This window comes from Pseudocercospora fijiensis (assembly GCF_000340215.1).
Source record: "Pseudocercospora fijiensis CIRAD86 unplaced genomic scaffold MYCFIscaffold_1, whole genome shotgun sequence".
Classification (NCBI taxonomy): domain Eukaryota; kingdom Fungi; phylum Ascomycota; class Dothideomycetes; order Mycosphaerellales; family Mycosphaerellaceae; genus Pseudocercospora; species Pseudocercospora fijiensis.
In genome coordinates this window covers 8,895,905-9,003,632 of record NW_006921532.1, presented here as the reverse complement: position 1 = coordinate 9,003,632, position 107,728 = coordinate 8,895,905, and the positions used below count along the sequence as shown (strand labels likewise).

The following is a 107,728-nucleotide window of genomic DNA, read 5'->3' as shown; positions in this document are numbered from 1 at the left end:
CCTTAGTCGCTATCTTAATTCTTCTTCGAGTTGCCGGACTTAGTACGTATCTGTCGCTATATAATAGCGCTACGTATTATAGAGAATCTCTTATTAAAATTTCTCTCTCGTAGGCTTACTATCTGCCTCGTAGTATAGAGGATTAAAGTGCTAATACTAAAGAATCTCTTTATAGTTAGTATATTAGGGCTCCTTAGGACCTTTGTATTTTAGGTCTAAATAGAGACGTATTATAAACGTTCTATCGCCCTTTCGCTAACTATCTACTCGGTCGCGATATACGAAGAAACCAATTTAAATATAGCTCGTCTCTATAATAGCCGAGTAAATATAGGGCGCTAGGTTTCTACTTCGTACCTTATATCTAGGTATAACGCGGGAATAAAACTAGGAGTATAGCCGGTATATATAGCTAGTAAAAGGATGCGAAAATAGGCCTCCTCCTAGGTTAATCTAACGACTAAATACAAAGTCTAACTAATCCGCTATAAACCGACGCCGAATTTCAGCTAGAAGCTATATATCTTTATATTAAAGAGTACCCCGCTTCGTATAAATAGCAAGGAGGTTATAAAGCTTAAATTCGGTTATAAGAAATGCCTCCGTAGCTTCCTAAAGAGCATTAATCGCCTTAGCCGTAAATCGTATACTAGACTAAAAATCTAATATAATTTCTCGGACGAGTCGCTAGAAGAGAGTCTTAGGGATTAAAAACTCGGTCCCTCTTTTGTCTTAGAATAGCCGGATCTAGCGAAGGGTAATAGTACCTAGTTTAAAGTACTACTTCTTTATTGTCGAGTCCTACCTTATACCCTTTTTTTAATAGAAGAATAACTTTTCTTTACGATAGTCTTCGTATACCTACTCCTTTTAGCCTTCTCTTATCTATCTAAGGCCTTCTTGTTTTTTTAGTACTGTTTTCCGAGGAACCCCCTTCCCTTATATATACTACGGAGAGTCTTACTCTTCCGATATCTCGTTCTCGCTACGGTCTCCCTATACTTAGCTTGCTTTACCCTTGCCCTTTAGGCTCTAAAGGTATCTTTATATGCGCTTAGACGACGAAGGTATATCGCTAGAACCTAGAAAATTAATAAGCCTATAATCGTAAAGAGATATTCTATAACACTTCCTAGTAAGGATACGGACTATCCTAATTACGAATCTAACGATAACCGACTAGGACGGTTTAATAGAAGACTATTTAGTCTAGAGTATCAGAAGTATAAATATCTCTTTACATTTATAGGCTTATTAATTTTTCTAGGTCTTAGCGATATACCTTCGTCGCCCGAACGTATATAAAGATACCTTTAGAACTTAGAATAGAGTACGAGTAAAGTAAGCTAAGTATAGGAAGACCGTAGCGAGAACGAAATATCGGAAGAGGAATACTATATATAGTATATATAAGGGAAGGGGGTTACTCGGAAAACAGTACTACGAAATAAGAATACTTTAGGTAGATATAAGAAGGATAGAGTAGCTAAAAAGGTAGACAGACGAAGACTATTACGAAGAAAAGCTATTCTTCTATAAAAAAGGGTAAAAGGTAGGTTTAGACGATAAAAAAGCGGCGCCTTAGACCGGATACTATTACCCTTCGCGAGATCCGGCTATTCTAAGATAAAAGGTAGACCGAGCTTTTAATCTCTATAACTCCCTTCTAGCGACTCGTCTAAGTAATTATATTAGATTTTAAGTCTAGTATATAATTTACGGCTATAGCGATTAGTAATCTCTCGAAAGCTACGAAGGTATCCGGGGTTTCGTTAGTTATACTTTATCCCGTAGTCGCGGGGATTTCAACTATATATAGAATCGCACTTTCTTAGTAGGCTATACGTAAACCTCGATATAATCGTATATTCTAGTCCTATTCGGATATCTAGGTAGGTATAGTAAGGAACCGCGAGTCTAAATATTATATATATAGCCTTATCCGAGTATATTATAGCTATAGACTTTACTACCGCCGTTTTCTTATATAATCCTTAGCAAGCTAGTCTACCTTATTCTAAGGCGCGTATTCTTCGTATTCTTTCTTTCTAGTATACAAAGAGTATAGAAAACTCGGTATAGGGCGTAAAAAGGGCGAAAATATAAAGAGGGTACGTACTAAGCGGTTAACTAAGGTAGAGAGGGCGGAGAGGGTAGTAGATTACATAATAGATATATAGGCCGATATATAAAGTAATCGATTATATAGTAGACTAGAGTTTTGCTAAGAGGCCGGATTAAGGTCCTTAGTCGCAATTTACTAGCTACTAATATAGCGGAAATCTACTGTTTCTCATCTCTTATCGCACTTATATCTAGTTTCCCATTATATTTACTCTATAATAGTGCTATCGTCGACTTTTACGTATAGCCTACTAAGAAAGTGCGACTTTACGTATAGTTCAAATCCCCGAACGTAGGCGAGGGGTAAAGTAGACCAACGCAACCCTAGATATTTCTTATAACCGAGTTTAAGCTTTCTAACCTCCTTACTATCTATACGAAGCGGGTTGCTCTTTAATATAAAAATATATAGCTTCTAGCTAAGATTCGGCGTCGGTTTATAGCGGATTAATTAGGATTTGTATTTAGCCGCTACATTAACCCAGGACGAGGCACACTTTCGCATCCTTTTACTAGCTATATATACCGGCTATACTCCTAGTTTTATTCCCGCGTTATACCTAGATATAAGGTACGAAGTAGAAACCTAGCGCCTTATGTTTACTCGATTATTACGGAGACGAGCTATATTTAGACTAGTTTCTTGCCATATCCCGGCTTGCCTTAATAGTATTCGTAGTTTAACTATACTAAGAAGTAGAAGTATATATAACTAAAGAAGGGGAGAGATCGTTATACGATCTAGGTATTATCGCTTACCGCTACTCGTATAGCTAGGATAACTAGGGAGGAGATCGATAGCACAAGTTAGTAGAGTCTAGCGACGACTCTACCTACGAGTCTAACGAAGAAGAACGTATAGCCCGTATAAGAGATTCTAAGATATATAGAAGCCTCGTCCTAAGATACTACCTCTACCTCCCTACTATACTTACCCGGTCGTATATAATATAGTCTTATAAGCGAAGTACGAGATAATATAGGCTCATAGTCGTTTAGAGTAACGTACTATATAAATAACTAGGCGTACTACTATTATTTACTAACGACCTATATCCTAGGATGCTCTTCTCGTATATTTTATATACTTTTTTAATATCTTACTTATAAGCGCTCCGCGACAACCGAGCAGACATAAGGTACAGGGGTTCCACTCGGTACCTTAGCCTTCGAGATAGGGGGGAGTTAAATCTAGAGGCATAGTCGGCACTCGGAGCCGGTATATAGAGACGGTAGTAGGCCTATTCCTACTAAATAGCTAACTTATTTAGTATAGCCTACCGTAGTATAGATATTTATTATATTTCCTAGTAATAGAGTTAGGTTACTTATAAGATTACTGTAGCTAGTACCTCTAGCCGGGTCTTTATACTAGATAGTTAGACTATATATAGTAGTATTATTACTATTAAAGTAGTAACTGCGGAAGATATCTAGGTAGAATTTCCTACTAAATTTTACTACCTCTTTTGGAACTATACTAATACTATTTTAGCTATTGTCCTTATAGCTATCTACGTGAATCGCGTTACGACTATAGGTAAGGATTTTAAAGCCCTAGATTAGATTCTTAAGGGTTAGAATATCTAAATTCGAGATAGTAGTAGGTAGGATAGATATTCTAGTAGGATAGATATTCTTAGTATCCTCTATAAGCGTTTCTATATACAAAATATGCCGCTATTATACGGCGCTATATAGCGCGCGATAAATACTCTCTAAGTATATATATAGTATATTATGCTTTATTAGACGTCCGAAATAAAAGTCTTCGAAAATTCTATTAGTACTAGTCTTAAAAAGGGCTTGCTTTAAGTTACGTATATATTCCTATACTTGTTAGAAACCGACTAATTCTATAGTTCTAACCTGCTACTCGTATAGTTGCTTAGCAAACTAACTTAAACTAACCTAGAATTTTGGCTTAGTAAACTAAACTAAACTAACCCGACCTACTATAGGGTATAGCAATGCTAGTACGCTAACCTGCGATAGTATATGATACTATCTTGGGCCGACTATAGTAAACGTTTATGGTACTGCTTAGGGTTGCCTAGTTGGCGGTAGCTGAATATTTTAGTTATAGTAAAACGTGCTTCTCTAGATACTATCGATATGCTACTCGTCTGCGCCGCGGACTATAGTAATAGCACGAGCCTTACTAGCGTCCTAGTCTAATATACTACAATTCGGAAATATAATATAGTCGGCGACCTTAGTATTAGCTAGAATTAGATCGTATAGCAGGTATACAAACTAGTCTTCTAGATATATACGATCGAGTAGCAAATCCTTGTTGTTAAACTAACCTATAAAATCGAAATAGGCACTAGTAGTAGTGCGATTGCTACCGACTTTAAAGTAGTAGATATAAGTACTATTACCCTTCCCGGCCTACTAGTATAGAAAGCCGATTATCTCTAGGTTATAGCCTATACTGTCCTATTTAGTATAGGCGAGCGGGTAGGTAATACCTAGCTAAAGCACCTATATCTATACGATTAGCTATATATCTAGCTTGCTACGTTAAAAGTATAGCATAGTATTAGAGCAATTCGATACTAGTTAGAAACATACCTCGCCGACCTTAGTATACTAAACTAAAAAAGCGGGTTACTAGTAGATCCGTAGACTATACCCGATAGAATAGCACTATTAGCCGGAAAGCGGGTAAGTAGCGTATTATCTCCCGAGTAATACGAGACCCGATACTAGGCTACGCTAGAGATTAAGATATAGTTTAATATTAGTTAGTCGGTATATAGGCCTATACGGTAGTATATATATATATATATATATATATATATATATATATAAAAATCAAAATAGGGTAGTATTAAACTAGAGTACTACTACTTCTGTACGTTTGTGTGATTCAATATGTATAACGTATTCGATAGAACAGTATATAGGCCTTAGGGCATTATAAGATACGTACTAGCGCTAGTATATAGCTGACTTAAAAAGAATACCTAAACCTACTTTTTAAAGACTATACCTTTATTCCATTAACAGTAGGGGATAATAACGCCCTACTGCTATAGCTAAAGACTAGAGAATAGGTATAGTACTAGTAGTAGCATCTGTCCTATATAAAAAACCAGCCTACTAGTAACGCTATAGTATAATATCGATCGGTATCTCTATGTCTTTTAGACTAAAACTAGCAGTTATAAAATTCTAGGTATCTATACTAAAAAGGACCTACCCGCTATATACTAGTTTTAATTATTTTGATCTAGGTAACTTTACTAATATAGCCCCTATTATTTCAAACTTTCTATACTAATTCGTCTAAACTGTAGCTTCTACTACCTATAAATCCTAGTATATATATAATTATTGTTAGTTTCTAGCTGTTAGTACTTATTAGTACTAGTATAGCTTATATTATTCTTAGGATATAACCGCTAGCCTTTCGTTATCCCCCTTGTTTTTTAGTTAAGCTACCTTTGTTAGACTCTAGAAGCCTCGAAAGCAGTTACGATATTGTAAAGGGCGACCTATAGCTATAGCACGGCGTATATAGGAAGTTACGAGTGCGGAGAAGATTTAGCTATAGTTAGATTTCAAGTCTAACTATAGCCGGGGCTTTCAACTAGTAGCTAGTTCTATACTTATATACGTGCCTATATAGGCAATGATTATCCTATGTTTATCCTATACCCGTGCCTATACCTATATCTATACCCTTATCCTGTAAGGATAACGACGTTGTAGTTCTTAGTGTAGTTATAGGTATCGGCACTAAGGTTGCAGTCTGTTATAGGCGTTAGTATAGGTATTGCTATAGCTAAAGCTCTAGACTTACTCTTCTTAGCCTTCTTAGCCTAGCAACCTAGGCAAGGCACTATAGCCTTAGGGAACTCGGTACGGAACTCGCGGTTAGCCTTAGTTAGATCAATCTATATAGGCGTTAGTATAGGCAAAGGTATGTACGTAACTATTTATACCTTACCGTGCTTGCCGCGCCGGACGACGAAGGGCCTATTTAAGTTAGTATATAACTAGCGGCATAGGCATAGATCGGCATATATACCTCGCTATTACTCTTAGACTTAGACTTAGACTCAGTCTCTAAGTCTTCGATTGTCTCGGCAGATTTAGCCGGTGCTTTACCCTTAGCTTTGCCCTTGCTCGGTGTACCTAGGGCGTCGGGGCTATATACGGATTAGTATAGGCAAAGGTAAGGGTAAAGATATAGCTATACTTGACCTCGTATAGATCCTAGGCATTATCGAAGAAATCTAAGGGATACATTAGTAAAAAGCTTTACCTATAGAGCTGCCTAAACCTACTAATGCACTTTTTTATCTTAGTCTTAGGCGTGTACCGACTACTACGGTCCTTCTCCTTAGGCTGCTCGACTTTTCCCTTATACTATATATACGTTAGTATAGGCAAAGCTCTAGGCAGGGAGCTACGTATACTATAGATAATGTATATAGCGAGAGCCGAAGTGTCGCGGCAGATAGTCTATAAGGTATTAGCTTTAGGCATACGTATAGGCAAAGACAGAGTTATATACTATAGAAGCTCTTCTCTTCGTATAACTCCTTTAGTGTCTCTTCGTCTTCGTCTTTTCTATTATAGTATTAGCAATAACTAGTAATATAGGTATAATACTGTATATACCTATCGCGATTCTTCTAGGCAGCTAGGAAGCGACCGAAGTTCTTAGATCCTACCGGTATACGACAAGTTACCTTACCTATATAGGTGCGTACGGCCTCCTAGTTAGTCTTTAGGCAGATCTATAGGCATTAGTTTAGCCTATTGCATAGGTAGAAGAGAGATTACATACTACGATTTCTATCTTAGGCATATTAAATAACTCGCCCTATAAGAGGCGCTTCTTATATTTGCGGTAGGAGCTCTATATAGGTATAAGTATAGGCAGATGTATGCCCTAGTCTCTATACTTATAGATTGCTCTAGTAGGGTGTTGTTCTAGGCAACGGTCTTAATGTCTTACGGTATATTAGGAGATATATACAGAGCTATAGGCTTAGGTATAGTAGTATAGGGGAACTCGGTTAGCTGCGACATCGAAGTCGCCTTATTAGCTCGTCGCGTATATATATAGGCATATATAAAGGAATAGGGGTAGGGGCTAGGGGTAGATACGTACTAGTAGTATATTATAGAAAGAAAGGAAGAGAGTATACGCGCAAAGATACGCGTATAGATATCGCGTAACGCTTAGCGTAATAGAAGATCCTAGCGTAATGAAACTTTCGCGTGCGGGACGCACCCGCTTTAGCGTCTACGGATCCCTACATCGATAGTCAACTCCGCGTTTAGCGTGGTCAAGCGCACTTGTCTCACCTCCACGTTGCCTTTACCCTGTCCGCGTAGGGCTGAGCTAGAGTCGCGGAACGGCACGCGCCTTGCTAGTCGCCGCACCCGGCCGGGAAAGAAGAGGCGAGTGGAGTGAAGTGCCTCGGCTTTCATCTTTCATGTGCCTCGAAGGCTGGCGCCGGCGCAGTGCATGTGTTCATGCTGCTCTCACACGACCGTCCTGTAATATGTAGACACCTTCCTTCTCTCCTTTCTGTATAGCATATTTTCCCTGCTCCCGAAATGGCAGAGGCAGTGTGCGGGCCATCGAACGCCCTGCAGCAGTTCAAGCAGCAGACCGATGTCGATCGAACGCTCCAACAAGACCGTCTCGCCTCTCGTCAGCATCCAGCACAAGCCTTTCGCTCCCCTAATCCCTATGCTGGCGCTTTGGATCCTGAGTTTGAAGCATTCCAGGCTGCACACAACTTCCTTCCGCAAGACAATGGGCTCCAATTTCAGAGGCCCGCCGGCTTGGGCAGCCCAGCTCAGGCTCAAGCACCATCATGGGCAGCCGATTTCCAGCGAATGCATATATCTCAGCCTCCACCGAACCCACAGCAGCACTCCCAGCCAGCACCGACCTCTGCGGACTGGGCACAAGACTTTCGAGCCCACGTAGCACAAGCAGCACCACGAGCACAGAACTCTTCGCCTTCGCCGCAAGCATTTCAGCAAAGAGCCAGATATGGACTGAATGGCTTTCAAAGCCAATTCTCCCACCCATTTCAGCCCAGTTATGCTCCCGCTGTGCAGTCCAAAGGCAAAGAGCCTGTGACTGAGCAATTCGATGAAGCTGCTTTTGCTGCAGCATTTGATCAGGCGCGGGATGACATGATGGCTGAGGCTGCAGAGGCGGAGGTGGAGGCGAGGAACGTGGCACAGGAGCAGGAGCCAACAGCACAGGAACTGATTGATGAGGTCAATGCTGAGAAGTTCGAGGCTCTGGTGGAGCAAGCAGCCACGGAAATGCTAAGAGAGCCTGGCCATGATCTGGACATGGAAGAGTACACGCCGCTGCACATGGCTCACAGTGGCGGCGACGTAGAGTACGAACCAATGCAGACCGCACAGCAAGAAGAGCAGCAAGAACAAAAAAAAGCGCACGACGACGATGCGCTTGCTGCAACAGCAGAAGAGCTTCTCGAGAAGGTGAAGCATAATCAATCGGAAAAATTCAAGAACAGCCAGTTCTTAGGTCTCATGCGGAAGCTGAGAGATCGTGAAGTGCGAGTGGAAGGCGACAAGATGGTCGAGACTGTTAGTCCTACCCATTCTCCTCAGCCTCCAAGCACGCCGCATTCCCATCACAGCGACCACGCCCTGACTTGCAAAGTCCCCGCGTGTGGCCTTGCTGATCACGAGTTCGATCATTGGGAATCAGGATACACGTGATAATGCCCAGGCAAATGTGCACTGCTAACGTTGTGAGTAGGAGAGGTCCTCCTCCACAATCGCCACAGACACGACACTAAACGCCTCTAGCACCACCACAAACCCTTCGGAGCGTGTCCATCATGGCAAGCCTCAGCCGACGCCTGTGCCACTTGACACGAGACCGCCGGACTACGGCATTCCGCATACTGAGCAGGATCATGATATGGGCAGGATCGACCCTCGCGATGGGCAGGAAGTCGTTGATCTCTTGAATGAAGGAGGCCCAATCACAGATGATATTGGTAAGTCAGCAACATTTCCTTCACCCAAGACTCGCTGGTCTGATCATCTCCGAGCACCAAACACTTCTGTACCCGAAATGCTTTATGGACCATATGGCTCCTTGTCGAAGCAAACAGCACCTTTCGGCGGCGTCTGAGAATACATGCTGAGCCGTAATGCCAGCATACGATCCCTCTTTTGCCGAATCCTATGCGAGCGCATCCCCAAGCTGGACTCCGTTCTAACATCTTGTCCTGCACAGACGCCGAATTCCTCATGACCAGCCCATTCTATCAGCCATGAGAGGAGCCAGTATTCCTGACTGCATCTGCAGACACGTCTCAACAACGCTACAAGCCTTGGCCAAATGCATATGTGCACAGCACGGCCGCGGGCTGTTTCTTCAAGCATGACTTGAAGGTGATGACTTGAAGAATGTGCCAGCGGCATGTGAAACGATGGATACGACTTGATCTGGTCAAGCATTTGAAAAGCGCAGCATGGAGTAGTGGCATTTGCATGGAGGGATGGTAGCATTTCAAATTTCCATTTCGGAGGAAACCCCAAAATTGTACTTACAGCAACGTCGAACAACTGGGCACAAGGTTGATTATGCCATAGGAGGAGGAGAGGCTGTAGATACTGAAATTCCTGATGAAATCATGAAGAAAATGTTCGAATCGGGGCCGCAGCATTATTGTATCAAATTGGTTTCGTAACTTGGATTTTCACTTCGCTTCTGTTGATGTCCATTGTGGCTTCTGCCAACAACTGAGAGTGCTCAGAATCGCTCACGCTTCAAGTCACGTTCATCCATCGGAAGCCATTCATTGTAGCTGTGCGCAATGCCGAAGGTCCTGCACCTGCAGGTATAATAAGCCATTTCAGGAGGCAACACTACTTCACAGCCAACTTGAAGCCGGACGGATGAATCTGAACGCTAAACAAGCCTTACGGCCCTTCATAATATCTACTGAGCTACTCTTGCTTTCCTATTCTTAATACAGCAGCAGCTGCAACAGCTTCGAAACCCCAGCAGCAAAGCAGATGGACCTGCACTTCCATCTACGAAGCGAACGTGAATCGAAGAGCTGACCAATGATTATGATACACGCCTGGGATCCCAGCCTACTACCTCATGCGTTCTCAGCGCCATTTAAGATGCTTTCCTTCGTTATGCCCGAAAGAACGCCATGCATGAATTTCATTCCCCATATGCTCTCTTATGCTACATCGACTTATGCGAAACCGAAATACTCGCTACCGGCAGTGATGGCGGTATAGAGTTGGTGTCTAAGGTGTTCGTAACTTTCGTACTCGGGCAGATCAAGCTCTGTGGAAGCCATGTTAGTGAACTGTAACTGTACTCGTAGGGAGTTTGATGACATGACTTACGATTGAAACAAGTGTGACTGGATGGCAGCTTCTCTTTGCTGCTGAAGTCACGGTGAATGTTGAACTTGGAGAACCCATTCATACCCTCAAGCTCTTTGAAGCCGTTGAGCGGTACTTTGCTGGTACCAGTAACGAATTGAAGAAGCTTGGCTTTCTCTTCCTTGTCGAAGCTGCGAACGGCGCGCCAGAACCACTGCACCTGAGGTGAAGTTTGCTGATAGTTGTGGTACTCTGTATTGTTCTTCCAGTCGTCCACGTCGATGTCTGGTAGACCTGAGATGAGGAGTTCCAATTCTTGCTCGTTGAAGATGGAGACGAGCTCGGCCGGGATAATGTCGTGGAAGCCTTCCAAGAAGTTGTCCAACTGGCCTTGTACGGATTTGATGAGGCGATAGTCGACAACAAGTCGAACATACTCCTGCTTGTTCTCCTCGGTGACGGCAATATTACGACCATTGGGAATCAGGTCGATGGTCTCCGTGACGCCGAACTTGTCAACGTCCACGGAGAATGTCTCGAAAGTGACATCAGTAATGTCGTTCTCCAAGATCCACACCAGCGACTTGTAGTAGTCCAAATCAAGCGATTCCATGTCTTTGAGCGACACAGACTTTCCGAGAATCTTCCGGTACACTGCTCGGCTGAAGTGACAATCAAGAACACGATTCTCATAGAGCGCTTTGCCGATGACGCGACCAATGAACTTGAAAAACATCAAGTGCTCAGGATTGATCTCGCTCAAAGAATTCGGATGGAAAGTAGTCCGGTCGGCAGCGACAGGGTTGAACAAAGCGTAATCCGGATTGAACATCTGTCGAGCCATTGCTGCGAACCACTCACGCGAGACGCCGCCCGCATCAATGCCTTCTTCACCGTGAAAGCGGATGTTGAGCTTGCCGTACTTGATTTCGCTGGGGCTCTTGTAATACAAGGACTTGAACGAGTCGAGGAAGACCTGATCGCGGCGAATGTTGAGCTGGAGCGAGGGGTGAGCAACACGGACTTCCGCGCGGCGGTCATGAAGCTTGCGGCTGAAGTAGTTGCGCTTGTTGTCGAATTCAAGCACTTTCGAGTTCTTGGCCAAGACTGACAGGTTGCCGTTCATGAGCTTGGGATTGTTGCGAATGAGCTCGTTGAGGACTTTGCGGTGCTCCTCGGTGAAATTGAAGAAGAGCGTATCCATACGTACGACTGGTGGGGGTGTGCTGACCTTCGTCTCGGCTGGTGAGGTGATGACAGCGGGAGCTTCCTTCAAGGCGCTATTGCGGCAGACGACCATGAGGGACTCGATCAATGGAAGAAGAATCGTTGCGACGTTGACCATGTTCCCACGCTGACGAATGGCAGTGAGGCATGCACTGAGGCTGTGCCACAGCTTTTCGAAGGTCGGGCTCTCATAGAGCGTGGCCAGGATGTCTTCCTTCAACTTCTGCTCCACAACAGTGCCGGTGACGTTTGTGCTCTGCGGAATGCGCTTGGGATCGAAGAGGTGATCTAAAGCAACCAGGACGCGGAGCAACTTGCGCTGCTTGGATCCAGCAGCAGAGAAGCTCGCAAGCGCCATGCCTTGAAGGTCGGTCCCAGTTTGAGCTGCTTGTATCTGTGTAGCAAGCTCTTCGAGATCGCTAAGCAACGTCTGGCCAAGCTCTTGGGCTTGACGTGTAAGCTCCTTACCGAAGACCTCCTTCGCACCAGGAATTGCTGAGAGATTCTTGATAATATCCAGCGTATCGGTGAAAGTCTTGCTTGGGCACTCGCGTGCAGCCAAGATATTGACCACAAGACCGATATTCTCATCAGGCACCTCAGGCGGCGTGAGATCTTGATGCTTCTTCTTCGTGGCTGGCACTTCTGGCTGTGCCTCGGTTGCTTCCTTTGGCGCTTCAGTGCTGGCACTTGTCGCAGCAGGAGTCTCTGCGGCACCGCTTGTGCCACTGGACTCTGCCATGGCGACATCTGTGCTCGCAGATTCTTGTTGTTCTTGATTCTCAGAAGCCTTGTTGGCAGCCTCTTGTGCTTCCTTTTGGCGACGTGCGAGAATCGAAAGAGGTCCAGTGACGTCCTTGAGCAGAGATGCTAAAGTCTCCATCACAGCAGCGTTTTCCGTGATCAGCTTGCGGTCAAGAAGAGTCAGCAGAGCATTGAGAGGGAATTTCGCAGCCTTGCTCTCCTTGCCCTTGCCCTTCTTTACTGTCTTGGCTTTCTGGCTAGCGGCAGTTTCGTGCTCACTGAGGAAGAATGAAGGAATGCGAGGATTGTCGTTGGCCAGTGCATTGAGCGTACCGAGACATTGCTGAACAATGTTCAATGGCGACAGCTCAGTGGTAGGTAGAACATTTTGCTGGTCTGTGAAGCTGCGCTTGAGAGGCTGTGGCGTCTTCGGTGCAGACGGTTGCTTGGCTCTAAGTGAGAGCTGAGCAAAGCTACGCTCTACTGCGTTGACATCTGCAGTCCCGTCTTGCAGGATCGAAAGCAAGATGCTAATGACCTCTGCGCGGTTTTGGGTGTTCTTGCAGATGTCGGACAAGATGCCGTGCAAGTTGGCCTTGGCCTTGTGGTTGAGAGACACAAACATCAGTCGCAGAAGGGTGGCAATGCCAGCCTTGTCAAGCATCTGAGCAACAGGTCGTCGCTGTCTGACCTCACGAGTGGCTTCCTCCTCACGGCCAGCATCTTGGCCGAAGATCGCACGAGCTCCGGCGACTTCGAGATGGCGTGCGGCGCGACCGCCATCTGCGCGAGGTCGTCTGTCTCCAAAAAGCGCTCTGGCCTCAGCTTGAAGATCTTCGGGCAGCGCAGCAAGGACCGTGTCGTCAGCATCAAGAAGCACAGCTTGTCGGAGAGCGGGATCAAGCATAGCCATGAAATCGGCGTTGTTCATGTCTTCCGCCTGAGCAGGAGCGGCATTGCCTTCCTGCTGTCGACGTCTTCTCTCTTCAGCTTGCTCGCGGCGGCGTCGATCATGCTGCTCGGTGCGCAGAAGCTCTTGCTGGAGCTCACGTGGAAGCGCCTCCAGGAATGATCTATCGATCTCGCTCGGTGCTTCCTGGGATTCTGCTTGTTGGCTTCGCTGTTCAGCATATTGGGCCATGATCACTTCCTCTCTCAACTCTTCTGGCAGAGCTTCGATATACTCCCGATCGATGCCCAGACTCGTGATATCGAGCTCACGACCCCTAATCGTCATGGTAATGCGCTCTGCTGGTGGCTGTTCTGGCTCCGCTTCTGGTTGTTCTTCATCGGCTGTGCCCTCTGGAGCATCTTGTTCTATGCCCTGCATGTCGTTATCTGCCTCTGCTTGGGTGTCGCCTTCTGGTGCCTGCTCAGCCTGCTCTCGAGCACGAGCTTCAGCTTCTTCGCGTTCCTTCGCTTCACGTTCTTCGCGCTCCTTCTTCTCCTGGGCTTCGCGCTCCGCCTTCTCTGCTTCCATCTGCTTGCGCTTCTCCTCAGCTTCTTTCTCCGCAGCAGCCTGGCGCTCGGCTTCCTGCTCCTCGCGGATCTTCTTTGCCTGCATGGCAGCCGGTACCAAGGTTCGGAAGATCATGTTGAGAATCTGAAGTGCCTTTTCTTGAAATCTCCCAGGGAAGAGCATGCGAGCTTCTTCTTGCCAACGGGCTGAAGTCTGGCTCGTCCGGAACTCGACTGCTTGCGCTTCGACGTGATGGCCGCTGCCACGCTCGTGCACTCGACCAGTCAATGGATCTGCCCAGCGTCCAAGTCCGGCGTTTTCTCGCCAGCCGCGTGTTGGGTCAATATCAATCATAGCCTGTCCGCCGAGACGTGACTGAACAAACATGGGTGGGAGCGCACCAAGGCCCGGCATCGCACCGGTGTGAACCACAACATCAATGGGACCAGTGTGGCCATTCGGTCCAACAGCAGCGACCAGATCCTGTAGCACATGATCGCCCTGGCGTGGCACGAAAGCTCGTCGTGCGCCAGCGAATCGTGTGCCTGGGAAAGGCTCAGGAGCCTCGCGGTCGCGGTTGTTTTGTCCAGCAGCCCCACCACGCTGCAGCAGAGGGTTTACGCCGTCCTCATCTCGGGGGTTGGGGGTAGCTCGGTGTGATCTGCTGAATGCGCCCATTGGACGCAATGGGTCTCCGCCGATCATACCCATGATCTCGCCAAGCCCTCTGTGATGATGGTGATGGTGATGGTGTCCACCTCGAAGTATTGCCTGAGGCGGCTGCACGTCCCAGGTCCAACCGCCATCTTGATCGTCGTCATCGTCCTCTTCGATCTCAGGTTCAAAGCCGTAGTCTTGCTCGTCTTCCTGGTGTTCGTCATCCTCAGGCGGCATGTCATGTTAGAAAAATTCCTCTTCACCAGCAGCAGTCCCGAGGTCGATGCGCACAATAGGGTCTCGATCACCAGCTTCAGAGCCATCTTCTGCACCAATGTGTCCGACAAGCCCATCCGGAGAACCATCCTCACCAGCAGCACCATGGAACTGGAGGTTCATACCTTCTTCCTCCCAGTCGCCTTCGTGTTCGCCAAGGCTGGCATTTTCGTCGTCACCAGTGATCTCGTCCATGTGGTCAAGGAAATCATGGCCATGCTCGTCGTCGTCGTCATCTACATCATCCTCATCATCCTCATCAGAATCGTCGTCGTCGTCATCCTCGTCATCCTCATCGTCTTCGTCGTCCATCATGACATCGATCTCCATCTCGACATCGCCTGGAACACCTTCGATATCGCCCATATCGTCAAGCTCATCCTCGTCCTCGTCGCTAACAACCTCGCCGTGGTCGGCTACTTGCTCCTCTTCATAGTCCATACCATCGTCGTATTCGTCGTAGCCCATCTCGTCATCGTCATCGTCCTCATCGTCATCTTCATCGTCATCTGCGAGCTGATCAGCGAGCGAGGTGTCACGAAGAAGATCAGGAGTGTGTTCGCGATCATCGTCTTCTTCATCTCCCGAAATCGAGGTAGCAGAGGAGATTTCGTCTTCCTCAGTACTCGTTCCGGGCTCGGTAGAGGAGGACAACTCTGCGGACTGGCTCAAGGTTACTCCGAGGTCTGTAAGTTGCTTGAGTGGGCCAAGTATATACTTGACTGCGCGCTTCGCGTTCGGAAAGTTCAAGTCAAGCTCGGCGATGGCAGAAGTCAGGGTGCCAATAAAGTTCTTCTCGTACATGAGTCGGCCGATCTGCTGATGAGCGCTGAACGCACCGGCTGAGACCACATTCGCTCTCTGCTGGTCAACCTTGCTATTGAGCATACGATTGAAGAGTTCTCCAAGGGACAGGAGGCGTGAGTAGCGGAGGTCGAGTGGCTCAGCGGATGTGACTGCTTCCTTGAACGTACGAAGTGCATGCTCCAGAACGAATTTCCTCACAAATGTAAGTTCCGGCTCTTGCTCCGAGAAGTCGGCGAATGAAGGTGCAGCTGCCTGGAGCTCGCTTTGTCGCTCTGGTGTCTTCGTGCAGAGTGCGACCAAGACTTGAGTGGCCCAATTCGATGTTGCGGCCTTTTTGCGATGTGACACGTCATCTCGGTGCTCCAGAGTTCCCACTGGCATGAGTGCATTGAGCAAGTAGTTGAGCGTGCCGGCACGCGGCTTGGAAGGCGTTGCAGGCTGAGCTTCCGACTTGCGCGAAAAGTTGATGAATTCCATTTTTGTCTTATTGTAGGACGCAAGAAGCTCAGCAAGACACTGAAGGATGAAGCATCGATAGATGTAGATGGTGTGCTCCTCAGGCTTGAAGACAGGCTTACTATTCTTGGATTGATCAGCAGTCGATACTGCCGCCGCGGTCGAAGCGTTTGCTGGAGGCGGCGTGGGCGTGGGCGTGGACTCGGACATCTCAACATCAGAAGATGCACTGCCAGAGGTCGATTTGTCCTCGTCTTCTTTCGATGCTGGTGGAATGTTGTCCTCCAGAACTCTGTAATTGGACAATTCACGAAGCAAGAACTGGACAACGCCGTCGGTAGTTTCAACCACTGGCCCCTTGGGCTCGGGCATCTTTTGCTGTTCTGAAGCGTCACCATCGATAGTAGGCTTGGCAGATGACGACTCAGCCTTTGGCTTCGGTTCTGGAGGAGTCGAGCGCTTCAGACCGATCTGTTGGCCACGATTTGGATTCCCATCAAAGCGTGTGATTTCGACCATCTCACCAGTGATCTCGACAAAGATCTTTGGGTTGCGAATTGCCAAGTGGGATAGATTGCGGGTGTACGTGGTGGTGTCCAGCGCCCTGGAAGATTTGTGATGCGCCAACGCAACACGAATTTCGGCTCGCATTATTTGGCGCAAAGTGTCATCATCTTCAATCATATGACGCAAAATAAGCATGAAAGATGCCTGAAGCTTCTCATCGACCGATCCTGCGAGTTGTCGGATCATCGTGAAGAGGCGATTGAGAGTAAGCCTGTCGGCAAGACGCATCGCCAGCTCCCGCTTCCGAGTGAGAATGACCAGTACGCGAGAGACGGAGAGTGCCAATGAAGCATTCTTGCCAACTTTGGGCAGGAGGCCGACAAGAGAGCCAAAAAGCTGCGAGCGAAGATCCTGAGACACAATCGCTTGTGGTTCTGGGAGCTCCTTTAGCGGCTTCAGCGGGTTGTCGGCAGGAGGAGGTTCCCACGGATTTTCCGGAGGCTGCTCGTCCTCTGCAAGAACTCTCTCGACGATAAGGAGCACAGTCTCGATCCAAGGCGCGTCGGCTGCCTTTTGATCCGGACCAAGCTCCACCCACTCAACAAGACTCTCAAAGTTGTCCTTCAACTCGTCGAGTGACGCCTCAAAGAAGTCGCGGTCTTGCAAGATGAGTGCAACAAGATGTGCGTAAGCGTGAATCTTCGAACCAGATTCCTGGCTGGGTTCCTCAGCCTTCAGTGATATCAGTGAGGACACCAATGTCGTGCTAATTTCAGCACGAGTGCTCTGCTCTTCGCTCGATTTCATGACTGCAGCCTGGATTAAATCAGCAAGCTCGAATGCGATATCTCGCTGACTGCTCAGGACGTCGAGACAGCGGTCGATGAGATCTGCGCGCAAGGCCTGACGCTTTTCGTCAAGGTCATCGACTGTAACGTAAAGTTGGCGAGTCTCCTTCCCCGGTATATTTTCGATACTGTTGAGTACGTCCAAGGCGGCAGGATCGTTTACCAAGGCCACATCTCTCATATCGCTTGGAATGCGACCAAGGGTTCCGTAGTTGTCGTCATCAGACATCGTATCGTTGTCAGAAGAGGGCAAGACTTGTGCTTGTCCGTTGTCATCCGGGTTGACGACTTCTCTATGGAGACCTCCGCTCTCGCCATCGCCGGCATTGCCCATCTCAACAGAAGCAGTCTCATCCGCAGAGGTTGTTGAGACTCTGGGCTGTGATCGTGATCTCGCTTGACCAAAGCTCTCTGAGGTTGTGACCTCGTTGCTTGGTGTCTCACCATCGGGAATGGGGAATCGGGGAACTCTTGGGTCCTTGGCCCGCAACTCGCAATATTGCTCAGCCTGATTGTGAATATGATTGCATCGATAAAGTGCTTCCTTTGCAAGTGTTTTATTGAATTTCGCTGCGAGCTCTTCAAGGCCGGTCGTATTCGTGAGCTTGAATTCAAGCTTGTGTGCGGGCACTCGGCGATAGGCATTAGCCTCGCGTCTCAGAGCACGATCTTCTCCCTCGGCTTTCAAGATCATACGTAAGATGTCAACAATTGATCGCATGTTGGCGTCTGTGAATTTCTCAAGATCTTGAGAATGCCAAATGTCATTGATCGCAGGCAAGACCGCGTCACGAATCTCCACCAACAGCTGGCCTGGCTGGAAGTAGTCCGGCAATTTGTGGTCTCTGTTGTTGATGACGCTAGATTGCGGAGCCTCATTGATGCATTTCGAGCGCACCACTTGGCCGTAGAAAGTCAAGATTGATTGGATGGCGTCCTTGACAGGAGGCTCAATTTTGTTCTGCTCTTGCTCCTTTGCGAGCAATTTCACGAAGCGAGACAGATAGTCATTCAGCTTCAGAAATCCTCCAAGCACATAGAACTTCATCATCACCATGGTCAAGGCTTCTTTTGTGCCAAGACTCTCCATCGAGTACGAGTTCCGAAGCAGCAGTCGACCAATCATGGTCAGCATCTGCGAGACATATCTAAGTTCTAGAAGTTCCTCGTCGGGCTTGTTGCGACGGACGTCGAGGCCCCAGATCATAGTCTGCGCAAGATGTTCCGCAACCACCATTGCATGCTGCTTGAGCGTCGAATCGCTACGCTTAGTGACTATGGCCTGACCGAGCGACTGGAAGAATGACTCAATGCCCATAGGCACCTGGCTGAGCAGATATCTGATCGCTCGAATGTTCTTGAGTGCGAGGATAGATCTGCGACTCTCGTTGGAAGTCGAGTCATTCAGTCCATTCGAAGCGGAGCTTTGAGAGCGAGAAGACTCTGTCCGATCATTGGCCACTTCCACGACGCCGTTGGCGTCAATACGCCGCATGACAAATGCTTTGGGCTCAGTTCGTATCTTCTGCTGCTCCGGCATGTTGCGTTGCAAGAGAAGATTCTCCCAAAGACATGCAGCGTGAAGCTTACTCAACTCATCGACCAGCTCAATATAGACATCTGTGAGGATCATATTCGTGAACAGATGATTGTTTTGGTGCCCATGTCGAAGGGTATATGGCGGCGGCGCCAGTGTTCGTCCAAGGATGTGAGTAAGCAGATGCGTATTCAACAAGGACTTCACAACAGTGGTTCCGTCTCGTCCGTCAGGGAATGGAGACTGTCCGGCCTCATTTAGATTGCTGAACTTGTCAAAAGAGCTGTTTCGGCTTTCGTTGCCAACGAGATCCTTCAAACCCAGAACAGCCAGCTGCGTTCTTCTGACGATGTTAGGCAGCACCAAAGCATATCGAGCTTCGCACATAGTCTTCAACACGTGGGTGATCTTTGCGAAGAGTGGAAAGGCCACCAAGTCGTAAGGATTGCTTGGCGTCATGGCCAGGTCGAGCAACAACTCAGCACCGGAATCATCGCAGAAGAGCTGGCACATGCCATTGTTGTGAAAGAAGCCGTCCAGGAACTTGAAGCACGCACTCAAAAATGGCACCGCAGGCGCCCGCTCGTGTTCATCCTCCAAGTGGTCATCAATCCGTACTTCCGTCACCTTCGACGGGAGGAAGTCGCTCTTGCCTGCAAGGGCTTCGGCGTACGCGTCAGGGGAGGCTCCTCTCAAAGCAGCACTCCCACCTGAAATGACTGCTTTGTCGTCTTGCAACTCCCAAAGCTTCGCACCAGCAGACTTCCGCTCTGCCAAAATATGAGTCAGGTCTCGCAAGCGCTTGAGCATATTGAACACCGCAGCCATGATCTGCTTCTTGAGTCGTGGTTGGTGGCGGCTCAGTTCGTCAAATGCGTGGCCAATAGTAGTGGCTGTCTGCGACTCTTCCTCCATGGCTCGTACGTGAGCTGGCGAGAGAAAGATGTCGAAGTATTTGACCAGGGCACCAGATGCCTGGAAGAGCTGCATGCCCGACTCGTTCAAGCAGATGGCCCCAAAAGCGGTGGGCACATCGCTCATGACTTCGCCGACGGGAAGAATGCCAGAAACAGAGGGATACAATGGCTCGCCGTCTTGACCCGCCTCAATCTTCGCAGTCTCAGAAGGAGGAATGATTTCTCCGATCTCCGGGAGGTCAGCTGGGATGTGTTCTCCGGTAATGGATTCCAGCAGGCTCTTGCTAAGACCAGCCTCGCCAATGACCTGATAACTCGTGGGTTCGTTGTGGATGAAGCTGCTGACGATGTTGACGGCTCCACTCCATACATTCGAGCCAAATAACGGAGCGTTCTCGATGACGTCCTTGAGCGCGCCCAAGATCTGCGGCGTATCAATCAGATTTCGCAGAAGGCGATCTTGACCTCCACTGTTATGCTCAAACATGTGCACCGTGTTCTTGAACAATTGACGAAGAACTGATGACTGGTGATACGGGATGTCGTAGTCGATGACCTTGGATTTGTGCTCTGCAGGAATCCCATTCCCATTACGCGCGCTCTCCAAAGCGGCTTTGACTTCGAAAGCTGTCAGGTCGGCAATAGTATCTAGACCTCTGACATTGGCCAATGTCTGAAATGCGGTGGGTATTCCGTGGATGAAGCTGTCGAAGAATTGCAGGATACGTTCATGAAAGCGCTCGGCACGAAGTGTCCGCAGCTTCAAGCATTCCACAAGGATGCCAATGATGCCAGCATTGACCATCTTCTCACCATAGCGAGCTTGTCCATTGGACTGCAAGAGGCTGTTCACCAGCTCGAATGTCGCGATGCGCCACTCGGTCTCCCGAAGCTCGGAGTGCTTGTCCGTGTTCTCGTTCTCCCCAAGTGTTGCGATAACCTTCCGGAGCTCGTAATACAGCATACCATGATTCACAGCGATGGAAAGTGCATCAGCTACTTCATTGACTTTATGTCGAGTCTTAGTGAGCGCATCCAGGGTCATAATTACAGCGGTCTCACTCTGGAGCGTGAGACCAGTTTGGCCATTCGTTGCAGGCTGCAATAAGTCGCATAGCTGTTGTGCAAGATGGTAACGACGAGGCTCGTCGCCGTCTGCAGTGCCAAGCCTCTCCTGGAACTTTGACTCGCTCAACGCAAATGCCATGTTTGCAACAGCCAGGAGTCGAATTTCAAGTATCAATTGGGCATCCTCTTTCACAGATGCGAACGCTTTGGCGATTCGCACGCGATTCAGCAGTTCGTATCGAAGCTCGGAAGGAAGATCTGACGCGGCGTCCTTTACCAAAGACCATGCAGGTGTGTCGGCGACCTTCCTGGCAGGGATGTTGAAGAGCTTGGGGGCATTATCGGAAGAGCCGTCCGTCTCGCGGGATTTGATTGGCGTCGTGGACAGATCATCGGCGCTGAAAGATCTATCTGCCACAGATGGTCGGTCGCGCGATGGTCCCAAATTCGACGTCCTCCGCGTCGGCGTAGGTGTCGTAGGAGAGGCTTCGGTAGCTGGCGTAGCTGTAGTCGGCCTCGGTGCTGATACAGATGGCTCGTAGTAAGTCAAGAATACGCCAGACAGCTCATTCCGCAGGCTGGCCGCAATGGGATCCTTGGCGATAGCGACTAGATCAGCTGGATTGAAGCTCGAATGTTGTGAGGACTTCTCGCGTCCCTTTACAGGTGTCTGAGCCAAGCTTGCGCCGGAGCTGTATGGCTTCGGAAAAGGCAAGGCGATTTTGTGCAGGTTGTCAAGGTTGATATTGTAGTGATTGGCGAGAAGCAACGGCTGGGCGCTTGGGTGATGGTTCTTAAATCGAGCCACCTGATAGCGTTGTGCCAGACGTAGTGCCAGCTTCAAGCAAAGGCGCAAAAGGCTGAGTGATGTGGTATGCAGTAGATCGTTGATGTGTGTGCTACTGGCGTACAGGCTACGGTTGCCACAATTTTCAAGCAGTATCCGCGTGAAGTGCAGCACAGCTTCGACCAACTCACGGTCACCCTCTGCAGAATAGCCAGCTGCGTCCAGCTCTTGCGACGATGCTTTCGCAGCAGGATATGGCATACCCTCCTCTGCATCGCCCTTCTCGAGCAGACGCCGCTGAAAGGGCTGCATCTGCGGTCCTTCGTTCAGAGCATATTCCTTGTTGAAATTCTCGAGCACATGGTCGAAGCGGTCGAGGAGTGGGATCCAGTGATACAGATCGCCTCGCGGCAGCGGCCAGTGCTGCGGGAAAGTGTCCAGGCATGCAGGTAATCGGTGCAACGGCACCTCAGTCGCCTTGACCACGAATTCCTTGACATATGGCGATTGAGTCGCCGTGTGCCGCTCCGTGGCGACTTTCTTAATCCTCCCCATAGCGCCAGGCGCCGCGAACAGCGCGGACCTGAGTGGTGTGCCGTATTATACCGCCACCTCTCTCAGCAGATCCGAATTCAGGTGTCTTCCAGTAATGGCTGGGATGGATCGAAGTCGGTGGGTAATGCGCTCAGGCGTGTACGGGCGAGTGGAGATTGCGGGAGTGGTGATGGGGATTTCGATGGACGTTGATGGCTTTGCCAAAGATGCAGGTCGGAGTGTCCGAGCAGAACAGCCTGACGTCACGGACGCGATTCGTTCTCGATGTCGAAAGGGACGGCGGCGGCGGAGGGCAGGGCGAGGCGAGGCAAGGCAAGGCAAGGCAAGGCAAGACCAGGCAGTCAAGCCTTCCAGCAGCAGCAGCAGCAGCAGCAACAGCGGCCTTGAAAATGGATCGTGTCGGCGTTTGCTGCTGGTGAGAGTGTGGAGTATGTGGCACGCGGTGCAGGCGACGCGCTATACCAGACTCTGGCGAATTGCACTCAATCGTGGATCAAGTGTCGATGTCGGCTAGAAGTAGCGAGGGCGCGCGCGAAGCACGACGTCGAGGTGGATGTGAAAAGTGAAAAGTGATGCGTTACAAGACCAGGCGACAAGGCGCGAACCGAACGCTGTCAGTCGCACGACGCACGTTCGACTTGACTTGGCGTGGCTCGTGCGTCACCCGTGAGCTTGCCTTGCCTAGGGATGTGGATATACGGTATACTAGGAATTGGCCCTGTATACACCGTATAATATACCAGTATATACCCGGTGTATACAGGTAAGGGCCCGTGCGAATACCTTGATAACCTAGGAAGTCCGGCTGCTAAGCCTGTATCCAGGCTGTTATCAGCGTATTACATAACTCCTCTATGGGTGTATACCAGGTCTCCGGCCGTAAAGGCTGTATACACGGTATAATATACAATGTGTATACCATATACTGGATGGTGGGCTCCATCACTAGCCTTGCCTTTTAATCAGTCTCGAGCTTGGCCCCTGTGAACCTTACGAACTGAGAGCACAAGCAAGCCGCCCGTGCGCGAACAGGGACCGTGCTCAAAGTTGCTTGACGGTTCCTGCCTACCTACTAGTACGTCTATTGAATACACTTCCCGGCGCGCGCGGGCACTGACGGCCTTGGAACGCATGTGCCTACAAACATCCGTCTCGACCTCCTCCACCCCATTATGCCACGTCGCCAACACGATCACGGTGCATTCTGTGATCCCCAGAGACCAGCGCCTGCTCTTCACATACTTCACACAGCAGCACATCATGCTCGGTGGAGCGAGCCTCGTCAGTCTGCTGTGGGCTGCGACTCCCCGAGACTGCGTCGCCAGAACAATGACATTTGAGTCTTCTTTGACATTTCACTTTATCTCTTCGCGAAAGTACACAATGACATTGTCTTGGGTCCAGAGGCGATCAAGGGTTGGTCCTGCAGGCGAGCTGCAATATAAGTATTTGATCAAGCCCGCTCAAGCCTTCTTGATCCCGTCCAGCAGCAGCCGTCATGGATCCCGCTCTGTCTCCTGGAGAGACGCAAGAGCGCATTATTGGCATTCAATCGGCGCTGGCGCTGATCAAACCTTCATCGCCTGCAATCGGTCGAATTCTCTATCAGACAGCAAGCTCATTGCCACATCCACTATTCGCACGATGCCGCTGGCTCGGTATGTCGTACGTGGACTACGTGTATCTTGCACCAACCATTTGGCTCGCCAGTCGAATCCTCACCTGCAGACTGGCATTGCATTTCTTCCATGCATTTCTTTTTGGCAAGATGAACGGCGATCAGTTCAAGAGAGTCTTTCTCGACCACTCGCAACCCCTTCCACCTCAGGAGAAAGCTAGGGTAGAAAGAATATTGACTCAGCTGGCGGAGTTGGTGACCATTATTTTCACCCGCATGGAGAAGCCGTGTCACGACGCACAAACAAGACCAAATGGATCGTATCGTCGAGACTCCTCTGGAACTAAAAGCATCATAGAACTTCCAACATCTTTGCTGACTGAAATAGACCTTGCAAAATTACCCCCCGAAGCTTTGCTGCGTCGATGGGCAATTGGCGCTGTATCGGTCGTGCACGAGTGTTCTCATTGCCTCTCGAATGCCGTCATCGGGCCGGACTTGGAGCTGCGCTTCGAAAACGATGAATTTCAGGAACTAGGCTTTGCCTTTGAACAGTTCGTGCTCGGAGGCGTGCTTCAGCTTGATCATAAGGGCACATCCAGAGAAAGTCTGAATCTAAGGACTGTACCAACTCACGAACTTCATGCTGTTGCAACCAACACGCCTGTGATCGAGGAACTGAGGAGCAAAGTCCTCACCGTTATTGAGGGCGAAACCCTGGTGCGCATGTTTGACCAGAGTCGGTGGAATGATCATGGCTGATGCTTCAGCTGACCGGCAGATGCAAAGCAGATCTTGATCTTGCTCGGCGTGCTACGAGTAGGTATACAATACGTGTTTCTCATCGTCGGAAGCAGAACTCCATATTCACCATGTCATCTTCGTCATCTACTTAATCTCTCTAATGGACAATCTTGCATTCCTGCTGAAATTTTAACTTCTAAGACCAGCATCGGCCAAGTGGAACACTGCTCTCTAGAATCGGGTGATACACCATGTCAAAGGTCAACTTTTTTCTCTCAAAATTCGGACTGAAGCTTACTGAACGACCAAGCGTGCCGGAACCGAATCAGAGGCGACTGCAAGCGACCATCAACACACTTCGCGAGATTGGAAGATTCGATCGACCTGACGCCTTGAATCCTGATGCATGCACATCGATCTCCGAACTTCTCGAAGCATGGGTTGCATCACACCAGAACATCGTTATTACCCGCGCACACTTCATCAACCTAGAAGATGCCGAATACCACCTCCTCAAGCCAGCCATCATCCTCTTCGAAAAGCTCATAACCAGTCCACAAGCCCTAAAGTTCTGGTATACCCTGCTATACAATTCTCGAAAAAAGATCAAAGACATCCAAAATCTCTCCCGGCTCCGGATTTTCCCTCAAAGCCATCCTCTCTCCTCCAAACAAACCACACGCATTCACAAACGCCTGAAAGAAACCTCACAACACTTCATCACAATCCTCTCTTCTCAAAACAACATCGAACTCACCGGCGACGGCGTAACTTTCACTCTACGCGGGACTCGTTCAACTCTCGTGATCATAGCAATAACATTCTCAGCTCTAACCCTAGCCCTCTCAACAAATTCCCTCCGCGAACTCCAAAAACATTACCTCCGCGTGGCATTAACACTAACTCACGAATTCGCCCACGCATTCCACCTCATTCACAATCCCAACGACTTAGAACCCTTCTTCAACGATGACTCCTTCGCAGAGCTAGGGTTCGCGCTGTTGAAATTTTTGCTCGGTGGTGATGCCGGCTATCAGATTTCCGAGACACCTGGATTCGTGGTGAGGCGAGTTGGGACACACGAGGTTTGGGAGAAGTATGAGAAAGCGGGGACACCGTTTGCTATTACCGAGAAGTTGCCGAGGAGGGAGCAGTGGAGGGTGTCTGATGAGTGGGTGCAAAGGTTGTTTACTGAGAGGTTTTGGGAGGAAGATGTTGTGAGGACGGAGGGCTTGGCATTGGTGGTGGGCAAGAAAGGAGAGCAGATCTCTGGATCGTCTTTGTGCCAGAAATAGCGTATCATCGACTGAATGGCATTTTAATTTTTGTTAAAGAGCTTATGTCCTTTGTGAAGCAGCCTTCCTCTATAGTCAGTGCCTGTAACAGGTTTCGCACGCTGATGTTGTTACATTCGATGACGGGCTGAGGCGCCTCGTGCTTTGATTTTCCAACCTTGACCTGCGAACAATCGTGCAGGAGTGCTTAGCTGGATCGTGATTGCTCGGTCACCAAGAAATGCGTTCTCATCAAACATCCGAGGCTCAATACGAAGCCTGGCACTCTTCTCCTTCAGAATTCGCTGTAGGTCATGCTCAGTTGCTTGCGCAGCGTTGTCTCCGACCTCTTGCCGAATGACTTCCGAAACACTAAAAGCTGCTCGTAACGGACCAAAAATATCTTCAACGTTGTCTGCATAACCAAGCCTCAAGGTGTCAATCCAGATAAAGTAGAGCGTTGAGAGTATAAAGAAGGTCACGCCCAAGAAGATGAGTAGCAGTAGCGAAGAAAAGCCCCATTGATAGTTTGGATCCTGGACCGCTGGTTGGCAGAGACCATGATCTAACATCTCGGTCTGCGATGTGGGCTGTTTTGCGCCGTCGAGAATGAAATACATCTCGCCATTGGGAGGATTGAAAGAAGCGCTGGAAAGTCTGATTTGTTGGCCATCAGGACCCTCTTGTGGTTGGCCGAATATGGACATGTTATCGGTGAAGTTGTTAGTCAGAGATGGTGGGAGCATAAGAGCGGAGTACTTACAAACCACTGCGGTGAGGACGCTCCTGTTCTGTGACACTTCCACGCAGTCGACCAAATTGTCAAGACTGTCGTAAGCAAGATAGCCACATATTGGGGTAGTGTTCATCGCTATCTTGGTCTCGTTCTCAAAAGGCTTGAGCTCCGCTTGATATCCAGTCATGGCCGACACAAAGGTGGGAAAGATTAGCACGTACACAGTGCAATACACAATTGCCAGAGCGACCATAAAGTGTCTTAATGAGCCACAGTGCCGTACAGAGTCATCGAGGTATGCCAAGAATGCCATGAAACTGCCTGGCGCGTACGTGAGAGCCAGGAACTTTTCGTATGACATTTCATAAGCTCTTCGAGATGTGGTAAGCGCTCTTTTGAAGGTGATGTAGGTAAGGCTGATGAATAGAGCTTGTCCAACGCGGCCAATGACAAGATCCCATGCCAAGTCCAAGGACTTGGCAATTGAGTATGAGAAGCTTCCGAATCCCAGATTGATGGCGAACGCGAAGCGAGTGTCGAATAAACCAGGGGGCCTTGTTGTCCAGTAGACGTTACCATTCGCATCGCAGGTGAAGAGCTGATCGCGAGTGGCCTCACTTGTCTTGTGTGGTGCCTTGAGTGGAAAGGAGACTATGCCAGCCAATGCTGCACCAAGGAGTGGCATGCCAAACAACACAGTGACGTCCAGTTTTGATAGCATACACCTTTTCTTCTGCCTCGGTGATTCTGTATCGACTGCGTCGCCGTCGTGGCTGAGGATTTCGCTGCTGAGTGCACGTGCCATAGCATCTCAGGCACTGGTATAAGAGGGGATTCGACCAGTGTCATCGACCGCAGTACCGCGAGCGGAAAGTCACGGAGACTATAATTCATCCCACCAGCTTGATGAAGCGCACGCCGCGCTCTCCTGCGCACAGCATGAAAATGTCAGCCGCGTAGGCATGATCATGCAACACTGCGACGACCATGCTTCGTGTCACACAGTAGCAAACTTCTGGTCTGAGTTTCATAGTCCTATTTCGTCTCTGTACCACTCGACAAGACGCGGTGCAGAAGTCCTGCGATTCAGCGATCAAGTGGGAGATGCCTCGTGTCTCTGGAAGCCAGAATGGAACGACGTTTGGGTATGTCTTCATTCCATGCCTTCCATCAAGCTGACCTTGTCCAAAACCATGCCTCTCGAGCCAATCCATTCACGCAAAGCCTCCCAGTCTTCACCTTCCTCTTCGCCTCTCTTGTCAACCTCTTTGAAACCCCAGGCTCCTGCTACTCTGTCGATAGCTGCTCTTTCGTCTTCTCGAACCCAACGCTCCCATAGCGGCACGCCGGAGGCCCACACGACTCGGTCCATCTGGTCATTTGCCGTGGTCACCGCGACGTAACCGACCATTGCAACGGCTCCGACGTAGGTCATAGTTCCAGCAAAGGCGATCCCGGTAGCCATGCTAGTGTCCATTGTCTGCTGCAGATTTGCGAATGTGGTGCTCAAAGTCAATGCAGCAAGTGGAGCAACTCCTAGTCCGACAATTGGAAATGCTGCTTGTCTGAATGTCTTGGCTTTTTTGAAAGCTGGCGTACAGTACGTGGTGGAGATGATGTCCACTGCCAGAGGCAAGTCATGGGCTTCAATGGCAGCATGCAATGCCGCTTTTGCGGTTTCGCCTGGCACGGCAGACTTGATCTGATCCGGTGATGCTGACGAATATGTGATGGTATTTCCTTTTTGAATCGGTATTGCCTTTCGCGCATAGAGATCGAAGACGTCTGGAAATGAGGATGGCTGATGCAGTAAGCTCTGAAGACTGACATACGCTTTCAGCACTCCCGGGGAGATAAAGACGTCTGGATGACGAACGATCTCTTCTGCCTTCTCAGAAATGGAGCTCAGGATAGAGGCGCGAGTGATTGAGACTGGGTATGCCCTTGCGTTGACACTACCTAGCAGTGCTGAAGTCGCACTCGCTTTCTGTTGCGTACGGGAAATGGGCTTTTGTCGAGTGCTTGTGCTTGGCTCCGATGCCACTCGTTCGTCCAATATAAGCTTGGCCAGATATTCGAGCTGCTCCAGTACGTAGAGGATTCGCTCTTCGGCTGGAATCTTTCCATCGTCAGGCTTCAGCACTGACCTGGCCAGCTCCTGCACGCGATTATGGATCGAAGTCAGATCGGCCGCCTGATATGGCGCGGGCGGCTGTTGTTGCTGTGCAGCCTGGGCGGCGAGATGTCTGATTTGCCGTATGCCAGCATTTTGCGCTCTCGTGCTTCGATGGGCTCGTGGTTGGCACGAAGCTGTGCCAAAGCTACAGTAATTCCATGGCGACTGAGCCGGGAGTCTGATATGCGACGTTCGAGGTCTTCGCAATAGAGACAGGCAGTCCGAGCAAACTGTGAGCCTCGTCCTGGGATGCATTATATCTCGTCTGCCTGGTGTTTGTCCGCTGCGATGGAGTAATGAACTCGCGCTGACTCTTGCGCGCTGCATCATCGCTCGCTCGCCGGGCCAAGACATTTGGATCGCCTCAGGTCAGGCACCTGTGAGTGCCTCCGACTGCATCTCTGCCACCACACTCTCGGCAGCCTTTCTTTATTCTGTCGCCTGCTGGCATTTACTTGTTCACAAGCGCTTCACATGTGCTCGCAAACTGTTCTCCCCGGCAATCTCTAGAATCGAGCTGCAGGCTGAGCGCATAGAGCAAGCAGCGCAACGACAACCTCTCACCATGCCTGCACCACCACCGCCGCCTCCTCCGCCGCCGCCCCCGATGCCTGCTGGCATGGCCGGAGGTACGTTTCACAGCTTTCTCGTGGTCCTTGAGAATGTTTGCTAACAGGCACAAAGGTCCTCCTCCGCCGCCCCCTCCACCAGGCCCAGCTCCATCGAATACCCCGGCAAGACCTTCTAAAGCGGAAGTGAAAGGCAGAGTACGTGTGAAAGCGAGGACTAGAACTGTGTGAAAGTGGACGTGCTGGAGATTAGCTGACGCGGCTTGGCGCAGGGAGCTCTACTGGGAGACATTGAAAAGGGCACGCGACTCAAGAAGGTGGGAGTTGTTAACGACAGGTCCGCACCCATAATCGACAAGCCCAAAGACTCGGGCGGACCACCTGTGGGCGGTGCGCCGCCCATACCTGGAGGCCTACGACCGCCTGCGCCTCCGGGCGCAAACAGAGCGAGAAGCAATAGCGACCAGACATCAAATCCAGGAGCGGGAGCAGCTATGGAGAGTGCACCTCAATTAGGAGGGTTGTTCGCGGGAGGAATGCCCAAGTTGAAGAGCAGAGGTGGTGGCGTGAACATATACGACTCGGACCCAGAAACGAATTCGAAAAAGAGTCCTCCTGCAGCACAAGCGCCAGCAACACCGAAACCAAATGGACAACCGCCTCCTAGGCCTGGTGCTGCGCCTCCTCCTTTGCCTCGAGGAGCAGCACCCACGATACCCTCTGTGGCTGCATTGAAGAATAATCTGCGTCCGATGAGCACACATTCATTACCAGACATTGCGCAAAGTAAACCGAAGCCTCCACCTCCAATAGGCAAAAAGCCCCCGATCCCACCTCCTGCTTCGCGGAAACCATCAGGTCTGGCAATGGGGTCCGTATCGATGTTGAATCTACCGACGACAGACTCTTCGCGGCCGTCATCAAGTCCAGCACCTTCAACAGCACCTCCTCCTCCTCCACCTATGCCAGGAAGTGCTCCCAGACCTCCGCCCGCACCTATAAGTAGACCTACGCCTTCGCCTCCCAGTGCTCCGCCAGCGCCTCCACCGCCTCCAGCTCCAGCATCAAGGATTGCGAGCGTGGTGGAGAATGACAATGAGTACGACCCATATAATTACAACAGCGGACGATCTGTGCCTCCTGCACCTCCGCCACCACCTCCCCAAGCGAATGGACACAGAGAAACGAGCTTAGCAGAACAAGCAGCACGCAATGCTTTTGGCGCGAATCGAACAGCATCGCCCGCTCCCAGTCGACCTGCTCAGCATGCTCCCCCTCCTCCGCCTACGACGCGAGCGCGGAACAATTCAGTACCTTCGGCACCTCCTCCTCCCGCGCCAGCTCCTCCGCCACCGAAAGCGAGCACGCCAGGCGGAATTCCGACAGCCGGTGGCATTAGCATAGGAACTCCTGGGGCCGCACCAAGGATGAACACCATGGACCCCTCAGCCTACACGTTGACAAATGGTACCCGTGATCGAGCGGATTCCGGCGCTCGGAGTGCAGGCCCGAGAGCGGCCATTCAGGATAGCAGGTTCAAGTTCCAGAGCGACGACCAATTGCCTAAGCCACGAGAATTCATTGGTGGACCGAAGAGATACAGAGCTGGACGAGGCAGTTCAGTGCCGCTAGATTTGGGGGCATTCGAGTGACAAGTGTCCGAGGACTTGCAGCCCAAGTCTGCAGCCTGGGAAATTATGGGAAGCGGCATGGGTCTCGAATGAGACGAGGGAAAGACAAATGCGTGCTGTTGATGCAACGCAGGAGAGGAAGTGTGCTTTTTGGTTATTGCAGCGTTCAAGCGGGTGTCTAAATGCATACTTTTCACAATTCCCTTTGAGAAGGGACTTGCCAGCGCTGACTAGCAGCATTGTATGTATCTCTACGCTGCTAGTGTATCCGAACCTCGAGAGGAAGTAGCGAAGACAAGACCATGTCAAATCAGAACGTGATATCCAACAGTGCAATGATGGCTCGTTGAAATCTTCGAATGTGTGCATGTTCGAGAGGCGGCTGAAGGTACCTGTGTAGATGATTATTAAGGTCTGACGCTATCTTGTGAAAGAAACGGCCGAATGTTTCGCCGGCTCCGACAGCGCGCGTCCTGTCGCGTCACCCACTTCGACCCGCCAAAACATTCAACGACAGCTCAGCAATGGTGCATATTCGTACTCGTACGCGTCAAATGCCATAAAAAAGTGTGCTGGTCACATCTCACATCCATAGCGAGGCTCAATGGCGACTCGCACCAAGAGCTTCTTCGACCAGGAACCCAAGAAGGCAAGCCACCGAACTTGCTGCGGCGGCGAGTTACGTGCTAACGTTGGAGTAGCCCAGACCAGGACAATGGAATCGATACCACCATGGACGACAGCCATTGCACGATACTCCGACCAATGTACCTGTCAAGCCCGCAATTCCTGCAACGTCAGAGGCCAAGTCGAAATTACAGGCTTTCCACTTCGTAGCGGGAGGCGAGCAAGCAATTGCAAAGACTTCGGAAACGACGAGTGCCACGGAGAATGGCAAGGGCGACAACACAGCGGCAGAGAATGCACAGCATGAGGGCGGAAGCACTCGTCAAATACCATCGATACCCCACGCGAACACGTTCACATACACACCGGGTGCACGTCTGCCGCTCGAGGAGCTGATCGGAAACGTGGATGAGGTCAAAGAAGAAGAACCCTTGAAACGGTCGCCTCAAGAACAGATTGGCTGGATACCGAATAGCTCGTCAGATCTCCTTACACCAAATAGAAGAAAGCGACGACGGGCTAAGAGCTCGTCACCTACATGCCCAGGATCATCATCTCAACCGAATCAGAACTCTACACAAAAGGACGTTACTTCGACCTTCAAGACCCCTGCTGCAGATCCCGCAGCAGACTTGTGGCAAAAGTATGCAAACGGCAGACAGACAGGGGACACTCTGAAGCTCCCGGAAATCAGCAGCCTCATCTTCCAGGCTTCGCCGAGACCACTAGAGACGCCCCTCAAAGACGGAAAGCTGAGAAGATGGGCAAGCACTGGAAATGACTGGCCGACCAGCAAGAACAAGCGGCGATGTACCAATAGTCGAGCAAGCATTGCCATTTGGCAAGATCAGACTGCCATTGGATCCGGTGGCAAAAGTAAGGTCGCTACTATGGTGCAGAAGATGCAAGAGACGTTGGCATCTCAAAGGCTTGAGCAAACGCACAAAGATACACCAACAGCAATGTCTGGTACCGAAGCTCCTTCCAGCTCGAGTCCTCTGCCTAACTCTGGAGCAAACTCAGGGCCGAGAACTGCAAACACAAGTCCGTTGCAGACAAGGCGACCAGCTGTGCCAGCACAAGCCTCCAGGCCGCCCGCAATACTCTTCGATCATACGCAGTCGAAAGAAAGGCCGCAGATGCAGCGAACACAATCTGGCGGCGTCAGGTACGAGCCCTCGAAAGCGGTCGGAGATCCTCTGAACCCAGGTGCAGCTCCAACGTACACACTTCAGAGCAAAGCGCCCCTGCCAGCGTACAAGCGGCCATCAGTGACAAAGGCTCCAAGTCAGCCCAAAGTCCCGCAAGTACGGGAAGAACCTGTGTCGGCAGCCGCCAAGAACGGGCAAGACGAGTTCGAGGATGATGAATTTGACCTGACCGCTGATGATCTGGATGAATTATGCTCTCAGATCCCGCTTCATGAGAGGTCATTGCACGACATTCCTTCGCATCCTAACCCGCCGCCACAGTCTCAGTTCATCGACACAGGCGCTCCAAGCAAATCGGCAGAACAGCATCCTACCATTCTTATCGAGGACGACGACGATGAGTTTGGTGGTGACGAGATTGATGAAGATTCGTTCGCGCAAGCAGAGTTGAGTGCAACGCAAGCATTAAGGGTCAGTCACCGTCCCAAGAGATGAGTATATATTGGAGTAGATAGCTCATGCATATGTGTAGAGATCTCCGCGCAAGCATAGCCCTCGAAAGAGTTTGCGCAAATCACGACCGACGCAATCAAGCCTCGAAAATCAGAACGCAAATGCAGCCTCTCGAATCCGGCGGTATATGGTTATAGACGTGCGAACAGGATCATACACCAATAGCAAGGGCCGTCAATGTGAACAAAAGGTTCTTAGAATTGAAGACGAACGGACTCGGGCGAGCGAAGTGATTATTTTGCGCGACTCCTGGCTTGACACTGCCGTCTCAAAAGGGAACATCGTCAACATCGCCAAACTGAGACGCCACAGCAATAGCACGCCGGTCGCGAGCTCTCCGCCCTCTGGAGAGACATTCATCGATGACACCGAGCAAAGCAACTTCCTGATTGTGCATCCCGACCATATGCTATCTGCAACCACTGTCGCCGATTCTTTTGACTGCGTGCGGAAGGCTGTTCTTCAGGACCGCATAAAGGCAACGGGTGAGACTAACAAGTCCATGGTATATGGCAAAATTCTTCACGAGATTTTTCAGCAATGTCTCTCTGCCGACAGATGGGATCAGAAATTCCTGAACGAAATGGTCGAAAGGACAGTGCAAGCTCATGTCGAAGGGCTTTGGGAACTGGGTATGCGTGACAATGTTCTTGCAATTGAAGAAGTCAAAGCCAAAATGGGTGAACTGGAAGCATGGTCAAGAGTTTTTGTCAAATCCGAGCCAGCTGCAGACAGCACAGTCGACGATCGGCAGGGTGGGAAGGTACTCATGAGTATCAGCAAGCTCATCGCGATAGAAGAACACGTCTGGAGTCCTCGATATGGGCTTAAAGGCAACATCGATGCGACTGTGCAAGCGACTACGACCAGTCGTCCAGGAGCACCGGATCTTAGGAATCTCATTGTGCCTTTCGAGGTCAAGACTGGACGGACCACACAATCGGCATCACATCGAGCTCAGACAGCTTTGTATACGCTGCTCCTATCGGATCGGTACGATGTTGAAGTTGGGGCAGGTATCCTGTACTACCTTGAGTCTTCGTCGATGTCACGCATTGCACCACCGTTCAACGAGGTCAAACAAATGGTGCAGCAGCGCAATCGACTTGCTTCGTACATCTTCCGCGCGAGGAATCCGCCAGAAGCAAATGCCGCAGGACATCTCACCAGCCTTCCAGCGGCGTCTCAGCCAATGGAAGAATCAGGATTGCCCGCTCTTCTACGCAATCCCTTCAAATGTGGTAGATGCTATGCTCAAGAGTCTTGCTTCTCATACCATGCATTGGTGGAGAACGGCACATTCGAATCTGCTGGGATGATCGACGACAACAAGAAAACGCACAGTATGATATGGAAAGAAGCGACTGGACACCTTGAACTCGAGAGCAAGACCGGTAATTCTCTTGAGAGAGCGACGACGCTCAAGAAATGGTTCGCGAGGTGGGACAAGCTTCTGACCTTCGAGGAACGCGACCAAAGCAGACTGAGGAAAGAGCTCTGGACTATGACGTCCTTCGAGCGGGAAAGTGCTGGTCGCTGCTTTGGCAATTTGATTATCAAAGAAGACCTTCCACACTCCAAAGTCGCCAGTCAAGCTGCTGTGGACGACATTGAAGGCTCAGGCGGCAAGATCAACCGCTACGCCTACTCCTTCAAACGTGCGCCCGGTTCCTCGGGTGGGAGCTTCACGGAAGGCAGTCAGCTGACTGTTGGCGAGCCTGTGGTTGTCTCATCCGAGGAGGGCCAGTGGGCACTCGCCAACGGATACGTGACGAAAGTTTCTCCGGCCAAGATCAGTGTGGCCGTCGACCGCAAGCTCGGGAATGCCAGGATGCGAGAGGCTGACTTTGACGGCAAGAACAACCAAGCTTTCCGAGGCTTAAGCAAAGATCAGGCTCGCAGAGACGACAACCAGCAGCAGATGCGCTATCGTCTGGACAAGGACGAGTTCTCCAACGGATTGGCGCTGGTGCGGAACAATCTTGTGCGATTGATGAGTGCGCATCCAATCCACGAAAAGCTCCGTGAACAGATCATCTTTGACATGAGGCCCACCTTCACGCCATCGCCCGCATGCCGAAATGAGTCAGCAAACCCGACCCAACTCGGCACCATGAACGACGATCAGCAGCATGCAGTGGAAAAGGTTCTTGCCGCTGACGACTATGCGCTGATCCTAGGAATGCCAGGTACCGGGAAGACAACAACGATAGCACATATTATCCGTGCTCTTCTCGCTGAGAACAAGTCGATACTCCTGACCTCCTTCACCCACACGGCAGTCGACAACATTCTCCTCAAGATCAAGGATCTTGTGCCAGAAAACAGCGTGCTGCGATTGGGAGTTCCGGCCAAGATTAATACTCAGGTCCAGGAGTTCGTACAGCTTGCAGCGAAGCCAAGAAGCACAATCGAAGAGGTTGACGACGCCTTTATGGGCACGAGCATCGTTGCCACAACGTGCATGGGTACCAACCATGCGCTCTTCAACCGGCGCTCCTTCGATGTCTGCATCGTGGACGAAGCATCGCAAATTACACTGCCGACTATACTCGGACCACTGCTGCATGCGAGAAAGTTCGTATTGGTTGGTGATCACTACCAGCTTCCGCCATTGGTACAGAACAAAGCCGCTCTTGAGGGAGGGCTCGACGTCAGCTTGTTTCGCCAGCTCAGCGAAGCACAGCCAGACGCCGTGGTAGATCTCGGGCGTCAGTACAGGATGTGCGAAGACATCATGACCTTGTCAAATGAGCTCATCTATCATGGCAAGCTGCGCTGTGGCAACGAGGCTGTGGCATCTCGCATACTTCAAGCAGATGACGTAGGCGCACTAAACAGGCTCCACGATGAGCATGCGCCGTGCTATACCATGCCGTCTACATGCTGGCTCAATCGCGTTACTGAGCCGAATCAGAGAGTCCTCTTTGCCAACACAAGCCAGCTCGGGACGAGCGCTCTTGAGACTCTCAGTGGCGGGGGCAAAATAACAAACAATCTCGAAGCGACACTTGTGGCACAGTCCGTCCTCGCTCTCATCGCACGCGGCGTTCCTGGATCTGAAATTGGTGTCATTACCTTATACCGTTCACAACTAGCTCTCATGCGGCAACTGTTCCGCCGAGCAAACATCCCGGACAGCGTCGAGATAGATTCCGCCGATCGTTTCCAAGGACGCGACAAGGAATGCATTATTATATCCATGGTGCGGAGCAATGCAGTTCGCATTGTAGGCGATTTGCTAAAAGACTGGAGACGCGTCAACGTCGCACTCACGAGAGGGAGAAGTAAGCTTGTCGTGTTTGGAAATCGGGAGACTTTGAAACACAATGAGCTGCTGGAGAAGATGCTAAGTATGATGGACGACAGACACTGGACTTTTGACCTGCCAACAAACGCCGACGGTACCCACCGTTTTAACTTCAGCACACAAGATGCAGAGCACATTGCTGAGAAGCAGAGTCCGAGCCCAAGGAAGACTATCAAGACTTCGCCCAGCCAGGCCAGCCCGGCAAAACGAGGAAGTCCTTCGAAGCAAGGAGGCAGTCCCATGAAGAAGATCGCATACTCGCCAAGCCGATCGCAGATCTCTCGAAAACCTCTGCAGTCAACCTCAGGAAACTCAAGAAGCCCGGTCAAATGTGGGAAAGGCGTCAAAAAGCCTACCAGGCGTATCAGAGGCAGCAAGAAGGACAAGTTGAACGCGGATCAAGCGCAAATATTCGTGGACCTGACGACTGATGATTGACGCAATTTTTCCGCTTGTTGGAAGCATTGAATGATCACTGGATCGATCGTGGTAGGAGAGCATGTCAGGTTTCAAACTGTAGGACATGGTGTTTAATACTGGTCTCCACGAAGCATGACCATGAAAGGCCTTTCGTGACAATGCATTAATCCTGTCACGGCCCTCTACGCATATCTATCTCTTTTATAGACTCTTCTATCTTCTAAGTCGCTCGATGCATGGACGTTTGGCTCGAAGCGGCTTTCATGCCACTTTCACGACAATTGGCGTTTGCTTTGCGCATCTAGCACAGACATGTTCTGAGCAGACATGCCTATTGAGCGACTGGCCACAGATCTGCCTCAGTGCTGGTCGGCGCATAACCGCCGGAAGCGGCTACTGTCTTCTCTTCGCGAAGATAGCATTCATCTTCCTCCACCCATCCAGGGTCAAAAGAGAAGACCTTGCACTCGGCATTCTTCCAAGGATAAGTCGAGAAACGGTCTGCTTCTCTCGTGATGGTTCTCAGAAAATCACCGTGCGCGACCAGAACGATATTCTTCTCTGGTCGATCTCTCAAGAACTGCCGGACCCATTGTGCACGTTTATGAAGACTCACGATGTCGATCGCATAGAAGCCTTGCTTGGAGGTCCAGTCCGGCGTCAGGAGGGAGAGGTCGAATTCTGCGAATTCTGGATCTGCTAGTAAAGTGTCTTTGGAAGAGCCAGTGTCGCAGGGCCATCCGTTGCATTCTTGCGCTTGGGGCAGGCAGAGGACTTTGGATAGCCCACCTAGACGCTGGATCGCCGGGGCCCAGGCTAATTTTGTGGTTTGCAATGTACGTTTGAGAGGCGAGGAAAGCACAAGGTCGATTTCTTCTTGAAGCTTGGGGATCTGAAGGGCGAGAGAAGCGGCCTGCTTCTTGCCTAAGGCCGTCAAAGGGGCATCGGGGACTGGTGTCGATTAGTGTTGTATGCGGATGGATTGGAGGTGCTCAGCAGACATACTGCTGTAGTCGAGGTCGACGTTGCTCTCGGCCTGAGCATGGCGGGTGAGAAAAATGCGTGATGTTGGCGCCATTCTCAAGCGTGGTACATGTGCACGGTTGAGTCGCTGCCAGGCAGTGCACTATCTCGAGACCAGACCAAAGATAGGATTATTTGAGGGTGTATAGGTAGGTAGTATTTTGGTATATGTGTCACGGTGTGTGGTATAGTATATAGCTAAGGTGTGGTAGAGTAAGCTTATTAGCCTTTAGATACAGAGATCCTATCGCTAGTCTAGGCCGTTTCTATCGCATTTTGGCTATCTATATAGATTTCCCCTCCTAAGGAAGTACTCGTCGAGGAATACAAATTAATATATAATATATAGTAGTAGTCCTAGATAATATAATTATCTAGGCCTAACTAGTAGTACTTTTTCGAATTATAGTCTAAATAGTATGTATTCTTATCGTTGCGGTACGGAGTAGCCTTCTATATAGCCGAGCGTATTTAGTTTTTAGATTATATTCGATTTTCCTAAACTAGGGCTATCGTTTAAGGAATAAAAAACAGTAATTAGTATATATAAAGTATTTATCTAGGTCGCTACCGTAGCGGATTTTCAAATTTCGGTCTAGGTACTACGTATTCTTTCTTCGAAAAAAAAATTTAGGACGCTTTATTTATATACGCTTACTAAATCCCGATATAAACGGATTAGACTAGTAACAAAGGGTATTATATAGTATGTGCGGGAGCTTATTTTAGCTATAGTAGCTTATAGTGGCGGAGTTGTTATAGATACGTAGCTATACTAACAACCCTTTGTTACTGGTCTAAGTGGAGATAGGGCAGGGCACGCAAAGATGGCGCAGGCTCGGTGCCATAAATACTGGCCGGAATCTCTTGGCGCGGGGCTTGGCACTCCTGTTGCAACACCCGCCCATGCCACCTTCATCGAACTTCACTTCCTCCCACTTCGACAGCACAGTACGCCGCCGCGCCGTCGCCGTCGCCGTCAGATGCGATTTGAACATTGCATGTACCTGCGCCACCAGTTGTCTGCACGGCTTTACGCGCGCGCGCGCTTCGTGCTTGGTGGCCGTGCCTCAACGCATAGCATGCATAAGGTTTGAGGGCTGGAATCTAGACTGCTTCACTGAGCTCAGCCTTCCCCTCGAGGCATCTCTCGCAGACCTGGAATGGTCGGGTCGGAAGGCGCATCACAGCAGGAAGACACGCGGGTGACGGGTCTGTCGATGGTACAGTAGAGCGCGCTAAACCAGGGCGATGCATCCTTCTTCACAGCATGGCTTGCGCAGCCTCGACGGTACATGTATGTCCTGGCCGCCATTCCACCCTCATCTTGAGCCACACCCATATGACGGAGGTGTGCAGCTCTGTAGTTGCCTTCGTCAGGCTCCAAGGCAGTGCTATACATCTACTTCCCATCAGCCTCGCGTCCTGCTACTCATCGCACCTCCGTCGTTCTCTCATCGCTAACTTGGCACAGCTGCACGCAATTTGTCGCGCTCGTCTTCACATGCTACACATCAACCAGTCTCTCCGCCCAATTCGAGCCGGAAAAAGGGTCGAAAGTTCGCAAGAAGGATGAATCGACTGCGACAAAGCTTCGGCCGTTTGTTTTCAGCAGATAACCGTCCGGCCCGAAGCTCGTCTGCTTCGTCAAATGAGCTTCCGGAGTACACCTACAAAGCTCTGCGAGCCAATGAGATCCGACTGATATACCTCTTACCCGGTAACTATTACGATGTCGTTCGATTCCAGATCGAACACGTACCCCTGGTCATCACAGAAGACTGGGATCCTCCCAAGTCACACACCAACAAAGACGTCCACGCAGCGCTTCGTGAAGGCTTCCAATGCCACAGAGGACCTTTTAAATCGCCTGAAGGCCGTTGGTGGTATACCGCTTTGGAACAAGATGAAGAGGTCATCAAGTACTGCGAGCCGCAAGACCATGAGATCTCACATTTTGTCGGAACCGAACCAGCATTTGAAGCGCTTTCCTATGCATGGGGGGACAAGTCAAGACGACAAACCGCTGAAGTATTCCATGCCACTCCGACGGGTTTGACGCGATACCGGCTGGAAATTACTGCAAATCTTGATACTGCTTTACGACATCTAAGGCATTATTCTGAGAGCCGAACCCTCTGGGTCGATGGGATTTGCATCGATCAGGGCAATATTGAGGAGCGAAGTCGACAGGTTCTGCGCATGCGACATATCTATGCATTGGCATGGAGGGTAATTTCATGGCTTGGACTTTCCACCGAGAACAGTAATCTTGCATTGGGAACCTTGCAATACCTAGGCCAGCAAGTAGAAAGTTCAGAAGACGGATGGATCTACCGATCTACTGAAGCACAGGAGCCACATTGGTGGGATCGCTCGAAAGCGCTGCCCTATAGCCAATTGCAGTGGACTGCCATTGAAGACCTTTTCTCTCGGAGCTGGTTCAGACGACTGTGGGTCCTCCAAGAAATTGGGTTGGCAAATCAAAGTGCAATGTTGTACTGCGGAGTTGACTCGATCTCGTGGTATTGTCTTCGACGTGCTATAGTTGCCCTCGATGGCAGACCAGGCGTTCCTGCTTCCGTCAAGGAGTCGGTATACATGAAGAGAATCATTGCATACGGTAAACTAGGGTGGTTCTTGAGAGAGGTAGTGGCACTGTCCCGTCGACATACTTGCAGTGATCCTCAGGATAAAGTATATGGCGTTTCGTCCTTTTTGGGACCAAAATTACTGGAGCAGATGCGTCCGGATTATGGACTGTCTCTACTGGAAATCTTCACGGATATTAGTGTCAAATACATGCAGCTCACCGGACGACTTGATCTGCTGACTCTGATCTCATCTTTGGACAAGATTGAACGGCCCTCGTGGGTGACTGACTGGAGGTCATTTCCAACTGGTGCCTCTACTCCAGGCTACTATTACCTGGCGGCTGGAATGTCCTGCGCATACATCAAACACACTCCCCCAAACATCCTTGACGTTGTAGGCCGTATCATTATGACTGTGGAATCGGTGAGCAACAAGGCTGGAAGTGACGACGAGAGCATTGTTGCAACGTTGCGACAGATCAGGCCAGATAATTTGTCAGAGGGAACGTACGTGACTGGAGAGCCAATGTGGGATGCTTGGCTGAGGAGCTTGACAAGAGATCTGTCCCAAGAGCGTCATCCAGAACGCATCAATCGGCCGACTCTGGCACAGCTTAAAGACCTTGCACGGCCATTGCTTGAAAACACGCAGACGCCTGATGATGAAGAGTCATTGAAATTACTGGTCAAAGACGCCAAATTGAAGGGCACCATAACGCGAACAAAGTTCTTCACCACAGATACAGGACACATTGGATTCGGGCCGATCGACATGCAAGCTGGAGATCAGATATGCCTGCTCCTCGGGTTCTTCACACCGCTCTTGATTCGAAAGACAGAAGGTGGCGATCGGCAATTTCGCGTTCTCGATTGGGCCTTCGTTCACGGTGTGATGGACGGCGAGGCTCTCCTCGGCCCTTTACCGGAAGGCTGGACAGTACATTACAGGCAGAAAGAAGGGAGATGGAGCGCACGCTTCGTTGACGCTGCTGGCAACGAATATCTGGACGATCCCCGACTAGGACCTCTGCCCCGTGTCTGGCGCCGCTCAGAAATCCAGATTACTGCCGACGACCCCATACATGTCGACTATTTCGAGAACAGCGAAACGGGAGAGATAATCAATTACGATCCTAGAATGTCCGCGGATGCCTTCAAACAGAGAGCAACGAAGCTGGAAACAATACGCTTAGTGTGATTGTTTGTAGTATCTGAAGTTTTCAGCGAATGCTACACTACACGAGAACCCCAGCGATACCAAGACTTGCTTTTCCCGCCCCGTGCCGAGTGATATGAAGATACAAGAGCTTTATCTCAAAAAAAGCATGAAGCGAGCAATGTACAGTGCCTTGATTCGCGAATATACTAGTTGTGAAGGAGAGTGCTCTTTCTCTGTATTCATAATTCTGATAGCTGAAGCAGGGAAGGAGGATTCCAGATGCTCCAGATTGTATAAACTGTGAAGTAGTATGCTTTCCATATAACCAAGATTCTCGGCGTAGTTGGAGAGAATTCGCACAAGTAACAATGACAATCCAGCCCATGTCATCCCGCGCTATATAGTCTAGACTCCTTCACCGGTTTCCTCGTTTTGTCTCGCTTGCATGCATGCATCTCTGTGTAGCTTATCACATCGTTGTGGAGAGTCAAGTTCCCAATCCAAGTTTCCGGACCACTACTTTTGCTCACAAGGTAAAAAATCTCAAAGCTTTCTGCAGGCAATCTGAGCATCGATTTCCCCTGACGTCATCGCGAAGACGGCCCTCATGTTGTTGATCAAAGAGGTGGCAATACAGTTGGGTTCCTGATGACGGGCAGTGCCCCGCAAGAGACAGACAGACATGGATATCTCTCCACCCGTGACAAGTCTGAATCTGGTTGGAGCCTGCTACATTGACACAATACTAAGGTACCGCACGGTATTGATGAAAGCATACAGATATGCGACTGACCTAGATGATCAGTGTCTCCAAATACCCCGCGGAGGACGACAAGCTTCGTGCAAACTCGCTGGAGAAACGAAGGGGCGGTAATGCTGCGAATAGCCTCGAAGTACTGCAGCAGCTCTCTATACCCAATGGCCGATCCATAGACCTCAGCCTCATCTGTCCCCTGCCGAAAACAGACTCGGCAGCAACCAAATTCATCAGAGAATCTTTCGCACCAAACGTGGATCTTTCCTTGTCACTGTGTAGAGAAACTAGCTCTGAAGCAGCAAGCAGCTTCATCATTAGGAGCATCGAAAGCGGCTCTCGGACAATCGTGAATTATAACGACCTGGCCGAGATGAGCCTTGGAGAGTTCCAGGATCTGGTCAAGCAGCGGACGAAGGCTAAGAACGAGAGGTCATGGTATCATTTCGAAGGCAGGATACCAGAGACTTCAGTGAGTTGCATGCGTTGGCTCAAGGAGACCTACCCAGATGTGCTCACCAGTGCCGAGGCGGAAAAGCCAGCTCGGCCCGGATTGGATGCGATGGCATCTGAGGCTGATGTGGTGTTTTTCTCGAAAACCTGGGCCCAGGCAGGCGGATATACCGACGTTGCGTCCTTTCTCCAGGCCCAAGCAGAGCGGTTCAAGGAAGCACGGCTTCTATGCTGTACATGGGGAGGTGATGGTGCGGCAATTATCAGACCCAGTGATGGAATGTATCACCATGAACCTGCTTTCGTGGACAAGGAGAAGCAGGTGGTGGATACGGTAGGGGCGGGCGATACCTTCATCGCTGGAATGCTGTTCCAGCTCACAACTTCTGAGAAGGCGGATGTTGCAGGGGCTCTTGCTTGTGCAAACAAGCTTGCTGGGCGCAAGGTGCTGCAAAGTGGCTTCGCAAATCTTGTGTGAGTGAGCAGCATATATCAATCTCTGTCAGAGAAGGAATGCAAGACTCACGTGAATTTTGAGAGGAAATGGGGGCAGCCACGAAGCTTTCGGTCTCGGATCAACCCCTGTCCCGAGCTCTATTCCAGCTCTCTCGAGTCTTACATAGACTCCTCTCGCGTTACCAAGTCACAACCACAACCACAACAACACCACCACTCCACAGACCTCTCCCTCATCCTCCCGTCCTCACCGAAAATGGAATCCCTCGAAAGCACCCTCCGCCAATTCCTCACCCCCATAACCCAAAACCTGCCCACGCCCATAACAAACCTCGCAACCCAACTCCTCGGCGACTCCTGCTCCCGCTCTCTAATCCACAACCTCACAATCACCGACACAGTCTGCCTCAAACTCGCCATCTCCAAAGCCCTCGGAATCGCAATAATCGCCGCCTCATCCATCGTGAAAATCCCCCAACTCCTCAAACTCCTCAACTCGCAATCCGCCGAAGGGATCTCTTTCCTTTCCTACTTGTTAGAGACGTCGTCCTACCTCATCACGCTGGTCTACAACATCCGCAACGAATTCCCGTTCAGCACGTACGGAGAAATCGCATTGATCGCGATTCAGAATGTTGCGATTTCTGTGCTGGTGTTGCAGTACTCTGGGAAAGGAGCTGGGGCAGGCGTGTTTGTTGCAGGATTAGTCGCGGCGGGATATGGATTGTTGAATGAACAGGTGGTGGATGGGAAGATGTTGGCGTATTTTCAGGCTGGGGCGGGAATTTTGGGGGTTGCGAGTAAATTGCCTCAGATTGTGACGATTGCGATGGAGGGCGGGACGGGACAGTTGAGTGCTTTTGCGGTGAGTTTGTTTACCATATACATGCGTACGAGCAAGGAGATTTTTGTTTGTGTGTACGTTTACTGACGCGAATTTTTGGGTCCAGGTCTTCAATTACCTCGCAGGCTCGCTCGCTCGTGTATTCACGACTCTCCAAGAGGTGGACGATAAACTCATTTTGTACGGTTTCTTAGCCGGTTTCTCGCTCAATCTTGTGCTGGCTCTTCAGATGGTCTACTACTGGAACTCATCAAGTAGCAAGGCCACAACCCAGACCAAGCTGGAGCCAAAAGGCAAAGCTGCCATTTCTCAAGCTACAGGTGCAATCAAGGCCAGTGGATCAGAAAAGCCCAGAAACTCGCCTTCTACCAGGCGCCGTGGATAGCTGTTGTTAGCTTTTGTGCAATGCAATTGAGAGTTTTCCATCGCATGAAAATCCACATTCCACTTGACCCATGCTATGCGCCATTCTATTCGATTTCTTGGAGTCAGGGCAGATGGCCAGGGCAACTCACGTTCGCCCGCCTTCAAACGTGGTCACCCGAACTGATGACCCGTTTGCAACTTCTCCCAAACGCCGGTATACGCCAAGCGCCGCCGTAATACTACTTCACGTTTGCCTTGCCACCTTCTGGCTTCTCCTTCTTGATGCGCTGCTCCTTGGCAGCCATCTCCTTCCCCCGCTCAATCGCACGCTTCACCTCATCGGAAATCGACGGCTCATCATTCGTAGCATGGTTCGAGACCATGCGCTTCTGAGGCGCAGACACGTATGGCATCTCCTGATTCCACTCTAAGGCTTTACTCTGGTCCGTGATTCCAAGACCCAGCGACTCCTGATCAGTCGGGAAACGCGCACCGAGAGACTGTTGCACAGCGTCTCGATCCTGTTCACCCGAGTCAGTATTGTTGAGCAGTAACAAGAGCAAAGGTTGATTGGGCACCTAAATTCATGGTTATTCGAAACGCTCGACATCGCAAGAAATCGCTTCTGAGACGCAAATGGACTTACCTTGTTCTGTTCTGAACCGCTCGCCTTCCGCGTCACCAAAGCCTTCTCATCACTACTGTTTGAACCATCAGAGCTCCTGCCGCTGCGAATGCGCTTATGCTGCCGAATGGGAGGCTTTGACTCTGTAGTCAACAAGTGTTGGCTCTTTCTCGCTGGCGAGTGCAAAGGCGATGATGACGACTGCTCCGATGATTGCGATGCCTGCTCATGCTCTCCGTTCAAGGCCTGACTGCCCCGAAACTGGTAGATCGGGCTCTTAGTCTCAGTGCATGAAGCTGGGTGGCACATCTCGACAATTTCGGCCTTGTCAGCCTCCTTCTTTGGCACCAATCCTGCTTCGGTTGCTTTGGTCTTCGTTGGAACTGTGTCGTTCGAATCAATCGTGACCTTGCCTTTCTTCTTCTTATTGCTCTTGCTCTTCTTGCTCTTTGCGGTCTTGCTTGGCTCTGGCTTGAGCTGAGATCCGTCGACTGCTGTATCCTTACTGGCCGACGCCGGCTCGTTCTGATGGGCATGGCCATGACCAGCAGGATCAGTGGTTTGACCAAGCTCTGTAGCCTGTTGGTCAGTGGTGGAAGCGGCCTTGACGCTGAGCTGCTGATCTTCAGACCCATCCTGCTTTGGTGACGATTCCTGAAAAGACGATCCCGACTGCGAGCCCAAAGATAAAAAATCAGTCACTCTGCCGAAAATGTTTCTCCCTTTCGGAGCATCATCATTCGTCAAGAAAGATCCTTCTGGCTTCTGTGGCAGCGCCACTTCAGAGTCTTCTGTGGTCTGAGGCTTTGGTTCATCAGGTGTCTCCTCCAATGGTTCCGTAGTATTGACTGGCTGCACAGGTGTGGGCGCAGTGTTTGATACCTTACGCGTCTTCTCTTCCGCCGTAGGCTTTGACGTTTGACTCTTTGAGGTCTTGACTGGCTTCTTCGCCTTGGCCTTGGCCTTCTTGCCAAAGATGCTGAGAGACTCGGTCTCAGCAGCACCCTTGGCCTTTGGAATCTTCTTTGCCTGGCTTGGCTGCGGCTCTGTGTCCTTCACAACTTGAACGTTGGGCGCCGTGGTGAAGCTGGTCGAGAGTGCGGAGGGAGCGTCCGGAGTAGCTTGCAGCTCTGTCTGAACAGCTCCGCTATTAGTTGTCTCGGACTCTTCCGATCCAGCCTTGCTCGAGCTGGGCCCAGGAATGGCAACGGCTGGCTGTGATTTGGACTTCGGTAGAGGTTGAGGTATCGGGGCCTTCTTGACGTCCTTCTGCGACAATGCCGGAACATCAGGAGTTGAAGCGACAGCTACCGGAGGCTCAGCGATCTTGCGTGCAAAGCTGTGCTCGGGAATCGAGACGGGCTTGATGATCGATGCAGGAATGTCGACAGGAGAGACAGTCTCAGCCGACTCCTCCTTGACCTCCTCGGGCGTGCCACTGGCTGTGTGGAAGCTGTCATCACCTTGTTCATCTTCTGCCTTCACATCCTTGGAAGCAACATCGGCCTGCTCAGAAGATAATTCAAAGTCATGATCAACCGTGGTGCTTGGAGGGACGAACTGCACAGAAGTTTCGACAGTAATCTGAGCCGGCTCTGTCTGTGAGTCCACAATTTCGTTCGACCTAGGTAGTGCGTCTGTCACAATCTGTGCATTGCTCTCCGGCTGTGCGCTCTTCGAGTGTGGTGATCCAGACTCCGTCGGCGTTGGCTGCATAGGAGTGTCGTTGTACTTGCCGTCAACAGCAGCATCCTTGTCACAACCATCGGAGATATTGTTATCTTGAGTGACATCAGGCAGAGAACCGCTCTTCAGAGCATTAGCCTCGAAAGCCTGGTTAAGGCTCTCCTGGTAAAGCCCAACCTTCTTGTTCTTGTTCTTCTTGCCCTTCTTACGGTTCGGCGTAGCAGCACCAGATGCTGTAGACCTTGTGTCTTCAGACGCATCATCTGAGCCATTCGTGATCTTGTGCGACTGTAGTGGCTGCGGCGCCATCTCTACAGTGGCCACATCAGGCCGTGAGACGGTTGGAAAGGTGCGCTCGGCATGCGAAGGCGAAGGAAAATAGCCTGGATAGTGAGACTGGTCGGTGGTGGACAGCATTCTACCATGGTGGAACCGGTTCAGCGCTTGTCGTGGATTGATCTCGTTGCCTGCGGCGTCACGCTGGGAGTAGCGCTCGTGCTGAATATCCCAATACTCACGCGGCACTTCTGCTCTCAATGAACCCCAAGGAGCTTGCCGTGGCTGCAAACACGCCCGCGCTCCTTGTGACTTGTCGACTTGATCAAAATTGACGTAGACCAGAGGCTTCTCGTATTTGTGGCCTTTGACGGTGGCTGGTGTGCTTTGACGAGCAACGTTGTAAACAGGTCCGAAGTTCGCAAAGAAGGAGACGAGCACCTGCTCAGGGACGTCTCTCGGAACGTCGAAAACAATGAGCTTGTTGACGTATACACACTTCTCACCGATCTGGTTCTTGGTACAGTTGTGCAACAGCCAATCGTCACTGGGAGATATGGCTGGAAGGTCGCGAGATCGGGGCACAAACGGGCGCTGAGTCTCGGGAAGCGGACCTGGTCCTGGCATGGTATTCTCGTCTTGCTTTGAGTTTCTCCAGAAATCTTGTCGATACTTGTTGGGGACACTCGAGTGCCGGTCTCGAGGATGCATGTCCTCTGAAGGCGCGTTGAAGTCATTGGAGGACTTGCGTAGCGACAGTCGGGCGTCTCCATAGCCAATGCTGTTTCTACCCCGGCTCGACTTGCTGCCACGACCGTTATGTGTGCCATAACCCGAACGCTTGCCAGCTCGTGAGGAGACACTCTCACGGCGGGTCTTCTGGCCTTCATGATCACCGCGTCCAAAGTACTGCCCATTACTGCGCTCTCCGAACGGCTGCGCTTGCTGGTAGAGCTGAGGATAGGCAGCATCTGGGTAATTGCCAAAACCTGGAGGACCGGACATAAATGTCTGATCTGGTGGTGGGTATGTCATGGCGTGGACTGAAGGGTCAAAGTTGCCAGGCGGATAGTGACCTGGCATGGGCTGACCAGGCACTCCAGCATGCACAAATTCCTGAACAGGTGGTGGTCCGCCAAAAGACGGCCCACGAGCTTGATTTGGCGGCACATAGGGAGCCCCATGCATGAAGGGCTGAGGCGGAGGTCCATAGCCTGGCGCATTGGCCTGTGGGTTGATACTGCGAAAGTCAGGTCGAAAGGTGGCCGGGTCATGGAAGCTGCCACGCTTGTTATACGAACCACGCTTCCGCTGCTGCTGACCACGCTGTGGCTGTTGGTAAGACTGTGGCGGCATGGATGGAGTGTGGCCGCTGAAGTTGCGAATCTGACCTGTCGGGTTGGCTGACCATGGGCTTTGCGTATCGAAGTTCTGTGCAGTGGGCTTCAATGGCAATGGAGCAGACCTGGGTGTTGGCAATTCGGTCGTTGTTGTCGCCGATGACTCTTGGGTGGCCGGCTGCGGCTCAGTCTGGGTTGAGATCGCAGATACGGAAGCAGGGGTGATCGCAGATGGATGGTTCTCATCACCATGACGGAGAGTCCACTGGATAGCCTTACTTACCACGTCGAGAAACTTCGTGCCGCACGACTCAATCTCTGGCTGCTGGAAGAAGGTGCTTGATGTGGCATCTGGCTTCAGCAGATGGCTCAGCTGGTCAGTCAAGACGTCTTGATTGTCCTTGAACCACCAGTCAACCATCAGTGGAATGCGGACTTGAAAATTGTAGATAGCGATTGACCACCAGACCTGCTTGAGGAAGCGGAAGCCATTGCCGTCGCCACTCGCACCGCCTTGCATGTGGATCTCATCTTCGCTGAAGTGCTGGCGGAGAAAGGCTTCTTCCTGCTCTCGAGTCGGGAGGGTCGGGTAGTCTTGTGGCATTATGCCGCCCCATTTGTGTCCATCGGTCGCATACAGAATGTCGCAGTACGGGCGAATGTCACTCTCGCGATTGCTCGAGGCGATGACACAGTTTGGCAGCACATATTTGTCGTCCTCGCCGCCGCCGCCGCCGCCGCCGCCACCACCACCACCACCGATGCTGTTATCCGCCATCCTGGCGATGCTGTCCAAGCTGGCTTTGATCCAAGCGCAGGTCAGCGATCAGCAGGCGGAAACGCTCGTGGATGCGCTATGTTGTAGGCGCGATTGGACGATGGCTGCTAGGAGGTGAGGATGAGATGTTGTACAAGCAGCAGAAAGCTTAAAATGCTTGCTGTGCTGATGTGTTGATGAGGTGGTGTCGAGTGTGTGCGTGCGCTGTATTTGGATGAAGTCAAAAGGTCTCGGATCTGGCAAGATGAAGATCGTGAATCGGCTCGAGTGAAGCAGCTGCGGAAAGAGCGCACTTTCCGTATGCGTGTGCAAACGCCACTTGCAACCAACAAGGAAAGCACGCGGTGGGCAACTTTTGACTTTTGCACGAGCGGTGAATGCTATGGAAACGCCGGCGTTTGTGCATGCTGCATGTGCAGCGGGCGTGTGCTTTCGCAGGGAAAGAGACAGGAAAACTCATGCAGAGGTGCCATGACAGCGATGAAGTGCGGTGCGGTGCCAGCTGTCGCTTCGGGTGCCAGATGAAACATCTCCAACGGGACCAGAATCGAGTAGGGCCATGGTCATGGTGAGCTGCACGCTCCCGAAACCAGCGTCTTCACAATGCCATTGTTCTGATCATCGCACCCTTCTGCGCTCGGGCTCCCACAATGTTTTTGCCATTGGTCCTTAGTCCGCGAGCTGCTGTTCATCCAAGCCGAAGAACCTGTTCTGTCTAAAGCTACGCGGCGGCCCATTCAGCACCCTTCACTCTGCCGAGCGTGTATGGTCTCATTCCAATCCTCCACAGCCAGTCTCGCGCCAGTGTGCCTCATTCGCGCCTCAACCTATGATTTCTCCTCCTTGGGCAAGCTCTTCACAAGCTTGAGAATCTCGCTCTCCTTCTCACCCACAACTAGTGATTCCAACGTTAGCTGCATCCTCTCTTACTTTGCTTCCATAAAGCTCACCAGCACGTCCGTTATTCCAGTCCACAGTCACAGGTCTCTGAAAGAGAGTCTCATTCTGCTTAAACTTGCGCAGAGCATCACTGGTGCCCGTGGCATCCTTGATGACGCTGCCAGCCTGCGATGGGCCAAGGTATTCCAAAATGCTGCTCAGCTGGTCGGTGGTTGGAGCACCCTCCTGAATGTCTGTTTGTCCGATCGTCAGCAATGATGTACTCAGAGCCTTGAGCCGTTCCCAGCTAGCTTTTTTTGAAGCCTATCATATCTCCTTCTTTGTGCGCCTCTTTCCTGACGTACCCAGCTCAAACTCCCTGCTCTCCAATTTGCTCTGCTTGCTATGGTCACTCGCCTGATCTTCGGTCGCGTGCGCTACCGCGGTGGCATTGAGCTGCTTTAGCAAGGTGTGAACCCGCGTCGATGCTGGGCTTTTCGTGCTGTGGAAGAGTGTAATGACATCCTTGACGCCGGCCTGATTCGTGCATCATCGGTGTTAGCGTGCTCACGAAGCTTCAACAAGCATCGATCAGATTGAGACATCGTACCTCTTTGAACAGATTCTTGAAGAAACTCATGGTGTCAATCGTTCTTGTCAATACAATTGAAGCACAATGCGATCGCAGCTGTGGAAGCTTGACTTGACAGATTCAGATGACGTTGGACAGCTCCGCAAAGCCAAGATATCTCCGAGATAGGACCTGACCAAACGGCAAAGCATAAAAGTATTATTGGAACTTGGCGAAACGTCTGCAAGGCACGAGGCGAGGGACCATGGGTTGTAAGCAAAAGCATCATGTTTGAAGTATGTAGACAGTCCAGGCTCATCGCGACTCGTCAGTACGTCCGTCCAACCTCATCTTAATGGCCATATGCGGCACGACAAGTGCGTCTGGTGAGCACTCTTGCGCTACATGCTGCCGCTCTCTTCCCTTTTAACCCATGCAAATCGTACATCTCCGCCTTCACCACCTGCATTCATTTGTGTATGGGACCTTCCCATCCTTCGATGCCATGCTGCCGTAGAGCTCGTCGAAAATCTTTCGATGGGAAGCATTCGCAGCTCGGCATTGCAGTTGAGTTGGTATAACACCACTGTAGACCAAGAACACTCGTACGTAGTCGCATCTATCGTCTGCCGAATCTGCTGTGGAAATATTAGCTGGAAATCTCGGGGAACAGCGTGCGGCAAGTAAACTTACTTCTGCTTCTTCTCAGCCGGCTTGAGGATCTGGAATGAACAGAGCAGAGATTCGTCCACACTCATCATGGCGCCGGCATTGTCGAATTCACCACAGTAATTTGGTGCTGAGAACAGAGTCACCAGTTGACGTTTCGAGAAGAATTCGTATCCATCTTCCACGACTTGATGTGCACGACAGATCAGGTCCATGTCATGTTTCTGCAGGAAACGGGAGACGACATCGGGACCGAAGGTGAATGAGACGCCGCGATCGTTTTCAGACCATCCAGTGATGTCCTTGTCTGGGTCAGACCATAGCAAATCGCAAAGCAGACCGCAGTCGGGGATCTAGGGAAGTGTCAGTTCTGGCCAATCGCGGATCTTCAGTTTGGACAACACGCACATCTGTTGGGCGCATGACACGGCGGATCTGCTCCATGGAGTTCAGATCTGGGCTCAGTCCTCCGTGCATGGTGAAGATCTTCTCATCAATGATAGCGGCGATGGGCAAGCAGTTGAAGCAATCCGTAAAAGTCTTCCAAAGCTTGATGTTGTATCTTCTCTTGCACTCATCGTAGAAGCCGTAGATGCGGTTGATCGAGGCACATTCGTGGTTACCGCGCAGGATGAAGAAGTTTTCCGGATACTTGATCTTGTAGGCCAGGAGCAAGCAGATGGTCTCCAGAGATTGCTTGCCGCGATCGACGTAGTCACCGAGGAAAAGGTAGTTTGCCTCAGGTGGAAAGCCTCCATACTCGAACAGCCGGAGGAGGTCGTAGTATTGACCGTGAATATCACCGCAGATCTGCTCTTACGTCAGTGTCATGTGTAGACTACTCTTTCGGTATGACTGACCTTTATCGGTGCTTCCAACTCGAGCAATATCGGCTGGGAGATGAAAATCTCACGGGCTTTCGTGCAAAGGTATCGGATCTCGGTTTCGAGCAGTTGGACTTGCTTGCCGGGGCGGCTGCCGCGGACCTCAAGCAGTCTATCTATGATAGAGTCAAGATCGACGTCGTTTTGGTCCGCCATCTTTGGCGGTCGTCGTCGGAAAAGTAGGTAGGAACGTCTGGGCGGAGCCTGCTCTCAGCCAAAAGCGCAGGATGGTCCGCAGGAAGCGGAAGGCGCTCTAGAAACTGTTATAAATCAGCCACGAGGGATTTTCATGGCAGATGTATTCATGGATGCTGCTTGACAAAAGCTCTAAAGATGTCAAAGGGTATGGGAGGCCGGCCGCCAGCACGTGACCGTGATGCCCCAGCCTTGGGGCACCAATGCCACGAAGCTGAGGTGAAGGTAGAAAGACGTGCCACTCAATCATATGCCATACCAAGTCCCTCTTCAACTCACTGCTGCCGCTGCCACGCCATGTAAAGAGGGGAAATGCACCTACCGAAAGTGTACGAGATGAGCGCAAAGGCTCTGGAGACGCACGAGCTCTCTCTCCTCTCCGCCGCTATCAGAGATGTAGGCTATCAGTGTTCTTCGCAGGTGAGGTTCCGTGTTCTTTGATCCCAGGGTAGCCTCAGGATCACGCGACTGGGAAGCTTGAGTGGGCTCGAGGTAGGTAGGTCGCAGGCGCGGCTGTCGAGTTGTGCGACAATGAAGATGTTCAGATCGATTCCAGTGCGGACGGTGCAGCAGGGCGTCACGGTATTGCTGCGATGCGCGGAGGGCCGTCGTGGTCGTCGAGCGGGCGTGCGTTGAGATGTTTTTCACCGCCGGTCAGAGGTGGGGCTCGCAGTCAGCGGCAAAAAGGTGGTGGATGGCGTGAACAGTGCGTCGAATGCTCAGCAGGCGGTTCAGTGGAATCAGCGCCGGCGTGGGGGTGGTGCGGTCGCGATGTTGGTGCTTGTTGAGCTGAGAGTTGGAGGTGGTGTTTGCGAGTAGGTTTCAAAGCAAGAGAAGGGCGCTAGTCGAGGAGCCAAGTCGTGCTGCCCAATCCCTTTCTACACCACCACGACGGCGAGTCGAATGTGCTTCTGAATGCGCGCGACACGACACAGGAGCCCAAGGCAGACACGGGCGGAGAATAAAATGGGCAGCAGGAGAAATGACAGATGGCCGTGTGTAGCAGGTCGCGAGCAGGATCTTCGCCTGCACTGCGCTTGCTGCAGCAGTCGTCACTCGCTGCCAGAACAAGTGACCGCGCGCGCGAGCTCTCTCAACGTGATTCTGCTCGGCGTGCAGCCACAACTCGATGTACACATTTCTCCTCACGGTGCAGCACGTCTACCCTTACGACAGCCAGCTACGGCATGGCCTACAGCATGCGAGAGACGCAGCGCGCTCGACTCTGGTATGTTCATGGAGCTACCAATGAGGACGCTGACGCTGATCCAGCAATTATACATCAAACACGAGGCACGCAACCTCGTATTGCTAGCGGCAGCATTTTCTCCGTGCTTGCCTAATCCACCATACTATGTATGCATATGTTTTGTTCACATAGGTTGCGCTGCGCTGCGAGACTCAGCGTGCGCCGGGTTGGCAGGGCACAAAGTTGGGCCTACATCGTCGTCATGCATCACCGCTATTGCCCAGTTCGACTCGAGATCGCCTCTGATGGGGATCTCGACAACAAAGAACGTTAAGAGTTGGCTTTGAGACATGATCAACCTGTGGTCCATCGAAGACACTCAATCGCTAGATATTTCCCAGAATTCTTCGCCGCCTAACGCCTCGCTATCAGTAATGCACCACAATCGTCTCATCTGGTCTATGTGCTCAGAAGCAACATCTACAGCACCAATGCCGCCGGCTTCCCATGTGCCGCAAATCACATAACCGCATTATTTGCCCAAACCACGCTTCGAGAAAGATGAGGGTATTTTCTACATGGAACAGAACGATACAAATGCCATCCGGAAGTTTTGATATCCCTGGCCACCGAAGAATAGTCGTCAAGATGCCGCAAAAGTGAGGAAACCAAAGTCAAAGCGGAGAAATGCAGGAACGCTATCCAAGTCGCGCCGCCGTGATGCGTCCAAGAGAAGGCGACTTGCAATCCAGTGCAGTCGCATAGTGGTGTTGGACATGAGTCCTCGATACTTGAGGAGCAAGGTCCATCGTGTCTTTCACGTAAATTTCGTCGTTCGATCCCGAGGAGAGAAACGCCAGGTCTCACAAGGCACAAAGCTCCGAGCGAAAATCAACCAAGCGTTCGTCCGCCAACACTCACACCGCGGCCAGCGTGTTCAGGCCTCAAGGTAGACGTCCGAGAAGCCGGGCTAAAAGACCTGTTCCGCGTCTGCGGTTCTTCCAGACGCTGCTCATTCAAGGCCGAAAGCCAATTTGGGCCCAATTCGTTCTTCAATGCCTCGATCTTCTGCCGATACACATCCGTATTTGGACCTAGACCATCCGGAGACCGCACTGGCGAGTTGTCATCGTCATCTGAATCACGGATCTTCGGAGGTGGCGTAGGTGATGCGAACGCAGTGTCCAACCTTGGACGAACCGCGAGCGAGGTCTGAGGCAGCTGTGAAGAGGGCGCAGTGTGATATGGTGTGGCTTCTGGAGTGGTAGGCTGATCACTCTCAGTAGTAGGGGTGTGCGGCATGGGAGGTAGCTCGGTCAGTTCCGGCACTGGCGGCTCAGAGGGAAGATCTGCTGAGTTCGAGGCGCGTTGATCCGCCTGGGCAAGCTCGACGACTCGTCGCCGAGGTGTCTTTTTCCGTCGCACAGTGGACAGTGGGCCCATGTCAGAAGCAGATCGGCGGTGTCGTGAGGGCTGTGTCGGAGGCTTGGGAACAGGCTCCAGTCCAGCGTCCGCTACCTCTCGAACAAGACGAGCCTCCTCTTCTTCGGGTGGCGGCTTTACAACAGGCTTATTGGATGGCTCTGGAACACGGTCTACAAGATGTTTCTTCTCGTGGTAGAGAGGCCCCATAGTATCAATGGTAGGGTCTTGGACGTGTCCGGGCGATGATCGAAAAAGATTGAAAACAACGACCCGATAATTGCTGTGAGTTCGTGTGAAGGGGTTCTTGACCACGTATAGATCGGTAATGTCCGGAATGCCGGTCAAACGTGCCAGCTCGGTCGGATCGTGTAACTTGTTGTCGCGTAAATCAAGACGCTCTAACGAGTAGAGACGCTCAATCCCGGCCAATGACAAGAGACGATTGGATCGAAGGTTGAGAGTGGTGATTGCTGGGAGCGGGCTCCGGGACAGCGACGAGAGGCTGTTTATCATGCAGTTGCTCAAATTCAACGCTCGTAGATGCGTCAAGCTAGCGAGCGCGTCCGGAATTTCAGTAAAGAGGTTGCCTGAAAGATCCAAAGACTGCAAAGTGCTTGCCACTGGCGCCAAGCTGCTTACCGAGAGGTGAGTCAATCCATTTTCTGCAACGCTGAGGTGCCGAAGGAAGCGCCATTTTGACGACGGCAGTATACCCATCGCCAAGAGGTCAGAAGCACTGTGTCGAGGCGACATTTCATGTTGACTGGAGCCCGAGCTTCCGGAAGACCTTCGATATGCTGGAATGACTCCGCGATTTGCGTGAGACTTGTGAAGAGAAGTATGTCTCGAGGTGGAGGGCCGGGGAGGAGAATTGCTCGATTGTCTTCCGGTTATACCGTCTGAAGACCCTCCCCTCGCCAGAGCCATTGGGCTGGCCGCCGAGCTACGCCGCATCGGCAAGGGCGTCGCATTATTCGAAGGTGACGGCTTCGGACTTGCTGACAGGGGCCACGGCAGACCTGGTGTGGATGGAGTGGTTGGCACTTGCGTCTTGGACGACCGCTTCCGGCGCTTCTCTGCATCATCTAAGACGATATCTCGTAGCAGCTCCATTGGATCTTCCAGCGAAGCATTCTTGATGATCAAGCTTCGAAGCTGTTCTGCAAGCCTGTCCCAACCATGGAACGTCCTGAAATCAAGATCGCAGATCTCAAGCGAACTTACGTTCTTGAACACGAACAGTGGCACGCAGGTATCGAAAGGGAACTCCTCATACCCAGCAATGCGGCGTGCCCTGTCATCGCGAGACAATCGCAAGGCGGGGATCTTTGTAAAGCACGAGTACAAGTACTTGAGATCATCACCGTATTGTACCTTTTGTTTCTCAGCTTTTGCAGCGCTGTTTGAGCCGGTCAGGCTAGACCAGACTGAAGACATGCTCGACATCACACTGCGCACGCTCGATACAGACCGAAGAGAATCTGCATCTGATTGCTTGCCGCGCGATCTGGGTGCGTTGAGGAAAGACATGTATATAGGCTCTGCGTCGAGGTTCTCAAAGCGCACATCCATGGCTCCTGGATCCATTGACAAGACATGTTCGAATCTGGTGAGAAGGTAGTAGAGGTGATGGGGTGTCAGAGTCAGCTTCGACGGTCTGATATTCGATGTCGAGAACGACAGGTACGGCCGAGAAAGCGCTTCGGCTAAGGATATTGTCGTTGAAGGAGCTGAGCTGCTCGTGGCCCCAGCAGTAGTCTGGTCTTTACCATTCTTCGTATTCTGTCGCTGAGATTGCAGCGCGCTCGCGAGAGCTCGTTCATGCGTGCGAACAAAGTATGCTAGATTCTGTAGCCAATTTAGCAAATCAGCCGCTTCCCTTTGATTGAAGTATCGTTTTATCCTTGCGCCAGGAGTGATGTTACTGACCTTTACGAATAGCTTGCCATCCTCGCTGTCCATGGTAGAGCGTATGCTTCAAACCCATACATGGGCGGCAGGAAGGATCGAGCAACAGGAGCGGCGAGGGTCGGCGGTGATGATATGAGCGGCGAGGGCCCCGGTGGACTCTTGACGCAGACAGCCGTGTGTGACGGCGTGACGGCGTGACGGCGTGCCTGCAACAAGGCTATTGAAACACACAGGCCCGCACAGAGGCACAGCGACGCTGCGTTGTATTGCGAGATGTGTGGATGGCCGACGCGCAGCCAACGCCAGAATCTACGCAGAGTCAGAACGACCGAACGACCAGATCCGCGTGCCGGTGTGCACCTGATAACAGCAGGGCCCGAGGAGTCTGCCTGCGGCCATTGTGGTGCGTGGATGCGTGTAAAGGAGGGTAGAGGGATCTTACCTTACCACCCCTACGATCTTGTGACCCTTTCGATCTGACAGTCAGCCACGGTTCAACTCCAACGCTCTGCGAGCGAAGCAGTGTGGACACGCCGAGATGCCCGCCCCCGAGAAGGCAAGAGATAATATCGTCGTTCAGATTCTGCTGGCGGGATGTGCTGCACGCCTGTCCAATGAGCTGCCCACTGGGTCCTGCGAGCAATGCAGGCGCCAGCGCTAGTCTGCTAAAATGTTGGGTGGAGTACTTGAAGGATGTGTGACCCTGCTGCTGCGCTTGATTCTGATTCTGTACCACCACCCTCACCCTCTTGCGGTAATCTGGAGCTGCAATCTGCAATGCGCGGCGCAGGCACGCTCACGCTCACTCGGCGGGGGGCGCGTCGTGAGTGGTGCTGCGACGCCTGTGCGAAGCTGTGTGCACTCACAGGCCCGAAGAGGTGAATGAATGAGAAGAATGCAGTGAGCGAGGTGGACGTCGAGTCGAGCGAACACCCCGCCAGCGCACGGCCGTCCTCAGCATCGCAATTTTAGCTATTGCGTTTTGCAGGCGCTATCTCAACGCTAAGCCCATGGCCTGCTTGTCGTGCCATTGGTATACAGTAGCGACGTCAGCTTCATTGCAGAGCAGCGTATCACCCAGCCACTTCCAGCATCTTCATTCATGCAGAAGACGCTACAACGTTTTACGCGCATGCCATGGCCACCGGGGTAAGCTCGCGACATGCGTACACACACATGCTTGCTGCTGCTGCACCGTGGCCGAAGGTCTGCCACAATGCCGTTGCGAAGAAATGCAGCTTGCCGAGCGATAGCACGACACCCTTGCCTCACAATCGAATTCTCAACAGTCTAATAAACAGCCTCGCGGGCATCTCTCATGGATGCTCAACAATATTCTAGCGGGGCTTGCAAGCAGCAGATCGCGTTATCTGGTGCATCGAGCTGCCTGCTCGCGCACGCAAAATATACAGTACCCAATGCCGAGTGGACAAGTACCGGGGATTGACGGCGCTGCAGAGCTCGTGTCTGTTAGTACAAAACTTCATGAGGGAGATCCCAGCGCTTAGATCCAAAATCATGCAGTACGACATCATATGCATTCGACTCGAGGTACGCCGCACGGATACTTCTATCAATGGTTACCCCTCCGTACATGAGCAATGCGATACCCGTCCGTGTGGTGGTTTCACATGCAAAGGAATTACAGGAAACAACTAACGGACGCTCCTCGGGAAGCGAACGAGTTGCATGAGAGCCTCTCGTATACCGCAGACTCGTGGTCGATCAGTTGGAAAGGGCAGATCTCCCGAGCAAGCCCATATCTTGGAGGAGGGATGTGTGCTGCGGCAGACGCGCGTGTCCAGCCAATAATAAGAGCGGCCGCCTCTTCAAGCTTCGATTCTAGTCATACGGCACAGCATTACACACCGCTGTTGTCATTTCCATGCAACTGGCCACTATATCCCCATGGCAGCCTGTACATGGAATTGAACCGAGCTTCGCGAGCACAGCTCTTGCGACCGCTGTGTTCGGGACAATGCCACTGCGCTCATTGGCATTGATATGCACTGTCGCTGGAGCCCTCAATGCCGTGTAAGCCTCTCCAAGGGCTGCGTGACGGGGTGACAAGATGATAGCCCGACCATTCTGAATCTAATCTATTGCGCCGTGTCATGTTGCGTGTCGACAGCCTCGCAATGGAGAGAGCCATGGTAATGCTGTGTACCGACCGTCCGGAGCTTGTTCGGGGTCTATGCAAGATAGCGAGCCTCAGGTGACCTCCCAGGATAGCTTCTGATCCAATAGCAGAGCTGCAGGAACATGTGCCGCCGTACAATGTTCTCACTGACGTCGTGGCCGGGCTCCATCGTGGCCTCTGAAGATCTCTCCAGCCTTGGCGTACTTTGACAATGTAAGAAGGGTGGGTGGTGTGTAGCGTCATGCGCTGGGGGGTGCGACGATGCATCATGCATTGGATATGATTGAACTTTTGCGGTCGGTTCGGAGCCCAGGGGGGCCATCGACGCTGGCTCAAACAATCCGAGCATGTTCGCAGAAGACGAAGCGTGAGGTCCATAGCAAGCAGAACACTCGAAATGCGCGCGAGGTATTTGGTCCATCCTGAGAGCTTTTATGCTTGTCACGTGTGATGTGTCTGCAGTGTGTCAAGGAGAACATATGTAAGCGAGCGAAAGCATGCGCGGGGCGATGTCAATGAGACATGGAGTTTTCACCATCAATGGCGGAAGGAGGCTTGCGGAGGAAGGGCAGAAGCGCATACGAATGCTGACGTTTCAGGTTGCAGCCGGCTGCTTGGATCTCAATTTTGACGCGCTGTTAATGGAGGTGTCGACTGTCGAGAAGGAGAGCAGCGGGACAGGACTAAACTGGCGGGAAGTGCCTCGTGCTGCTCTTGCATAGGGGTCCAGCCGTGTGGTCAGGGTCATCAGTCATCACTTCGGAGCTCATCAACTGTTCCGGGAGGCGTTGAAGTTTGTTGTGATTGAGGCTTGAGCCGCGAGACGCGTCGCGGTCGCGTCGGGGAGGCCACCACTTCTTGCTGCCACTGGAGTTGGCCGAGTGCCGGTATAGTTCGCCTTGTTGTGATCATCGCAAGCAGCGCAAGCGAAAGGCGTTGGAGTATCATCGTGGGTATTGAATGGTATATTCGACAATGGAATGCATTGGACAATCAACAATAGTGATGAAGAAGTCGAAGTGGCAGGTAGCAGGTGGCAGAGGCTCTACGCTAAACTGAGCCAAGTAAACTCTGGGGGAGCCGCGCCTAATAAGGTACCTGCCATCCATCCATCCTCGTAATCGTTACCAGCGACATCGATACCTTGCCGACAGAGCACGAACCACGCCCACTTTACACCTTCGGCATCGTCGCCGACATCATTCATCCCGCCGACATTCGCTATCGACGCAGCAATTGTACATATGCGATGAAGTGCGCCTGGCCGTGACTGGAGCTGGCGACGTCTCAGCGCCCGAGCACAGGGGCAAAGGAGTCAAACACCTGCATAGCAACCGACGCAAACCGGCCTCGATCACACCGTAAGGCCCTCACTACGCAATTACACGCCGTGCAACCCTCGATCACCATTACGCGATCACTATAGCGACTTATAGCTCTTGCGACCACTGCGCCGCCGCCGCGCTGGCTCGCTCTCTACCACCCGGCCTCACTCATTACACTTCACTCTGATCGACCTCACTTGCACCATGGACTCCTCAGCGTCCGCCGCAGCTCACATACCTGCCGCCGATGCAGGCCCTACGCACCCGCTATCGCCTCCTCGAAGTAAGACTCCGCCTACGGTCACTGGCAAGAGGTCACACAGCGAAGCGCAGGTCAATGTGCAAAGACCAGGCACATATCGTAGCGACAGCGAGCCAGTCAATCCCGTCGAACTAAACAAGGCACTCCAAAATATCAAGAGAGATGAACAGCGGCGAGTCAGTTCTCCTACGGCAAGCCCTAGCCGGAAACGCCAAAAGCTGCAAGCCAGCGACCGTTTCATTCCAAACCGCTCAGGCCAGGACCTCTCCGCCAGCTACAGTCTACACCATGACGATGGATCGCCTGCGACGCCCTCGAAGCTGAGAAGGAAGACACCGGGCGACATCCAATTCCAGAAGATGGATGCGAACCGCACATATTCCACCATCCTCCGATCCGAGATGTTCGACAACGAGATACCACAGCTTATCAACGACATGACGGGCTCAAGAGCCCAAACGCCACCGGTCACCAATGGAAATTCCGCGGCGACTGCCAACATATCAGGAGCATCCCTCACACCATCTACACCACACAAAAACTTGTTCTCGTACGGTCCAACCCAGCAAGTCTCCTTGACCCCAAGATCCATATCACGAAGCGAGAGAGGGCCAAACGTCAACGCAAGATCTGAAATTTACAGTCTATCGCCGGTCAAGCATTCTTCACAGACAATGCTGCTTTCACCTCGCAAGACTCCTCGCGCAGTCAGCAAGGTTCCCTACAAAGTTCTGGATGCGCCAGACCTGGCAGATGATTTCTACCTGAATCTCGTCGACTGGGGTTCCAACGATGTTCTGGCAGTTGGGCTGGGTCCTTCGGTCTACCTGTGGAGTCGGGAGACCGGTAAAGTCACTACTTTGTGTTCTTTAGACGGCGATAGCGTGACGAGCGTCAGCTGGATACAGCGCGGGACGCATTTGGCGATCGGCACTTCGAAAGGCTTGCTCCATATCTGGGACACTGTCGCTCAGAAGCGCCTGAGGACAATGACTGGGCATAGCGCGCGAATCAGCAGTCTGGCGTGGAATGCCCATATTCTGTCTACTGGATCCCGCGATCGATCAATACTACACCGAGATGTACGATTACCGGCTCAATATCTTCGTCGACTCACCGGACACAAGCAGGAAGTGTGTGGTCTTAAGTGGAATTCAGAAACCGAGCAGCTAGCCTCAGGTGGCAACGATAACAAGATATTCATCTGGGATAAGATGGACGAGCGATGGCAGCATCGATGGGGCGAACAAGAAGGCGGCCATAAGGCTGCTGTCAAAGCCATTGCATGGAATCCGCATCAACGTGGCGTGCTGGCGTCTGGTGGCGGAACTGCTGATAGGTGCATCAAATTCTGGAACACCGTGTCTACCGCCCAAACTTCAGCGTCGAGATCAATACCGGTCGAGCAGACAAATCTCGGTCTTGGCTTGTCGACTTCACCCTTACCTGAGCCCTCGGTTTCGCCGATTATGCCGAACCCGCATCTTCTGAGCTCGCACGATACAGGAAGCCAGGTCTGTAACTTGCTATTCTCTCAGCGCACATCAGAACTTGTGAGCACACATGGATATTCCCAGCATGCCATCAACATTTGGAAGTATCCGAGCATGACTCAGGTTGTGAGCCTCACGGGACACACTTATCGTGTTCTCTACTTGAGTATGAGCCCGGATGGTGCCATCATTGTGACGGGAGCGGGAGACGAGACTTTGAGATTTTGGGACGTGTTCAACAAGCCAAACAAGGAGGCGAAGCGTGGTATCGTTGGAGAATGGGGCGTTATACGATGAGTGATCCAGATTGATTTTGGCGCTCGTTGATGGAGAGCTCGGCACGAGCATGAGAGCATCGCGTGGTTGGAGGAACTTTTTACTTCCTGGCCCGCACTTTACGACCTTTTATGACATTGAGCGCATTTTGTACCTGCATGGACTGGTAGCATAGGGGCGCTGGAGGACTTGTGGACTCACAGAGCACTTGGAGACAGCTCTTGGCATTGTAGCCGTCTCAATCGGAAGTACAGGCTGAAAGCTATACAGAACCAAGTCTGTCTATATCTCTAAACTTTTTGACCGCCCAAATGTTATGTATACTGGCTTTTCCGCCCACGACTTGATGCACCGGAGCTGACGCCAAAGCTCAACCGCCGATGTCGAGCCATACGCCGACAACTTTTCTTCCTCCATGCTACTGACTCGGCTTCGGCCTCTACTGAATGCGCACTTCCCAACCTCAACCCTTCTATCCCAGCCCGTGCCTCTAGCTGCATACATTCAGAACTCGGTGACCGCAGCGAGAATGGCAAAGCCGCAGTACTTGACCGGCGACAAGGCTGGTATCGATGCCTTCATAGACAAATTCGACGTAAGAGCAGCGATGAAAAGATAAGAAGTAGACACTGGCTGAATCGCGTAGACGTTTCTCTTTGACTGCGATGGTACGCCTCGATCTCACCCTTTGCTCTGAGAGAGCGACATAGGCAAGAGCTGGATTGGCACAGAGACGAAGCGGTGGAGATTGAGAAGGCTACATTGAGACTGATGATGCGTGAAGGATAGGCGTGCTTTGGTCTGGAGATCATCTCTTCCCCAATGTGCCTCAGACGATCGATATGCTGCGAAAGAAAGGTAAGCACATCGCTGTCGGCGAGACGTGCTTGTGATTATGCTCATAGCCACTGTAGGCAAGCAGCTCGTGTTCGTGACAAACAACAGCACGAAATCACGCAGCGACTACAAGAAGAAGTTTGACAAAGTCGGAATCACTGCAAGTGAAGTATGATTGTGCACGAATCCATGGCACTTATCTCGGTGAAGTTGACAACGAGCTAGCAAGAAGTCTTCGGGTCGAGCTACAGCGCAGCAATCTACATTTCACGCATCATGAAGCTGCAAGCACCGAGGAACAAGGTCTTCGTCCTTGGTGAATCGGGCGTAGAGCAAGAATTGAAGAGCGAGAATATCCCGTACTGCGGCGGCACAGACCCGGCATATCGACGAGACATGACAGATGCCGACTTCAAGGGCATCGCTGATGGCTCAGGGCTTGACCCTGACGTCGCGGTGGTCCTCACTGGCCTCGACTTTCACCCCAGTTATTACAAGTACTCCCTCGGATTTGCGTACGTTCGCAAAGGCGCCAGGTTCCTCGCAACCAACATCGACTCTACCCTTCCAAACGCCGGATCATTGTACCCTGGTGCGGGCTCTATGAGCGCTCCGCTTGTTTCAGCAGTAGGGAATGACCCTCTGTCACTCGGCAAGCCAAGTCAAGCCATGATGGATGCTGTTGAGGGCAAGTTCCAATTCGATCGCAAAAAGGCCTGCATGATTGGCGACCGTCTCAACACCGACATTGAATTTGGCATCAAGGGCGGGCTGGGAGGCACTCTTGCTGTGCTTACAGGTGTCACCAAGAAAGAGGATTTCCTAGCTGAAGGCGCTCCAGTCGTGCCGAGCGCGTACGTCGATCAGCTTGGAGATCTTCTTGGCTAAAAGAGAATGACAAGCAAAGTGAAGGCTCATGATAGAAGTTTGCTATAGACCCGAATACTGATAGATGATTACATTGCATGCAGATCACATTCTGAATCATTGTCCTTCAATCGCATCTTTTTGGAAAGCGATCGCGACAGCTGCATGAAATCCCCTCGCCGCGAGTCTAGTCATCGATCTCGAGCTCAATCCAGGCGCTCGATGACCACATTGCCTTCCGCCTTTTCTTCTGTACGGTGCCAATCAACAGTCTCAGCAGCCTGTGCAATGCGGTCATCCTGCTCTATGTATACTTGCGGCCTGGCCAGTTGAGTCGCGAGGGTGTTATTACAGACAATAATGCCAGGCTTGGTCTCGAAGAAACGATCAATGTCTGGGGTTTGATGTCAGTCAAGGGACGGGTTCAAGAACAGTATGGTAAATATCATACCTTCTAGCGTCCTATTGGCGGTCTCTGGATAGAACAGGTACGTGATGGGGATGAAAGCGAAGCAAATTACTGCCCAAACTATCCAGAATTTGTAGCCAAGATTCGCTATCCCAGGAAGCGTGGCTTGGACAACGGCGTAGTTGCATATCCAGTTCGTGGCCATCGCGAGACTTGCGCCTTTCGTTCGCATCTCGAGGGCATTGATCTCTGCAAGACACCTTATTATCAGCAAGAAAATCATTCGCACAGGATGTGATGGGCGTACCTGTTGGATATAGCCAGGGCACGCCTAGTACTCCCATACCGAACGACGCAAAGAAGACCTATCGTTGTGAGCTTCTGGTATTCCCCATAGACGCTTCACTGCAGCACTTACGAAGAAGAACGCTACTGCCACTGAGCCCAAGACATAGCTGTCTCCGCCCTTCTCAGTCAAGCCTGTAGCAATCGCAATGACAATCCAGCAGATCGAGCACGCCAAAGCACTGCACATCATCACTTTGCGCCGACCGTATCGCTCGATGACGAAGTATGCAAGACAAGCAAAGATCAGGTAATCGACTGAGCCGCAAGCTGCCAAAATTCTCGCCAGAAGCTCAGAGATACCCAGAGCGTTGATGAAAATGTAGCTCATGTAGTAGCTCGTCACCTACACCCATGTTAGCTGGCCACAAGAAGGATGGACGGACGTTGGTTGGAAAGCTCACGTTGATTCCAGAAATCTGGTTCATAGCCTGCATCCAAGCCCCGAGAATCATTCTCCTCAGCACTCCAGCCGGTCCACGACCACTCACAAGCTGCCACCAGGTGTACGACTGCATTTGCTCGCGGTCCAGAATATCCTTGATCACATCGAATTGCGCTCGCACATCTGGGCTCTCTGGCGTAGCTCCATGGCCTTGCAAAGCCGCAAGAACTTCTTTGGCTTCCTCGTACTGACCCTTGCGGATCAGCAGTCTCGGACTGTCTGGCAGGAATGGACACATGGCCCAGATACAGAGCGTGAAGAAGATTTGGAATGCGAGAGGAAACCTCCACGCCACGTCTCGTGGAGCGAAGGAGAAGCCCAGTGTCAACCAGTTCGAGATGCTGAAGCCAGTAATGCAGTTGGCCATTTGGATGATTACCAGCTTGCCCCTCGACCTCATCTACCAACGCGTCAGCATTGCCATACAATCCTTTGCATGCATCGAAAGATTTCTGATCTCTCTCTCTCTCTCTCTTCTCACCTTACTAGTCTCCGATTGCCAAACGCCAGCCGTAGCAGTATTCATCCCCGTTCCCAAGCCCGCCACAACTCTCCCTACCATCATCTGAGGCACACCATAACTCGCAGTCTGAATCACAGCTCCCACAGCAATCACCGTACTCCCCACCAGAATCTGTTTTGGTCGACCCAACCAGTCTCCGGTGAAGATGGTGGACATGGCTCCGACGAAACACCCGATATTATAGATACTGGTCATTGTAGCTTGAGTATCTGCCGAAGGGTGTCCAAAGGTTTCGAGGAAATTCTCGGATATGATGACATTGCCGAAGACGCCTTGATCGTAGCCTGCGAAAAAAACAAAAAAAAGTCAGTGAGTTCTTTGTTGGTCGTTATGATGGAGGTTGTGTTGATTTGGCTTACCGTAGAAGATGAGGACTGTGCTTGCAGCACTGTAGGGATCGTTGCTTTAGTACTGTTGCTCACGTAGGAGTCTTTCTTTTTTTTTTCTTACATTGAGATCCAAACGGTGAGAGTATCTCCACTGCCTCCCAGATATCGACGACCCATGACGACTGACAGCTATGGGAAGGTCAAGGAATGCAATGAGAAACACGAAGTGAAGACGGCACCAAGCGAAAAAGAAATACTCCCTCTTCACGTGCAAGTCATACGCCAAACCAGATCGACTCGCCACATCGTGGTAACGCGAGAATCCACAATCGGTCTTGTCAAGCTCTGCGGGAGAGCGAATCTGGAGAAGCCGACGATTTCCCCATGGGCCCGGTTGAATTCATCCGCAAATGTGTGCCTCACAATCCTTGTTCCAACCACGAGCCGCGAAATCCTTGGGTAAGTATTGCGAGAAGGGAAGCAGGTGAGACGAGGAGAGGCCAGGTGAAGCGAGGAAAGTGCGTAAAGAAAATGCTTAAAATTTGTTGTTCGATTATCTGCTTTCGCTAACTAGAATTCTTCGTCAATCGTCGTCAATAAATCAGATAACATCAACAGTATTGAGACAGCCGCCGATCGCAATGATGAACGCTTACAGAAGGGCTCAGGAGGAGCTGAATATGCTTGGAGAATGTGAGGTGCAATGGCGGACGGGCGCATCGATCCGCTCAATCAAAGCGATTTGAGGTGCTTGATCTGCGGCTTTCGTGGCGAGGTGCTTTTGCCAATGGAGCGGGATCGATCGATGAGAGGCTTGTTTCTCATCAAACATTTGTAGGCATGCCGGTAGTATGGCGTATGCCAGCGCTCGCTACGACCGACGTATACCCACTGAGAGCATCCGCCGCAAAGTGCTTCGTAGCCGATAGCGCCATGAGCGCGCCGCCAGTCGTCCGGGTCGTTGAAAGGTTTGCCGGTGGCACAACTGTCAATGCAAGGTCAGCAAGATCTTATACATTATGATGCCTTGGGTGATCCTGGTTTACCTGATACCATGCGAGTAATGCATGTGATACCAGTAAGCAGAGTCCTTCAGCTTGTGCCTGCAAGGTATTAGAAGGATATACGACTGCTTGAGGCGCCGAGAACTCACCAGGACGAGCACACGCCACACCAACCAGCACGATCGGAACCTTCACCACGCACCCAAGTTGCTGTGTACTGGTCGCCAGAGAATCTCGGACTTTGCCTTCTCGGCTGCTGCTGTTCTTGAGATGTGCTCATTGGTGGATCTGATCGGAGGCTGCTGAAGTCCAAGCTACTGATGGTTGCTGGGGCAGAGCTTGAGAACGATGCATTGGACGACGAAATGTTTGGTATTCGAGACGGGTACGGATTTGAGATCTCACTCTGATCCGTGGGAGCCTCTACGAATCCGGGCCAGGCAGCGTGTCCCGGATTGCTCACTGAGGTGGTGTCTTGAGGCGACCGCGAAGTGAATCTCGCGTCGAAAGTCGGGGCATTCTGAGCAGGATATGAGTAATGGACATCGTAGCCATAATGATCCGAGGACGAACATCCAGAAGAGCTGGTGGAGTGCCGCGAAGCCGGCGGAGAAGGTCCACCATAAATGTCGCTACTATAGCACATCGAATCTCGATGGTATTCCAATACGTTCATGTTGTATTCTTGCGGAATTGCGATGTTCATGGGCCGAGCAAAGTCGCCAAAGGTCTCGGAGACATGCCCTGACATGCTGGAGTCCAAGCTCATTCGCGGATATTCGTTGTTCGTGCAGATTCCCTGGGACGAGGTCCAAGCCTGCCAATCCTCGAACGGTTCGAAACTTGGGGAGGTATAGCTCATCGGAACTTGTTCTGACTGATGCAGACGAGTTGAAAATGTTTGGTAGGGCAGGAAATGACTGGTCAGATTGGAGCTGAATATTACGGCAAAGCACTGGCAATAAAACAATCTCGCCATGTTGCGCAAGCTGAAAATGCGACCACACGCACGTCTTGGATTCCTTGTACACGACTGTGCCGCTGCAGCAGGCTAGATCGAGCGAGAGTCATTCGATAAGGCATTCGGCTCTGAGAGCATTCGCAGCTTTCAGGCACGCGCTTCGAGGCTTGGTATTATTAGTCTGAGTACGACCAGCAGCGTTCCCAACTTGGTGGCCTAGAGCATATTCAGTGGCGGTCCGAGCCTGCGGCAAGGCCCGATTTGGAAGCAAGGGATGGTCGAACAGCTGTCATTGGTAGAGCAGGTGGACGAGAGGGTGTAATTGCAGTGCCCGTCAATGGTCAGAGTCGGATCCTATTTCGTCAAATTGCGTCGGCCAGCGAACACAGCATTTATGGCTCATGAATCGTGCTAAGACGCGGTCTTGTCGTACGCTTGCATGCGGAAATCAACGACTGTTCTGGAGTCTGGACTCTACAGGGAGTCTTAATCCAAACAGTAGAACAACTTTTTCGGCAGCAGCTCGGTGGGCCTAGCATCTTCGGGGTGGTTTTATCTGTGGGCGGGTGTCGTCGGCGTTACGGCACGATGCAGGGCGCTCAAATGAACATTCTTCTCGGCCGGTGTGCTCGAGCACGCTCATGCGTGCGCTACGTCCCGGTCTAGGCACATGTCAAAATGTCGGTAAAACTTGGCCTTCCACTCCATTCTACGTGTGCCCGCAGCAGAACATTGGAGCGCTGGTGTGACGAAGCTCTTCTATACAGACGCCCAGGTGGCGTGTATCCAGTGTGCAATGGGACCAAATGGGCTGAAAGTCAATGCTACTATTGCTTGAGGGAGAGTCAGCGCTCGATCGTCTCGACTGAGGCTGCGATTGCGGTATCGTCGACTGGCCTGGAGCGTCACAGTTGACACAGCGCGGGTGTGAATTGGCTCCAAACCAGGCCCTAGACTTGTATTTTTCTTTTTTTGGCAGATAGGAGCACAATAAGTCATAGACTGCGCGTCGAAGACCGGGAGTTGCGCTGATGGGCCTTTCGCATATGATAATGTGGTTGATCTGGAACACGCCATGCCATGCCATGCCGTGCGTGAGAAGGAGTTGTTGTTGTTGTTGTAATCGGAGTTGGCAACAGTGATGCTGCCAGGTGTTCCGCACGGGAACCGGCGTTTCCTCGGCAGCGCCAAGGCCTAGAACTAGACTATTAGTTCTAGGTTTGTTCTATGGCGTAAGCTCGACCACCTCGAGCAGTGCACCTCCATCTCTCCTCACGGAGGAACGCGCGCGCCCAGCCATCACAGCAGCGCCGGGCCTTTCCAACGCAACGACCAGACAATGCCTCTTCACTCGCCTTTCGGCCTTCGTACGTGATCAGAATGGCTGGCAACGTGACCACAACACCGGATGTCCATGACTTGGCCCGGGACCTGTCTTCTCGTATCAGCGAGGAATTACCTGCTGTTCTCCGACAACTGTTGGCCGATCACGAGTTTGGCGCTGGACCGCTGCAACTGGAATGCAGCCTCTTGAGCGGTCAGCCTGGATGCGCCAATAGGCCACTGAAGATCGCCTCCCTCGATATCTCGGATGTTGCAACGCCGCTGAGCATTCCATCGCCGCATCTGCACGACGACACAAGTGATCCCGTCCAGCTCCCGCCTCTCTCCGTGCACGCTCGGACCGGGCAGAGTGCGCCTGCTTCACCCGCACGACATTTCAGGCCGAGGCTTCCTCCTTCGACCTCTCCAGCGTTCTCTGACGACGACGAGAGACCAGCCAAGCGACGCGCGACTGGAGGTCTCCGCATTGGACGCCCAGGATCCGCGGGAGAACATGTTCATGATCCTTCTACTGCCGTGTCAAGAAGACTTGAAAGCGAGAACGTGCGAGTGTTCCCTCAGCGAAAGAAACGTCTTCCTGACAACCCGAATCTCCAGCCTTCAAGTCTGGATAAATTTGTTGGAGGCGTCTGGGAGAGCATATTCTCAGGTGTCAGGTTGGATCCGGCCGAAGTCATTGAGCAATGGCAAGCGATAGAGTCGAGTGGCCAGCCGAAGCTCCTCATGGAACACGCGAGCAATACGGAGCTGACCAGTCGTCATGACTCGGTCGCACAGAGCAAATTTGGGCGCATGAACGTGTTGGCTCGAAAAATCAGTCAGACGAGCCGCACCTGTCGCTCACTAGAAGTCATTGTACAGGCACACTGGGTGCAAGCCTTCGATGAACGCGCAGCAGAGCTAGGCCTGAGCATGACCAAGGAAAAAGCCAAGAAGACGGCAATTTCCGAAGCATGTGTAGACTTCAGCTGGACCGAAAAGGAGCTGAGGAACAAAATGGCCATCTGGAGAGGCTATCATGACATCAGAAGCGCTGGCGGCTGGGCTGCACTTGTCTTCGCCGGGATGGGTTTGTATCGATTCTGCAAATACCGAGTCTCGTTCACAGAAGATACCTTTCAGCAATTGAGGGCGCTGCGACATAGATTCGAGGTCGCTGCTGATTGCTTACACCCGCGATGGAGGAGTCTGCTGGCCATAGTCGGCGCCCCGACCGAGCGCAGATACACCGGCCATCCTCACGATTGGGTTGTGTGCGGCCCTGGAGACGAAGCATTACCCTTGGCAACGACGTACCATCAATGGGATCGAAACTTCAGCTATACTCACCTGGACGAATCGGCCATTGATGAGGAAGCATGGGGTCTCTTCGATCCAAGAACAGTCACCCCTTTGAACGATCCAGCGGCGTATCAATGCACAATCTGTTCGGAACGCCAGTCAGACGATCCCAGACATAATGTATGCGCTTGCTTCTCCAATCTCTACGGAAGCGCAAAAGCCGGCTTCATGCCAGTACAAGTGTATCGAACACCCACCGGCAAGAACAATGGACTTCTCGCCTGCTGTTCCTTCGAAAGAGGGACGGCGATAGGCGAGTTCGTCGGTCAAATCACAAGCGGCGTTGCCAACCTCGACGTCATGGTCGGGCAGACCGATCGAGCAGCATACCAGATTTGGCAAGGAAAGCAAGGCAACTACACCCGCTTTGTCAACCATTCTTGCCAGCCCAACAGCCAGTTCGAGAGGTTCATTTGGCTGGGTACGCAGAGGATCGTGCTGGTGAGCAAAGGCATCGAAGCCGGCGAGGAGATCACGGTGGATTATTCCGACACATATTGGAAAAATCTCGACAAGGAGTGCTTGTGTGATAGCGCGAAATGTCGATATCGACGTCGTGCGAAACAGCTGCTGACGCCTCCGGAACATACTTGACGCGTGCGTTGTAGAGGAGGGTTCGTGGATACGCTTCATCCAGTTCTTCCAGGCACAGCCTGTTATGAAATATCTTCTCCATCTATCTGTATATAAACACTTCGAATGTACATAGCGCCAACCCCCCCACCCCCCCTCCCCTACGCACTCTGCGCAATCCTCCTCGGTCGGAACTTCGTATCAAAGTCCTGCGTAATGAACCAAGCATTACAAGTCTTCCACTCCGCATCCTCCTCTCCCGCCATCTCGACCTCGAAATTCCTCAAAAACGTCGGAACCAGCTTATAAATCTCCAACAAACTGATATTTTTCCCAATACAAGTCCTCGCGCCCGCGCCGAATTGGAACATGGTGGCCTTCATTTCCCTCAATTGCTCCGGCCTGGCCTCCAACCAGCGTTCCGGCCTGAAGACATCGACGTCGGGTCCAAAAATTTCGGGTCGCCGATGGAGCACCCACGCGTTGCAGCCGACAATGGTACCACCGGGGATTCGCTCTCCGAGAATGTCCATGCCTTGGGGTGGGACGACGCGTTCGAGGATGAGGCCTGGGGCGGGATGCATGCGGAAAGATTCTTGGATGACGGCGTCGAGATAGGGGAGTTTTTGGGCTTCGGACCAGGAGACTTTGCCGTAGTTTTTCTCTGTGATGGTGCCGTTGACGGCGGCGTCGTCCAGTTCCGACATGAGCTTCTGGTAGACGCGAGGGTGTTTGATGAGGTGGTAGAAGACACTGCTGAGACTGATGGATGTTGTTTCGGAGCCGGCGAAGATCATGCTGTTGCAAGATGCGAGGACTTGCTTGTCTGTCATGAACTCGGGATGGTCGTGTTGGGCTTGGGTGAACCTCATCAAGAAATCGATGCCTTTGCCTGAGCGATCATCGAGAGCTGCTCCTTGTTTGATCTTCTCGATCTCTGCGGCTCGAGTTGCATTCTGAGCGAGTGCGAAGCGGGATACTGGAAATTCGGTCTTGATGAATCCCAGCTGCTGCAGCTTCAGCCTCAGCGGATTCTTCTCCCATATGAGGTCCAAAAAGGGCATCTGTCCGACCGGCGCAGCATATTTGAGGAAGTCTGCCACAAATTTCACAATGCCTTCGACGTCTTCGTCACGCTGCACGAATCCCAGTTGCTTGCTCCAGGTGAGCTCTCCGATGACGTCGAAAGCGAAGAATTGAAGCCACCTTGAGAATTTGCAGCTTCGTCCCGTGTCACAGTAACGCCGGCGTGTCTGCTCGATGAAAGCGTTCAGAGCGCTGTCGACCAAAGGTTCGTAACCAACGAGGGAAGACATGGAGAAAGCGTTGCTGACACATCTCCGATATTTCGCATGGTAGTCTTCGTCTTTCGTGCTGAAAAGTGATTGCAATCGTTCGCCTTTGGCAACTGCTTGTTGTACAATGTCTGCATGTAGGGGTCAGTATGGCGACGAACGCGGATTGCTGAGGATGAGGTCGAGCTTACAGAAGTCACTTTTTGTGAAGCCTTTATTCAGTCCATAGATGATCTTGATCGCTCGTGGATCCGCAAAGGACAGAACATTCGGGCCAAGTCGCACTATGTCACCGTGTTTTCGATGCAGATCGAGATGGGTCCGTTCCGCCTTCCTGGACAGTACATCGAAGTATCGCCACCAGTTGGTGAAAGCTGCTAATCGAGGGCCCGGGTACTTATTGAGTCCTTTGTAGTACTTGTTGCTGGCAAGATGGGCGGCAAGAAGGGCCACCAGTACGATATGCCAGTAGTTAATGAGAGCCTTCAACAGTTCACCTGCGAGCATGATAACGTGTAGGGGATCTGCTGCTGGGAAAAGGGGAGCCAGTTTCCTAGAGGGAGACGCAATGGGCACTTACCTATATAGCAGCGTCAAAGACATAGTGCGCACCAATTGCCGCTCTGCAGCGTGAGCAGCCACGTTCGCGACAGACGGCATCATGCCTTCGCTGAACGGCAGATGGACACGCTGGCTAAGTTATGCGAATTATTTCTAGGGCCAACACTGCTGCCGTAGATTCCGGTCGCCAATCCAACCGCATTGACATGCGATCTTCGTGCGTGACGACATCTAGAATAGCACTTCGCGATGGGATCTGCATCTTTCCAAGTGCCGAAGGTCCAAACGGTCACGTGAGGCTCAGCCACGGCAGTTGAGCTGGGGAGCAACTGCCGATGACCTTCCGACAGAGTCACAGAGCAATCAGCAATGCAAGTGTTGTGATGAATGCTTTTTAAACCTCTCGAGATGGAAATTGAATCGAAGTCCTTACTAATCTGCACCATGTATGATGCGGACCATTTCATCTCGTTGCTGTCTGAGACACGCTTGTCACGTCAGCCTGAAGCTATGGTGAATACTGTTGGCAGCAGTATAGAATAAGAATAGGAAACAGGCTTGGGTTTTCTCAAAGTAATGGCGCCATTGAAGGAGTAAGTCCTCGCAAGACAGAAACAGTCACTTGCGACAAGTATTATATGGCCTGATTAAACGTTTAGCAAGAGATGGTCCAGATGCTCTTTCGTTGTGGCTGGTCGCGTCGATTGGCATATTCTCGGAGCGCGATCCGTCCATGTCGCTGCGATTCGCAGACGATCAATCCGGGTGGTGGGAGTCCTGGCAATGGATGGAAGACGTCAGGGCGATGCATCGCCGTGTGTGTGGGCCTTGGGCTTGCACTGTAGTGATCCTGACTTAGCCAGCGCATCCATGTTGTCTGCTCCCTCCATCATCGATGGATGCCTTCTCAATGATGCGACAGCCTCATCCAGCGGCAAAGCCAGGAGAGGAAATGCCTCATTATGCAGATCTCAAGGCACCGTTGTGCTTGCTGCAGGTGCTTTCAGAGCACAGCAAATGCGTCATAGGTGGTCGCCGGGGACGCAGCATCTACCATTCCGGAAACCGCCACGAAAAATACCGGCGGACTTTGCATCGTGAAGCGACGTTTGGCTCTATAGGGACCTTCAGAAATGGTCAACCTGGCCACCGGCTTCCAAATAAGCGCTAGCTCGTGACCGTTAGGTGAAGGATTAATGTGGCGCTTTTTACGGACCTTTAGAAGAGGCTAATTGGCATGTGATTGAAAGCGGTTTAGTGTAGTAAGGAGCCCCTGTTCTAGACCTTCTAGGGGTATAAACCTCAGCTATAGACCTATAGACAGTGTAGTATACTAAACTATAGAAACTAGAGCGATTATAGTTACTACAGCTACTGCAACGGTCGTTACTATTACGAGTAAATACCTCGAGGAAGACAGTAGTAATAAGAACTAGTAGGCGTAGAGGAAGGGTAAATCTATACGTAAATAGTAGCACCGCTAGTTAAGGCGTAACCGACTATTTAAACTAGCAAGAATATATAATAAACAGCGCTTCGACCTTCTTAGTTATCCGGAGGCTAATATTAAGGGTAACTTCCGCTTTATAAGGCCTAAATTAATAGAGTTAGTAGACCTATTAGATATTAGTTCAATCGTGTTACTAGTTAGCCTTAAATTGCTACCTATAACGGTGCTTTGTATTGTCTATAAGCGGCTATCTAGTCTAGGCTTCTAGAAGGATATAGATAAGAAGTTTAGCTATTTAGCTACTATATTAAGTTATATATTTAATACGGTAGTATATAGCCTAGCGCTAAGGTAGAAGTCGTTCTTATTCTTTAATAAGAGGCGGCTTAGTAAGCAATATCTCCGGAGCCTAGCGGAGTCGCTGTATCTATTAGTTAGAGTGTCTAGTGTCTTCGGATATATAGATAGTACTATAAGGAAGATTGCGAGACCTAGTCGCAACTAGAGGGTATTCTATAATAGCTATAAGCACTTCTATAGCCTTAAATTCTAAGGTATATAGCTGCTAGATAGAATACTGCTTATTAATAGCCCTTATTCTAGCTCTTACGGCGATAGTCGACTAGTCCGCGAGTCTAATATTAACTAGGTATAGCATAAGTTGTTTAATAACGACCCTATCGAAGACAAGCTCTTTCTCTTTAGTAACTCGGTATATAGACAGGTTAATAGCATTATTAAATCGTAGAAGTCGAAGAGAGGCGGCTATCGTAACCCTATATAGGCGCAGGTTGCGAAGGAATAGTCGGCTCTACGACAGTCGGTCGAATAGGGGTTTAGTAAGGTAACTAACAACTAGCTATTCTTCGAGTATAAGAAGGGGCTGCGGACTAGTTTAATACCGATAGGGTCCTACTATTTAGTAGCAGTATTACTCACTAATTGCCTGTCTTGCTATCGTAGAAACAAGGTCGCTACGCACTACGGTTTAAGGTGTCCGGACATTAGAGATTACTTAGGTGCTAAGCTGCTACCTATGCCGCTAGTAGGTATAGAAATGCCGGATCTAATGCGTGCAAACCCTTCTAGTAATAGATTAGAGGTTGGAAGTAATATAGAAGACATAGGGGAAGTAGTTATTAATAATAGTAATAAAGAATAGTAAAGAATAGCGATAGATTAGTAAGGAGATAATATCTAACTCTTCCCTATCCTCTTATTAATACTCGGATTAGATACGGAAGAGCTTCGGATAGCTGTTTTACTATAGCGAGAGCTATATACCTTGCTTCTTAGTATCTTAGCAAGATACAAAGGCAGAGAATAGTAAGGGATATAGAAATTTCTAGAAGTCTTCGAAATTCACTATTAGTAACTAATAGAACTATAGTATTATAACTAATAGTATCGAAGGTAGTAACAACTATACTAGAGAATTCGCCTCTTACTAAGTTTCTTACTAATTCCGGAACTAACGAGCACTCGGAATACTATATACGATATACCCGATTTAGTCCTCTTCGCTTAAGTCTAATACCTCGATTACGCGAATATCTATATACTAGCGGCTATTAATTTCCAATATCTAACGCTTCTAACAACTACGAGACAGTTCCATCGCTATCGTAGCCGTCGTTACTATGTCCTATCGGCGTTATAACGTTAGTAACGAGGTTCTCGTTAAGGCTAAAGTCGGTAACCTACGATAACTGCGAAGGAATAAGAGGAACGTGTCTAACACGTCTAATAAGAAGGGCTCTTAGCTTATTAAATTAACGTACCGTAGACGCGTACATTAGCTTTATACGCTTCTTAGAGCGGCTGTCGATATCGTCTATTCGGCGGATTAGATAGTAGTTATTTGTTGCCTCGGAATAATAGTTAGCTCTTAGTTGATTTGCTAACGTAGTAATAGCTTCTCGAAATGGCTCTAATACTCGACTTAATAACTGCTCCTTATTTAGCTGCTTCTTACTATCGATATCTAAGCGGCGGCGCGTTATATATAGCGTCGAAGGGGGATTAGAAAGAGCCGGATTTGGTGCTAGCGTTAATAGAGCTATAACTAGACTCGGTATCGATAGACTTATAAACGCTACTAGTTCTTAGACTCGCTACGATATAATACGGAGCATATTGTCTTAGACTTGCTAAGCTAGTGTCTTATAACTACGTAGTTTATTAGGCGTAAGAAGCTTCTCGCGGAGCTTCTTATTATTTAGCAATATAGTGTCCTTAAAGCGATTAAGTATCTGTTTGAACTCGGAGTCCTTAGCAACTATACCGGAGGCCGTTAATAGCGCTCTACACTCGATAACTCGCTTTGCAATCTACCTACGAATAAGTGTATCTATACCCTTAATAGTACGCTGTCTAGTAGGCTTATAGTCGTTATACTACTTCTAACAGCGCTTAACTATATCTCGGATCCGACCTTCTATATAATAGCTAGCATTAGCCTCGAAGTGCTTAATAATTAGTAAGGTAAAATCGTCCGATATACGGCTATCGCTATTAACTCGATTATAGTCGTCTTCTACGCCTTCTAGTAGGTTAAAGTTGTACTAAGAGTCTTTAGTAGCAGTAGAAGGCTAAGAGTCGCTTAAATCTAGTATAGGCTATTAGACTATAGCCTATTGTTGTTCCTATTATTGCCGCTGCCGCTCGAGGTAAGCCGTTAAAGAGGTGTCTATATCTCTTTAAATAACCGGCCTCGGTAGAGTTAAATTTGGTATCTAGTTAGTAGCTATACTGCTCTCGCTATCGCTATTATAGCTTGAATTAGTTAATAAGCTTGCTATAGATATAGAGCGACTATATAGTAGCCGCTTAACAACCGACTAGATTAGAGATAATAGACTTCTAACTAAATATAGCTATATTAAAGAGACATCTATATAAAGAGGGTTACTTTAAAGAGCCGCTCGAATAGGTATAGGCGGTGCCTATAGTAGTAGATAGACTAGAGTAGCAAAGGCTAGTATAGAAGAGCCGGAGCCTAGGTCGATAATATAAGAGGGATAAGAGGGAGGGTCTATAGTAGCTATAATCGAGAACAAGGGTAGTTATACTAACAATTAAAGACCTCTCCTGCTTCTATAGGTAGCTCTTATCCTATAGACGACATACTATAAATTCTGCAATTAATCCTCGAATTTAGGTTCTATCTAGTAGCCCTTTAGCGGCCCCCTAGTAGCCCCTATTGCTAATTACAATAACGGCTACACACCTAGACCTTTATATATATAAGTTAGTGCCCTCTCGCACTACTATCTCGAAGATCTAATAGCTACTTTCTACCTCGCTATCGTAGGAGCTAATTTGCCTTTAATAAGCTAAGCCGGATAGGGTTTAAGCTACCTTCTATATTCTTCTAACACCTAACTTCTCCTAGCTAAGGCAGGATTACTACCCCTACGAGTCGTAAATATAGTGTCTTATATGCTTTTGAACGCGCGCGTTCAAAAGCACGGTCCAAGGTCTACGAGTTGATAATTCACCCCTGTTCAAACCGGCGGTCGAAGGATGCGGTACTAACCTTCGCATCCACCTTGTTCCCCGACTGCGCGAAATTGGTGGCTTCTGAAGGTCCCTTATGTCGCTTAGAGTCGTGAAGTTAGAGACAGGAGCTGTGCCCGCCCACACTCTCACAACCACTGGCGCAACGCGTGTGGACACGCCTTTCGGCTCTTCTCTTCTCTCCACATGTCTGACGGCGCTGATGACGGCGCACATCGCGGAGGCTGCTCTGGATCTGGATCTGGATCTGGGTCGTGTGATTGAGTTGATCGATTCCTCCTCCACCTCTGCACGCGTGCAGCTGTTGTGAAACGTGGGCGAAAGTCGCAAGGTTGGTGACGCGATCTAGACTCTTTATGTTCCTCTTCACTCCTCATTTGAAGTGCTTGCAGAGACGGCGACCTCGTCCTTCGTCATGGCCTGCAAGAGCTCGTGTTCTGTGGACAGTGTGGAGACCTGCCCATTGCCTGTTGGCGCCAGAGCTAAGCCGCATGGTGTGTGCAAGGTTCGGTTCCCAGGATAGGGTTGAGCTTCAGAGAAACATCCGCTCGGAGTGCATCGTCGATTGAGCATTGATCGCCCATGATGGCCGCTCTCCGGTGCTTTTTGATGAATTGCGATCTCGGTGTCAGCTTCGAAGGCCATTCATCAAGCCCAAATGCAAGGGAAGCCGGGTCTCATACAGGAGCCATGACGGCAATGACGACCGGCCTGGTTGTTGTCAAGTGGTATTTCCACGCTGCAAGTTGCATCAGTGCCAGTGCTGAGCAGGATATATCTATATGTCTCATATCTCATGAACGTAATCACCGAGTCATGCTGCAATCATCATAATGGCTCCTCCCACGCTTTGCCCATTAGCACAATCGGAAAGCAAAGCTAGATTCTTCCAACGGCTTAATTTCAGCGAAGATGACGCCGAGCATAGGGATCTGTATGCTGCTATGAAGGTGCGTCTCCACTCTGAACTGGTTGAGATACCTTTTGACGGGACCTTAGAGGGAAGCGGTCGAGGGAAGGAAGCGTTTGATTGAGCAAGATGCAAGTGATTCGTGCGTCTGGCTTTTGCCACAAGCACGCTGCGTCCATACTGACAAGGATTAGTGGATCGATAAAGGAAACAGCTATGCACAGTGAGATCCTGAACATTTATCGGCAGGCCAGTCCAAACACGAAGGCAGTGTATGATCTAGGCCGAGACACAGATGGTCTGGAAGAAGAAAACTGGATTGTAAGATGGCTTTTGTGGCATGCTTTTCGATACAGAGATACGAGAAACAACAGAAATCGGAAAGCGCCCCAGGGCGCAGCATCGAGAGGCGTGCCATCGGGGGAAGGCAGTGCGACACCAACGGACACTGAGAACAGCCCAGGGGAGCAATCAGAGGCCAGCTCAGAAAGGGAGACTGTCGGCCGCTACTACGACCCTGTTCGATCGCAATGGCAGCATCGGTAGCGTGAATATATTTGTTGAACATAGCGATCGGAGTTAATTGCCGGGCATAATAGGCGGGATTGTTGGGAGAGTTCATAATGATGCATAGCAATTTCCACCAGCATTTCGAACGTGCGTGTACTACAGCATGACGGCGTCCACGGGTATGTCTCAGCTGGGAGCTGGTGCGATGCTTTCGTGTTCTGCACCTTGGGTCTCTACCAGAGAGTAATTTGGTGCTGCAATTAAGCCAGTGATGTCTCGGTCGGCCTTGGAGAGATTGATTTGTCCCTTTTGCTCACTTGCGCGTGCCCTTCGTTCTCATGAAGCGTGTGTCCTTTTAATGCCATAAGGTTTTCAGAGTACGTATATGGTCTCATGCGCTGGACATCATGACAGGAAATAAGGAGATTGACAGGCGAGAGATGCCTGCTGTCTTGACAGAAGAGGATTGGTTGGGTAGGTGGTGCGGTTGCACTTCCTGCTGAGTCTTGGCATCGCGACTTCCCGCGCACGCGTCCGCGGAGGTGAACCATGAAAGACGGCGACCACCTGGATCCCGTAACATTCTTCATTCTGTGAGTCGATATTGAATAGAATGACCAAGACGCTCAGGCTAGCCGTGTGAGGCCGCTGTCTCCCTGCAGCGTGGGCGGGATAATGTCAACGGCCTCTCCGGAATATGGCTGATTGTGGGTAGCATCGGACGCCCAGCAGGCGCGCGACAGGTAACTATTTCCATAAGCCCTGCAGATGCATGACGAAGTTCCGTGTGGCGAGTCGGCAACCAACGAACGCCGCAACCAGGCTTTGGACACCCACGCTCAGCATCATCCTTCGTCAGCTGAAGTCGACAATAGCATCCCGGGCGATGACTGGCCCCACAGCAGCGGCAAATTCTGCGAACAGGCCTTTGAGCGTGGTCTTGTCCAGCGGTGATCCCGTGTCCCAGGAGACGATGTTCTGTGAGCCGATAGTCAGCGAGAACATTCATGCGGCTGGCAGCAGGATGCTCAGCTAGAAGACGACGTACCTGTGTTGGGTGAACTCCGGCATTCTTGAGAAAGATCTTCATATTATCAAGATCTACGGCCTGCTGTAAAGTTTCCAAGGTCATCACACCTGGCATACCTAATTGAAGGAGCGAGAGACCAGAGTGCATCGCTTCTAGTGGTGTCGGGTAAAGCACGTCGTCCATGGCTTCAGCTAATGCTCGATTCGGCATCTGTTCCTGAACATCTGCATCCGAGTTGCCAGAATCTGCAGCTCGCAACAGTGATTGTCTTTCCCGCTCCTTGGACACGCTAGCCCACTTTCTTGTCTCCATCAGATGCCGAAGCTCGTCGTTTAATGGCTGCCATTGCATGTTGTTGAGATCGAGTACGTGCTGTGGCTTGTAATCTCCTTTGTACCGCATCTTCCTACAGCAGTGAATGTAGTAGCCCATGTAGTAGTAATTGTAGCCGTCTTCAAGCGCAAGAGCTGCTTCTCTCAGCGCAGAAAGTTTTCCGAACGACCATTTTGCGAAGTCGCTGTGATAGAGGAAGTACACGCCACTTACGGCATGAGGCAAGAGATCAAGCACAGCCATTGCTACCAGCCGACCATTTAGTCTATAGCACTGGTGATAGCTGCCCAGTCTCTTGCCATCGGCATCTACGCGCCGGACAATGGGCGAGTCACAAAGAAAGCGCTTGAAGCCAGAACGGCTGATGTCGTCGTCACCGTCGTGATGCACGTGCCGTTGATAGTTGTCAAACAGTTCGAACTTTTCTTCCGTGAACTTGTCAGGCTCGAGCGATACCTCTAATTGATGATCTGGATCAATGCCCGGTTTGAGGTTGGGCGACTCGGCTTCATGGACTGATGAGATAAGATCAAATCCCTCATTCTGCCGCTTCTTCTCCCTGGTATCATTCAGTCCACGCGTTTCCTAGACTTCTTGGGATACATACTCTTTGGTCTTCGGGAAATTCTTGCTTGATTCCTCGAGGTACTTTTCGCCAGTCACATAGCGATTCCATCGATTTAATGCCTGCCGCTGGTCACGAGAAGGCTTAAATTCTGACGCCAGCAATCTAGTCAGTCAGTAGGGCAAGGCAGATGCAGTATCACAATACTGGTCATACCTGATCGTGTAGTGCGGACAGCAGGAGCGCGATGCGTCCGGAATGTAGAGGAGGCTGCCAGATCGTCTCCATCCTCGGTCCATCAGCTGCTGGTAGTGCTCAGGACTCAGTCTCTTCGTTCGGGCATAGTACGATGCGCCTGCGAGCTGCAGGTCAGAAGGGTGCTAGCCCGACGATTCGTCGTTCCTTGAGCCATGACTTGCAAAAGATCCGACAGAATGCAGGTGTATGATGAGATGTATTACGAAAGAGAGACGTGGGAAGGGGCGGTCTGCGTCAAGGGCGATCGGAAACGCACGAGAGTCGGGAGTTCGCTGACTTGAATGCTCTGCTTTGCAGTATCCGCAATCACCACTCTGGTATCCTAGCCAACACGATCCTTAGCCTCGATACTGTGGAAGTCGACTGTGACGTGGACAGTGTTGGTGGTATGGTGCACAGCGGTAGCATTGGAGCTCAGCTGGAGAGCTCTGGGATGTGCAGTGCGCAGACTGACATATCCAAGGCGTGCGCGCGAACACGAGGCCGAGAACAGCTTACCTATTGGTGTCAAAAGAGACCGCGCTGGGCCTGGGGAGCTCATGCTGCCCTCTGCAGGACACACAGGAGTTGCAGGCGCTAGGTTGGATGGAGCTGCCGCCGGCGCAGATGTCGAGCGGGAGAGTGGGATTATTTTATGTCGGCAGCGTGGCGCGCAAGCGCGGTGAGCTCAGGGTCGCGCTCAGGGTCGCGCTCAGGGTGGCCCAGGTGGCATGGGTCAGCGGTGCCGTTGTACATGCAGTGAGGTCTAGAATACTGTAGCAAAACGCACGAGAGCTCGCCGGGCGATCTGCTGGGCTGGTGATATCCGGGGTTTCGTCAGTCACACTTCACCCCGCGGTCGCGGGGGTTTGAGCTATACGCAAAATCGCGATTTGTTAGTAGGCTATACGTAAAACTCGATATAGTCGCACCTTCTAGTCCTATATAGATATCTAGGTATATGAAGTATCGAACCGCTAGTCTAAATATTATATTAGCGAGGTTATCTAAGTATATAGTAACTATAGACCTCGCTACCGCTATTTCTTATATAATCTCCTTAGCCTCCTTAGCAGGCGCGTCCACCTTATTCTAAACGCGTATTCTTCGTATTCTCTTTCTTCTAGTATATATATAGTATCTGTTTATCGGTATAGGGCGTAAGAAGGTCGGAAAGGTTGTTAAGAGGGTGCGCGCCGAGCGATTAATAGAGACAGAGAGGGCGGAGAGGGTAGTAAATCGAGTGGTTTCGAAGTACCGCGAATTAGAGGCCAAATTGTTAAAAGTTAGCCTTCGAGCGCTTTATAAGAGTAAGAAGGCAGCGGACCTATATTATCGTATTTACTAGCGGTTAAGAGGTCGTAGATCGCTAATATCGCGTAACGTAATAAATACTAAGCTAGATAGATCTTAGGAACTAGCGCTAGCGGATTATTGTCGAAAAAGGGACGAGATAGGTATATTCTTACTAGTAGCGTTAGTCGCTATTATAGCGATAGAAATAATAGTTAGTATACTACTAGAAGGGGTGCCGAAGGATACAATCGTACTATTTAGCGTAGATTAGGCGGACCGCTTTCTTAGTCGCTATAGACTTAGCAAGGTTAAGTCTAAATCTATTAAAGTGCAGCGTAAGGAGGCGTACGACCCTTCTACTATAAGGAGCTAGTTTAATAGGTTTAAGGCAATGCTAAAGCGACTAAATGTAAAGCCGCGGAATATATAGAATTTCGACGAGACCGGATTTCGAGTCGGTATTAGTAGCAACGAGTACGTCGTTATAATAGATACGAAGCGGCGCGCGTAGACCGAGTATAATAGCAACCGGATATATATTACTATCGTCGAGAGCGTTAATACCTATAGTAAGGCAATAGACTATTAGTTAATTATTAAAGTAGTAATAGTTCAAAAGCGTTAGGTCCCTAAAGAAGGTTAGTCTATTGCTATTACCTTAGGCAAGAACAACGTTACCTACTAACAATAATAGGCAAAGATAACTTCCTAATTACTATTAACGACTCTAGCTATATAACAGACGATACTGCTATATACTATATCCGCTAGTTTAAACGGAAGACGAGACCTAATAATCCGAATAAGTAGAGGGTGCTATTATGCGACAATTACGGCTCCTACTGCTTTAAAGAATTCGCTGCCTTTATAAAGCGCTATAAGATTCAATTATAGAGCCTATAACTATACACTTCGCACTTTATACAACCTCTTAACGTTATACTATTCTAGGTATACAAGTTGAGGCATAGGCAAGCGGTCTTAGAAGCTATATATCGTAGTGTTAGTGAATTTAGTATATCTAAGTTTATATAGGCGCTCTTAGCTATCCGGGTAAAGACTTTTATAAGGTATAATATAAGGGCGGCGTTTCGCAAGACAGGTATATTCCTAGTAGATAGGGAGGTCCCTTGCAAGTATATTCGAGATTAGTATAGGGCTACTAACTATAACTAGAACTAGCAAGCAATCGAGAGTAAGCTCTAATAGGAAGAAGCTTAATACGAGGAATCTCTAGTAATAGCGGAGGCCGCTTAGCAGGAGCACTTAGCGTCGGTTAAGCAAGAGCGTTTAGCAGAGCCTACTATTGTCGATCCTAATAGCTAGCATCTCGCTAATAATCGCTCTTATTTATAGGACCTTGAAAACGTAATTGCTTAGGGCATGCTATCGTTACTACTACTACCGCGGCGGACACCTACTCCCGAGTTGCTAGACTAGCTTCTTACTACGATAACGAGCCCTCGGAAGATTAGAGCGTCTCGTAAGGCTATACAAGCTCGCAAGAGCTTCCGACGTTATTATCTAAAACTAGCTCCGGAAGGTATCGACCTATTATTAACATTTAACCCCTTTTCCTCGTCGCCTATAAAGGACGCTAAAAGAGCCTACGAGATATTAGTTAGCGCCGCTATTTGCAAAGGCGAGGAATACAAGCGCAAATACTAGTCTACGAGTCTAGTTAAGCGTATAAAGAAGCGCTAGAAGGAGCAACCTAATCGGCTTATAAGAGCAGGTGCTATCGAGGCAGATAAATTGCGGTTATAACTTATATAATAAGATAAGGACCTAGCTAATAACGACCGCCGGAAGATGCTCTAAGAGGCATAGAGTGTATATAACAAGGTACGTACCTATCGACTTAAGTATAGTAAGGTATTCCGAGTCGTATTTAATAACAATAGCAAGACTAAGTAGATAGACGTTAAATTGTAGGCTATCGATAAGCCGCTACGACGAGTCTTCGATAAGCGACTTCTCGCTTTAAATAACAACCTTATATTAAAGAAGACTAGCGATCTATATACTAAGGACATCTACTTCTATAGGCGCTCTACTTACTCTACCGAGAGCGGCGATATAGTATATACGTAGAGTCCGATAAGGACACTAGAACTACCGACTCGCACTTATAACTACGAAGAAGGCGATATTCTAGTATAGACCGTTAAGCTAAGGCGACGACTGAATAGCCTATTCGCGTAAGAGCCTAATATACGATTGGACTAGCTATAACAAGACGAGGCGCTACTTAACGAAGATATAGTATATACTGTAATTTAGCCTTATTTAGTACCTCCTCGCTACCGCTACGAGTCTATATAAAGTAAGCGCTATTTCTACGAAGCTCCGAAGAAGTCTAACCGTTATAGAGGCGCTATTGTAATTGCTAGTAGTAAGAGCAACCCTATTAAGCTTAAAGAGGTAGATAGTAGATATAGTAGTTAGCTATTTAGCTAACAAGAAGAGATAGCAATTATATAATAGACATATAGGCCGACTTATAAGGTAATTAACTATATAGTTAATACGAGGTATGCGCGGAGGCCGAGTATAGGTCCATTTTGACTATATACGTAACTATATACCGTCGCAATTTAGTCGTTAATATGCCGGAAATCTACTGCTTCTTAACTATAATCGCACTTATACTTAGCTTCCTATTATATGTGCGTTATAATGTACGTTTAATCGAGTTTTGCGTGTAGCCTACTAACAAATCCCGATTTTGCGTATAGCTTAATCCCCCGAGCGCAGGCGAGGGGTGAAGTGGGCTGACGCAACCCCGGATAGCGCGGCCGTCCACCTTTTGCGTGCGCCCTCATCCTCTTCTCAACCAAAGATGACAGGCTCACCGCACGCTCGTTCGCTGTGCCGCCGCCGCATATAGGCTTCGCAAGGAACTAGCCATTCCATCTAGTTCCGAGCTAGACAATAATGCCCACGCCCACGCCCATCGTTCTCGTCCGGCGCTCGCGCTCAAATACGGTAGTAGTGCACACGGCGGAAATCGCCTTGCCTTGCGACGGGCAGGGCACGTGCTGCGAACCACTATAATAACTGCCCGACCCTCATTCTTCACCCTCCTACATTCACGATGCAGACGACCACGCGAGGCTCTTCACGCCTACCAAGGCCCATCTCCCGTCCGCAGACCCGGCGCAAGCGGGTATGAGGATTCTGTCCATCGCCTTCTTTGATTACTCTCGCTGTGCGCTTGGCGGCCCATCCACTCCCTTCGACCAGCCTTGCTGGTATACCGCATACGAGCGTCGTGTGACCGCCTCAAATCACCGCCCCAAGCTCGCCACGCGTCGATAGCATACCCTTTGCTCCGTCCCTCCGTCCCACTTTTACCATCTTTCGTGGACTAGACCTTTCGCTGTCGTCCGCAATGGCGCAACAGCAGGCCGGAGAGAGGTCAATGACCTCCAGACAAGGCCGGGACAAGCAGCGGTGAGTCGGCTCAAGACCAATTGCGATTCACAAAAATTGCTCTTTCATGTGAAGTCGAACTTTTACTGAGTCACGTGCTTGCAGATATGGTCCCAATGGCGAGCGTCTCGTAGCCGGCGTCGTGCCACTCAACGCTGACCGTACCTATGTCATGCTCATCCAGAGCTCCAGCCGTAAAGGTTGGGTGCTCCCCAAAGGCGGCTGGGAGACCGACGAGGCCACCGCTCAAGAAGCCGCCTGTCGCGAAGCCTGGGAGGAAGCAGGTATCGAGTGTCGCATTCAAAAAGATCTTGGCAATATCGAGGAGAAGAGAAGCGCAGCATCAATTGCCAAGTATGGCGCTCTAGCGCCAAAGGCATTGTACAAATTCTACGAGGTCATTGTAACCGTCACACGCGAGAACTGGCCCGAGGCACACAAGCGAGATCGGCAGTGGATGACCTTCCGCACAGCCAGAGACCTGCTACAAGATCGTCCGGAGCTCCTGGAGGCGCTGGAGCGAAGCAGTATCAAGCGGTAGTACTGCGAAACTGCCATCTTGAGCCAACGCAGCGCACACCGGATGTACCAAATCGACCCTGTCGCACCGACACTCGATATGAGCGAGGCCAACGACCTATGAATATCGGACGACTGATTCTAAACATCGGCACCCTCGGACTGGAAGCCTTTCATTATGTATGCATTGGGCGGCGAGCACTTGTTTCTTAAAAAGATCATCACGAGAACGGCACAGTTCTGGAGCTGTACGACTACATCCTAAGAGCCGAAAATGGCGCAGAGCAACGACATGGTCGCCATCGTACCTTTGATATTTAGATCAATGATACTTGTCAGCGAATGCCGCCTTTTGGCTGGCGGCACAAAAGTCGAAAATAGAGGCTACCAGTCTCATCATAGTCTCATATCCACCTCTGCCACATTTCACGTTTGACTTTCGGTAGATCTCCAGCTCACTTTGTTACAAGGAGAGGTGCCACCCTTTGCTCGCGATGACGGATAGCATGGTCTGGTCTGCAAGCATGTGCACATGGCCATCATGCAGTATGTTAGATGTCTTGAATTATTATTGTTGTGTATCGAATGTGCTGCAAGTGGTTGCCCTGTGAGACGCTTGTGTTGAGTCTTGGCAAGGAGGATGGTCAGTGACGTTTCACATCCCTGAGCAAGTCCAGATTCGAGACTCCCAAAAGATAGCACTTCTTTCCTCTCGCGCTGTGAGGCTAGAATATCATCTGCGCTCGTTCAGTACTAGCAGGACAACTTTCAAAAAGTACCGCCGTCGACGGTCTCCAGCTAAGGGCACTATTACGCGATCTAGGAGGTAGTCTGGTTCGTGGTGACAATCCCGAACATACACCACTCACCCCGCTGACCGCGTGGAATGTAGTGGACGGCACTACACTCATTACCTGAGCAATCGCGGGACCGACAAGTCGAGATCGCGCGACACGGCCAAGATGACCTCGTTCATCAACACAATGTTCGTCCACCAGCCCCAGCCCCACCACCACAAGCAGCCCTCGCACTCCCCACCGCAGCCCTACATGCAATCGCCCAAGCCACTGCCGGCCCTGCAATGCAACGTCCTCGCCAACTCGGAGTCCTACACGCATCTGCCGTATCCGGAAAGTCCCAAGGCGACATATCAATCGCCACTCCAGAGACATATCCAGAACGTGTTTGAGGGCGCGAGTCCACCATCCAAGTCGCAGATCCCTGTCCCAGTCAGGCACGAATACAGACACCATGAGACGCATCGCGGGCGACAGCAACAGCGAGGACTGGGCTTCGGCATCCAGGACATCTTGAACAAGGCTGATCTTCTGACTCGCAGCAACAGCAATGCTCGATCGCGGCAGACCCAGGCATTTCAGCCTACGAAGCGCGCCAAAGGCACCAATAGCTGGCAGCTGAAGCAGTTCGCCGAAGCTACGCTGGGCAGCGGTAGTCTACGCAAAGTAGTCCAGCTGCCAGAGGGCGAGGACAGAGATGAGTGGCTTGCTGTGAACGGTATGTGAGAACAAGTCAGGCGGAACGAGAGTTGTAGCTGACCTTCACAGTGGTCGACTTCTACAACCAGATCAACTTACTCTACGGCGCCATCACCGAATTCTGCTCACCACAGTCATGCCCAGAGATGAAAGCTACCGATGAATTCGAGTACCTCTGGCACGACCCTCCAGCGTTTCCAAAGCCAACACGCCTTCCGGCTCCCTCCTACATCTCTCACCTCCTGAGCTGGACCTCGAATCATCTCTCCAATCCCTCGGTGTTTCCAACACACCCGGGCGTCGCATTCCCCGCCAACTTCCAGTCCACCATTCGCACCATCTTCAAGAGACTGTACCGGATATACGCACACATCTACTGTCACCACTACGGTGTGGTCCGTGGTCTCGGCCTAGAAGCACATCTCAACACCGGCTTCAAGCACTACGTCTTGTTCGTGGAAGAGTTTGGTCTGGCTGATGAGAAGGGCAACAAGAAGGGCGAATGGTACGGCCCGCTTGGCGAGTTGGTAGAGAGCATGTTGAGAAGCGATTAATTACGAGCATAATGATTTTGGAGGAGTAACGAACAGCATACCCATGGAAGGAGTAAGGAGTTTGGGACGCCAGATCTGAGCATGGCGCGATCCGGTTGAGTGTACTATTATGTCGAGGACATGGGTTCTCACTACTGAGCGCGACAGATACAGCAATGCCGCAGTCGGTTAGACAGCGCAACGAAGAAGACACTCTGATCAAGACGATTCACATCCAAATACGACATCTTCTCTTCAATCAAAGAGATGGAGGGCTATAGTGTATCCGTCCTCGCATTCCTTCTTCCGCGCTCCAGGTCCAATTCTTGAACCCTCGAAGGTCTGCGATACGCATAACCTCTGTACCCCAGCCCATTCTCCCTATCATCCCGTGTCGAATCCACACTCCTCCTCACAGGACTCACAAACTTCTTCGCATGTCCATTTCCATTCAGATTCAAATTCCCAGAATTCTCGTTCCCATTCACATCCATACTCCTCCTCAAACTCCTCGCCACACTCAACGAATTCTCAATACTCAAAGCCTCCAGTTCATGCTGCACTGCCTCCGGATACCACTTGGCTTTCATCTTCAACCATCTCGCATGAACCCGATGCTTAATCGCAGCAGCGAAACGATTGATTTGATCGACACTCAACGCCGCAGCGACACAGGGTAGACTGATGGCCAAACCTATGCCGAAAATGTAGGCGGATGCATAAGATAAATGCAGGGATTGCGACGTGTTCGGACCGTAGGGGTGGGGGAATTCGTCGACGTTGATGGCGAAGAAGGAGGAGATGAAGGATAGGGGGAGGAAGATTATGGTGACGATGGTGAAGACCATGATTGTTTGGCCTTGGCGTTGGGTTCCGGCGGCTTGGTCGCGGGCGAAGCGCGCTTCGAAGGCGTTGGCGTGTTTTTGTTTGAGATCGAGGAGGTCGCGGATGCTGCCGTAGATGCGTTCTGCTTGTTTGTCCATGCGGTCGATGTCTTTGAGGGGGTTTGCGATGATTTTTTCTTGTTCGCCGAAGATTTTGTGCACTTTTTTCTCTTGTGCGTAGGAGCGCTCGTCTTTGTAGATGTTGGTGATTGCGCGTTGAAGGTCGGGGAGGAGGTGTTGTTGGTGGTTGAGAACCATCCGGATGATGTCGAGTTCGTCGCGGATGTCTTTGATTTCTGCGAGAAGGTCGGTCTCGGATCCTACGTCGAGCAGCTTGTCGACGAATTGTGGTTCCCGATCGCTCTCATCAAGGTGCAGTTCGAGATCTCCTCCCTTTCCTGGGTGCTTTTTGGCAGCGTGCTCGCACGCTTTGGATTCTCGTTCAAGGTGCTGGGCGAACTTGTTGGGCTTCTTGTGGCTGTGAAGCCATTCGGAGGCTTGTCGAGACGCTTTGCTAAAGTCTTGAAAAAGGCTCGCTTCGTTATCCATGGCAGCACCAATGGAAGCTTCGAACATGTCGAGGAATTGGAAGTCATCGTCACCTTTGCGATGTCGGTCAAAGGTTCCGTAGCAGCGGCCAGCGATGGAAATGGCCAGCTCATACACATTTTGCACAGGCTCTCTTGTCTTCGAATTGATGTCTTCGATAATGCCTTCCAGCACATTGAGAGGATCGTTTCGAGGCTGACGCCATCGTTGAGGGAAGCTGGTGACTACTAGATCCTTGCCTAGGATCCACATCCATAGCTGGTCGACCATGAAGATTTTGGGATCTACATCCTCGTCTTTCTTATTCTTCTTCTGGAATCTGTACACCACTTGATCGCAGTCTCTGCTGTGGGTGTCGATGTTGTGATAGAAGAATTGATCCAGAGTGCGACGTACGTGGAGAAACGAGCTGCTTTTCGTAAGATGTGCTCGAATAAGTACCTCATCAGCGAACACGGAGACAGCTTGGCGCGCAAGGAGCCTTTCGGCATTCTCAACAGCTCGCTGCATCTCCTGGCGACGACGATCTGTCTCGAAATGCAGGTAAGGCATGAACATGAAGACGTTACACGCGCTGTTTACTCCTTTCCGAGACGGACTTTTCTCAAGACTAAGGCCGCGTGACTGCTGGCGTGAGGGATCTTTCTTCGACCGATTTGCTGAGTTCTTACTACCACGCTTAGCACCACTCGAGCCCAATGTAGACGACGTCTCCTGGCGTTTGATCTGCTTGGGCTCCATAGAAGCTTCTGAGGTCGCCAGTGTCGAGTTAGTCTCTGTGGTATCTTGTCGAGCTGGTGGTCTGCCCGACTTATGCTTCTTGGCCGCGGTAGTGTCCGCTCCAGCGCTCGCCTGAGCATCACTCGTCTGTGCCGGAGCCTTCGTATGTTTCTCGTTCTGCTTGCCTTTGGTCGAATTCCCTGGTAAAGCAGACAACTTGTCTGCTTCTTCGACAATAACAGCAGGCGTTCCAGATTCGTCGCCTTCCGGTGTTGTGCGCTGCACAACTTGACACATAGGTCTCATGAAGCGGCTGTGATGCTTTTGACCACGGTGCTGATGGCTAAACGATGACTCCAGCGCTTTGTAGCCTTCAATATCAGTAGCACCCTCCTCTAGAAAGCGTTTCGTGAGTAAGGTCTCACTCCATGCAATGTTGTTCGCAGGTAGGTGGATCCAGCGGAACTTGGTCGACTTCACGTTCTTGGGGACAGTCGAAATCAAATGCTTCGTGGCATCCTTGACGTCTCTCGCATACAGAAGCTCGTACACTGAACGCCGCGTGACTCGGTTTTCGTTTCGAAAATCACCAAAATCGACAATGGTGGCCATAAACTGCTTTGCGGCGTCCTTTTCGTCCTCGGATAGATCAATGATGTGGTTCCATGGAGCGAGCATCTCAGCAATATGAGTCTTCCCGTGTTGTGCAGCCATAAGTAAAGGTGTGGTTCCGAAGCGATCCTTGACACCACGTTTCAGCAATGGTTGCTCCAGAAGGCATTCGGCAGCTTCTTGGTTACCAAACTCTGCTGCGACATGAAGCGGCGTTCTGCCATTGAGCAGCTCGCAATTGATCAAGCTTGCCCTTTCCTCCTCATCGCACGCAGCATCGATAAGAGCTTTGACCATAGACCAGGGGCCAGACTGACAAGCATTATGAAGAGCTGTCCAGCCTCCATCCGACCGAGCATGCACATCCGCCTTATGAGCAAGAAGTACCTGTAGCAAGTGACAACGATTGTGCGACGCAGCCAAATGAAGTGCAGTCTTCATCCTGCTATCCCTAGCGTTGCAACGAGCTTGGGGCGATTCTCCTCGAAATCGGACCGTCAGGAGAAGCTTCATCATTTCCTCATTGTCTGTCACTGCGGCCCAATGAAGTGCTGTCCTCCCCAGGGCGTCCACTTCATCCGGATTGATCCCTGCTCCAAGAATGTAATGTACGATGTCGATACTCCACTTCCGTCTTGGCCTGTTCGTAGGCTTCCCAGAGGTCTTCTTGTCGCCTTTGTCAGCGGCAAGATTATGAAGCACATTGCGACCTCTGATGTCGACGGTCTCTAAGGATGCTCCGCGAGCAAGGAGAAGCTTGACTATGTCTAAATGACCTTTCCAGGCCGCGGTCATCAGAGACGTTCGCCGTTTCTTCTCTCTTGCTTCAATGTCGGCACCATGATCAAGGAGCGTCTCAGTGATTCGAGCGAGACCGTACTCCGCGGCCCTGAGAAGAGCGGGAGGTTTATTGCCACTCGCATAATTTGGATCGGCGCCCTTGGAGAGGAGGAATGAGGCCACATCGGCGAAGTCCTTGTCGCAGGCCCTGATTAAGCCGATGGATAGCAGATTGCGACTCAGCTGACGCTGGCCTTGAGCTTCTTCGATGACATGTCTGATCTTGAGAATGTCGTTCGCTTCGACTGCGCGGAGTAGCCTTGGCTCAGGCCTGTCATGTTTGCTGTCATGACTGTGAAGGCTGACATCTCGCTTGGACATATCGTTCTCGTTCGTCTTCTAGTGTCCAGATCATGTTCCCGTCGGGCGTATCGCATGTGATGCCCACTGGCACTTGGAAAGGGAGGTGAAGTCGATGCCGCCGCGCTCACTACAAAGTTTACACAGGCGGCCAGCCGCTCGACAGTAGAACACTACTGCAATCTAGAGATCGCCGGACGATGGTGGCTGCGGCTGCGGCTGCGGGCTAAGCGAGCTGCATGGATGGCATACAGCGATGTGCCAGTCAGAGGATACAGTGTACAATGTTCCGGAAGCATAGGACCTGTGCTTCCAGAAGGTGGGAGATGGTGGAGGAAAGGGCAGGGCAGGGCATGTCATGTGTGGCATTTGACTACACAACTTTTGGTTCTGTTTTTGCTGATGTCGAATGGTGTGACCGTGTGAGGCGGCGAGATATAAGTATATCAACCTAAACAGGGTGTCGATCGCGCCGCCACGGCGGCTAGGTTTGTAAGGCCGCTTGACCACTTCTATAGTAGTTTCTATAGTTGTTTACAGGCTATATATAGACCGCTAAGAGGTCTAATTTCGAGCTACTAGTAATTTAAAGCCTTATAATTATATAGTATAGGCCTATAAATAAGGAGTTATAATAAAGCTAAACTAGACCTTATCTAGAGGCTATTTCTATATAAGAAGGGTTATGTTAGCAGGTAGATAGAGTAGTAGTAGGTATAAGTAGTATTCGATAAGAAGCTAGAAAAAGAGGGAGGAAAGTAGGCAAGTTAGCCTACTACTAAGCGCTAAGCCCTGCCTAAGGTATTAAGACCCTAGCTTTACTCGAGCCCGGTTATATGCCAATTACGTATAACCTCTTTAGTCCTAATATACGCTTCCCTTCTAAAGGCTACGCCCTCGTAGCTAGTCTTTATTCTAATCTTAACCTCTATTACTACTAACTTAGTAGGTCTAATAAGCCGCTTAGTCCGCGCTAAATTAAACGTATAACTACCGATTATGTAACTATATCAAACCTTACCTCTAATATAATACAATGTTTAACTCTAACTGCGCTATCCTTATATACGATAAAGTAATATATAACTACGAGAATTAAGGACTATCGACTAATTATAATACGAGCGCGTCTTCCCTACTATAATAGGTAGACGTACGAGGTATTGCAGCACTACCTCCGTTCTAAGTAATATCGTACTAAGTTCTTTGCGTCTACTCTTAAAAGACCTAGAAATGTCCGCTCCGAGAGTTGTTCTTATTATTACGAGGGCTATTATTGTTCGTAGTTTCGCTAGCCCTAATTAGTTAGATTTAGCAGCCTTTAATTATTAATCTTATCTTATCTTTTTAGAAAAAACACAGCTCGTCTAGTTTCTATAAGTAAAGGCTATTATAAGTATAATAGTTAAGGTTCGCCTCGCTTAAAGGATCGGAAAGATCGAGGAGTAACCTATTATTCGCAAGATCGACCCTAGCTAGCTTAGCTCTATAGTTTTGCCCTTAGTTAGTTAGTCTATTAAACTACTCTATCCTTTAAGCCTTAATGTTTTAACTTAGCCTTAAAGTTTTAATTAAACCTTTAATATAGCTATCCTTTTAACCTAACTAGTATAGTACGCTCCTATCCTTAGGCCGTAGTATAAGTAAGGTTGTCTTAGCAGGCGTAGCGATAATAGCAAGTAGTATTAATAATAGCGGCGCTAGTCGTCTTAGCGCTAACTTTACCTTACTTCTAATTTCCTTCGACTAGTAACGCTTTAACTAGTAACACACTCTATAATACTATTACTAATATAGCCGCGCCGGCCGTGCCGCCCTTTAGTATAGGCGCAACGCCGTTATTATTATTATCGTTACTATCTATACGCGCGCGCGCCGCTATCGCCGACCGACTAGGCCTTAGGGCCCTAGTAGGATATAGAATAAGAGAGGGCGCTAAGAGAAGGGTTTTATAGGTTACGCTAGTAAAGAGGTAGATTCCTTAAAGGAGCAGGCGATTAGTTAATAGTTATAGCGCGCTCGTTAACACTCGGTACGCGTTTACTATAGTAGTATAGTTTTATCCTTACTAACAATTGCGTGCCTCTAATTAGTTAGCTTAATAGCACCCCGGGGGTAGTATTATTCCTAGGCGATATTATAGGCCCTTAGCCTTCTTCTTATTCTTTACACTAGTCTAATACTTATCTAATAACTTAGTTATATCTTTAAAAGAATCTTTAGCTTCCTACGAGTCCTATTCTAGTAAATAGCCCTACTATCTTAATAGGTACTCCTTCTTGCCCTTCCTAGTCCGATACTCTAGCATACGCTCTATAAACTATAGCTCTTTACTATCGGCTAAGACTTCTTCTAACTTAGTAGGCGCTTTATCGCCTTCGCGCTAATAGTATAGTTTAAGGAGGGATATATAGAAGGTATTATAGATAGTATAATAAGGTAGAAGCTATAACTAACAGGCCTATACGGAAGAGCCCTTAACTTCTCGAATGCGGAATAGGCTAATATATCTTAGTGCGAGCTTAGGCCTTGTTTTGCTATTAGGTAATAGGTGTTTGCGGATACGGAGGTTCTTAGTGCTTAGTATAACTATATCGCCTTGCTTAAAGGTTATTAGCGTATAGTGTTTGTTATAGTAGGCCTTCTAATATGCCTAGGCCTTTGCTAGTTTGTTAGCTAACTTAGCGTAAATTTCCCGCATCTTTTAAACCCTCTTAATAGCCGCTAGTGTCTTAGGTGTTAGTACTTAACGCGCTTCCCTTTCCTTACGCTCGGCCTCGAGCGAGGTAAATAGATCTTATAGTAAGGCGGCGTTCTAGCCTATTATAGCTATATATAGTAAAACCTTAGTAGATAAGTGTATACTATTGTTATATACGAATTCTATAGGCTATAGGAGGTTGACCTAGTCGTTAGGGTTCTCGTTAATATAACTGCGTAGGTACTGCTATAGGGTAGCATTCTGCCTCTCTATTTGACCGTTAGTCTATAGATAGAAGGCTATTAATAGCCGATGCTTTAGTCTTAGCTATAGGCATATTTCGCTCTAATAGTACGATGTTAGTATCGATCTACGATTAGATACTATCCCCTTAGAGGTCCCCTATATAAGAAGGGTTATATTAGTAGGTAGATAGGGTAGTAGTAGGTACAGGTAGTATTCGATAAGGAGCTAGGAGGAGAGGGAGGAAGGCAGGCAAGTTAGCCTATTACTAAGCGCTAAGCCCTGCCTAAGGCACTAAGACCCTAGCTTCACTTAGCCTAGTTATATGCTAATTACGTGTAGCCTCTTTAGCCCTAATATACGCTTCTTTTCTAAAGGCCGCGCCCTCGTAGCCTATCTATGTTCTACGACCTCTATTGCCGCTAACTTAGCAAGTTTAATAAGCTGCTTAGCCCGCGCTAAATTAAATACTTAACTACCTAATTATGTAACTATGTCAAACCTTACCTTCTAATACAATGTCTAACTTCTAACTGCGCTATTACTACTGCTATAGTAATAATGAGGTATTATATAGCTATATAAATTAAAGGCTAGCAACTAATTACAATACGAGCGCATCTTCCCTACTGTAATAGGTAGGTATATAGGGTATTGTAGTACTGCCCCCGTTCTAAGTAAGGTTGTCCGAGTTCTTTACGTCTACTCTAAAAGACCTAGAAATGTCCGCTCCGAGGGTTTGTCCGTTTCCGAGGAATTGTTTTTATTATTACGAGGACTATTATTGTTCGTAGTTTCGCTAGCCCTAATTAGTTAGGTTTAGCAGCCTTTAATTATTAATCTTATCTTATTTTTTTAAAAAACACAGTTGTCTAGTTTCTATAGGTAAAGGCTACTATAAGTGCAATAGTTAAGGTTTGCCTCGCTTAAAGAGTCGGAAAGATCGAGGAGTAACCTATTGTCCGCAAGATCGACCCTAGCTAACTTAGCTCTATAGTTTTTGCCCTTAGTTAGTCTATTAGTCGCTCAATCTTTTAAGCGGCTTAAAGTTTTAACTTAGCCTTAAAGTTTTGATTAACCCCTTAGTGCCTTAGGCTCGTAGTATAGGTAAGGTTGTCTCTATAGGCGTAGCGACAATAATAAGTAATATTAATAATAGTAGCGCTAGTCGTCTTAGCGCTAACTTTACCTTCTTCTAATTTCCTTCTTTAACTAACAATAACTCGGTAACACCGTTACTAATATAGCTATATCCTTCCTCTCTTAAATAGCAATATACTCTGCAATACTATTACTAATATAGCCGCGCCGGCTGCGCCGTCCTTCGCTAGCTTATAGCGCGACGCTATTATCTTTATTACCGTTATTCGTACGCGCGCGCGTATATCGCCCTTATCGATCGCTTAGGCCTTAGGGCCTCGACAGAATAAAGAAATAAAAGGGGGCGCTAAGAGAAGGGTCTTATAGGGTGCGCTAGTAAAGAGGTAGATTCTATAGTAGTATAGTCTTATTGTCCTTTGTTGCTAACAATTGCTTGTCTCTAATTAGTTAGCTAATAGCACCCTAGGGGTAGCATTAACCCTAGGCCTTAATAGTAACATTGTAAGCTTTTAGCCTTCTTCTTGTTCTTTACGCTAGTCCAATACTTATCTAACAACTCGGTTATGTCCTTAAAGGAACCTTTAGCTTCCTACAAGTCCTATTTAGGTAAATAGCCTTACTATCTTAACAGGTACTCCTTCTTGCCTTTCCTAGTCCGATACTTTAGGATACGTTCTATAGACTACAGTTCTTTACTATTAGCTAAGACTTCTTCTAACTTAGTAGGCGCTTTATCGCCTTCGCGCTAGTAGTATAGTTTAAGGAGGGAGATATAGAAGGTGTTATAGATAGTATAATAAGGTAGAAGATATAACTAGTAGGCCTAGCTATTACCCTTCGGTTCTCGGATGCGAAATAGGCTAATAAACCGTAGTGCTAGTTTAGGGCGTGTTTTGCCGTTAGGTAATAGGTGTTTGCGGATATAGAGGTTCTTAGTGCTTAGTATAACTATATCGCCTTGTCTAAAGGTTATTAGCATATAATGCTTGTCGTAATAGGTCTTTTAGTACTCTTAAGCCCTTATTAGCTTCTTAGCTATTTTAGTATAGATTTCTCGTATCTTCTAGACACGTTCTATTACCGCTAGTGTCTCTAGTACTTAACGCGCTTCCCTTTCCTTACGCTCGGCCTCGAGCGATAGGGGGTCTTATAGTATAGCAGCGTTTTAGCCTATTATAGCTATATAGGGTAAGACCTTAGTTAATAAATGTATACTATTGTTATATACGAATTCGGCTAGTTATAGAAGGTTAACCTATCTATTAGGGTCCTTATTAATGTAGCTACGTAGGTACTGCTGTAGCGTAGCATTTTGCCTCTCTGTTTGACCGTTAGTCTATAGATAGAAGGCTGTTAATAGCCGATGCTTTAGTCTTAGCTATAGGCATAATTCGCTCTAGTAGTGCGATATAAATGTCGAGCCCCTATCGGAGACTATCCCCTTAGGGGTCCCCTAATAGCTATAGAAGATATTGTTCTATAGGGCTTTAGCTATATTAATAGTAGTCTAATCCTTTCGAGCAGGGATATAACGAGCGCTCTTAGTTAACCGGTCTACGACAACTAGGATAGCATTATACACATCCTTACTGCCCCTACGCTTAGTAGGCGGAAGGCCTATAATAAAGTCTATTATAAGCTTAGCAAATGGCTTCCTAGGAATAGGAAGTAAAGACAACTCGCTAAATAGTAAGTGCTTTGGTGCTTTAACTCGCTAGTATACTATATAGGTCTGCATATACTCCTTTATATGCCGCTTACTATTTAGCTAGTAGTATATGCGCGATAGTAACTCGTACGACCTCTCTATACTATAGTAACTAGCGAGTTTACTATTATAGTGCCTCTTTAAAAGCTCTTGTCTAATCGATTGTTTAGCGGGGATATAGTATCTGCCCTTGAACTTTAAGTAACCCTTATCGTCGATCGACTAATTGTTATTACTCTTGCTAGATCGAGTCGCCCGTCTACTTACAAGCCTATTAATACGCTCGACAGCAAAGGCGTCCCTCTACTAAGCACGTAATAGCTTATCTATAAACGATTAACTATCCCTATTTGCAAGGTTATTTAATAGTACCCGTGCTATCGAACGAGGTACGTATTATATATATCTAATAGTACTAGCAGCTAGAACTACTACAACCTCTTTTATAGTACTATTGCTATATAGGCTATTACTATAGATAGCAATGTCTTTAATCGAGTTATTATAGCTCGAGCGATCTACGTCCTTTCTTTTAACGTATACTAGAAGAACGACAACTCCGCTATAGTATTTGTTGCCGCCGCGGAGTCCGGAAGTCCGCTTATCCTACGCTTGCTTATTAACAATACGGGCTATAGCAATCTTATGCTGCAGGGTTAGAAACAATAAATTGATATACTAAGTCTCGCTGTCGTAATTAGGTCGCCTCGATAGGCTATTAGTAGGGTTACTTACGCCTAGCCGATATAGTATATTAAAATCGAACCCGGCGAGGTAGACGGCCTATTTAGCCTATCGACCTGTAACCCTAGTAACCTTAGTAATGCTACGGAGGTTGTTATAGTCCGTATAGACCTAAATTGTATGCTAAGCACTATCGAGATAGTAGCGCTAATGCTTAAAGGCTTCTACGATTGCTAAGAGCTCTTACTCGTAGGTCTCGTGTCGACGTTCTATATCGATTATTTTTCGTAAAAAGAAGGCAATTAGGTGCTAGTAGGTATTATTAGCCTGTTGTAATATAATAGCTAATATAGCGAACTGTAAAGCGTTAGTCTCAATTTGGATCTGCTTGCCTAGTACGAAATAGTACAATAAGGGGACTTTAGTAAATCGCTTCTTTAGACCGTTAAAAGCGGCTTATATTTTACTAGTCTACCTAAACTCTCTAGAAGGGTTTGCCTTAGTCTTAGTGAGCTTAGTTAATAGCATTATATGCCTCGAATAGCCCTTAATAAAACGGCGGTAGAAATTAGCGAAGCCGAGGAACGATTAAAGCTCCTTAATAGACGTAGGAATAGGCTATTTAGTAATTGTTTTAATCCGATTAGGTTTAGCCTTAATACTACTAGTTAATACGATAAAACTAAGGAAGGCTACCTCCTTAGTAGCGAAGGTGCATTTAGAAGGCTTATAATATAGTCTATAGGCTCGTAGGCGGTCGAGGACCTTACGTACTACGGCCTAATATTCTGCAATATTAGGTAAATGTATATAAACTAGGATGTTATCTAGGTAAACTATATAGAGATAGTCTAATAGGCCCGAAAGGGCCCGATTAATATAGGACTAGAATGTTATAGGGGCATTAGCTAGCCTAAATAGTATAACTAAGTACTCGAAATAGCTATAGCGAGTGCGGAAGGCCGTCTTCTATTCGTCGCCCTTACGAATGCGGATACAATAGTATACATCCTTAATGTCTAGTATAGTATAGAAGTAGGCCCTAGAAAGGCGATCGAGGGTCTTATTAATAAGCGGAAGTAGACAGCGGTCTTTAATAGTAATAGTATTAAGTCTACGGTAATTAACGTATAACCGTAGGCTACTATCCTTCTTTAGAACAAATAGGATTAGTGCACTAGCAGGGCTGTTACTATACCGAATGCGGCTATTAGCTAGGTTTTCCTCTAGGTACTTACGTAATATAGTAAGCTCTCGCTCACTAAGGTTGTAGAGGGGGCTAAAAGGAACCTCTTTGCCCTCTGTAATGTTAATCTTATAGTCCGTCTCTTTAAATATAGGCAATGTCGACGCTAAGTAGTATTTAAATACATTAATATAGGTTTCTCGAATAGGCACTAGTATACGAGAGAGCTAATTAGGGTCTATACTATTAGGGGGTATAGGTTTATCGTTATCTCTACCGAGAAGATTAGCTATCGGATTAGCTAAGGCGGGTATTAGGTTGCTAATAAACAGGACCCTAATATTATTAGGACACTCGCTAATATCGATATGTTTAATATCCTCTCTCTTAGCGATTCTAAATCGCTATTATTAACTGCCTAAGTCTATAACTATAGCATAGTGCTTAAGAACAGGGTTGCTAGTAACAATAGTAGCTCCCCTATATAGGTTGTCTATATCTACTACGTAGGTAGTAAAGTCTAGTAGGCGTTCATTTCCGAGGTCGTCCTTTAGGACTATAGGGACATAGTAGGCCCTATAGGTCAAGTGCCGAGCGTTATTAAACCAAGCAAGGGTTAGTAGGTTAGTCCTAGGCAGTTGTCGAAGGTCTAATTGCTTAGCTAGGCGATAGCTAATAAGGGCACTAACTGAATTTCCTAGATCTAGCATAACCTTAGTTTTATAACTAGTGCTATACGAGTCCGATACGAGATAGGTGCATATAATAGCTAGTACAATATCGATAGTCTTACGCCGTACAAGGCTAATAGTTAGTACGGCGCTTACTCTTTTTTCGACTAATTAAAAGAGCCGACTAGGGTAGCATTAGCGGCTAAAAGGTGTTTCCTATACTTAGCGGAAGTACGGTTAATTTAGGCCTAGTCCTTAGGTTTGTCGCATTAGCCTAGTAGATAGCTAGTACTATTACAATTAAAGTACTTCAATCCGGTTAGTAGACTACCGTAGCTGTTGTTATTATTAGTAGAGCGGTTAGTATTATAGGGATACGAGCCCCTTCTACGGCCTCTATTATAGCCTCCTCTATATAGTCGCTAGCTACGGCCCCTTCTACGGTCGTTGTTACTATTCCTACTATTAGCATTATTATCTTAGTAGGAACCTTAGTTTCCTCCGTAGCTACTACGATTGCCGCGGTTAGTACTAGCTAGCCGGATCCTCGATTCTAGTCGTTATTAAAGCTAGACAGCTCGTTTAGCTGTTTCTACCTCGACTATAAATTGAATACGTATTAGGTTAGCCTGTTTAAATACACGGCGGCGGTCCAATTCGAGAATAAGACTTAATGTAACTAATGTATTAGAAGAAGGACTAATCTATCTAGAAGTCCGAAGATAAAGTGTAGCAGTTGCAGCCTTAGGCATTAGGCACGTAATAGACCCTAACACCTAGACACACACTCTAAGTTACCCCCTTAGCACGTGCATATCGCTATAGAATAAAACAAACCTATTAGCCATTTAGTTAGCAAAGCAAATAGGAGGGTATTAGGTAATCAAACAAAACAGGTAAATAAACTAGACTATTCTCATATCTATATAAAGCAAACAAGGGCCCTTTAGTACTTAATAGCTGGCTTTGCAGCATTCTTAATAGCGGCCTTACAATCTACTAGGTTCAGTTGTTTAATAAAGCGGCCGTGCTTAACCTTGTTAAGCGGCTTAGTAAAGCTATCGGCTATCTAATTATATATGCTAACCTATTAGACGACAATAGTACTATTAGCAATCTTCTCTCGAATATAGTAGATACGAGCATCTATATGCTTTATGCGGCTATTAATGCTAGTCGACTTAGTAATAGCAATAGCGGACTAATTGTCCTCGTAGAGCGTAACTAGAAGAATATAGCCCTTATAGCTAATTTCCTTTAATAAACGAGCTAAGGCAACTACTTCCTTAGCCCCTATAGTAAGTTAAACATACTCAGCTTCTATTAACGATAGTATAACAAGCGTCTAGCGGCCGGACTTATATAACAGAGGTCCGCCTACAATAGTAAAGTAGAAGCTACCTATAGAGCGGCGGGTAACTAGATCGTTAGCCTATAAGGCGTTACAGTAACTAGCAAAGTTTAGCTTATCGTTCTGTGTGCCTTAGAAGCGCATGCTACGGCTTAGAGTACTAACTAGGTACTCAATTAGCTAAAGAAGCGCGGCATAGTATTCCTCGGTCGGGTTAGAGATAAATCGTAATAATAGGCCTATAGTATAGCAAGCATTAGGTCGTATAATTATAGCTAGCTACAGCGCCTTACTAACACCTTCTTAATACTAAGTCTTAAAGGCAGCGCTAGCAGTATAGCCCTTATATGCACGCTAAATCGATGTCTTAACGTATCGAGGTGCTATTAGTATAGTAGGAGCTACTCGGCCCTATATACTATACTTCTTACTAAGCCTATTCAAATAGGTATCTTAAACGACGTAAATAGTACGCTAATCGCGGTTACGAATAATCCGCATACTAAGATATAGACCCCGTAGTAGTTCGGTTTCCGAACTACTAAACGTATATAGTTTGGTTTCTTAGCGGCGAACTAGCTCCCTAGTTCCGGTTTGGTTTTTTCGAACTATATAGATTCCTAGTTTGAACTAGAGACTGTATTAGTTTTACTATAAGGACACTCTTATTCGACTGCCGGCTACGATTGCCGGCTATAATAGTAACTCTATTACATTTACTACGCTCTTTTGCTATTGCTAGGGCGTAGTTGCCGTTACTAGGGCGTAGTTGCCGTTGCTAGGGCGTAGTTTTGCTATAAGGACACTCTTATTCGACTGCCGGCTACGATTGCCGGCTATAATAGTTACTAGGTTGTATTTACTACGCTTTATTACCGTTGCTAGGGCGTAGTTGCCGTTGCTAGGGCGTAGTTGCCGTTACTAGGGCGTAGTTGCTATTGCCGGGGCGTAGTTGCCGTAGTTGCGAAAGCTTACCTATATAACGTTACGTAGGCGGCAACAATTAGGGCTTCGCGATATTCTTATACTTTTAACTTCTTCCTCTACATCTATACCGATAATAACTACTATACGCTGCGCCCCCGCCCCTTTCCCTTACAATAGTAAGAGAGAAGCGCGCCGCGCGCTAAATAGAAGATAGAACTAAAGACCGCGAGTTTGTTTTACCTAAGCGTCTAACTAAAAAGCGCAAGACTAAAGAGGAGTACTCTACGAAGAAGAATTTCGTACGAGACCGCGAGAGAAAGGATAAGATAGATAAGGATAAAAGAGCTAAGGATAAGAGAAGAAAGGCGCGGAATAAGGCATTCTATCGATAGCTAGCGCCTATAGAAAAAAGTGAAGGTTAGAATAAGAAGACAACCTAAGAGAAGGCTAAGAGGAGGAAAGAATTGCGGCTAGTTTTCGAGCGTAAAGTTCTAGTAGCGTAAGTTAATCTAGCTAGCGGCCGTAGCTAGTAGCTATAGCCGGCAGCCGTAGCCGGCAGCTATAGCCGGCATATTTTTCTTTAATACGTTAACTAATAGCATTTAGACCTATAGCCGCTATCTCTATCGATACGACCGATAGTAACGGAGATGTTTAGATAGCCGAGAACAATAATACTAGAGTTTAGGATGCCGCGATAGAGCTTAATACTACGAATAAAGGAACTGAAAAAAGCGAGGAGATACTATACGTCGATCTAGTAATAGGTGCAGTCTTAGGGCCTAACGCTATAGACGATAAGCGCTAGGAGTAGATCGAGCACAGTTAAAGAGACGAGATACTAGTAAAGGGCTAAGGTATAAGTCCTATTAATCTAGAAAATCATAGTTAAAGCTACTACGAAAAGCTAGCAAGGATTAGAATCGAGACTAGTCGTCTTTATATCCTCGATATAGAGTAGAAGTTTCTTTATTAGTATTAGAGCGAAGCCTTTACGTCTATAAAGGCAAAGTAGCTTGCGATTAATGCGATCGGGGCTAGGTATCTAGGGACGGCAGAAGTGTTACTATAGGAGGAAGGGGTACAGGTAATTATTCTATACTCGGCATATATAGCCGGCGTTCGTAGCCGGCAGATACTAACAGTTAAATAGAAAGCGTTTCTCGAAGGCAGAGTGCTACTACTATATAAAATCTTTACTAAGGCAGAGAGGGCTTATATCCGGAATCTAAGCTACTAGTAGGATAGGTTAGCGTTAGAATTCTCTAAATCTCTATATAAGCCTCCGAAGGATTACCTATTTTAGCGATACGGCTTTATCTCGACTACTCCGCAGGTACCCGAAGAAGCTCGAGCGCTCTTTAAGGTCTTTACTAAGAAGCGGAAGGAGTTCGAGGATTAGGATTAGTTAATAGAGCTGTTAGTTAGTCTTAGGTTTCGTAGTTAGACTCGGCCTAAGCATTTGCTTATCGAGTGTCTTATACCGAAAGAGGATAGATTGAGACTAAAAACGAGCTTGGATTCGTTAGGTATAGTAGCTCGGTTCCGTTAGTAGGAGAGAGCCGCCGTATAGAAGGCAAAATTCAGGTAGTTAGGGTAGCTAGGAAAGAAATTCTAGTAGTTAGGCTAGCTAGGGTAGCTAGGAAAAAAAATCTAGTAGTTAGGTAGCTAGGAAACAAAAAAAAAAGGTAGCTAGCTATTTACTGCCTAGCTGTTCCTAACGATACGATGCTATAAAAGAAAGGGTGTTTCTCTATAGCTACTAGTATATATCTACTACTCCTAAGTCCTTACCTTACCGTACGAAACCTTAAAACATGCCGACCGACATTGTATATATACTAGGCGCTATACTAGGAAGGGTAATAACGAGACGATAGTCGAAACAGTCTAGTATACGAGCGAGATTGCGACAACGTCGAGAGGAGGTCGCATACTTACCTTCGAGCCTATCGAGTCCTAGACTACGATTAGGGCTAGATTTATCCTCTCCGAATCCTAGTAGTAGGAATTTATTATAGGGTACTACTACCTAGTCCTTACCTTTACGGAGTCTAAGTAGAAGGTTGTTCGGAGATATAAGAACATCGAGTATTAACTCGGAAATCTTCGAAAAGGCTAGCTAGGCGTATCTTTAGAAACCCGAGTATATAGAGCAGTTCAATTAATAGGTCTATAAGATATAGTTCCCTTTATACTTACGTTCGAAGGAGTATAAACTCCGGAAGTACTCGATACGATAGGGGAGTAAGGAGCGAACGGACACATTCTAGAAGTTCTTTATAGAGGGGGCATTACACCGTTATACGACTTCTCGACTTAAAGGTTAACTAGTAATTGTCTGCAACTTCTACGGTTTAATCTTAAAACACCCGAAACTAGGGGATAGGAACTTATCGCCTACGAACTATCTCTATTCTAAACGGTATCGGGAATCTTAAGGAGAGAGGAGAGTTAATATAGATATAGCGTTCTAGAAAGAGGTATGTCTTCTAAAATACCGGCTATAGCTGCCGGCTACAGCTGCCGGCTATAGATTCCGGCTACCTAAATCAACCGTAGAGATCTAGCTAATTATTATAGGCTACGCTTAAGGAAGCTCTAGGATTGAAGGCTACCAATTTCTCCCCCGAAGACTTTAAGCAACTAGTAAACGAAATGCTAGCTACAAACGGTCTTCCGGAAGACTTCTACGAAAGGGAGTCTATATAGAAGATATACCTATATCTTATAAACTACCCTCCCCCTAGACCCCGCAGTAGTTCGGGTTAGGTTGGTTTAGTTTGCTAAGCCGAAATTCTAGTTTGGTTTAGTTTGGTTTGCTAAGAAACCGGTGCACGGACCGGTTTGCCGGCTACGTGCCGGCTACGGACAAAAACCCATCCCAAAACACGTCTAAACAGCCCGAAATACGGATGCAATCGTATAGCGTATACAATATAGGGCCCCCGTCGCGTGCCGGACTCGTTCCGAGGTCGTCGTATATCGTCGTAGTTTCCTCGGAAACTAGCTTAGACTAGCGGGGCAAAAAACTAAACCGGAACCAAACCGGAGGGGTACCGCTAAGAAACCAAACTATATACGTTTAGTAGTTCGGAAACCGAACTACTACGGGGTCTACCTCCCCTATTTCTCGGCGCGATAACCTAGCGTATTATATTCGAAAAGAATAAAGAGGCTACGTTAGACGACATTCGGGAGATCCTCCGTAATACTCGCCGAGTAGCTATTACTATCGATAGCTAGTTAAGCCGGACTATAAGAGCCTCCTTCCTCTCGATTATACTATACTTTATTAATTCGGATTAGAAACTCTAGGAACTTATAATCGGATTCCCTAAAATTCTAGGTTCCTATACTAGTAAGGATATAGCGAAGCTTGTCTATACGGTAATAGATAGGGTTAGCGTAATAACGAAACTAATCTCGATTACTACGGACAACGCTAGTAATAATCGAACATTGTATAAGGCGTTGTATATACAATTCACTCGTATATATCTTTAAAATTACTAATTGTATCGATAGGGTCGAGTACGTAGAGGAGATTACAAGGTCTACAATCTAGCTTAATCTTCCGAATGTTAAGCTCGCTACGATTCCGGATACGTACGATAATACGCACGATAATAACGATAAAGAGGAGCCTATTAATAGCCCTAGCCCTATTAAATCGGAGCCGACGTCGTTGCTAGTTGTATCCCTATAGAAGTTTCCCTGCCTCGCTTATATAGTTTAAATCGCGATCCGAGCCCTCTTTAAGACGCTTAAAATTGCACTATTAAACGACGACCAATAGAAGATCCTAGATAAGGATAAAGTAAAGTCGAAAGTCGAGAAACTTATTATAGCAATAAGACGGGATAAGGTAGAGAGCCTCGCTCTCGTTTTATATAAGGT

The 107,728-nt window shown here is 49.4% G+C and overlaps 29 protein-coding genes across 29 annotated transcripts; 15 read left to right on the top strand and 14 right to left on the bottom strand.

Annotated features, from left to right (window-relative positions):
- Positions 1–8,571: 8,571 nt before the first annotated feature.
- On the top strand, positions 8,572–9,809 carry MYCFIDRAFT_213553 (uncharacterized protein). The gene is made up of 3 exons (XM_007923714.1): positions 8,572–8,891; positions 8,950–9,143; positions 9,386–9,809. The coding sequence occupies exon 1, from the start codon at positions 8,668–8,670 to the stop codon at positions 8,857–8,859; it is 192 nt and encodes a 63-aa protein (XP_007921905.1). The 5' UTR covers positions 8,572–8,667; the 3' UTR covers positions 8,860–8,891; positions 8,950–9,143; positions 9,386–9,809.
- Positions 9,810–10,058: 249 nt separating this feature from the next.
- On the bottom strand, positions 10,059–22,342 carry MYCFIDRAFT_86240 (uncharacterized protein; the record flags this gene model as incomplete). The annotated part of the gene is made up of 5 exons (XM_007922474.1): positions 10,059–10,456; positions 10,519–14,472; positions 14,527–14,790; positions 14,986–17,584; positions 17,735–22,342. The coding sequence occupies 5 exons, from the start codon at positions 22,340–22,342 to the stop codon at positions 10,362–10,364; spliced, it is 11,520 nt and encodes a 3,839-aa protein (XP_007920665.1). The 3' UTR covers positions 10,059–10,361.
- A 94-nt stretch (positions 22,343–22,436) lies between these two features.
- MYCFIDRAFT_170670 (uncharacterized protein) lies at positions 22,437–25,999 on the top strand (the record flags this gene model as incomplete). Its single annotated transcript, XM_007923713.1, has 14 exons — positions 22,437–22,608; positions 22,675–22,738; positions 22,765–22,830; positions 22,857–22,904; positions 22,932–23,031; positions 23,106–23,115; positions 23,156–23,274; positions 23,309–23,325; positions 23,353–23,837; positions 23,866–24,703; positions 24,742–24,770; positions 24,815–24,843; positions 24,906–24,920; positions 24,965–25,999. The coding sequence occupies 14 exons, from the start codon at positions 22,437–22,439 to the stop codon at positions 25,997–25,999; spliced, it is 3,027 nt and encodes a 1,008-aa protein (XP_007921904.1).
- Positions 26,000–27,714: 1,715 nt separating this feature from the next.
- MYCFIDRAFT_210008 (uncharacterized protein) lies at positions 27,715–29,153 on the bottom strand. The gene has a single exon (XM_007923712.1). The coding sequence runs from the start codon at positions 29,143–29,145 to the stop codon at positions 27,868–27,870; it is 1,278 nt and encodes a 425-aa protein (XP_007921903.1). The 5' UTR covers positions 29,146–29,153; the 3' UTR covers positions 27,715–27,867.
- Positions 29,154–29,297: 144 nt separating this feature from the next.
- Positions 29,298–31,402, top strand: MYCFIDRAFT_86239 (uncharacterized protein). Its single transcript, XM_007922473.1, has 5 exons — positions 29,298–29,519; positions 29,575–29,657; positions 29,732–30,317; positions 30,390–30,558; positions 30,640–31,402. The coding sequence occupies exons 1-5, from the start codon at positions 29,456–29,458 to the stop codon at positions 31,109–31,111; spliced, it is 1,374 nt and encodes a 457-aa protein (XP_007920664.1). The 5' UTR covers positions 29,298–29,455; the 3' UTR covers positions 31,112–31,402.
- Positions 31,403–32,043: 641 nt separating this feature from the next.
- Positions 32,044–36,799, top strand: MYCFIDRAFT_104185 (uncharacterized protein; the record flags this gene model as incomplete). Its single annotated transcript, XM_007923711.1, has 4 exons — positions 32,044–32,880; positions 32,998–33,339; positions 33,401–34,724; positions 34,794–36,799. Coding segments are annotated over 4 exons (4,509 nt in total), but the record flags the coding sequence as incomplete, so codon positions are not given.
- A 778-nt stretch (positions 36,800–37,577) lies between these two features.
- Positions 37,578–38,189, bottom strand: MYCFIDRAFT_121120 (uncharacterized protein; the record flags this gene model as incomplete). Its single annotated transcript, XM_007923710.1, has 2 exons — positions 37,578–38,062; positions 38,117–38,189. Coding segments are annotated over 2 exons (558 nt in total), but the record flags the coding sequence as incomplete, so codon positions are not given.
- Positions 38,190–38,961: 772 nt separating this feature from the next.
- On the top strand, positions 38,962–41,967 carry MYCFIDRAFT_86238 (uncharacterized protein; the record flags this gene model as incomplete). The annotated part of the gene is made up of 2 exons (XM_007922472.1): positions 38,962–39,085; positions 39,657–41,967. 2 exons carry the CDS (start codon positions 38,962–38,964, stop codon positions 41,924–41,926), a joined length of 2,394 nt encoding a protein of 797 aa, XP_007920663.1. The 3' UTR covers positions 41,927–41,967.
- Positions 41,968–42,534: 567 nt separating this feature from the next.
- Positions 42,535–43,634, top strand: MYCFIDRAFT_210004 (uncharacterized protein). The gene is made up of 2 exons (XM_007923709.1): positions 42,535–42,637; positions 42,693–43,634. The coding sequence occupies exons 1-2, from the start codon at positions 42,570–42,572 to the stop codon at positions 43,570–43,572; spliced, it is 948 nt and encodes a 315-aa protein (XP_007921900.1). The 5' UTR covers positions 42,535–42,569; the 3' UTR covers positions 43,573–43,634.
- A 172-nt stretch (positions 43,635–43,806) lies between these two features.
- MYCFIDRAFT_27250 (uncharacterized protein) lies at positions 43,807–44,779 on the top strand (the record flags this gene model as incomplete). The annotated part of the gene is made up of 2 exons (XM_007921612.1): positions 43,807–44,423; positions 44,455–44,779. The coding sequence occupies 2 exons, from the start codon at positions 43,807–43,809 to the stop codon at positions 44,777–44,779; spliced, it is 942 nt and encodes a 313-aa protein (XP_007919803.1).
- Positions 44,780–44,999: 220 nt separating this feature from the next.
- MYCFIDRAFT_76514 (uncharacterized protein) lies at positions 45,000–49,465 on the bottom strand (the record flags this gene model as incomplete). The annotated part of the gene is made up of 3 exons (XM_007922274.1): positions 45,000–45,281; positions 45,407–48,877; positions 48,971–49,465. The coding sequence occupies 3 exons, from the start codon at positions 49,463–49,465 to the stop codon at positions 45,000–45,002; spliced, it is 4,248 nt and encodes a 1,415-aa protein (XP_007920465.1).
- Positions 49,466–50,107: 642 nt separating this feature from the next.
- MYCFIDRAFT_55614 (uncharacterized protein) lies at positions 50,108–51,001 on the bottom strand. The gene is made up of 4 exons (XM_007921979.1): positions 50,955–51,001; positions 50,710–50,881; positions 50,416–50,598; positions 50,108–50,360 (listed from the first exon to the last, which is right to left on the bottom strand). Exons 1-4 carry the CDS (start codon positions 50,982–50,984, stop codon positions 50,293–50,295), a joined length of 453 nt encoding a protein of 150 aa, XP_007920170.1. The 5' UTR covers positions 50,985–51,001; the 3' UTR covers positions 50,108–50,292.
- A 181-nt stretch (positions 51,002–51,182) lies between these two features.
- On the bottom strand, positions 51,183–53,457 carry MYCFIDRAFT_48805 (uncharacterized protein). Its single transcript, XM_007921863.1, has 5 exons — positions 52,986–53,457; positions 52,445–52,728; positions 51,993–52,394; positions 51,609–51,937; positions 51,183–51,553 (listed from the first exon to the last, which is right to left on the bottom strand). Exons 2-5 carry the CDS (start codon positions 52,622–52,624, stop codon positions 51,535–51,537), a joined length of 930 nt encoding a protein of 309 aa, XP_007920054.1. The 5' UTR covers positions 52,625–52,728; positions 52,986–53,457; the 3' UTR covers positions 51,183–51,534.
- Positions 52,802–55,643, top strand: MYCFIDRAFT_206243 (uncharacterized protein; the record flags this gene model as incomplete). The annotated part of the gene is made up of 12 exons (XM_007923708.1): positions 52,802–52,898; positions 52,927–52,962; positions 52,992–53,083; positions 53,116–53,144; positions 53,185–53,273; positions 53,301–53,420; positions 53,453–53,465; positions 53,492–53,662; positions 53,710–54,019; positions 54,045–54,135; positions 54,201–54,361; positions 54,410–55,643. The coding sequence occupies 12 exons, from the start codon at positions 52,802–52,804 to the stop codon at positions 54,467–54,469; spliced, it is 1,269 nt and encodes a 422-aa protein (XP_007921899.1). The 3' UTR covers positions 54,470–55,643.
- Positions 54,208–57,681, bottom strand: MYCFIDRAFT_149748 (uncharacterized protein). Its single transcript, XM_007923707.1, has 3 exons — positions 57,631–57,681; positions 57,207–57,497; positions 54,208–57,125 (listed from the first exon to the last, which is right to left on the bottom strand). Exons 2-3 carry the CDS (start codon positions 57,237–57,239, stop codon positions 54,744–54,746), a joined length of 2,415 nt encoding a protein of 804 aa, XP_007921898.1. The 5' UTR covers positions 57,240–57,497; positions 57,631–57,681; the 3' UTR covers positions 54,208–54,743.
- On the top strand, positions 57,267–59,000 carry MYCFIDRAFT_170661 (uncharacterized protein; the record flags this gene model as incomplete). The annotated part of the gene is made up of 14 exons (XM_007923706.1): positions 57,267–57,382; positions 57,405–57,534; positions 57,559–57,588; positions 57,612–57,650; positions 57,676–57,784; positions 57,808–57,818; positions 57,850–58,044; positions 58,080–58,097; positions 58,130–58,212; positions 58,253–58,409; positions 58,442–58,651; positions 58,683–58,804; positions 58,828–58,905; positions 58,931–59,000. 14 exons carry the CDS (start codon positions 57,267–57,269, stop codon positions 58,998–59,000), a joined length of 1,368 nt encoding a protein of 455 aa, XP_007921897.1.
- Positions 59,001–59,030: 30 nt separating this feature from the next.
- On the bottom strand, positions 59,031–59,807 carry MYCFIDRAFT_170660 (uncharacterized protein; the record flags this gene model as incomplete). Its single annotated transcript, XM_007923705.1, has 5 exons — positions 59,031–59,059; positions 59,088–59,104; positions 59,139–59,172; positions 59,199–59,750; positions 59,774–59,807. The coding sequence occupies 5 exons, from the start codon at positions 59,805–59,807 to the stop codon at positions 59,031–59,033; spliced, it is 666 nt and encodes a 221-aa protein (XP_007921896.1).
- A 682-nt stretch (positions 59,808–60,489) lies between these two features.
- On the top strand, positions 60,490–62,958 carry MYCFIDRAFT_201806 (uncharacterized protein). The gene has a single exon (XM_007923704.1). It carries the CDS (start codon positions 60,858–60,860, stop codon positions 62,703–62,705), a length of 1,848 nt encoding a protein of 615 aa, XP_007921895.1. The 5' UTR covers positions 60,490–60,857; the 3' UTR covers positions 62,706–62,958.
- A 168-nt stretch (positions 62,959–63,126) lies between these two features.
- MYCFIDRAFT_71448 (uncharacterized protein) lies at positions 63,127–64,503 on the top strand. The gene is made up of 5 exons (XM_007922135.1): positions 63,127–63,279; positions 63,331–63,352; positions 63,474–63,542; positions 63,599–63,690; positions 63,747–64,503. Exons 1-5 carry the CDS (start codon positions 63,214–63,216, stop codon positions 64,407–64,409), a joined length of 912 nt encoding a protein of 303 aa, XP_007920326.1. The 5' UTR covers positions 63,127–63,213; the 3' UTR covers positions 64,410–64,503.
- Positions 64,504–64,594: 91 nt separating this feature from the next.
- Positions 64,595–66,616, bottom strand: MYCFIDRAFT_127488 (uncharacterized protein; the record flags this gene model as incomplete). The annotated part of the gene is made up of 8 exons (XM_007923703.1): positions 64,595–64,782; positions 64,840–65,046; positions 65,105–65,162; positions 65,216–65,488; positions 65,547–65,987; positions 66,069–66,394; positions 66,470–66,498; positions 66,561–66,616. The coding sequence occupies 8 exons, from the start codon at positions 66,614–66,616 to the stop codon at positions 64,595–64,597; spliced, it is 1,578 nt and encodes a 525-aa protein (XP_007921894.1).
- A 555-nt stretch (positions 66,617–67,171) lies between these two features.
- MYCFIDRAFT_89652 (uncharacterized protein) lies at positions 67,172–67,723 on the bottom strand (the record flags this gene model as incomplete). The annotated part of the gene is made up of 2 exons (XM_007923702.1): positions 67,172–67,424; positions 67,593–67,723. The coding sequence occupies 2 exons, from the start codon at positions 67,721–67,723 to the stop codon at positions 67,172–67,174; spliced, it is 384 nt and encodes a 127-aa protein (XP_007921893.1).
- A 2,706-nt stretch (positions 67,724–70,429) lies between these two features.
- MYCFIDRAFT_209999 (uncharacterized protein) lies at positions 70,430–71,802 on the top strand. Its single transcript, XM_007923701.1, has one exon. The coding sequence runs from the start codon at positions 70,472–70,474 to the stop codon at positions 71,681–71,683; it is 1,212 nt and encodes a 403-aa protein (XP_007921892.1). The 5' UTR covers positions 70,430–70,471; the 3' UTR covers positions 71,684–71,802.
- A 21-nt stretch (positions 71,803–71,823) lies between these two features.
- On the bottom strand, positions 71,824–73,464 carry MYCFIDRAFT_76504 (uncharacterized protein; the record flags this gene model as incomplete). Its single annotated transcript, XM_007922273.1, has 2 exons — positions 71,824–73,088; positions 73,149–73,464. The coding sequence occupies 2 exons, from the start codon at positions 73,462–73,464 to the stop codon at positions 71,824–71,826; spliced, it is 1,581 nt and encodes a 526-aa protein (XP_007920464.1).
- A 787-nt stretch (positions 73,465–74,251) lies between these two features.
- MYCFIDRAFT_170655 (uncharacterized protein) lies at positions 74,252–74,689 on the top strand (the record flags this gene model as incomplete). Its single annotated transcript, XM_007923700.1, has 3 exons — positions 74,252–74,337; positions 74,364–74,615; positions 74,650–74,689. 3 exons carry the CDS (start codon positions 74,252–74,254, stop codon positions 74,687–74,689), a joined length of 378 nt encoding a protein of 125 aa, XP_007921891.1.
- A 6,073-nt stretch (positions 74,690–80,762) lies between these two features.
- MYCFIDRAFT_55606 (uncharacterized protein) lies at positions 80,763–82,275 on the bottom strand (the record flags this gene model as incomplete). The annotated part of the gene is made up of 4 exons (XM_007921978.1): positions 82,052–82,275; positions 81,878–82,000; positions 80,956–81,829; positions 80,763–80,885 (listed from the first exon to the last, which is right to left on the bottom strand). The coding sequence occupies exons 1-4, from the start codon at positions 82,132–82,134 to the stop codon at positions 80,763–80,765; spliced, it is 1,203 nt and encodes a 400-aa protein (XP_007920169.1). The 5' UTR covers positions 82,135–82,275.
- A 3,832-nt stretch (positions 82,276–86,107) lies between these two features.
- On the bottom strand, positions 86,108–86,728 carry MYCFIDRAFT_170652 (uncharacterized protein; the record flags this gene model as incomplete). Its single annotated transcript, XM_007923699.1, has 5 exons — positions 86,108–86,142; positions 86,175–86,271; positions 86,314–86,419; positions 86,451–86,652; positions 86,680–86,728. The coding sequence occupies 5 exons, from the start codon at positions 86,726–86,728 to the stop codon at positions 86,108–86,110; spliced, it is 489 nt and encodes a 162-aa protein (XP_007921890.1).
- A 31-nt stretch (positions 86,729–86,759) lies between these two features.
- On the top strand, positions 86,760–87,701 carry MYCFIDRAFT_48795 (uncharacterized protein; the record flags this gene model as incomplete). The annotated part of the gene is made up of 2 exons (XM_007921862.1): positions 86,760–86,824; positions 86,909–87,701. 2 exons carry the CDS (start codon positions 86,763–86,765, stop codon positions 87,342–87,344), a joined length of 498 nt encoding a protein of 165 aa, XP_007920053.1. The 3' UTR covers positions 87,345–87,701.
- Positions 87,702–88,005: 304 nt separating this feature from the next.
- Positions 88,006–89,571, top strand: MYCFIDRAFT_55600 (uncharacterized protein). Its single transcript, XM_007921977.1, has 4 exons — positions 88,006–88,156; positions 88,215–88,307; positions 88,662–88,837; positions 88,888–89,571. Exons 2-4 carry the CDS (start codon positions 88,285–88,287, stop codon positions 89,370–89,372), a joined length of 684 nt encoding a protein of 227 aa, XP_007920168.1. The 5' UTR covers positions 88,006–88,156; positions 88,215–88,284; the 3' UTR covers positions 89,373–89,571.
- On the bottom strand, positions 89,572–105,763 carry MYCFIDRAFT_206237 (uncharacterized protein; the record flags this gene model as incomplete). The annotated part of the gene is made up of 7 exons (XM_007923698.1): positions 89,572–89,676; positions 89,718–93,220; positions 93,250–93,429; positions 93,456–93,482; positions 93,509–93,707; positions 100,052–100,065; positions 105,743–105,763. 7 exons carry the CDS (start codon positions 105,761–105,763, stop codon positions 89,607–89,609), a joined length of 4,014 nt encoding a protein of 1,337 aa, XP_007921889.1. The 3' UTR covers positions 89,572–89,606.
- Positions 105,764–107,728: the final 1,965 nt, after the last annotated feature.

Coding starts and splice junctions, on each gene's coding strand:
- MYCFIDRAFT_209999 (XM_007923701.1), top strand. CDS start 70,472: ATGGAACACGCGAGCAATACGGAGCTGACCAGTCGTCATGACTCGGTC.
- MYCFIDRAFT_210004 (XM_007923709.1), top strand. CDS start 42,570: ATGGATATCTCTCCACCCGTGACAAGTCTGAATCTGGTTGGAGCCTGC. Junction 42,638..42,692: donor TACATTGACACAATACTAAG/GTACCGCACGGT, acceptor CTAGATGATCAG/TGTCTCCAAATACCCCGCGG.
- MYCFIDRAFT_71448 (XM_007922135.1), top strand. CDS start 63,214: ATGGCAAAGCCGCAGTACTTGACCGGCGACAAGGCTGGTATCGATGCC. Junction 63,280..63,330: donor CCTTCATAGACAAATTCGAC/GTAAGAGCAGCG, acceptor TGAATCGCGTAG/ACGTTTCTCTTTGACTGCGA. Junction 63,353..63,473: donor GTTTCTCTTTGACTGCGATG/GTACGCCTCGAT, acceptor CGTGAAGGATAG/GCGTGCTTTGGTCTGGAGAT.
- MYCFIDRAFT_201806 (XM_007923704.1), top strand. CDS start 60,858: ATGGACTCCTCAGCGTCCGCCGCAGCTCACATACCTGCCGCCGATGCA.
- MYCFIDRAFT_86239 (XM_007922473.1), top strand. CDS start 29,456: ATGCCTGCACCACCACCGCCGCCTCCTCCGCCGCCGCCCCCGATGCCT. Junction 29,658..29,731: donor AAGCGGAAGTGAAAGGCAGA/GTACGTGTGAAA, acceptor GGCTTGGCGCAG/GGAGCTCTACTGGGAGACAT. Junction 30,318..30,389: donor TGCTTCGCGGAAACCATCAG/GTCTGGCAATGG, acceptor CATCAAGTCCAG/CACCTTCAACAGCACCTCCT.
- MYCFIDRAFT_210008 (XM_007923712.1), bottom strand. CDS start 29,145: ATGCATCCCAGGACGAGGCTCACAGTTTGCTCGGACTGCCTGTCTCTA.
- MYCFIDRAFT_149748 (XM_007923707.1), bottom strand. CDS start 57,239: ATGGACAGCGAGGATGGCAAGCTATTCGTAAAG. Junction 57,126..57,206: donor ATGGCAAGCTATTCGTAAAG/GTCAGTAACATC, acceptor AATTGGCTACAG/AATCTAGCATACTTTGTTCG.
- MYCFIDRAFT_213553 (XM_007923714.1), top strand. CDS start 8,668: ATGCGGAAGCTGAGAGATCGTGAAGTGCGAGTGGAAGGCGACAAGATG.
- MYCFIDRAFT_48805 (XM_007921863.1), bottom strand. CDS start 52,624: ATGGCGGACCAAAACGACGTCGATCTTGACTCTATCATAGATAGACTG. Junction 52,395..52,444: donor AGTTGGAAGCACCGATAAAG/GTCAGTCATACC, acceptor ACGTAAGAGCAG/ATCTGCGGTGATATTCACGG. Junction 51,938..51,992: donor GTGTCATGCGCCCAACAGAT/GTGCGTGTTGTC, acceptor ACACTTCCCTAG/ATCCCCGACTGCGGTCTGCT.
- MYCFIDRAFT_55614 (XM_007921979.1), bottom strand. CDS start 50,984: ATGAGTTTCTTCAAGAATCTGTTCAAAGAG. Junction 50,882..50,954: donor TCAAGAATCTGTTCAAAGAG/GTACGATGTCTC, acceptor TGCACGAATCAG/GCCGGCGTCAAGGATGTCAT. Junction 50,361..50,415: donor CTGGAATAACGGACGTGCTG/GTGAGCTTTATG, acceptor TGGAATCACTAG/TTGTGGGTGAGAAGGAGAGC.
- MYCFIDRAFT_55600 (XM_007921977.1), top strand. CDS start 88,285: ATGACCTCGTTCATCAACACAAT. Junction 88,308..88,661: donor ACCTCGTTCATCAACACAAT/GTTCGTCCACCA, acceptor TCTGACTCGCAG/CAACAGCAATGCTCGATCGC. Junction 88,838..88,887: donor TGAGTGGCTTGCTGTGAACG/GTATGTGAGAAC, acceptor TGACCTTCACAG/TGGTCGACTTCTACAACCAG.